The sequence below is a fragment of the Oncorhynchus mykiss genome, chromosome 16 (assembly GCF_013265735.2).
Source record: "Oncorhynchus mykiss isolate Arlee chromosome 16, USDA_OmykA_1.1, whole genome shotgun sequence".
Lineage (NCBI taxonomy): Eukaryota > Metazoa > Chordata > Actinopteri > Salmoniformes > Salmonidae > Oncorhynchus > Oncorhynchus mykiss.
In genome coordinates, this window is record NC_048580.1 from 7,157,005 (window position 1) to 7,277,043 (window position 120,039).

Below are 120,039 nucleotides of genomic sequence, written 5' to 3' on the forward strand. Positions count from 1 at the left end.
GCACAAAAGGATTACATTTTGTGAACAAATTTGTTTACATCCCTGTTAGTGAGCATTTCTCCTTTTGCCAAGATAATCCATCCACCTGACAGATGTGGCATATCAAGAAGCTGATCAAACACCATGCTCATTACACAGGTGCACCTTGTGCTGGGGACAATAAACCGCCACTCTAAAATGTGCAGTTTTGTCGCACAACACAATGCCACAGATGTCTCAAGTTTTGAGGGAGCTTGCAATTGGTATGCTGACTGTAAGACTGTCCACCAGAGCTGTTTCCAGATAATTTAATGTTAATTTCTCTACCATAAGCTGCCTCCAACGTCGTTGTAGAGAATTTGGCCTCTCAATCCAAGACCACATGTATGACGTAGTGTGGGCAATGAGTTTGCTGATGTCAACGTTGTGAACGGAGTGCCCCATAGTGGCGGTGGGGTTATGGTGTGGGCAGGCATAAGCTACAGACAACGAATACATTTTCATTTTTATCAATTAAAATGTGAATGCACAGAGATACAGTGACAAGATCCTGAGGCCCATTGTCGTGCCATTCATCCGCCACCATCACCTCATGTTTCAGCATGATAATGCACAGCCCAATGTCGCAAGGATCTGTACACAATTCCTGGAAGCTGAAAATGTCCCAGTTCTTCCATGGCCTGCATATTCACCAAATATGTCACCCATTGATCATGTTTGGGATGCCCTGGATCGACGTAAGAAAATCGTGTTCCAGTTCCCGGCAATATCCAACAACTTTTCACAACATTCGGTGATCACACCAGGTTTTCTGATCCATGCCCCTACTTTTTATTTTATTTTAAAGACCCAACAGATTCAAATCTGTATTCCCAGTCATTGCGAAATCCATAGATTAGGGCCTAATGATTTTATTTCAATTGACTGATTTTCCTTATATGAACTGTAGCTCAGTAAAGTGGTAGAAATTTGTTGCGTTTTATATCTTTGTTCAGTGTACATGTGTGTGCCATACATTTTCTTCATTTTTTGTTGTTGTTGGTGTTTTCATATAAAGTGCTTACGCATCAGTGTAGCTGTTTGTGAAGGCTCCAGTTAGGCCTATTGTAAAATCAGAGCGCCACTGCAGCCAGCTGCCACATGGCGTTCAGCCAGGTCAGTACATTTCATTCATCAGCATGGGTATTCTGACTTCTTTTTTATTTTTATTTTTTTCACACAAAAAATCACAACAATCCATTTTTATTTTTTTGATTCTTTTTTTTAAAGATTGATTTTTGTGCTTGTATGTATTTGTTGTTCTATAGCCAGTCTGCTCTGAGAGTTATTCCAACTACGCACTGTTCCCAAACTTTACATGTGTGTTCTTATGATTGGATTAGACCTTACATTAATTAGCCCCTGGTACTAGTCTGGATCAATGGCTAAACCTTGGATTACCATTTCGTTATTTATTACCCCCAATATAACTTTTAAAAATACATTTGAAAAGCATTTCCCAATTTTACATGTGTGTATCACAACTACTGATAAGATGAAATGATGACTCCTCAAGTCTCTAAACCAAGGGTGTCAAACTCATTCCACGGAGGTCCTAGTGTCTTCTGGTTTTTCCTTTTTAAACTAAGACCCAGACAACCCAGGTGAGGGGAGTTCATTACTAATTAGTGACCTTAATTCATCAATCAAGTACGAGGGAGGAGGGGAAAACCCCGCAGACACTCGGCCCGCAGTGGAATGAGTTTTGACACGTGCTCTAAACAATGTCCTGGAAAGATGTCAGTGACCGATGTCCCTGTGCTGTGAGAAGGCAGTATTGGGAAATGACGTTTCTCTCTGCTTCCAAAGCTCTAATTTCCTGGCCAGTGAAATTGTTGAGTCTAGTTTAAATCTAAAGTATTATTCCTTTTGCAGTGGTCCATATGTTATATCCACGTATTCGTCACACCTGAAGACCACCTACAAGTCTAGCATTGAAGCATTGTGACTACGTGACGACCCTTCAAGTCAGTGTTTTAGTATGTAAAGTCTGGCTCAATTACGAAGCTCCTCTTCCTCAGTGTTTACACACTGTGTTTGCGTATCATGAATTTGAGCCATCAAAACTGTGTTACGTAAGACCTCTGTTTGCACAGTATTGTGTACAGAGATATTGCTTGCCACAGCACAAGGACAGCAGTTACTTCATGCACCCGCTTTAAGCCCATACTAAAGCGCCATTGAGTGATTTGGTATTAAAGCAGAAGTCTTAGTTTTCCCCTACCCTCTCATTACAGTGTTAATGAACAGGAGTCTACATCTCTGATAACAGAGAACATGCTATGCAGTAGCTTCGGTGTTGATCTCTTCGGTATAATGTCCTAGCAATGCTGCAAACTCTGCCAATAACCCAAAATGAGTAAGTGGTTGTTCAAAGCTGTTTTGTATTGTTAAGAATTATGCAACATCTGCTCTGAGAATCCGTTTTTTTTTTATCTTGAGTGAGATTCTTCCGCTCCAGTCCTGCTGAATTTGACATAAAACAATACTTTTATTCTGGAAGGTTTTAGAGGATGGACCTTCTAATCATCGATCTGAATGTACACGGAGACCTATAAATATATCCACCAGCAATCTCTGCTAATGAAATGTCTAACCTGATGGTTATTTACGGTGTGTAAGGCTGCGTTTATACAGGCAGCTCAATTCTGATCTTTTGCCCAATTATGGGCAAAAGAGCTGATCTGATTGGTCAAAAGACCAATTTTAGTGGAAAATTATCAGAATTGGGCTGCCTGTGTAAATGCAGGCTTAGTGCTTAACTCTCTTGCTTAAGAAAAATTACAAGAAAAGGAACACAAAATATTCTGTGTGCAATGTGTGCGTACTGAAATTGACATTTTGTTTCTGAAAGGAATAAAATTGTACAGCTATAGAGAAGTGTCAATTGGTGATTATTGATGCTGTCAGGGAGAGGGGGGGGGGGTTTGTGATTATTGATGCTGTCAGGGAGAGGGGGGGGGGGGTTGTGATTATTGATGCTGTCAGGGGGGGGGGGGGGTTGTGATTATTGATGCTGTCAGGGAGAGGGGGGGGGGTTGTGATTATTGATGCTGTCAGGGGGGGGGGGGGGGTTGTGATTCTTGATGCTGTCAGGGAGAGGGGGGGGGGGGGGTTGTGATTCTTGATGCTGTCAGGGAGAGGGGGGGTTGTGATTCTTGATGCTGTCAGGGAGAGGGGGGGGGGGGGTTGTGATTATTGATGCTGTCAGGGGGGGGGGGTTGTGATTATTGATGCTGTCAGGGGGGGGGGGGGGGGGTTGTGATTATTGATGCTGTCAGGGAGAGGGGGGGTTGTGATTCTTGATGCTGTCAGGGAGAGGGGGGGGGGGGTTGTGATTCTTGATGCTGTCAGGGAGAGGGGGGGTTGTGATTCTTGATGCTGTCAGGGAGAGGGGGGGGGGGGGTTGTGATTCTTGATGCTGTCAGGGAGAGGGGGGGTTGTGATTCTTGATGCTGTCAGGGAGAGGGGGGGGGGGGGTTGTGATTCTTGATGCTGTCAGGGGGGGGGGGGGGTTGTGATTCTTGATGCTGTCAGGGAGAGGGGGGGTTGTGATTCTTGATGCTGTCAGGGAGAGGGGGGGGGGGGGTTGTGATTCTTGATGCTGTCAGGGGGGGGGGGGGGGGTTGTGATTCTTGATGCTGTCAGGGAGAGGGGGGGGGGGTTTGTGATTCTTGATGCTGTCAGGGGGGGGGGGGGGGTTGTGATTCTTGATGCTGTCAGGGAGAGGGGGGGGGGGGGTTGTGATTCTTGATGCTGTCAGGGGGGGGGGGGGGGGGTTGTGATTCTTGATGCTGTCAGGGAGAGGGGGGGGGGGGGTTGTGATTCTTGATGCTGTCAGGGGGGGGGGGGGGGGGTTGTGATTCTTGATGCTGTCAGGGAGAGGGGGGGGGGTTTGTGATTCTTGATGCTGTCAGGGGGGGGGGGGGGTTGTGATTCTTGATGCTGTCAGGGGGGGGGGGGGGGGGGGTTGTGATTCTTGATGCTGTCAGGGAGAGGGGGGGGGGGGGTTGTGATTCTTGATGCTGTCAGGGAGAGGGGGGGTTGTGATTCTTGATGCTGTCAGGGAGAGGGGGGGGGGGGGTTGTGATTCTTGATGCTGTCAGGGGGGGGGGGGGGGGTTGTGATTCTTGATGCTGTCAGGGAGAGGGGGGGGGGGTTTGTGATTCTTGATGCTGTCAGGGGGGGGGGGGGGTTGTGATTCTTGATGCTGTCAGGGAGAGGGGGGGGGGGGGTTGTGATTCTTGATGCTGTCAGGGGGGGGGGGGGGGGGTTGTGATTCTTGATGCTGTCAGGGAGAGGGGGGGGGGGGGTTGTGATTCTTGATGCTGTCAGGGGGGGGGGGGGGGGGGTTGTGATTCTTGATGCTGTCAGGGAGAGGGGGGGGGGTTTGTGATTCTTGATGCTGTCAGGGGGGGGGGGGGGTTGTGATTCTTGATGCTGTCAGGGGGGGGGGGGGGGGGGTTGTGATTCTTGATGCTGTCAGGGAGAGGGGGGGGGGGGGTTGTGATTCTTGATGCTGTCAGGGGGGGGGGGGGGGGTTGTGATTCTTGATGCTGTCAGGGAGAGGGGGGGGGGTTGTGATTCTTGATGCTGTCAGGGAGAGGGGGGGGGGGGTTGTGATTCTTGATGCTGTCAGGGGGGGGGGGGGGGGGGTTGTGATTCTTGATGCTGTCAGGGAGAGGGGGGGGGGTTTGTGATTCTTGATGCTGTCAGGGGGGGGGGGGGGGTTGTGATTCTTGATGCTGTCAGGGGGGGGGGGGGGGGGTTGTGATTCTTGATGCTGTCAGGGAGAGGGGGGGGGGTTTGTGATTCTTGATGCTGTCAGGGGGGGGGGGGGGGGTTGTGATTCTTGATGCTGTCAGGGGGGGGGGGGGGTTGTGATTCTTGATGCTGTCAGGGGGGGGGGGGGGGTTGTGATTCTTGATGCTGTCAGGGAGAGGGGGGGGGGTTTGTGATTCTTGATGCTGTCAGGGGGGGGGGGGGGTTGTGATTCTTGATGCTGTCAGGGGGGGGGGGGGGGTTGTGATTCTTGATGCTGTCAGGGGGAGGGGGGGGGGGTTGTGATTCTTGATGCTGTCAGGGGGGGGGGGGGGGGTTGTGATTCTTGATGCTGTCAGGGAGAGGGGGGGTTGTGATTCTTGATGCTGTCAGGGGGGGGGGGGGGGGTTGTGATTCTTGATGCTGTCAGGGAGAGGGGGGGTTGTGATTCTTGATGCTGTCAGGGGGGGGGGGGGGGGTTGTGATTCTTGATGCTGTCAGGGAGAGGGGGGGGGGTTTGTGATTCTTGATGCTGTCAGGGAGGGGGGGGGGTTGTGATTCTTGATGCTGTCAGGGAGGGGGGGGTTGTGATTCTTGATGCTGTCAGGGAGGGGGGGGTTGGGATTCTTGATGCTGTCAGGGAGAGGGGGGGTTGTGATTCTTGATGCTGTCAGGGAGAGGGGGGGGGTTGTGATTCTTGATGCTGTCAGGGAGGGGGGGGGTTGTGATTCTTGATGCTGTCAGGGAGGGGGGGGTTGTGATTCTTGATGCTGTCAGGGAGAGGGGGTTTTGTGATTATTGATGCTGTCAGGGAGAGGGGGGGGTTTGTGATTCTTGATGCTGTCAGGGAGGGGGGGGTGTGATTATTGATGCTGTCAGGGAAAGGGGGGGTTTGTGATTCTTGATGCTGTCAGGGAGGGGGGGTTTGTGATTCTTGATGCTGTCAGGGAGGGGGGGTTTGTGATTCTTGATGCTGTCAGGGAGAGGGGGGGTTTGTGATTCTTGATGCTGTCAGGGAGAGGGGGGGTTTGTGATTCTTGATGCTTTCAGGGAGAGGGGGGTTTTGTGATTCTTGATGCTGTCAGGGAGAGGGGGGGTTTGTGATTCTTGATGCTGTCAGGGAGAGGGGGGGTTTGTGATTCTTGATGCTTTCAGGGAGAGGGGGGTTTTGTGATTATTGATGCTGTCAGGGAAAGGGGGGGTTTGTGATTCTTGATGCTGTCAGGGAGAGGGGGGGTTTGTGATTCTTGATGCTGTCAGGGAGAGGGGGGGTTTGTGATTATTGATGCTGTCAGGGAGAGGGGGGTTTGTTCAGATGGGAAAACATTTGTGGAGATAATAGGGGTTGGTTGCAACCTATAAGCATAATCACATTTCTCAGAGTATCAAAAAATATATTGTTTCTTGCTTCAGTATTTCTACATTTTTGTTTTGTATTGTTCGAGAAGTGTGTTTATTTTGGGGAAATCTAGTTTCACGGTTTTGTACAAGTGAATTCAGAAAGAGTGGGACATCACAAACTGGGACAGCTTAATCCTGGTGGGTTTATTTCTGAATAGTTTACGCAGGGCTCTTGGTTCTTGTAGTACTGTTACTAGTGCATTTCTGTCTTCTGAGTGACATCTATCCAACATACTAGCCCAAAACATGATGGCCCAACACATGATGGCCCAACACACATACTAGCCCAACACATGATGGCCCAACACACATACTAGCCCAACACATGATGGCCCAACACATGATGCATTTCTGAAATCCTCAGATGTTTCCTAATCACACAAAAGTGTATTGAATTGCCATTGGAATACAATTAGGACTATAATAATGGTGTCCCAGTTTACCAAATGCAAACTGAAAATATGGATTGTGACTCGGTGTACACAAATAGGTGTGTCGTGCCTCCTGTGAATACGATAACATTATTTTTTGTGTGATTATAGGAAACATATAATGAACTACTCGTTTCTGAATTCTTCTGGGATTAGGTCTGGAATTTTACTAGGCTATTCCAAAACTTCATGTGTTGCTTTTTAAAAATGTTCATGTAGTCTTGATTGTGTGTTTGGATCATTGTCTTGCTGCATGACCAAGCTGCACTACAGCTTCAGCTCCCTGATGGATGGCCTGACATTCTCCTGTAGAATTCTGATACAGAGCAGAATTCATGGTTCCTTCTATTAAGGCAAGTTGTCCAGGTCCTGATGCAGCAAAGCATCCACAAACCATCACACTACCACCACCATGCTTCACCGTTGGTATGAGGTTCTTACTCTGGAATGCAGTGTTTGGTTTTCGCCATTAATGGGACACATGTCATCCAAAAAGTTATACTTTTGAATCATCTTCCCATAGAACCTTCTTCCAAGAGTCTCGATGATCATCCAGGTGCTTGCTCTAGCACTAGATCAATAGGGTTTGTAGAATATTGTTTTTGTTTTTTACATAAATTTACTTTAAGCACCATTTCTCAATGTGCTCCACCTTATCTATTTTGTATAAAGTAGCAATTTTCTTTAACTTAGATTCTTCCCCTGATGTAGTTATAATTTTGTGACATTATTTTGACATTATGCACTCTGCAAAGCTGTAAAAATGATTGATTTCGTCTCATATACGCATAGCGTTTTACCACAGACTTTTATTTTGAAGGCAAAATCGGAAATCCGGTAATCTTAATGTTGCTGCTGGGACACTAATGCTGCTGCCATAACGCTAATATAGTTAGCTGCGTGTTCACATTTTCTAATTAATCTAAAATATGTGCCAGTTACTACGCAGGATTTGAGCCATACCGATAGTTTGCTACACCTTCTCCACAAAACTGCCTTGGATCAATCGTATTACAAACCATGAGTTCCAACAACGTTTCCCTGTCAAAAGGTAAATATTCCATGCTAACTAGCAAACAAGTTGAAGCTAGTTTGACAGCTATAGCTAGCTAACTTTACGTACTTAGCTACGAAAACTGTTGTTATTTAGCAATATTTTCCGGAAAAAAAATGGAGCTAGTTTATGACATTGGTTAATGTAATCTGTAAAGGTTTAGTACGATGGCATAATAGTTTGCATGCCTGTCATTTCGTAAGACTGCGACCTTGACTTGTTGCCTCCTGTTTTTTTTGCTCAGCCAGGCAGTTACTAAAGAGTTCACAAAACCCTTTTCCCATAAAATAAATTATTATGATGCGTGTCAAGAAATAACTGCGACAAAACGACCTGGGAAAACTGTTTATTAAATTGACTTTAGGTGAACTCGCTCGGAAGAGGTGGTTTTAACTAAATCATTTTATTTCGACTTTGTTTATGGGAAACCGTATCAAGCGAGTTATTAAGGGTTTTGCTCTGTTGTTAATTATCGAGAGCTGCGCGATTGGATATTTGAAGTGGAAGTTATGAAACTCCGTCTTGTGCTTCTATTATGGAGAAAAGTTCACAATGAAACGGACATTAAATAGGGGCATTGATACATTTGCATCTGGCCATCACATTAATTTCGATGCCATTCTAGGCTACTATAGCCTGCATTTTATCAAATAAATATTTTTTAATGGCGAAATCACCAGAGTCATTCATTGCAAATCAATTTTTGGCACTTGTGTATCCTACCTGGAGCTGGCAAAGGATTTAATAAATAGCCTATAACTTCAGTTTATTGCTTATTGCTGCTGTAGCCTTCTGTTATTATGCGATTATTAATGCCCAAGTTTAGTTAATTAATTTGGAAATTATCAATTGTGATCATGGTCACAGCTCGCCTCTATTGCAATTTGCCGAACAGCTGTTTGAATGGTTGCATTAGATTGACAGAAACAAGTCAGGCTAAAGTAAAAAGCCAAACACTGGTTGTTGTTGACAAGTTTATTCAGCTCATATTCATATGATTCATATTTGATTCATTCAGTGATTTGAAATTAAGTCCCCATCATCAGTAGCCTATTCCAGCATTCATTTATAGGCTATTAGGCAATACAAGCACTTCCTACCTTGAAATCGCCTTGCTATTCAGGTTGAATAAATTAGTCTGTCAATTTGATACATTTTTCAGTTTAGTTAACATCTTGCCAATACTATTGTAGGCGAGATCCTCTATCCTGAGAGACACAAACTCATCACTAAAACTCTCCTGTCGGATGTATTTATAGTTATGCGCAAAAATGATGACAGTTAAATCGACATCCATTGATGGAAAATGATGTGGCGAATGATCTTTTTCTCCTGCAACATTTAACATTTAGCATTATGTCGCTACAGGTCACGTCGACATTCCTTCTTAATTTGGCTCGATAACGTTATAGAAAAAGGGTTCATAAATGAGGCCGAGAAAAGTATTTCTCTGTAAGGCAGGGATTCCCAAGCTAGGGGTCATGACTTGATTTGAAATATGGTCGCGAGAGAAAATGTGTGCACGGTTCATAGAACCGGGCTTATGCCGGTATCCTGTAGCTTCTATATGCGGTTGTAATAAACAGAGCGGTTTTCTTCCAACAAATGTGTCTCTTTTGAATGGTTTATGCTACAAAATATTATGACCCCTTTACTGAAAGGTAAGACTCTCAGGAACACATACGTACACACTCTACTATGCCGACAACCCATTAGAACTGAGTCGACAAGACCAGGCAATAAATCAGACTGGGGGGAAATATATCTTCTACACAGAAGATCTTACCACATCATCTTCTGAACTTCCCAATACCTTTCAGGTGCATTTCAGTCACTTCAAACCATACCTCCTTCAGATTGAAATACTACTGTCAATAATACCAGGAGCCTGCCTCCCGAGTGGCGCAGCGGTCTAAGACACTGCACCGCGGTGCTTGAGGCGTCACTACAGACCCGGGTTTGATCCCAGCCTGTGTCGTGACCGGGAGACCCATGAGGCGGCGCACAATTGGCCCAGCGTCGTCCGGGTTAGGGGAGGGTTTGACCGGCCCGGGATGTCCTTGTCACATCAAGCTCTAGCAGCTGGCTTCCGAGTTAAGCGAGCAGTGTGTCAAGAAGCAGTGCGGCGAGGTAGGGTCGTGTTTCCGAGGACACAGGTCTCTCGACATTCGCCTCTCCCGAGTCTGTACTGTAGTTGCAGCAATGGGACAAGACTGTAACTACCAATTGGATGTCACGAAATTGGGAAGAAAAATGGGTAATAAAATATAAATACCAGTAGCCACAGCAACCATTATGGAATGGCACAATGTGTTGAACAAAGGAGCTGATTGGCTGACCCTGACATTCCAAAATGGCTGCGGTGGCAACTGGTAACTAGCATGAGGATGAAAAGGGCAGTTTTCCAGGAAAACGAGCAGTATTTCAATCTTCTCGATGTATCAGTGTGGATAAAGATAAAATGTGGAGTACAATGGCATGTCCCATCCCTGCATTGAGTTTTTTTTTTGACCCCCTATCTCGCACCGGCTCCACGGTGTCCTAATGATTGCGTTCGGACCTCCCGTGCATCTCAGTGTAAACAAGCGTAACGGAAGGGTGGGTATCTTCTGGCAAGCAGCCACCATCCCATTCCATTAAATGTATCAACGTTAAAGCAACAAAATGTGACAACTGCAAGGTATGGATTCTTTAGAGGTTGGAGCCCTACCTGAACTAGATACTGGATCAAGTATTATTTTTTTTATTTTTTTTAATTTTTTTTACATTTATTTAACTAGGCAAGTCGGTTAAGAACAAATGTATTATTTATAATGACAGCCAACCAAAAGGTCTCCTGCAGGACGGGGGCTGGGATCAAAAATAAAAATATAGGACAAAACACACATCACGACAAGAGAGACAACACTACAAAAATAGAGACCTAAGACAACAATACAGCATGGCAGCAACACATGACAACAACACGGTAGTAACACAACATGGCAGCAGAACAACATGGTAGCAACACAAAACAGGGTACAAACATTATTGGCCACAGACAACAGCACAAAGGGCACGAAGGTAGAGACACCAAAACATCACGCAAAGCAGCCTGTCTTAAGTGTCTGTTTTTTGTTTTACAGCTGAATTGGTGGCAGCCATCGGCGTGACTGCAGGAGCTACAGCTGCGGGCATCCTCCTCTTCCAGTACCTCTCCAAGGGGTCAGGGGTCAAGCCCAAGGTCAACCTGGACCTGCAGAAAGACGACCCCAAAGTGGTGCATGCTTTTGACATCGAAGAACTCGGGGACAAGGCAGTATACTGCAGGTGTTGGAGGTCCAAGAAGGTAGTGCTCGCTGTCGATCTGATACTCTGATACTTGCTGTCGATCTGATACTCTGATACTCACTGTCGATCTGATACTCTGATACTCGCTGTCGATCTGATACTCGCTGTCGATCTGATACTCTGATACTCGCTGTTGATCTGATACTCTGATACTCGCTGTCGATCTGATACTCTGATACTCGCTGTCGATCTGATACTTGCTGTCGATCTGATACTCGCTGTCAATCTGATACTTGCTGTCGATCTGATACTCTGATACTCGTTGTCGATCTGATACTCTGATACTCGCTGTCGATCTGATACTCTGATACTTGCTGTCGATCTGATACTCTGATACTCGCTGTCGATCTGATACTTGCTGTCGATCTGATACTCGTTGTCGATCTGATACTCTGATACTCGCTGTCGATCTGATACTCTGATACTCGCTGTTGATCTGATACTCTGATACTCGCTGTCGATCTGATACTCTGATACTCGCTGTTGATCTGATACTCTGATACTCACTGTCGATCTGATACTCTGATACTCACTGTCGATCTGATACTTGCTGTCGATTTGATACTCTGATACTCGCTGTCGATCTGATACTTGCTGTCGATCTGATACTCTGATACTCGTTGTCGATCTGATACTCTGATACTCACTGTCGATCTGATACTTGCTGTCGATTTGATACTCTGATACTCGCTGTCGATCTGATACTTGCTGTCGATCTGATACTCTGATACTCGCTGTCGATCTGATACTTGCTGTCGATCTGATACTCTGATACTTGCTGTCGATCTGATACTTGCTGTCGATCTGATACTCGTTGTCGATCTGATACTCTGATACTCGTTGTCGATCTGATACTCTGATACTCGCTGTCGATCTGATACTCGCTGTCGATCTGATACTCACTGTCGATCTGATACTCTGATACTTGCTGTCGATCTGATACTCTGATACTCGCTGTCGATCTGATACTCTGATACTCGCTGTCGATCTGATACTCGCTGTCGATCTGATACTCTGATACTCGCTGTTGATCTGATACTCTGATACTCGCTGTCGATCTGATACTCTGATACTCGCTGTTGATCTGATACTCTGATATTCGCTGTCGATCTGATACTTGCTGTCGATCTGATACTCTGATACTCGCTGTCGATCTGATACTTGCTGTCGATCTGATACTCGTTGTCGATCTGATACTCTGATACTTGCTGTCGATCTGATACTCTGATACTCGCTGTCGATCTGATACTTGCTGTCGATCTGATACTCGTTGTCGATCTGATACTCTGATACTCGCTGTCGATCTGATACTCTGATACTCGCTGTCGATCTGATACTCTGATACTCGCTGTCGATCTGATACTCGCTGTCGATCTGATACTCTGATACTCGCTGTCGATCTGATACTCTGATACTCGCTGTCGATCTGATACTCGCTGTCGATCTGATACTCTGATACTCGCTGTCGATCTGATCCTCGCCGTCGATCTGATCCTCGCCGTCGATCTGATCCTCGCCGTCGATCTGATACTCTTTGTATGATTTCCGTTTGATGGAAATGAATCAGAGAGAAGTATTGAGACTTGGCTCCTATACATGAGTCCTGTCTCAACCCCTAGAAATACATAGACACGGCATGGAAAGATGTGGTTGTGAGGAATCAGCCAACTGAAACAGACTGGAGGCTATTAAGGCAATGTTATTACTTGGCATTTTAAGATGTATTTACTGCATTCTAACAACTTTTCTGGCCCTAGTTTCCCTACTGCGACGGCGCTCATGCTAAACATAACGAGGAGACGGGGGATAACGTCGGTCCCCTCATCATGAAGAGAAAGGAGGCCTGAACAATCAATCATCCATCCATCCATCCATTTTGATTCCCATGACTGCCGCTGCTAACATACGGACGCCAACAAGTGCTCTTCACTACAGAAAGGATGGTAGAGGTTGACTCGACACGTGTACACCTGGTATTTACTCCAAAATTGGACGGTAACACTCTGTGTTAATAAGCAAATAATCACTTTTTTTTGGTTGTAATTTATTGATTGATCGAAGCAACACTTATCACAGGACCAAACGGTTATAACATATTGTTGAAATTAGTTGTAATAATATCTAGAATGATGGTAGATAATTTCAGTGTGATTATCGAGGAAACAGGGGGCGGTGGAAGTACTGTAAAATAAAGTGCAAGGCTGGTTGTATTTATTTAATTGAGCTTTGGTCTCTGTACGTTAAGTGATTTTCAGAATGCAAAAGACTTGCTTGTATGTTTGATCAATGTCTGCCCTCCAATTTTTTTTGTTTTTTGTTTTGATACCATAGAGATGTAAAGACATCACAACGTTGTATATGGTCCCAGTATGGTGTCTGTGAACACACGGGCAGCGCCATTGAGGCCATCTCCATTTTGAAGTAGTTAATTTTCGTCTTCTACTACTTCTATGAGTTGGTAAACAAACTGAAAGGGTGTATACTCCCATCTGGAGTGTGTTGTTTAAACCCAGGTTGGTGATTGTACTGCCATCTGCAGTGATGGAGTGTTTACTCCTGAGTATAATTCATTGGCTGACTCTTCCTCATGACTTGGATGGAATTATGTGATCCTTCCTTTATCCCATAGGAAGTCGACTACTTCAAAATGGTGAAAATCCTCAATGGCGCTGCCCATGCTAAAACAGGCTTTTGGGATACCAGAGTCCTCTATCATTCTCTATGGTTGATACTCGGGGAGTTTTTCCTGACCACGGGACCTGATCAGGGATATCTCTGGACCTTTTTATTGGAAGCCATGACTAGGTACTTTACACAGTTATAGTCCATAAAACCATAACTAGGGCCCAGAGTTTTTCCATGGTCAGGTCATGTGGTTATGAAAAACGTCTGGTTCTACTGAAGCGTTGTCAAGGAAACGGTGACATTTGATTTGATCGTTTTTGATTCAACTTGTGAAATCAAATTGTGTAAATGGTGTCAATTTTCAATGGATTTTTTGGGAGATAAAGGTTCTGCAGGTTTCTTAGTTGGAGATGAATCGTCGGGAAGGATTGCTTCGTTGCCCTAAGTTTGTTAACGGGGAAGCAACAAGTCTAACCTTGTTCTATACTACATACCAAGTGGATTCCTGGGTTGTGTTCAGTAGGCAAGAAACATTTGTGGAATGTAGTGAAACGAGGAGGTAGCCGACTCGAACATGATAAATACTTGTTTTTTTTGTTTTTTTTAAAAAGGTTTTGCTACGGTTTACCCTATGGATCACAGCCCTGTACTAAACCCGTTTTAGTAGCTGGATCTGAACTTTTCATGCAGCACTTCTGCCAAGCAGCTTATTCGTTCACACCCAAGGAGTGCACATTTTGTTTTTTTGCCCTAGCATTGCACAGCTGAATCAAATAATGAATTTAACAATCAAGCTTAGATTATTTGTATAAGCTGTGTATTGCCAGGGCAAAAAAGTAAATGTGTACCCCTGGGGAGGGGGGGGGGGGCTAAGAATGTGTAGGTAGTGTCTACTGTCTGTGTGACCTCTGATTTCCACAATATGTCATTCCATCCAAATCCATCACTTATTTATCAATAATAAAAAAAAAACATATCGATGTTCCTCTAGTGCTAGACCGTGTGTTATTTCCAAATGCTGTGAGCCAGTTCACACCCAAAGTAATGTATTAGATTGAACCTTACCAATTAAAAATCAATGAAAGGGATTTAATAGAAGGAATATAAAGCATATTTCCTCTCCTCGAAAGGTGTGCTCATTCAGAACTTCGTCTCTGGCTGATGTGTAGGCATAGGTGATGCAGTCCTGGATCAAATTCGTTCAAATGAGCTACACTTTATTAGGTATGCCTTGGTAGCCTACAGTCATTACAATGGAAATAGATGTGAAAGTGGAGTCTTGCCCTGACGACCAGTTTCAAAACCAAGGACGGCAACAATTTCTTTTGACCTATGATTTGAAACTTATTGATTCACTTTTAAATGTGTCTATTTCTGTGTGTGTGCGATTGTGGGCATGGCATTGCATGGGTAAATCTGAACACTGTCTTTTATTTAATTTTTCATTATTTTTTTACAGTTGGTGCAAGTTTAAATATAATTAATGGTTAATGATAACTACAGATGGAATTAATTCAAGGGTCTCTATATCCAACCCTTAATGGTGCCCCTCTTAGATAATAATTTAAGATAACCAAATATTTTTACATTTTATTTAACCTTTTATTTAACTAGGCAAGTCCAGTTAAGAACACATTCTTATTTACAATGACCGCCTACCGGGGAACGACAGATTTTTTTTTTACCTTGTCAGCTCGGGGATTCGATCTAGCAACCTTTCGGTTACTGGCCCAAAGCTCTAACCATTAGGCTACCTAAATCAGATCAATGAATTATTCTAGTAAATGATCTTGAATATTAATTAGCCAAAAGTCACAACGTCGTTGCGTTGTCGACAAGGAACCTGCAAGTAAGCATTTCGCTGGACAATGTATACCATGCATATCCCGTACATATGACTAGTACAACTTGAAACTTGAATTAAAGGGTAACTACACTCAAAAATCAAAATGCCTTAGATTTTTTTTGCCCAGACCTCAAATGTGGTCTGCTGATGTGATTTAAGGGGGGGGGGGGGGGGGTGTCAGAAACCTATTAATTTCTGACTCAGTTGACAGGGTAATTTATCTATTTTTTCAGTAGTAGGTTTACTGTTAGCCTACTGCACAGTACAGCTTGAGTTGGCCTGACTGAAAGACCAACATGAGATTGATCATTTTAGGTCATCAGAGTGTGTGTCTCCACTTCAATAAGCCTCCAGTCATAACCAAACAATCAGTAAAGAAAATGACATCTAAATGATAATGACATTGCCCATCTTATTTTTAGGCGCAGTCTCCTTAAAGACCCAGTGCAGTAAACATTACATTTTTCCTGTGTTTATATCATATCGTACGACAGCTGATGAAACTACACTGTAAAAGTGTGACAACGTACATCTTGGCCATGTTCTGTTATAATCTCCACCCGGCACAGCCAGAAGAGGACTGGCCACCCCACATAGCCTGGTTCCTCTCTAGGTTTCTTCCTAGGTTTTGGCCTTTTCTAGGGAGTTTTTCCTAGCCACTGTGCTTCTACACCTGCATTGCTTGCTGTTTGGGGTTTTAGGCTGGGTTTCTGTACAGCACTTTGAGATATCAGCTGATGTACGAAGGGCTATATAAATACATTTGATTTGATTTGATGTTTCCTTATAGTTGCTGGTTGAAAGTTCAATCTACACAGGAACTTCTAAACAACAGGTTCACGTGGCCGGGAGTTTCGGCTTTCCATGGTGACATCACCAACCCATGCTGTAAATTGGTTAATAGACCAATAAGAAAGAGAGTTCTAAACCTCTCTGGCAATAACAGCTAGTTTTCAAGTTTTCCCCTCTCCACTCCGACCACTCCTAGACAATCTTAGCAACATTTTTGCTTGAGAAATTGTTTTTTGGCCAAAAAGCGTTTTTTTTTTTTTTTTTTTTTGCACACTTTAATCTATTACCTGCAACTTTAGGAGAGTAATGTCAGAATGTGAGAAAGCCAGTGGAAGCGGGCGGAGATCGCCTAGACAGATTACGCTTTTTCTTCTTCTGCCTAACTAGATCTCTGGCTCCGTCTTAACTAATGTGTGTCTTATTTCATCAAACAGTGAGCTTAAAGCATCACACAAGCTCAATGCATATATAGTTGATTTTCTTAAAAGAAAGGTTACATATGGAAAAATACACGTTTCGATTGGTCGAAAGAACAAGACTACTTTCGGTTGGCCAATAATTTGTTTAGTCTAGGACAACCCTACTGTTATTTCTGCTATGATTCAATTAACTTATTTCAGTCATTTGAGTGTTTTTTTGGATAGTTATCTAATGTTGGTGGGGCATATTATTGTGTTTTAATGGTATCACAATGATAAATATAATATCCCTTAACCACTGCGCCACCCGGGAGGCTGTTCATAGACTACTTACAGGGTAAGGAAATCAATTTGTCATTTGGAGGATTTAATACTTTAATCAAACATACCAGTATATCTGCATCTGTACTTAAGAACAAACAGGGCATAAATAATATTTATATCATGAACAACGATAAAGTTGATTGGTACTCACCACTAGTTCTGTTCCTGAGCTATAGCGTTAGTAGAATGAATGATTAGTCTACTGAAGGATGAGAATGAATGATGAATCTACTGAAGGAGGAGAATGAATGATGAGTCTACTGAAGGAGGAGAATGAATGATGAGTCTACTGAAGGAGGAGAATGAATGATGAGTCTACTGAAGGAGGAGAATGAATGATGAGTCTACTGAAGGAGGAGAATGAATGATGAGTCTACTGAAGGATGAGAATGAATGATGAGTCTACTGAAGGATGAGAATGTGTGCTCTTGTCTTTTATACCATCTTTCTGAAACAGGGAGACAACCCTCTTCAACCTATGCAACAACTCCGTTGACGTTGGCTCACATGCTTCAAAAGCATAGATGATAACCAGGACGATAACCAGGACGATAGCCAGGATGATAACCAGGATGATAGCCAGGATGATAGCCAGGATGATAACCAGGACGATAGCCAGGATGATAGCCAGGATGATAACCAGGATGATAACCAGGATGATAGTGGCGAGTGATTACTAAGGCATGTAGTTTCAGGGTCAATACTAGTTAATGGGCCGACTTGCTAGCCGCTATGCTTTTCTTGCTATATTACCCAGGTTGAAGGTCGCTGAATCATACACATTACACAAGTTAATTGGGGGCCACTTGGCACACATCTACAGGTAGAAGAAACGTGGGGGTGGGGGGTGGGGTGGGGGGGGTCATATAAGGCTTGGGAAATCAGTTTGAAGGCCACATTGTGAGCACCACAACATAATTAACATAATTTACGAAATAAACATATGAAGATTTGAAGTAGACTATTTATTTTGCATTCCCCAATTTTTCAGCAGCCACCCAGTACCACATACAACACCCACGGTCACAGACACCACCCAGTACCACAGACACCACCCAGGGTCATAGACACCACCCAGGGGCATAGACACCACCCAGTACCACAGACACCACCCAGTACCACATACAACACCCACGGTCACAGACACCACCCAGTACCACAGACACCACCCAGTACCACAGACACCAACCAGTACCACAGACACCACCCAGTACCACATACACCACCCAGTACCACAGACACCAACCAGTACCACAGACACCAACCAGTACCACAGACACCACCCAGTACCACATACAACACCCACGGTCACAGACACCACCCAGTACCACATACACCACCCAGGGTCATAGACACCACCCAGGGGCATAGACACCACCCAGTACCACAGACACCACCCAGTACCACAGACACCACTCAGTACCACAGACACCACCCAGTACCACAGACACCACCCAGTGTCATAGACACCACCCAGTACCACAGACACCACCCAGTACCACACACACCACCCAGTACCACAGACACCAACCAGTACCACAGACACCAACCAGTACCACAGACACCACCCAGTGCCACTTCACCACCCAGGGTCATAGACACCACCCAGTACCACAGACACCAACCAGTACCACAGACACCACCCAGGGTCACAGACACCACCCAGGGTCATAGACACCACCCAGTACCACAGACACCACCCAGGGTCACAGACACCACCCAGGGTCACAGACACCACCCAGGGTCACTCACATACACCACCCAGGGTCACAGACACTACCCACGGTCACAGACACCAACCAGTACTACAGACAACACCCACAGTCACAGACACCACCCAGTAGCACAGACACCACCCAGGGTCACAGCCACCACCCAGTACCACAGACACTTGGTTAGAACAGAAATGTGTTTTTTCTGCCTTCGAAAATGTGTCTTCTATGTTGTGAGCAACAAGGTCAGCCGCTGAATGGAGAGCTATTTTTGGGGTTAAGTGCCTTGCTCAAGAGCACAACGGTAGTGGATGGTGGCAATAACCTGACACCAGCAGCCCTCCAGTAGCCAGTTCAGTCAGGGGTTGGGAAATAGGAATACAGTAGTAGGCTACAACAACATGTAGTTTTAAGAGGGAGTATCCCTCTCAACCAGCATGACCACCGTGTGACAATCTAGTTGCTGCAAGCCTTCCCCTCCCTCAGAAACAACCCATGAAATTGACACTACCCACGGTCACAGACACCAACCAGTACCACAGACAACACCCACAGTCACAGACACCACCCAGTAGCACAGACACCACCCAGGGTCACAGCCACCACCCAGTACCACAGACACTTGGTTAGAACAGAAATGTGTTTTTTCTGCCTTCGAAAATGTGTCTTCTATGTTGTGAGCAACAAGGTCAGCCGCTGAATGGAGAGCTATTTTTGGGGTTAAGTGCCTTGCTCAAGAGCACAACGGTAGTGGATGGTGGCAATAACCTGACACCAGCAGCCCTCCAGTAGCCAGTTCAGTCAGGGGTTGGGAAATAGGAATACAGTAGTAGGCTACAACAACATGTAGTTTTAAGAGGGAGTATCCCTCTCAACCAGCATGACCACCGTGTGACAATCTAGTTGCTGCAAGCCTTCCCCTCCCTCAGAAACAACCCATGAAATTGAAAAAAAAAAACAAGTCTTTCAAGTTGACGACAGTTGGCCTGTTGTTCGAAGAAGGTAGGGCAGGACTTTGGCACAATTAACTCATCAACAATGGTGCAATTAAGTTTTGTTTATTGGAGCTTTCTTTTTTTTCTCCATAAATCAGACGACTATAGCAGGTGGAGACTCCTTTACCCTGATTAGCTTGTGAATGAACAATAGAATTCTAATCTGCCACGGCCACTATGGGCCCAATCCCAGACCTCAGATGTTTTTATCCAAAGCGATTTACAGTAAGTAGTATATGTGCATACATTTTGATATGGGTGGCCTCAGAAAGTAAACCTTACAACCCTGGTGTTGCTAGGTGCCATGCTCTACCAACAAATTTGAATACTACTGAATAGAGATCGAGATTTCCAGGATGTTGTCTGTCTGCCATCCAGCACACCACTGCACCTTCACTGGCCAGTCATCCCAACCGTAACCTGAGAACACCTCTCCCTGCATCCCTGCACCATGAAAGCCAGGGCCTCAGGTGGAGGCAGGAGTACTCTCACATACAGTACACCAGGGGAGAAATATTGAACCCATATATTTTGAACTGCATTAAAAAAAGTAGCACCTTTATGGTGTTTCAATGGGCGAGCCTTTTGGCAACATTTGGGCTGCAATACCGCCTTGATACAATACATTCTGTTATTTAGACATTTCCCCAAACCAGATATACAGAATTGCAAAAAAATTAAAGGATAAATAAATGAGATAAATAAATATATATATATATATTATTTTTATTTTTTTTGTGTGCATTTTTAAAGGATAAATAAATGTGTATATATATATATATATATATATATATATATATATATATATTTGTTTAAATACACAAAAAATATATATTAATTAGATAATTTAAAATACTATAAATTTAAAAAAATAATAGTAATCAAAACAACAACAAAAAACTAAATACTAACAACAACAAAAATATATATATTGGGAATTGCATTCAAAGACACTAGTTATGAATGTGCACTAGATGGCGCAATTGGTCCTAAAATAAATCCTCAGATTAAATCCTCAAGAATTATCAGGACGACTGAAGTACTAGGAACACGGTTTTCCAGTTACAATTGGTGTCATTGTCAAATAGTTTAAAATCACTTTTATTTTAAATCATTTGTTTTATTCCAAAAATATATCCCTCAGAAAAACGATTTCAGTCCCTTTTCTAAAACTTTTGTTGTCGATCTTTTACAACAGTAATTCGGCCTACTCACTCACCAGCAGTACAAGACAGTTTGGATGACAGTTGAGAAAAAACTAAAACAAATCGCTTGCTGCCTGTTTTAAAATATGTCCCACATACAACAATGTTGACCACAGTGCAGTCTGAGCTAAAATTAACCAGGGGGTTACATATTATTATTTGCATTCAAGAGAATTGACTTTCATTTCAAATCAATTCCAATAACGATATACTCTGCAAATAATTAAATATGTCATCTATTGACCACAGAATAAAATAGATGATGGAACATCCTCTATAAAATATATAATAGTTGTAAGAAAGACGGTCCCTTTAAGAGGGAATGATGACGTCACAGCTAGCGCAAAGCTGCAAGTGCAGCTGGCCATTGAACCATTATTTAACTAGGCAAGTAGGTTAAGAACTCATTCTTATTTACAATGACGGTGTACCGGGGAACAGTGGGTTAACTGCCATGTTCAGAACGACAGATTTGTACCTTGTCAACTCGGGGATTCAATCCCTTAGTGCTCTGACCACAAGGCTAGTTTATCTGTTTATAACTGATTGACGTCATTGTTTCAGCATGTAGCATTGCTTTGTATCTCGTTTATATGTTAGCTCTGTACCATTGTTAGCTATATTTTCGCCCATCATTATTAGCTGGCTAGTCTTGTTGTTCCTTAGATACCTGTATTTTTTTCGTTTCAGTCATTTTATTATTATAACAAATAGATGAGAGCTGTATCTCGTTTTGTTATTGCTAAATTAAATGTATTTCATAGTAGTGATGCCATTGTATTCATGTTTAATAGTTCCAGACCACGTCGTGTAGTGATAAATGGGTAGTTCATTGGATAATCATAACTGCACAGAAGTGTGATAATTTGTTAATCTACAATCAACATTAAAGAACCCCAAATAGAGGAACTGTCTCTCTCACCTTGTCTCTTAATAGTACAATATCTCTGCCTACTCAAACCAGAGTAATAATCTCAGAAGCTTCATCCTCTTAAACAATATTCATTCCCAATGCAATAAGAAAATAACATAGGTATTATATTTAAGGGTCAAGTCAATATAGTTTCCATGCAGTACTGCTGTCTACTATGACCTGTCTGGCCACACAGAATGGAGAAGCTTTGGTGTGTCATGTGTGATGTAGTACACGCACAATAGTGTTCATGAACCCAGATCAACTAATCACTTAGTTAAAAGATCTTCTGAAATCCCAGTGCAGAATACTATCATGAGCTACACACGTCACTCAAACTATTATGGAAATTGCGGATTTTCATGTCAATGAAAGATCTTTTGCAGAACTAATTTTAGGATGACAACATGATGGCCCCTTAATCCCAATGGGCCCGTTTTCACAAAGACTCTCAGAGTACTGTAGAAGTGCTGATCGAGGATCAGTTTTCTCTTCTAATTCATAATGATTTTTGTATTTTTATTAGATTTTTATTTAACCTTTATTTAACTAGGCAAGTCAGTTAAGAACAAATTCTTATTTACAATGACGGCCTACCAAAAGGCAAAAGGCCTCCTGCTGGGAAGGGGGCGGGGGCTTGGGATTAAAAAATACAAATAAATGTTATAAAAATTCAGGACAAAATACACATCACGACAAGAGAAACAAAACTACATAAAGAGTGACCTAAGATGACAACACAGCGTGGTAACAACACAACATGACAAAAACATGGTAGCAGCACAACATAACAACACAGCATGACAGCACAACATGACAACACAGCATGGCAACAACACATGACAACACAGCGTGGTAACAACACAACATGACAAAAACATGGTAGCAGCACAACATGACAACACAGCATGACAGCACAACATGACAACACAGCATGGTAGCAACATAACATGACAGCATGGTACCCACACTTTCAATTGATCCATTTTAGGTAATAAGATTCTAGTGTTGACGTGCAGAAAGCCCAGGCTTTTACGAGAGCAGAATAACAGGGGGGACCAGGGGACGTATTTATCAAGCCTTTCAGAGTAGGAGTGCTGATCTAGGATCAGGTCCCATTCGTCCATGTAATCACATTCACAGTGATCTAAAAGTTCTGATCCGAAATAAGGCTTTGGGGATACGGGCTATTTTAAAAATGTAACCTTTATTTAACCAGGAAGGGATCATTGAGATTTGAAATCTCTTTTTTCAAGAGCGTCCTGGCCAAGATAGGCAGCAACAAGTCATTACACAATTACAGACAGACAACTTGAAAAACTACAAGTTTAAAAACTACAAAACCACAAGCTTTGTGGATACGGGCCCTGGTCTGTCACCATGTTCTCACTATCAAATCAAATCACAGTTTATTTATCACGTGTGCCGAATACAACAGGTGTAGGTAGACCTTACATGCTTACTTACAGGCTCGAACCAATAGTGCAGAGAAAAAAAAGTATGTGTGTGTGTGTGTGTCTGTGTGAGTGTGTGTGTGTGTAGGTAAGTAAAGAAATAAAACAACAGTAAAAAGACATTTGAAAATAAGAGTAGCAAGGCTATATACAGACACCTGTTAGTCAGGCTGGTTGAGGTAGTATGTACATGTAGGTATGGTTAAAGTGACTATGCATATATGATGAACAGAGAGTAGCAGTAGCGTAAAAAAAGAGGGGTGGTGGGACACAATGCAGATAGCCCTGTTAGCCAATGTGCGGGAGCACTGGTTAGTTGGGCCTATTGAGGTAGTATGTACATGAATGTATAGCTAAAGTGACTATGGAGAGAGTAGCAGCAGCGTAAAAGAGGGGTTGGGGTTGGGGGGGGCACACAATGCAAATAGTCTGGGTAACCATTTGGTTACCTATTCAGGAGTCTTATGGCATGGGGGTAAAAACTGTTGAGAAGCCTTTTTGTCCTAGACTTGGCACTCCGGTACCACTTGCCATGCGGTAGTAGAGAGAACAGTCTATGACTGGGGTGGCTGGGGTCTTTGACCATTTTTAGGGGATTCCTCTCAGTTGTTGAATCTTATGTTCAGACAAATATTTACATATGTTAAGTTTGCTGCCACTGCGAGGACGATCAGCTGTCCGTCCTGTCTCCCGGTAGCGGCGTCTCACAGTACGGACATTGCAATTTATTTCCCTGGCCACATCTGCAGTCCTCATGCCTCCTTGCAGCATGCATAAGGCACGTTCACGCAGATGAGCAGGGACTCTGGGCATCTTTCTTTTGGTGTTTTTCAGAGTCAGTAGAAAGACCTCTTTAGTGTCCTAAGTTTTCATAACTATGACCTTAATTGCCTACCGTCTGTAAGCTGTTAGTGTCTTAACGACCGTTCCACAGGTGCATGTTCATTAATTGTTTATGGTTCATTGAACAAGCATGAAAAACAGTGTTTAAACCCTTTACAATGAAGATCTGAGAAGTTATTTGGATTTTTACAAATTATCTTTGAAAGACAGTGTCCTGAAAAAGGGACATTTCTTTTTTTGCTGAGTTTAGGTCACCTAGCCACCCTGAGTTTTCTAAATAAACCAAATTTGATCAAATTCACATTTTCATCTTTACACAAATAAATAAGCCTATTTTAGGCTATAAATACATAGCTTGGACTATAAATACATGACGTTACTGCTTCGTTTCCCCTGGCCAGAGGGGACCAGAGTGCATAGGCTTCTCTAGGCTCTCTGCAGCTGTGGCTGTATTCATTAGGCTACAGTTGATCAGACTGAAGCGCAGATTAATTGTGCACGAGTTGACAAACCATGAAGCGAATCAAAAGTAATAGGGAAAATGCCAGCTCACCCTGCTGTACCATAAATGGAAATACATCTTCACATAATGCTACAGATGATAAACATATGCTACAAATTATAAACGTAATGTATGCTACAAATGATAAACATATGCTACAAATTATAAACGTAATGTATGCTACAAATGATAAACATATGCTACAAATTATAAACGTAATGTATGCTACAAATGATAAACATATGCTACAAATTATAAACGTAATGTATGCTACATGAAGAAACGTAACATATGCTACAACTGATAAACACAATGTATTCTGGCTGTTCCCTAGTCCACTCTGGTCTCCCAGGGCCTGGTTGTCCTCTTGTCCACTCTGGTCTCCCAGGGCCTGGCTGTCCTCTAGTCCACTCTGGTCTCCCAGGGCCTGGCTGTCCTCTAGTCCACTCTGGTCTCCCAGGGCCTGGCTGTCCTCTAGTCCACTCTGGTCTCCCAGGGCCTGGCTGTCCTCTAGTCCACTCTGGTCTCCCAGGGCCTGGTTGTCCTCTTGTCCACTCTGGTCTCCCAAGGCCTGGTTGTCCTCTAGTCCACTCTGGTCTCCCAAGGCCTGGTTGTCCTCTAGTCCACTCTGGTTTCCCAGGGCCTGGCTGTCCTCTAGTCCACTCTGGTCTCCCAAGGCCTGGCTGTCCTCTAGTCCACTCTGGTCTCCCAGGGCCTGGTTGTCCTCTAGTCCACTCTGGTCTCCCAGGGCCTGGTTGTCCTCTAGTCCACTCTGGTCTCCCAAGGCCTGGTTGTCCTCTAGTCCACTCTGGTTTCCCAAGGCCTGGCTGTCCTCTAGTCCACTCTGGTCTCCCAGGGCCTGGCTGTCCTCTAGTCCAGTCTGGTCTCCCAAGGCTTGGCTGTCCTCTAGTCCACTCTGGTCTCCCAAGGCCTGGCTGTCCTCTAGTCCACTCTGGTCTCCCAAGGCCTGGTTGTCCTCTAGTCCACTCTGGTTTCCCAGGGCCTGGCTGTCCTCTAGTCCACTCTGGTCTCCCAAGTTCTGGCTGTCCTCTAGTCCAGTCTGGTCTCCCAAGGCCTGGCTGTCGTCTAGTCCACTCTGGTCTCCCAGGGCCTGGCTGTCCTCGAGTCCACTCTGGTCTCCCAGGGCCTGGCTGTCCTCTAGTCCAGTCTGGTCTCCCAGGGCCTGGCTGTCCTCTAGTCCACTCTGGTCTCCCAGGGCCTGGCTGTCCTCGAGTCCACTCTGGTCTCCCAGGGCCTGGCTATCCTCTAGTCCACTCTGGTTTCCCAGGGCCTGGCTGTCCTCTAGTCCACTCTGGTCTCCCAGGGCCTGGCTGTCCTCTAGTCCACTCAGGTCTCCCAAGGCCTGGCTGTCCTCTAGTCCACTCTGGTCTCCCAGGGCCTGGCTGTCCTCGAGTCCACTCTGGTCTCCCAGGGCCTGGCTGTCCTCTAGTCCAGTCTGGTCTCCCAAGGCTTGGCTGTCCTCTAGTCCACTCTGGTCTCCCAGGGCCTGGCTGTCCTCTAGTCCACTCTGGTCTCCCAGGGCCTGGCTGTCCTCTAGTGCACTATAACAAAATGCAGGTTTATTTTTTCTCTACAAGGCGTTATTGTTTAGAACGAATCTTTTATATTTTGTCTCGTTAGATTGCATGTATAGGAGGATTATGTGTGTGTACATGGGATTACGCGCTAGGGCAGTGAAAATTACTTTAGGCTCTGCCTTCTGCCGTGAGTTTTGACATTGTAAACCCGTGCTTTCACGTCACAACAATATTCTACATCAATCGTTCTGTTGGAATTCAGCGTGCAGCCGCGGTTTCACATCTGCGCTTTTCTGTTGTTCACTCAGGTAGGATTGGATTTGAGCACAAACGCATACCTCAACAAGAATGGCTATCGCAATCGTCAAGATCGGAATTTCATTGAAAATGCTACCGAATAACAGTGCCGTGTTCTTCAAATCGGACGGTGGGAGATTTGGCCAAACCAGGACGATTAAATTGCTAACGGGGTCAAAGTACAAGATTGAAGTGGTTGTCAAACCTGGGGCTGCAGAGGCAACGTAAGTATGGTTGGGGTGAAATGTTTACAGGCGCTCGCGCATCAGGAAATATAATGTCTATCCACTTCAATAGGTTAAATTGTGACAATTTCTCTGTTGAGGAAAACAATATTCTGTCACTGTCCATCACTGCCTGTTTATGTTTTTGCTCCGTTTTTATTATACTAACTCAGTGTTTCATAGTGTGAATAATATGATTCGGTATATTGTCTTGGCAAAGATCACAACCCGTGGATATTATGTCGCTGCTTTAATCTAATTAAATGTATAGGTTAATTAAATTGGTCATTGAGAACATTGATAAGACACACGCCGTAGGAGGTTGTGATTCGATGTTGGAGTTGTGTGAGAGAGTGCGCGGTTAGAGTTCCCACTAACGTTAGATGTTCAAACTGCAGTCTAAATTGGCAAGGCCTATATCATAGACTACAAATGTATAAGAACAAAAATACGTTTTTGGACTTAATTTAAGGTAAGGGTTATGCATAAGGTTAAGCAGTTTGGTTAACGTTAGGGTTTGGTTTAGGTTTGTGTCCGGAAGGTGCAGGGAGACAGAAGTCGCTGCCAGATTGTGTCAAATCCACTACCGATTCAATTCTAATTTTATTTGTCACATGCCGAATATGTGTGACGTTAAGACTTCACCAATAAATGCTTTACTTACGAGCCATTTCCCAACAATGCAGAGTTAAAGTTAAGACAATTTGGCTAAACTAATTTTATGTAATAGTAACACAATAACATAACAATAACAAGGCAATATACAATGAGTACCAGTACCGAGTCAATGTGCAGGGGTACGACGTAATTTAGTTAATTGAAGTAATATCTACATGTATGTAGGGGTGAAAGTGACTCGGCCATCGAGATAGATAATAAACAGATTAGCAGCAGTATGTGTGTGTTGGAGTGTCAGTGTAGTATGTGTGAGTGTGTGGGTATTGATTGAGTCAGTACAACAACAAAAAGTGGGTTATACGCAAATAGTCCAGGTGGCCATTTGATTAACTGTTCAGCAGTCTTATGTCTTGGAGGTAGAAGCTGTTTATGAGCCTTTTGGTCAAATACCTGTCGTGTGGTACCGCTTGCCTCGCGGTAGCAGAGAACAATCTATGACTTGGGTGGCTTGAGTTTGACATTTTTTAGGACGTTCCTTGCTACCCTCTTTAGCGCCTTACGGTCAGATGCCAAGCAGTTGCCATACCAAGCGGTGATGCGGCCAGTGGTTCAGCTGTAGTTTTTGAGGATCTAAGGGCCCATGCCATATCTTTTCAGCCTCTTGAAGGGGGAATATGTGTTCTCCTGCCCTCTACACAACTGTGTTGGTGTGTTTGGAGTGGACCATGATACAGTAGGTCCTTAGCGATGTGGATCATCTAGGAACTTGAATCTCTCGACCCGCTCCACTACAGCCCCGTCGATGTGAATGGGGGCGTGCTCGGCCATCCGTTTCCGGTAGTCCCCGATAAGCTCCTTTATCTTGCTGACGTTGAGGAAGAGGTTGTTGTCCTGGCCTCCAGCATGTGTGACATTAGGCTTCCAGCATGTTTGACAGAGACCAGCATGGTTGAAGGCTATCTAGTTTTTTGTGCATTTTCTACAGTAGTAGGATAAACATGCACTCAAATGTGTTTCTGTATTTGGTTATTCATTCCTGTCTTTGTAATTTATCATTCCATTTATTCTGGAATGATAGATCAGTGTAATTTATCTTTCACCTCTCTATCCACACCCTTTCATCCATCCGTTCCTTTGACTGATTCATCTACAAATAATAAGGAGTAGTTACTTATGATGCAAGGTGATTTGTAGGTCAGTTATTCGACAGTCTCCTGTGCTGTCGGCTACAATGTCAAACAACCCCAGCATCACCAATCCACCCCCCACCCCACCCCCAACCCCTGCCCCAGTCAAGCGGTCACCAAAGTATTGTCTGTGATGTAACTGTTATGGTTCCTGTCCTGTCCTCAGCACTATGAGTGTAGGCGGAGTCATCTTCCCCTTGGAGCAGAAGTCTAGAGACCCCCAGTCTGTAGTCTACACTGGCGTCTACAACACAGAGGGCGTGACTCACACCAAGAGTGGAGACAGACAAGCTGTACAGATCAGCTTGCAGGTAATAAAGGCAAATTATGACATGACGACGGGTGTCGTCTTCCTGGGATAACAGACATAAAGTACTTTTACATATTTTTTTTTTTTATGAACAAGTAGACAAAACAATTGACCCTTCGCTAAGCCCCGCCCACCTTGGTTACTGTTGCTACCTCAAACAACATTTTCCCAGAAAGCCCAATTCCTCATTCAACTACTGGCGAAATCCCCTCACAAAGATCTCAAATTGTGTTTCTAATACACAATGAAATGAAACACAGACTACCCCTTGCTAATAAGGAAACTCTCGGGTGTGTTGTGGTGGACTGTCATTACAATTACTTCACGGGAACCTAGTAAAAAATACGTTTATAGTGTAGGTAGCCACTGAATGGCTCTCAATTCACCATGCCTGCATGTAGTCAAAGCTATAACCACTTTGGAGATAATTAGTGCTCTCAAATCGTATCCTGATGTCAACAGCAGATGGAAGTTGTATTCATTTTAGCTAGCTAAAATACATTTTGAGAAAACAAGTTATATTAAGTGGCTAGCTAGCTAGCGTTAGCAACGTTTGATGGTCAATGAGACTGAGAGCTAAGCAGTTTAGCTTGCAAACAATGTAACACAAGTATAATTTGGGATTCGAGAACTTCTCTAACAGGCTCAGGAATCACAGTAGCAACTATTCCTGTTAGCAAGTACAGTAGAAAATAATTGAACAAACTGTTAAATTATTTAGCCATTTAAACATTTACTTTTGGAAGAAAACTCTTTAGCCCTCACTGGCTTTCATGCGATTTAATTGTGAGCGTGTTATCCATTGGAGCGCTGTGATTGGTTGCCCAAAATTCTGGGGCGGGGCTTAGCGAAGGGTCAATTAACAAGTAGACAAAACAATTAGCAAACAGACAAAACTATTAACTAGTAAACAAAACAATTAACTAATAGACAAAACAATTAACAAACAGACAAAACTATTAACTAGTAGACAAAACTATTAACTAGTAGACAAAACTATTAACTAGTAGACAAAACTATTAACTAGTAGACAAAACAATTAACTAATAGACAAAACAATGAACTTGTAAACAAAACAAATAACTAGTAGACAAGTTAATTCAGAGCAGTTCACCAGTCCCATTACAAATACCTTAAAACTTCAATGACTAGCTTGGGCATTTATTTGCTTAAATCACTGAACACAAAAGCCATTTATTAGAGCTAAACCAGCTTTTTTCTCATTTGCATAGTTCATTGTTTAATTTCAGCATTTACTTCCTGCATTTTAAAAATACATTTTTTCATTTCCTGCACTAATGTGTTTTCATTTACACACCGTGTCAAAATGTTTAGTTTGTCTTAGTATGCCTCTATACTGGGAGGCTCATGCACATCCCCGATACTGTATGTCAATATCTGTTCTATGGATGGGTGTGGGTGTGTCTGTGCATATGAATGGGAGTGTGCGGGAGGGTGAATATGACTTATGTGTAGGAGGCCGGGAGAGAATGGGATGTGTGGATGCATAGGTTATATGTTGTTCTGCATGTGAATGAAGGAGAATGGACGAGTAAGTCCATCGATGTATGAATTGGGTGTAAATGTGTCTGAGAATAAAGGGAGGAGGAGCTTCAAGCCCTATAAAGGCATAGCAATTCACAGGACAAAGGAGTATTTGCTTTGTGTTTTTTGTGTGTTCTCTGTTAAATGTTTGCTCAGCCTACATGTTCACATATTTTATATGTGTAATGTACACAATAACTATGTATTCATACCATGACTATTATCCATGGGATGTCCACCGCCCTCATAAGACATAAGTCTGCATCAGGTTTATAAACATTTAATTAGATTGCCAGCAGATGTGGTTTTCCTGCAAGAGCTACACTTCAAAAAAAGGAGAAATAGAATATTTAAAGAGGAACTGGGTTGGAGAGGCCTCTGCTGCCACCTACTGTAGTAACAGCAGAGGTGTAGGCGTCCTGATAAATAAGAACACACCCTTTCCCCTTATATCCCAGCACACGGACCAAGAAGGACATGTTCACATTTTTTGATTGTTCCTTAAATAGGGATAAAAAAAACACATTGACTCCATTGTATATCCCCCGCAGGGGTAAACCTTGTGTGTTTTTTAGATAGAATTCAAGCTATATTAGATCAAACCCAGACATTATTTTTTTTTTTAGCTGGTGACCTAAATCAAGCATTTAGCAAATTGGTCAGACATAGCAATAAAAAAAGGGAAATTCAAGGAGCCTCCAAAGAGACTGAACAATATAATCTCTACAAATATTTTCCAGGACATCTGGAGATTATTATTCCCAATGACAAAAGACTTACCTCTTTTTTTTTTACAGACCCAAACGTTTAAACAATTGCGACAATAAAATAACAAAACCCATAAGCAACAGAATGGTAAAAGTCTTACCAGTCTTGTTACATAATAATCAAACGAGGTTTATTAAAAATAGACACTTACAAAACAAATACAAAAACATGTTTCAGTGTAATACAATACGCTAAAGTACAAGATGGTAGATTTATCAATAATTGCTGCTGATGCTGATAAAGGCTATCGACCGGCTTGAGTGGCCTTTTTTATTTATCTTTGGAAGCATTTAACTTTCCAGCTGAAATAATACATTTTATAAAAATAATATATAAATATCCGAAAGCAAAAATATACACAAACAATACCCTATCCAGTGAAATAGCTTTAGAAAAGGGCACGAGACAAGGATGTCATCTCTCCCCCGTTCTGTTTGCACTGGCAATTGAACCACTAGCAGAAAGAAAGAGACAGGACCCAAACGTAACAGGTATCAGGTATTGGTAAACACGAATATAAAATAAACGTATTTGCAGACGATATCCTGATATAATAAACTAATATTGAAAAGGCAATGTCCACCTTATTAAAAATATTTTCGGAAAACTCTAAAATCGCAGGATATAAAAGGAACGTGGGAAAAAACAAAATAATGGCAATGGGAAAAATAATAACTCATGATCCACAGCAATCCTTTAAGTGGACCACAACAAATGTTAAATACTTAGGATGCTTAATAAGTGACAACAAACAAATACATAAAGATTACTTTATCCCATTACTCAACAATATGAAAGCAGACCTAATTAAATGGAACAATCTCCCCATAAATCTTACAGGTAGAATAAACCTCTTTAGAATGGCATGGCTCCCATTTAGAATGGCATGGCTCCCATTTAGAATGGCATGGCTCCCATTTAGAATGGCATGGCTCCCATTTAGAATGGCATGGCTCCCATTTAGAATGGCATGTCTCCCATTTAGAATGGCATGGCTCCCATTTAGAATGGCATGGCTCCCATTTAGAATGGCATGGCTCCCATTTAGAATGGCATGGCTCCCATTTAGAATGTCATGGCTCCCATTTAGAATGGCATGGCTCCCATTTAGAATGGCATGGCTCCCATTTAGAATGGCATGTCTCCCATTTAGAATGGCATGGCTCCCATTTAGAATGGCATGGCTCCCATTTAGAATGGCATGGCTCCCATTTAGAATGGCATGGCTCCCATTTAGAATGGCATGGCTCCCATTTATTTTCGGTAACACCAATTACCTCAGCGAAGACATTCTTTAAAAAAGTGTATTCGGCCATAACAGACTTCATATGGACAAATACAATTCATAGAATAAATTGGAAATATGTCCCTAAATCTGAGGGTGGTTTTAACCTTCCAGATTTGGAATTGTGTCAACTCGCCACCCAAGGCTTTTACTTGCGATATATTGTTAAATGCACTAAAGAGGAACAATGGGTCATTTAGCTTTTCAGATTCCACCGATAAATTGGCCCACGTGGAAAACTAAATGCATAGAAACCGTAATTGACATGGTAATAGGAAATGTAATTATTTCCATGACAAGTTGTCCATTGTTTATGTCTATGTATGTTTTTGTTTATTGTAAAAAAAAAATTTAAAAAAAAGACCTACATAAAACATTACAAAAAATTATAAAAAATATGCCTCTAGTAAAAAAAAAAAGTTATCCTCTTTGACTGTTATTACATTTGTTAGTAGAGGGCGATCGGACGATTTGTTGGAGTCTGTACTCCCGAAGTTGTTGACAGTTTTTTTTGCTTGCCAGCATTCTTAACAGCCAATGGCTAGCAGTTTCTTCCTGGTGATAAAAACGAATGATTGACATAGTTTTTTAGAGTCATTACTGTATGATTTAACGTTACAAATTAAACCTGGCAAAACAATTCATGATAATTAATGCTGACCCCGTAAACAATTCATTTAGACCCTGCGTTAATTTGAAACCCGGCGTTGATTTGCTGAAATGTGGGCCGTTGCCCGCCTATTAAAAGGGGCAGGTGGCTATTTGAGACTTCATTTCTGTATATCTACATCATATAGCCTGGTCCCGGATCTGTATCATCTAGCCTGGTCCCAGATCTGTTTGATATCTGTATCATATAGCCTGGTCCCAGATCTGTTTAATATCTGTATCATATAGCCTGGTCCCAGATCTGTTTAATGTCTGTATCATATAGCCTGGTCCCAGATCTGCTTGTGTTGTATAGTCAACTCCTATGGGCGTCATCATGCCATGACCATAGGTGTTGGGGCAAGACAGCACAAACAGATCTGGAAACCAGGCTATGCATGATCCATACGAACACATTCACAACAATCCCGATAGCCCATTACACATGTAGGATATTCATTATCAGGCGTCAACTGTTCATGATGCAAATTATGAGGAAAGCTCTGAAGCAGTGCCTGTTTATTATTATTATTATTATTATTATTATTATTATTTGTCTTTTCTTACTAGACATGACTTTGCTTATAGCTAGCTACTTTATTGAGTAGAAATGTACTAACTGTGACTGTGACAAGTGGTTCTCTCACCTAGTTACCTTAAGATGAATGTACTAAATGACTAACATGTAAATGTATTATTTTCTTAGGGCTGTCACACCTTCTTTAACCTCAATGTCAACTTGTTTTGACATCGTATTTTTTATATTTTTTTATAGTATATCTTTTTTATTATTTTATATATTTATATTTTTGCTGTATAGATGATGTATTTTGGGATGTTTTCAGTGTATTTTGAGCTCTTTCAGACAATCGCAAAGAAAACAAAATGTGTGCACTTAAAATGACAAAACGTTAACTTGCGTTAACTGATTCACTCTGACAGACCTAAATATTTTCCCTCGCAGTTCACAGAGGTGGGCTCTTTTGAAGTGGTGTGGCAGGTGAAGTACTACAACTACAATAAGAGGGACCACTGCCAGGGAGGCAACAGTTTCAACAGCATCGAGTACGAGTGCAAGCCCAACGAGACGCGCAGCCTGATGTGGGTCAACAAGGAGCTGTTCGTCTGATGGACCAACCAACACAGACAGCATCAGGGTTGTGTTCATTAGGCACCAAAACGGAAGTTAACGTAGTGAAACTGGGCGGTACTACCTGAAATTACAAAAGCTGAAGAACATACGCACATCCAGGTGCTTTCCGCAGGTACTGGAGTTGTAGGCAAACTCATGGAAAACAGAAAGGAAAACGCCTCACCCGAAGTTAGCCAATGAAAATACCCGTTACAGTTTTCCGTTGCAAAATGTTTTGCTACGGTGTGCCCTAATGAACACGACCCTGATGTCACTGAAATGAGAGATGGATGACAATCAGCTGCTGTGTGTTTCAGCTGTAGCCAGCCTGTAAACCCCTCAAAGTGGATCATTTGCTGACTACTCGTGAAACTGTTAACCCAAACATCTTTTCCTCAGAGTCTGTTGTGGCATAATGTTCACCCTCAGGTGTATTCTGTTCCATGGAGGGCTTGTGTGTGTGTGTGTTATCTATTTATATGTATGAAGGCAGTGTGTGTGTGTGTGTGTGTGTGTGTGTGTGTGTGTGTGTGTGTGTGTGTGTGTGTGTGTGTGTGTGTGTGTGTGTGTGTGTGTGTGTGTGTGTGTGTGTGTGTGTGTGTGTGTGTGTGTGTGTGTGTGTGTGTGTGTGTGTGTGTGTGTGTGAGTGAGATATCTATTTATATGAATGAAGGCAGTGTGTGAGTGTGTGAGTGTGTGTGTGTGTGTGTGTGTGTGTGTGTGTGTGTGTGTGTGTGTGTGTGTGTGTGTGTGTGTGTGTATCTATGCGTATGCATGAAGGCAGTATGTTAATATGTACACTATGTGCAGATGTTGCGTGTGTTATAGTACTGTAATGAGCAGTCTGTGTTTTTATTTATTTTATTTTTTTTAAATTCGCTTTTTTTGTTCAATTAAAATGTTGTCCCATGTGTCGTTTTCCCATGTGTTGACAGAGTACAAGTAGTATAGGACATCTGTAGAAGTGAGTGTTTACATTTAGAAGATTTTACTAAATATTTTCACTAATTAAATCATTAAAATTATCTTATTTTTGAATTGGGCTGATTTTGACTAATCAAAAATCGATCCTCAGAATATCATATTTCTGTAACAAGTTGTTAGCCAGCAGTTGTGTATCTTATTTCTCTCTTTATTTTTGTCAAATTAAAAGTTTTATTATATTAGTTGGGAAAACACTATCAATACTGAACAACAATATATACGCAACATGTAAAGTGTGAGATAGATTTGGGCCAAACTGTAACTCAGTAAAATCTTTGAAATTGTTGCAATGTTGAATTTATTTTGTTGTTCAGCATATATATTTTTTGAAACAATATAACTTACTCTGAGATATGTAGTGAAAATGCAACAAAATGTTGTTTAATTATCAGAGCACTGTGCAATGTTACGACATCTTTATTAGATTGTAGATATGTTGTTAATATAATTCATGGTAGTTTTAACATTTTGTGGAGGTATTTGTAAATATAGTAAATATATTTGTGAAGACATTTGTGTGCTTTTTTTTTTGTAATTTGAATGCTAGGAAACAACAAGTAAGTCTTAGGTTATTACTATGTAATTACTATTTTCCCATGTAATTTCTTAATACCTGGACATTTCTATACCCTAGAATATAGTAAAGTTCAACCCAGTTAATTGTGGTTTTGGGTCAGTTGCATCTTATTTTTTATTTAAAAATTTTAAAAAAAAATCTTCTTAGGTTTTACAGTCTAAGAAAACATGAAAGAAGCGTGCTATGTATCCATCCGTAGCATTCTGGTATGACGTCGGGGACTTGCATGCCTTGGAAATGAAGCATGATAACATTCTGCTGTGATGAATCTTGCATGAAAACGCACTCTTTAAGTAGGTTGATTAATAATGTTGTGGTCCTCTGTGGCTTGCAACACCAGGATTGTGTGTTTGATTCCCACTGGGACCACCCATACAAAGAATACATGCGGCAGGCTAGTGGTTAGAGTGTAGGGGCGGCAGGTAGCCTAGCGGTTAGAGTGTAGGGACGGCAGGTAGCCTAGTGGTTAGAGTGTAGGGGCGGCAGGTAGCCTAGTGGTTAGAGTGTAGGGACGGCAGGTAGCCTAGTGGTTAGAGTGTAGGGACGGCAGGTAGCCTAGTGGTTAGAGTGTAGGGACGGCAGGTAGCCTAGTGGTTAGAGTGTAGGGACGGCAGGTAGCCTAGTGGTTAGAGTGTAGGGACGGCAGGTAGCCTAGTGGTTAGAGTGTAGGGACGGCAGGTAGCCTAGTGGTTAGAGTGTAGGGGCGGCAGGTAGCCTAGTGGTTAGAGTGTAGGGACGGCAGGTAGCCTAGTGGTTAGAGTGTAGGGACGGCAGGTAGCCTAGTGGTTAGAGTGTAGGGACGGCAGGTAGCCTAGTGGTTAGAGTGTAGGGACGGCAGGTAGCCTAGTGGTTAGAGTGTAGGGACGGCAGGTAGCCTAGTGGTTAGAGTGTAGGGACGGCAGGTAGCCTAGTGGTTAGAGTGTAGGGACGGCAGGTAGCCTAGTGGTTAGAGTGTAGGGACGGCAGGTAGCCTAGTGGTTAGAGTGTAGGGACGGCAGGTAGCCTAGTGGTTAGAGTGTAGGGACGGCAGGTAGCCTAGTGGTTAGAGTGTAGGGACGGCAGGTAGCCTAGTGGTTAGAGTGTAGGGGCGGCAGGTAGCCTAGTGGTTAGAGTGTAGGGACGGCAGGTAGCCTAGTGGTTAGAGTGTAGGGACGGCAGGTAGCCTAGTGGTTAGAGTGTAGGGACGGCAGGTAGCCTAGTGGTTAGAGTGTAGGGACGGCAGGTAGCCTAGTGGTTAGAGTGTAGGGGCGGCAGGTAGCCTAGTGGTTAGAGTGTAGGGACGGCAGGTAGCCTAGTGGTTAGAGTGTAGGGACGGCAGGTAGCCTAGTGGTTAGAGTGTAGGGACGGCAGGTAGCCTAGTGGTTAGAGTGTAGGGACGGCAGGTAGCCTAGTGGTTAGAGTGTAGGGACGGCAGGTAGCCTAGTGGTTAGAGTGTAGGGACGGCAGGTAGCCTAGTGGTTAGAGTGTAGGGACGGCAGGTAGCCTAGTGGTTAGAGTGTAGGGACGGCAGGTAGCCTAGTGGTTAGAGTGTAGGGACGGCAGGTAGCCTAGTGGTTAGAGTGTAGGGACGGCAGGTAGCCTAGTGGTTAGAGTGTAGGGACGGCAGGTAGCCTAGTGGTTAGAGTGTAGGGGCGGCAGGTAGCCTAGTGGTTAGAGTGTAGGGACGGCAGGTAGCCTAGTGGTTAGAGTGTAGGGACGGCAGGTAGCCTAGTGGTTAGAGTGTAGGGACGGCAGGTAGCCTAGTGGTTAGAGTGTAGGGACGGCAGGTAGCCTAGTGGTTAGAGTGTAGGGGCGGCAGGTAGCCTAGTGGTTAGAGTGTAGGGACGGCAGGTAGCCTAGTGGTTAGAGTGTAGGGACGGCAGGTAGCCTAGTGGTTAGAGTGTAGGGACGGCAGGTAGCCTAGTGGTTAGAGTGTAGGGACGGCAGGTAGCCTAGTGGTTAGAGTGTAGGGACGGCAGGTAGCCTAGTGGTTAGAGTGTAGGGACGGCAGGTAGCCTAGTGGTTAGAGTGTAGGGACGGCAGGTAGCCTAGTGGTTAGTGTTGGGACGGCAGAAGGCCTAGTGGTTAGAGTGTAGGGACGGCAGGAAGCCTGGTGGTTAGCGCGTTGGGCCAGTAACCGAAAGGTTGTTAGATCAAATCCCCGAGCTGACGAGATAAAAATCTGTCTTTCTGCCCCTGAAGGCAGTTAACCCGTTGTGCCGTCATTGTAAATAAGAATTTGTTCTTAACTGACTTGCCTGGTTAAATACATTTACAAACTGCATGTTTTTTTGGGGTTAAATGGCTGATATTATACACAGTGTGTTATGTTAGACACTTTACTGTTGGCTATGTGAGATTAGGCAGGATTTGTAACATCTATTTATCTAGGCAAGTCAGTTAAGAACAAATTCTTATTTTCAATGACGGCCTAGGAACAGCTCGGGGGTTTGAACTTGCAACCTTCCGGTTACTAGTCCAACGCTCTAACCACTAGTCTACCCTGCCACCCCAATACAATGACGGCCTACCGCGGCCAAACCCGGGCGACGCTGGGCCAATTGTGTGGCCGCCCAATGGGACTCCCAATTACAGCCGGATGTGATACAGCCTGGATTCGAACCAGGGACTGTAGTGATGCCTCTTGCACTGAGATGCAGTGCCTTTGATCGCTGTGCCACTCACAAGGATATGTGAGAACTTTAGGGATCAATGCTGGATGATAAAGCCCATAGGACCCCCTGTCGCTAACGAAAGGGATGGGGGGGACTGGACACGACATCCACATGGCCCTTATGGCTCCTGTCAAAACATAGCGGTAGCCCAACAGTAGGTCTGGACAATGAGGATATTCCTGCATGCACTGCACAGTTTCCACCACTGAGTGGTGCAATTGTGCAAACAGACATTGGATGAGAAAAAAATAGACCTGAGTTCCCCGGATGTACTGTAAATCTAGTATTTTACGAGTTTACGAGTTTCCCACGTGTTGTGAACGCAACATTAATCCACAACATGGCGTTGAGGATGTGCTGAGATCTTCAAAATAAAAGTGATCTGTTTCACATAGCACTGAAGGGAGAGGAGTGTGCATGCGAGCTGTCCTTCCATTGTGCCCTTGAACATTGGCAGAACCCACTCTCTTTTTCTATTTGGGGTAGGCTACATTGGAAGACTGGCAGTGGCTAGACCCAAAGCATGAATTGCAGTCTTTCCTTGTCCATATACTGCTCTAAAGTAAGGAAACAAATAAGTGATGTTGAACTTTCCCTTTAAAACATATGGACTTTTATTTAGAAATGCAGGCTGCATGCTGGCTCCTCTCACCCCCCTCCACACCTACCTTGTCCCTCCTCCTCGTTACTGACCCGCCCTGCGGGTTTCCCTGTGCCACTGCGGTGAAACCAACTGTAAAAGAGGATCTGGTTAAAAAAGTAAACAACAACCTGAATATCACGAGCGCCGTGTTTTGTAATAGCGAGACCCCCAGTTTATATAGTTATTTTTTCTTTTCGTTCACATCTCCGGGTCAACCTATTTCATCATCCAACCGGCAAAATGGTAAGCAAACGGCCGCGACTCTTATTGTTACCCACCAAACGACAGAGAAACGCCACAGTAAATATGGTCAAATGTCTGCAGGTAGAGGGACTATAGTCTACGGGTTTTTGACAGTTTGTTGTGTTATTACCGTGTTATATGTGTCGCAGAGTGAGACGAAACCATACCGCCCTCCCTCGCAAGGGAAGAGGAAACGCTTTCTGTGCCAATTTCGCCTCTGTTTATTGGGCAGTGCTATGGCCGAGATATGCCCTTCCCAGTCGTAACCCTGTCTACGCTGTAAATCCTGCGATATGTTGTTATCCTAAAGTAGATACAAGTCAACACTCTCTATCATAACATGTTGGGGGAAAAAACCATGTTGTGCGACACTAGGAGATTTACATGTTCTGCTTTCATGTTGTTTCCCCTGACCGTGAGTGAGTGGCTATCTTGACCGATCTGTAGCCTACCCTAATTTGCTGTAATCTGCTTTATAAATAAGATTACATGGTGTGTACGTTGCATTTAGCAGGCAGGACTAGACATAAACAAATCAAGGAGAGGGGATGAGAAAAGACCGAAGCATGTAGCCTTGGTGTTGCAACACTCAATAACCCCCTTTCATTTCGTCTCGCTACAGTGTGACTTAGTTCTGATCAAGATTACAAGGCAGCTACTGTCGCGCTCTAGCAACTTTATTTAACCTTTATTTAACTAAGAAACACATTCTTATTTACAATGACGGCCTACCAAAAGGGAAAAGGCCTCCTCCGGGAACGGGGGCTGGGATGAAAAATAAAAATATAGGACGAAAGACACATCTTGACAAGAGAGACAACACGACAAAAAGAGAGACCTAAAACAACAGCATAACATGGCAGTAACACACGACAACACAGCACGGTAGCAACACAACATGACAACAACATGGCAGCAGCACAACATGGACACCTGCTCGTCCAACATCTCATTCCAAAACCATGGGCATTAATATGTTGTTGGTCCCCCCCCCTTTGCTGCTATAACAGTCTCCACTCTTCTGGGAAGGCTTTCCACTAGATGTTGGAACATTGCTGAGGGGACTTGCTTCCATTCAGCCTCGAGCATTAGTGAGGTCGGGCACTGATGTTGGGCGATAAGGCCTGGCTCGCAGTCTCTGTTCAAATTCATCCCAAAGGTGTTTGATGGGGTTGAGGTCAGGGCTCTGTGCAGGCCAGTCAAGTTCTTCTACACAGATCTCAACAAACCCTTTCTGTATGGACCTTGCTTTGTGCACAGTGACATTGTCATACTGAAACAGGAAAGGGCTTTCCTCAAACTGTTGCCACAAAGTTGGAAGCACAGAATCATCTAGAATGTCATTGTATGCTGTAACGTTAAGATTTCCCTTCACTGGATCTAAGGGGCCCGAACCATGAAAAACAGCCACAGACCATTTTTCCTCCTCCATAAAACTTTACAGTTGGCACTATGCATTAGGACAGGTAGCGTTCTCCTGGCATCCGTCAAACCCAGATTCATCTGTCGGACTCCAGATGGTGAAGTGTGATTCACCACTCCAGAGAACACGTTTCCACTGCTCCAGAGTCCATTGCTGGCGAGCTTTTATGCTACTCCAGCCGACGCTTGGCATTGCGTATGGTGATCTTAGGCTTGTTTGCGGCCGCTCGGCCATGGAAACCCATTTCATGATGCTCCAGACAAACAGTTCTTATGCTGACGTTGCTTCCAGAGGCAGTTTGGAACTCAGTAGTGAGTGTTGCAACCGAGGACAGGGGATTTTTACGCTCTACGCGCTTCAGTACTCAGTGGTCCCATTCTGTGAGCATGTGTGGCCTACCACTTCGTGGCTGAGCCGTTGTTGCTCCTAGATGTTTCCACTTCACAATAACAGCCCTTACAGTTGACCGGAGCAGCTCTAGTAGGGCAGAGTTTGATGAACTGACTTGTTGCCACATTGAAAGTCACTGAGCTCTGCAGTAAGCCCATTCTGTGGCCAACGTTTGTCTATGGAGATTGCATGGCTGTGTGCTCGATTTTATACACCTGTCAGCAACGGGCGTGGCTGAAATAGCCGAATCCACTAATTTGAAAGGGTGTCCTCATACTTTTGCATATATAGTGTAGATCATTTTAGGCTAGCCAACAGGCTACCACATCGATGGGGGCTACACGGCTAGGCTACTCTGGGTTGTGAGTGACTGAGGTGGGGTGCAAGGAGGACGGCGGCACTTGCTTAAGTGTGAATGAGCTGATATAGGGACCGTATGCTGCCTAGCAATCGAGCACCACCCACATACATACATATCGACTGAGCGCTAGCCGGGTAGCACTGAACTAAGAGATAAAAGACGTGGCTAATTACCAGCACAAGTCATGATTCATCCTGCCTGGCTGCCTGGAGACGCTCCCTGTGTGGTGCCTGTCAGTGCATGTCTGCCCACTCACACAGGATTTATTAGCATAACTGTTGCATTGCTTCTTAGCACAAGGAGCTAATACAATTGTGAACAGGCCTATATGATCTCATGAGTCCAGGTGAGCTAATGAAACATGCACCTCTGGACAAATCTTGGCTATAGTATGATAACTGTGCATTGAATGGGTTCTAGAACAAGGAGCTAAGGTTGCATTTACACGGGCAGCCTAATTCTGACATTTTGCCACTTAATTGGTCCATCAGATCAGCTCTTCAGTCACTTAATTGATATTTTGACCAATCAGATCAGATCTTTAGCCACTAATTGGGCAAAAGATCAGAATTGAGCTTCCGGGTGTAAACGCAGATCTCTTGAGTCCAGGTAGCCCAATGAAAGGTGTATACACCACCCGTTCTTGGAAATGTGATTTTTTTTTTTCAATGAGCTTTGAAGACCTCCTGCCTAAAAGGTATCAAACAGTCCAACGGGCAATCAATCGATCAATCAATCCTGCATCTCAACTTTTTCACAGTCTGGCCAAACATAAGCCAGTATATACCATATAGAGCTAGCTTTTACAGTCACGGTGCCTCGTGTAGGCCTTCTCACCTCTGTGCCTCAGACTTGGACTTTACACTCAGGCAGTTTATTCTTAATACATACCAATTCCCTCTTGACCACCCACCCAAACCCTACCAAATCCACACCATCCACCAACTCTGACAGAAGCATCCAATGGAAGGAGGAAAGTCAGCTGGTTTACAACCTTTCTTCAGGAGTATAGTTTGACACCCTGCCCTAAACACCCCCCCCCACACACACACACACACACACACACACACACACACACACACACACACACACACACGAGAGGATTAGCTAGTGAGAGTATTTAGCCTGCTGATATTTAGATTATTATTTTCAGATTAGCACGTAATCCGTCCACATGGTGTTTCTCTAGCTCTCTTCCATTCATGTGGTAGCAGCCAGGAATCATGTTCTGACTGGTGCTGCTACAGACAGTTCATTGAGACAAGAGGGCCAAAATAATAACCTCAAAGATGGCAAATGGTAACTATTCTGTTAAAACAAATCAAGCAGGTTAGTTGTAATCAAATGAGTCATTATAGTAAAGAAAGAATGGTGCTATTTAGCAGACGCTGAAACCAAAATAGTCTCACCAAAACGCTTTGATCCAACAGTAGTCCATGCATACATTTTAGTGTGGCGACCCCGGCGGGAATCGAACCCACTAACCCACGACCGACAGGCAGCCCAACTCTGATCATCTTCAACTAACTGGTCTTTTTACCAAACAGATCAGAGTTTTTTTTTTTTGCCAATATTTGGACATAATATCAGAATTGGGCTGCCTGTGTAATCGCAGACTTAGTTTCAACCTCCAACCCCCCCCCCCCCCAAAGAAGTGCTTGAAAATCAGTCTAATCAATATACATGCTCTCTGCATTAGTTAGTCTAACATATCATCTGTGTAAATACATTTCCCGTGTGTACTGCACAGACCTTTGATGTATGTCGGGCGTCAGGCCAGGTGGTGAGTGTTAATGGTGCCAATTATATATGGAAGTTGGCCCTGCATCTACTTACAATATTATCTTATAATTGGCATGTGTAATATACAATACTATTATGAGATACGGTCAAAACGGGAGATTATTTTGGCGTTCGTTTTGAAGGCCTGATTGTGATTTGGACGACACGACTCCTGCTTGTTTGGACCGGAATAGAAATAACAAGGAGAGTTAGACCAGACACACATCCTCTCCCTATGGGTTCCCTTTATCCAGACAGGTATCTCTTCTAATTAGCTAGGCGTTGTTTGCTGTAGAGATCCATCAGCTGAACCAACAGTGTTGCCAGATTGTTAATCATGAAAAAAATGTGTGTTTTGTGCTGTGTGCTAATTGATTCTGAATGAAACATACATTATTGATGAGAAAACACAGTCGGTGGCTCTCTCTCTTTCTCTGTCTCGATCGCTCTCTCGCTCTATCAATCCCTCTCTCGCTCTCTCTCCAGCTGCCTCTTTCTCTGTCCCCCTCTCCATAACTCTACCCTCTGAGAGGCTTCATTTACATTTTAAGCGGCATATTAAGATATGAGCTTAATTAACACAACTTGTTTATTGATGAGAGGAAAAACAAAACAACCAGCCATGTTATTTCTGACACAACCAACCGCGTAGCCTAGTGGTTAGAGTGTTGGACTAGTAACTGAAAGGTTGCTAGATTAAATCCCCGAGCTGACAAGGTAAAAATCTGTTGTTCTGTCCCTGAACAGGCAGTTAACCCACTGTTCCTAGGCCGTCATTGAAAATAAGAATTTGTTCTTAACTTAAATAAAGGTAAAATTAAAAATTAAAACAATTCTGACACAGAAGAGGTGTTACTTCTGACACAACCAGCCTCGTTATTTCGTACACAACCAGCCGTGTTATTTCTGACACAACCAGCCTCGTTATTTCTGACACAACCAGCCGCATTATTTCTGACACAGAAGATGTGTTACTTCTGACACAGAAGATGTGTTACTTCTGAAGCAACCAAACGCTAGACAGTTGACCTGAGGCCTAAACTTAGTAACTCTATAATCCTAAACACTCCCAATCTCCTTTCCTGTAGGCCTAAATCCTTACCTCACTCAACCTGCATTTATTTGACCAGTGTGGGCTACATACGGCCAGAGCATTTTTATAAACAGACCTTTATTTTGAAAACAGGCCTAGTTGCATGCGTTGCCACGTCTTGGAATGAGACTGACCTCACCTCCTCTGGCTAAACTAGTATTCCACATAATTCTATACATCCTAAAAAACAGCTCTCTTTCATTAACAGATGTAAACCTTTATTTTGAAAACAGGCCTAGTTGCATGCGTTGCCACGTCTTGAAATGAGACTGACCTCACCTCCTCTGGCTAAACTAGTATTCCACATAATTCTATACATCCTAAAAAACAGCTCTCTTTCATTAACAGATGTAAACCTTTATTTTGAAAACAGGCCTAGTTGCATGCGTTGCCACGTCTTTCGAATGGGATTGATGCTGTCCGTATGACAAAGAGTAATGTATGTATGTATGTATGTATTAGAGGTCGGCCAATTAATTAGGGACGATTTCAAGTTTTCATAACAATCGTTAATCGGTATTTTTGGACACCGATTTTCCCATTTTTATTTTACTTTATTTAATTATTTATTTATTTATTTTAATTTACACCTTTTATTTAACTAGGCAAGTCAGTTAAGAACAAATTCTTATTTTCAATGACGGCCTAGGAACGGTGGGTTAAGTGCCTTGTTCAGGGGGCAGAACGACAGATTTTTACCTTGTCAGCTCGGGGATTTGTTTTTGCAATCTTCCAGTTACTAGTCCAACGCTCTAACCACCTGCCTTACATTGCACTCCACGAGGAGCCTGCGTGGCAGGCTGACTACCTGTTACGCGAGGGCTGCAAGAAGCCAAGGTAAGTTGCTAGCTAGCATTTAACTTATCTTATAAAAAATAATCAATCTTAACATAATCACTAGTTAACTACACATGGTTGATGATATTACTAGTTTATCTAGCGTGTCCTGCGGTTGCATATAATGGATGCGGTGCCTAACAAGCGCATTTGCGAAAAAAGCACTGTCGTTGCACCAATGTACCTAACCATAAACATCAATGCCTTTCTTTAAAATCAATACACAAGTATATATTTTTAAACTTGCATATTTAGTTAATATTGCCTGCTAACATGAATTTCTTATAACTTGGGAAATTGTGTCACTTCTCTTGTGTTCCGTGCGAGCTGTCAGGGTATATGCAGCAGTTTGGGCCGCCTGGCTCGTTGCGAACTGTGTGAAGTCCATTTATTCCTAACAAAGGGCGTCATTAATTTACCAGAATTGTACATAATTATAACATAACATTGAAGGTTGTACAATGTAACAGCAATATTTAGACTAATGGATGCCACCCGTTAGATAAAATATGGAACGGTTCCGTATTTCACTGAAAGAATAAACGTTTTGTTTTCGAAATGATAGTTTCCGGATTCGACCCTTTTAATGACCAAAGGCTCGTATTTCTGTGTGTTATTATGTTATAATTAAGTCTATGATTTGATAGAGCAGTCTGACTGAGCGATGGTAGGCACCAGCAGGCTCGTAAGCATTCATTCAAACAGCACTTTCGTGCATTTGCCAGCAGCTCTTCGCAATGCTTCAAGCATTGCGCTGTTTATGACTTCAAGCCTATCAACTCCCGAGATTAGGCTGGTGTAACCGATGTGAAATGGCTAGCTAGTTAGCAGGGTGTGTGCTAATAGGGTTAGGGTTAGGGTTGCTGCTCTTTCAAACGTCACTCGCTCTGAGACTTGGAGTAGTTGTTCCCCTTGCTCTGCATGGGTAAAGCTGCTTCGAGGGTTGTCGATGTGTTCCTGGTTCGAGCCCAGGTAGGAGAGGGACGGAAGCTATACTGTTACACTGGCAATACTAAAGTGCCTATAAGAACATCCAATAGTTAAAGGTATATGAAATACAAATGGTATAGAGAGAAATAGTCCTATAATTCCTATAATAACTGCAACCTAAAATGTCTTACCAGGGAATATTGAAGACTCATGTTAAAAGGAACCACCAGCTTTCATATGTTCTCATGTTCTGAGCAAGGAACTTAAACGTTATCTTTCTTACATGGCACATATTGCACTTTTACTTTCTTCTCCAACACGTTGTTTTTGCATTATTTCAACCAAATTGAACATGTTTCATTATTTATTTGAGGCTAAATTGATTTTATTTAGTTTATTGAGTTCAAATAAGCGTTCATGCAGTATTGTTGTAATTGTCATTACAAATACATTTAAAAAATCGTCCGATTAATCGGTATTGGCTTTTTTTGGTCCTCCAATAATCGGTATCGGCGTTGAAAAATCATAATCGGTCGACCTCTAGTATGTATGTAACACCAGGGAAGTAGCCAAGTTAGCGTTGTGTTGTTCTGAGAAAAGGGAAAGTTAAATTCTAATAGTCTAATCCCATGTATCCCCTTGCTCTTCGCTGCTTAAAATACCTTAGCACGTCTGGACTGGAGGGAACACAGTGTGTGTGTGCGTGTGCGTGTGTAAAGTGTGTGTGTGTGTGTGTGTGTACGTGTGTACGTGCGTGTGTGTGTGCAGTCAATTTACATACAGTTAAAACAGTGAAAACATTACACTTCACAACACATTATTACACACTACATCTACAATACAAAATCCATAGGTACCTGTGTGTAAAGTGTGTGTGTGTCTCCACAGTCCACGCTGTTACATAGGGTAGCCTAGTAGGGTAGCGGCAGGGTAGCCTAGTGGTTAGAGCGTTGGACTAGTAACCGGAAGGTTGCGAGTTCAAACCCCCGAGCTGACAAGGTACAAATCTGTCGTTCTGCCCCTGAACAGGCAGTTCCCAGGCCGTCATTGAAAATAAGAATTTGTTCTTAACTGACTTGCCTGGTTAAATAAAGGTAAAATAAAAAAATAAATAAAAAATAAGGTCTAGTTTGATATTTTTCTTTAAATCTGATTGTACTGCTTGACTGAGTTACATGATGTGGAGTGGAGTTCCATGTTGTCAAGGCCCTATGTAGCACTATGTGTTTCCCGTAGTCTGTTCTGGCCTTGGGGACTGTGAAGAGACCTCTGGTGACATGTCTTGTGGGTTATTCATGAGTGTCTGAGCTGTGTGCTAGCAGTTTAAACAGACAGCTTTCAATATGTCAATAGTAGTGATGAAGTCAATCTCTCCTCTACTTTGAGCTAGGAGAGATTGACATGCATATTATTAATGTTAGCTCTCTGTGTACATTGAAGGGTAAACTGTGCTGCTCTGTTCTGGGCCAATTGCAATTTGCCTAGGTCCCTCTTTGTGGCACTTGACCATGTGACTGGACAGTAGTCCAGGTACGACAAAACTAGGGCCTGTAGGGCTTGTTTTGTTGATAGCAGTGTCAAGAAAACAGAGCAGCACTTTTTTACGGCCAGACCTCTCCCTATCTTAGCTACCGTTGCATCTGTATGTTTGACCATGACAGTTTACAATCCAGGGTTACTCCAAGTAGTTTAGTCTCCTCAACTTGCTCAATTGCCACATCATTCATTACAAGATTTAGTTGAGGTTTAGGGTTTAGTTAACAATTTGTCCCAAACACAGTGGTTTTAGTTTTTTAAATATTTAGTACTAGCTTATTTCTTGACACCATTCTGAAACTGACTGCAGCTCTTTGTTAAGGGTTTGCAGTGATTTCAATTGCTGTGGTAGCTGATGTGTGTCGTGTTGAGTCATCAGCATACATAGACACACAGGCTTTAGTCAGTGTCAGTGGCATGACATTTAGTTAAGATTTTAAAGAAGAAAGGGGCCTAGATAGCTGCCCTGGGGAATGCCTGACTCTACCTGGATTATGTTGGAGAGGCTTCCATTAAAGAACACCCTCTGTGTTCTGTTAAGACAGGTAACTCTCATTCCACAATATAACATGGGCTGTAAAGCCATTGCACAAATGTTTGTCCAGCAGCAGATTTTGATTGTTAATGTCAAAAGTTGCACTGAATTCTAACAAAACAGTACTCTTACAATCTTCTCTCAGCCAATCATCAGTAATTTGTGTAAAGCACAGTACATGTTGAATACCCTTCACTATAAGCGTGCTGAAAGTCAGTTTTTTAATTTGTTTATTGTGAAATAGCATTGTATCTGGACAAGCACAATTTTGTCCAAAAATGTTGGTAACACGCTGATTGGTTGGCTGTTTGAGCCAGTAAAGGGTGCTTTGCTGTTCTTAGGTAGTGGAATTACTTTTGCTTCCCTCCAGGCCTGACGGCACACACTTTCCCTGTAGGCTTAGTTTGAAGAGGTGGCTAATAGGAGTGGTGTCATGCCTACTCCTCCTCCTTCCCTCCGGTGCTCGACGTCGCCGGTCTACTAACCACCGGCCCTGTCAAATGTCATTACGTACACCTGTTCACCATCATTACGCACACCTGTTCACCATCATTACGCACACCTGTTCACCACCATTACGCACACCTGTTCCCCATCATTACGCACACCTGTTCACCATCATTGCGCACGCCTGTTCACCATCATTACGCACACCTGTTCACCATCATTACGCACACCTGTTCACCATCATTACGCACACCTGTTCACCATCATTACGCACACCTGTTCACCATCATTACGCACACCTGTTCACCATCACTACTTACACCTGTTCACCATCATTACACACACCTGTTCACCAGCATTACGCACACCTGTTCACCATCACTACGTACACCTGTTCACCATCACTACGTACACTTGGACATCATTATTTCCTTGATTACTCCCCCTTTATTTAGCCCTCAGTAGCCATTAGTCATTAGGTAGTATTGTTTTAATGCACATTCTGCACACGTCTTATGTTTTGTTTATCTGCATTTATTCATTCTTAAACTCACCTTCTGCACCTGCTTCCTGACTCCCGGCGTATACGTAACAAGTGGCTTGTCATTGTTGATAGACAGCACAAATTGTTTTTCACCTCGTTCACATGCACTTTACTGAATATAAATTACAATTCTTGTCTTGTAGGTTTGGATTTTGTTGTTATCATGTCATGCCTAAGTTAGCTAATCTTGCCAATGAAAAAATAATTGAAGTAGTTGGCAATATCAGTGGGTTTTGTGATGAGAGGCATCTGATTCAATGAATGATGGCGACGAGTTCGCCTTTTTACCCAATATTTCATTTAACCAATCAGAGTCTAAGCCCTGTCTAAGCCAGGGGAGGGGGGTTCTACAAAGCTATATGGAATTGTTTTAAGAAGGTACTAAGCTATTTGGAATTGTTTTAAGAAGGTCATACCAAGGATCATTTAGCTCATTTTTTATTTTAAGACCCCTTGAATGCCTTCCTGCTATTAGCCCATTCAAACGCATGGAACAACAGATAATCCCCCCCAAAAAATATCAAAAGGAAGTTTGTTCTGAAGTGTCTCTCCTATATCTTAGAGATATAAGAACGATTGGGAATTTTTATTTTGAAATCTTTTTTGTCTTATTTTTTCCCCCCCACATTTTTGGCATTAAACTGTCCCCATATATACTGTACTTCCATACATTTTTTCAACTGGTACTGGCGGAGCTTCAGACAAGTTTTGTGAGGCCTGTGAGTATCCTAGAGCAAAACATGCACAGTACATGTTCGTGAGAGTCACCGTTGCGCAGAGGGGGGGGGGGGGGGGTCATATTAGAGTCTAGCCCGGAAAGGTTTGAATGCTACGGAGACACGAGTTTCCTGACACTTGAGGGGGCCATAGAGCAAAACGGAGAACACCATTGTGTTCGTAAGTGTCTCGTCTTTCCATTGAGGGTCGCACTAGGTTGTAGGCTAATAAGTTTGTAGACCGCTTGGACGATACAGACTGATTCTCAGGATGTCACAGGGTCTGACAAACACCTCTCTAGCTCTGTCACCTTTCTCTCCAGATGTGGAAGTGTTACATAGGCTGTGCAGCCGGTCTGATTTGCCATTCCTTTGTTTGTTCTGCCGTTAGTGATAATAGAACGTAGATCGTCTGAATGACTATCTGAGGAATTCTGCCTCACATTGTAACAAACCAGCCTGTTGTGTCTTAAATGGGTGGAATTTACACCAATGAGCAGTTCTGCTGCGTTTGTGACAGATTTCAGACCAGAGGCTCTGCACACACACACACACACACACACACACACACACACACACACACACACACACACACACACACACACACACACACACACACACACACACACCTCTCTCTTTCTGCTCTGGCTCATTTGCACAGTCCGGCTTTGGTCTATGTCGGAAGTCACTAACATTCAGGCTTTGGTCTATGTCACGCTATGTCATAATCAGGCTTAGGCCCTACGTCACTGCCTTGTTTCAAGCAAGCTAATGCAGAAGTGACCAGACCTGGATTCATACACTATTTAGGGTGACTTACAGACAGTACCAGACCTGGGTTCATATACTATTTAGGGTGACTTGTATATAGTACCAGACCTGGGTTCAAATAGTATTTAGGGTGACTTATATATAGTACCAGACCTGGATTCAAATAGTATTTAGGGTGACTTATATATAGTACCAGACCTGGGTTCAAATAGTATTTAGGGTGACTTATATATAGTACCAGACCTGGATTCAAATAGTATTTAGGGTGACTTATATATAGTACCAGACCTGGGTTCATATACTATTTAGGGTGACTTATAGACAGTACCAGACCTGGGTTCATATACTATTTAGGGTGACTTATATATAGTACCAGACCTGGGTTCAAATAGTATTTAGGGTGACTTATATATAGTACCAGACCTGGGTTCAAATAGTATTTAGGGTGACTTATATATAGTACCAGACCTGGGTTCAAATAGTATTTAGGGTGACTTATATATAGTACCAGACCTGGGTTCAAATAGTATTTAGGGTGTTTCAAAGACATTTGGCATGTATTTAAAACTACTTTTGTATACTTTTGTATACTTTCTAGCCAGTAGTTCTGAAAGTAACGCTCACGAGACAAAAGTGGTCCCCGAAAATGGTGTACTACAATCAGTGTAGATGAACGGGAGGAGGCAGGTTAAAGAAGGATTTTTTAAGCCTTGAAACAGTTGACATGGATTGTGTATGTGAGCCATTCAGAGGGTGAATGGGCAAGACAAAAGATTTAAGTGCCTTTGAACAGGGGTATGGTAGTAAGTGCCAGGCGCTCCAGTTTGTGTGAAGAAATGCAACGCTGCTTGGTTTTTCACGCTCAACCGTTTCCCGTGTGTATCAAAAATGGTCCACCATCCAAAAGACATCTAGTCAAATTGACAACTCTGGGAAGTATTGGGAGTCAACATGCATCCCTGTGGAACGCTTTCGACATCTTGTAGAGTGCGTGCCTTGACGTATTGAGGACAAAAAGGGGCGGGGTCAACTCAATGTTAGAAAGGTGTGTTCCTAATGTTTGGAAAACTCTGTGTATATACAGTAAAAAAGTTTGGACACACCTACTCATTCCAGGTTTTTTATTTATTTTTTACTATTTTCTACATTTTAGAATAACAGTGAAGACATCAAAACTATGAAATAACACACATGGAATCATGTAGTAACCAAAAAAGTATTAAATAAATAAAAATATATTTGAGATTCTTCAAAGTAGCCGCCCTTTGCCTTGATGACAGCTTTGCTCCCTCTTGGCGTTCTCTCAGCCTGCTTCATGGGCCCCTGAGTGGCGCAGCGGTCAAAGGCACTGCATCTCAGTGCTAGAGGGGTCACTACAGACTCTGGTTCATTGGTCTAAGGCACTGCATCTCAGTGCTAGAGGGGTCACTACAGACCCTGGTTCAGCGGTCTAAGGCACTGCATCTCAGTGCTAGAGGGGTCACTACAGACCCTGGTTCAGCGCTCGAAGGCACTGCATCTCAGTGCTAGAGGCATCACTACAGACCCTGGTTCAGCGGTCTAAGGCACTGCATCTCAGTGCTAGAGGCGTCACTACAGACCCTGGTTCAGCGGTCTAAGGCACTGCATCTCAGTGCTAGAGGCGTCACTACAGACGCCTTGGTTCGAATCCAGGCTGTATCACATCCGGCCGTGATTGGGAGTTCCATAGGGCGGCGCTCAATTGGCCCAGCGTCGTTCGGGTTTGGCCGGTGAAGGCCATCATTGTAAACAAGAATTTGTTCTTAACTGACTTACCTAGTTAAATAAAGGTTAAAATAAATAAATAAAATGAGGTAGTCACCTGGAATGCATTTCAATTAACAGTGTATACATATGTCTTTTGTCTTGCCCATTCACCCTCTGAATTATCAAGACAATCCATGTCTCAATTGTCTCAGGTTAAAGAAGGGTTTTCAAGCCTCGTCTCCTCCCCTTCATCTACACTGATTGACATGGATTTAGTGACATCTAGTGACAACAATAGGGGATCACAGCTTTCACCTGGATTCACCTGGTCAGTCTATGTCATGGAAAGAGCCGGTGTCATTAATGTTTTGTACACTCAGTGTATATATTTTCTGGGACCAAGTAAAAAAATAAAAAAATGTAAAAAAAAAATTATACAATTTCGATTCATTTATTCAGTTTATATAACATGTACCCGCGAGCTGCCACTCAAAATAAATCAAAAGTATGAAATACATACAGAGATATTATCATTCGGCTCAAAAAGGGAAAAAAAAAATGATGTAAAGAAAAATAAACAAAAAGAGGCCTATACAGTTGACAAGTCAGAGCATAAACTATACCAGGAAGTTCAAGGAACTGTCCATGCATCCCCGAAGTAGAAGTCTGGGGAAAGGTATAAAACAAGTTCTAGAGTGTTGAAAGTTTCCAAGAGCACGGTGGTCTCCACCATTGGGAAATTGAAAACATATGGAACAACCTAGACTCTGTCTAGAGCTGGCCATCTTGGCACACTGAGCAACGGGGCAAGGAGGGCCTTGGTAAGGGAGGTGACCAAGAACCCAATGACCACTCTCTGACAGAACTACAGAGTTCCTTGGCTGAGATGGGAGAACCTGCCAGAAAGACAAGTGTCTACAACACTTCACCAATCTGGGCTTTTTGGGAGTGGCTAGACGGAAGCCACTCCTGAGAAAAAGTCACATAACAGCACGCCTGGACTTAGCAAAAGTCAATAGTACGCAAGTATAAACACCATGGGACCACGCAGCCGTCATACCGCTCAGGAAGGAGACGCATTCTGTCTCCTAGAGATGCACGTCCTTTGGTGTGAAAAGTGCAAATCTTTTAAGGCACCAGGCAAAAGTTTCTGTGGCATGATAATTTAAAAAAAACTCTTTGGCCAGAATGCAAAGCGCAATGTTTGGAGAAAAGCAGGCACAGCCCATCACCCATCTAACACCATCCCTACTGTGAAGCATGGTGGTGGCAGCATCATGCTATGGGGATTATTTTCAGCGGCAGGGACTGGGAGACTGGTAAGTAAATAAATTGAGCCAAATCCTTAAAGGGAATCTGCTTCAGAGTGCAAACAACCTTAGACTGTGGCAAAAATGTACGTTCCAACAGGACAATGACCCCCAAGCATACAGCTAAAGCAACGCTGGAATTGCTTCAGAACTAGAATGTAAAAGTCCTTTGGTGGCCCAGCCAAAGCCCAGACTTGAATCCCATTGAACATCTGTGGAAAGACTTGAAGATCATCACTGCTCCCCATCTACTTTAACAGATCTTGATCAAATCTGAAAGGAAGAATGGGAGAAAATCCCAAAATCCAGATGTGCAAAGCTGATACTGACATACCTAAGCTGACTCAAAGCTGATACAGACATATCTAAGCTGACTCAATGCTGATACAGACATACCTAAGCTGACTCAATGCTGATACAGACATATCTAAGCTGACTCAATGCTGATACAGACATACCTAAGATGACTCAAAGATGATACAGACATCTCAAAGCTGATACAGACATCTCAAAGCTGATACAGACATACCTAAACTGACTCAAAGCTGATACAGACATACCTAAGATGACTCAAAGCTGATACAGACATACCTAGGCTGACTCAAAGCTGATACTGACATACCTAAGATGACTCAAAGCTGATACAGACATACCTAGGCTGACTCAAAGCTGATACAGACATACCTAAACGGACTCAAAGCTGATACAGACATCTCAAAGCTGATACAGACATCTCAAAGCTGATACAGACATACCTAAACTGACTCAAAGCTGATACAGACATATCTAAGCTGACTCAATGCTGATACAGACATACCTAAACTGACTCAATGCTGATACAGACATACCTAAGCTGACTCAATGCTGATACAGACATACCTAAACTGATTCAATGCTGATACAGACATACCTAAACTGACTCAAAGCTGATACAGACATACCTAAGCTGACTCAATGCTGATACAGACATACCTAAGCTGACTCAATGCTGATACAGACATACCTAAACTGACTCAATGCTGATACAGACATACCTAAACTGACTCAAAGCTGATACAGACATACCTAAGCTGACTCAATGCTGATACAGACATACCTAAGCTGACTCAATGCTGATACAGACATACCTAAGCTGACTCATAGCTGATACAGACATACCTAAGTTGACTCAATGCTGATACAGACATACCTAAGCTGACTCAATGCTGATACAGACATACCTAAACTGACTCAATGCTGATACAGACATATCTAAGCTGACTCAATGCTGATACAGACATAGCTAAGCTGACTCAATGCTGATACAGACAAACCTAAGCTGACTGAAAGCTGTAATCTTTCCGCCAAAGGTGCTTCTACAAAGTATTGCTTCGGGGGTGTGAATACTTATGTAAATCAATCCATTTACAAACGTATATTTAATCAATGTTGAATTCAGGCTGTAACACAACAAAATGTGGAATAAGTCAAGGGGTGTGAATACTTTCTGAAGTTACTGTACATGTATATTTATATTCTGGTCTTAAATGATTTTAAAAACATTTTTTTTTGGGGGGGGGGGGTGGGGATATTACTGCACTGTTGGAGCTAGAAACATAAGAATTTCACTGCACCTGCGATAACATCTGCAATACTATGTACGTGACCTATGAACTTTGATTTGATGGCTCAGTTTGTAGAGTATGGCGCTTGCAATGCCAGGATTTCGGGTTTGATTCCGGGGACCACCCCCATATGTAAAATGTATGCCCAAATGACTTAAGTCACTTTGGATAAGAGCAGCTGCTAAATGGCACGTCATTTATTACTCGCTAGCTTGCCTGTTGTCTTTAGCCCCGTTTTGACCTCCTAAACACAACCAGGAGAGGTTATCCATCTGCCCGAGTCATCCCCGTGTTAACGAGACAGGCCATTGTATGATGTGTAAATGTGGGCCACGTCGAGTGTCATTTGGGTTGTCACTGAGTTGTAGCTGTTGCATATTGATGTGCGTGTGAAGTGAGCTCTGTGGAAATGCTAATATAACGAATGATAAGAAATGCTCATTTTTCATTTTTTTTGTTTTTTGTTGTTGTAAAACTTTTTGCTACCGTGTGCCCTTATGAACACGAACACATGTTGTACCTCTAGTCCCTGGGAGGGTTGACCTGCAATTACTAGGATGTGTATTAACCTCCATTTTGAGATAGTAGCACTGGAATAAGCTAGCAGTAGATCCTCTGCAGTACAGTCTGAAAGACCTGACAAGAATACATCATAATGAATGTATCCCAATGGTTTCCTATGTTTTCCTATTTCTGTTTTAATAATGCAAAGGTCTCATCTTTGCCTCATGTATATCTTACCTTTGCCTCCTGTATATCTCACCTTTGCCTCCTGTATATCTCACCTTTGCCTCCTGTATGTCTCACCTTTGCCTCCTGTATGTCTCACCTTTGCCTCCTGTATGTCTCACCTTTGCCTCCCGTATGTCTCACCTTTGCCTCCTGTATGTCTCACCTATTGTCTCCTGTATGTCTCACCTTTGCCTCCTGTATGTCTCACCTTTGCCTCCTGTATATCTCACCTTTGCCTCCCGTATGTCTCACCTTTGCCTCCTGTATGTCTCACCTTTGCCTCCCGTATGTCTCACCTTTGCCTCCTGTATGTCTCACCTAACTGCCTCCTGTATATCATACCTTTGCCTCCTGTATATCTCACCTTTGCCTCCTGTATATCTCACCTTTGCCTCCCGTATATCTCACCTTTGCCTCCTGTATGTCTCACCTTTGCCTCCTGTATATCTTACCTTTGCCTCCTGTATATCTCACCTTTGCCTCCCGTATATCTCACCTTTGCCTCCTGTATGTCTCACCTTTGCCTCCCGTATATCTCACCTTTGCCTCCCGTATGTCTCACCTTTGCCTCCTGTATGTCTCACCTTTGCCTCCTGTATATCTCACCTTTGCCTCCTGTATGTCTCACCTTTGCCTCCTGTATGTCTCACCTTTGCCTCCTGTATGTCTCACCTTTGCCTCCTGTATATCTCACCTTTGCCTCCTGTATATCTCACCTTTGCCTCCTGTATGTCTCACCTATTGTCTCCTGTATGTCTCACCTTTGCCTCCTGTATGTCTCACCTTTGCCTCCTGTATATCTTACCTTTGCCTCCTGTATATCTCACCTTTGCCTCCCGTATATCTCACCTTTGCCTCCTGTATATCTCACCTTTGCCTCCTGTATGTCTCACCTTTGCCTCCTGTATGTCTCACCTAACTGTCTCCTGTATGTCTCACCTATGGTCTCCTGTTTCTCCTCTTCAGGGAAATGAGGCAAGTTACCCCCTGGAAATGTGCTCGCATTGTAAGTATCTTTGAATTACTAACTAACTGCCTTTGTTTGTCCGGCATCAACATCAGAAAATGAAACTATTCTCACTCCCCTCCGCTCTCTGCTTGTCTGAGCTTGTATTGAGTATTCAACATTATAACAGAGCTTCATATGCTCAAATGCAACCCAACAAAAAGGACAGCATATATAGATTAGACTAACACCACATAGGGGCTTTCTGCTGGAGCCAGGGACACACTCAGAGGAGACTCAGGGACACACTCAGAGGAGACTCAGGGACACACTCAGAGGAGACTCAGGGACACACTCAGGGGAGACTCAGGAACACACTCAGGGGAGACTCAGGAAAACACTCAGGAGAGACTTAGGGACACACTCAGGGGAGACTCAGGGACACACTCAGGGGAGACTCAGGAACACACTCAGGGGAGACTCAGGAACACACTCAGGGGAGACTCAGGAACACACTCAGGGGAGACTCAGGGACACACTCAGGGGAGACTCAGGGACACACTCAGAGGAGACTCAGGGACACACAGGGGAAACTCAGGGACACACTCAGGGGAGACTCAGGGACACACTCAGGGGAGACTCAGGAACACACTCAGGGGAGACTCAGGAAAACACTCAGGAGAGACTTAGGGACACACTCAGGGACACACTCAGAGGAGACTCAGGGACACACTCAGGGACACTAAGGGACAAGCAGGCAGCCCAACAGTAGTTGCCGCGGTAGACCGAGGATAAGAAGGTGTGTGACCCTGACCCGTGGCGAGCCGAGACCGAGGAAGGACTTCACCATTCCTGGATATTTCCAGCTTCGCAAGGACCCGCCCCCTCCCACTCCCCACAGCCCATGCTCCACCCCCAATGAAACACACACAAACACGCATAGCACTAGCAACAGCCAGTGCCTGTATGCAGCCTCCCAAAATAACCAAGGCCTGCTTGTTGGAGTTCCTTGTTGCTAGGGGTTTCCCAGAGCCGGAGCAACGGTTGTCGAGGAGAGGGGAGAGGGGGGGGGAGAGATTCCATTACAATGGTTTATAAGGAGGACAGGACACCCACTGCCATAGATTTATGAGCCTAAAGCTATTGTATTAGAACTGTTCTACTGAATGATGTAGCCTGCAGTCCAATGAATGTGGAGATATTACTATCAGTCTGAATGCTGAAAACTTTACGTATAGATTTAATGTAGAGTTTGCTGCACAACAGAATCCCTGTAGGGAGCATTACATGCTGGTGTCCTAGCCATTATCCATCCACTAGCCTTCATTCCATACTGCTGTCCTAGCCATTATCCATCCACTAGCCTTCATTCCATACTATTGTCCTAGCCATTATCCATCCACTAGCCTTCATTACATACGGCTGTCCTAGCCATTATCCATCCACTAGCCTTCATTCCATACTGCTATCCTAGCCATTATCCATCCACTAGCCTTCATTCCATACTGCTGTCCTAGCCATTATCCATCCACTAGCCTTCATTCCATACTGCTGTCCTAGCCATTATCCATCCACTAGCCTTCATTCCATACTGCTGTCCTAGCCATTATCCATCCACTAGCCTTCATTACATACTGCTGTCCTAGCCATTATCCATCCACTAGCCTTCATTACATACTGCTGTCCTAGCCATTATCCATCCACTAGCCTTCATTCTGTCAGTTGCACTATAATCCAGAATCCCTCCCCCTCCACACCACACACACAGCCTCATTGGCTCAATAAAAATCCATTATGCTAATAGGGTTGGTGTCATGTGTTGGCCTGGCAGCATAAGTACAAGGCTGCTCATTTAAAAGTACACACACACCCCCACAGACACAGGGGTCTAATGGACAAAACGACGACGTAATCTTTCTGTGTGGTGAGATTAATGTACTGCTACAATGCTCATTTGATTGCCCGTTGCGCAACAGTTTCTTTCTTCTCTGAAAAATGAAAGCCAGGAGCTGTGTGTGTGCCTGCGTACCATGCATACCAGGGTTTTTTCCAGTAATAGCCGGCTTTTGGCCAATACATTTTTTTATATATTTTTTATATATATATATTTTTTTTGTTGTTGTTGTTGTTGAAAAGCCAATAAATAAAATTGCCTCCCGTCCGGGAGAAGGAGAATGAAAAAAAAAAAAAAAATGAATTTTGGATCTATCATCCCATAGTTTGTTTTGTAATATTTTGATGTTTTAGTCATTTAGCCGACGCTCTTATCCAGCGCAATTAGAATGAAGTGCCTTGCTCAAGGGCACATCGACAGATTTTTCTCCTAGTCGTTTCGGGGATTCAAACCAGTGACCTTTTAAGTTACTGGCCCAACACTCTCAACCACTAGGCTAGCTGCTGCCCCCGACTAATAGAATAGATCAACTTTTTCCTTCTACGGGGGACAGTAGATTGACAGGCTAGTGATTTTGATGTTCGTTACTTGTCTTGTTGTCTGAGAAAAAAAGTTCATGTGGACAGTCCTTCAAACATCTTCAAAGTGCTCATCAGAATTAGGTAAGAATTAGCGCACATCGTTGCATCCTAGACTTGCATGTTCTGTTATTCTGAATTACCATCATCTAAAAGGGGATTTCTGTCATTCTGAGCACCGTGGGTGGACGCCCTAATCAGGTTACTGACCCAACGCATATGGGTCCGGTCAATTTTAAATGCTGTCGGTCAAATGTTCAGCTTATATGTCTATTTATTTATGTCTGTGTGTGTGTGTCTCTGTGTGCTCATGTCTGTGTGTGTGTGTGTGTGTGTGTGTGTGTATGTGTGTGTGGTTTGGGGTGGCTAGCAGCAGGTTCTTGTTGCCTAGTAACACAGTTAAAAGTGAATCCAGTATTGATGAGCAAATGGTCTCTTTCTGCTGTGTGGAGCATCATCATAACTATTTTAGTCACTAAGGAGGACATCCCTCCAAGCAGGACATCATTAGCATATCTCAACGAGACTAATCAAAATGTTGACTGCATTTCAGTAAGGGCTTCTGATTAGCGATCCTACGTCTTGACCTTGTGTATCAGACATCACAGTATAGTATTGGGATCCCGAGTGGCACAGCGGTCTAAGGCACTGCATTTCAGTGCAAGAGGGGCCACTACAGTCCCTGGTTCAAATCCAGGCTGTATCACATCCAGCCGTGATTGGGAGTCCCATAGGGCGGCGCACAATTGGCCCAGCGTTGGCCGGGGGAAGGCCGTCATTGTAAATTAGAATTAGTTCTTAACACTTGCCTAGTTAAATAAAGGTTAAATATATATATGTTTTTTAAGTTTAGCTTCATCCCCTGTCTCTCACTGTGCTCGATCCATAGGTCCTCTCTCTCTCTCCCTCACTAACACACGTGACCACCCTCTTGGCAACGTCTCTTAGCCAATGACACTATTGAAGATTAATGATTCTGGAGCACGGGTTGGAGACATTTCAAGCTGGGGAGTGAGGTTACCAAGCCAACTAATACAATATATGCCATTTAGCAGACGCTTTTAGCCAATGCGACTTAGTCGTGCGTGCATACATTTTCATGTGAGTGGTCCCAGCGGGAATCGATCCAACTGTCTTAGCGATGTGCCATGCTCTACCAACTGAGCTACAGAGGACAACAACTCTGTTATGTTAGCTCATACTGATGGCCTCAAATGTTGTCATACTTTTAACTGACAATCCAGTCTACTACTCCTAGTACAGACTTTAACCGACAGTCAAACAATCAATCAAATTTATTTATAAAGCCCTTTTTTACATCAGCTGATATCAGCAAAGTGCTGTACAGAAAGCCAGCCTAAAACCCCAAACAGAAAGCAATGCAGATGTAGAAGCACGGTGGCTAGGAAAAACTCCCTAGAAAAGGCAGGAATCTAGGAAGAAACCTAGAGAGGAACCAGGCTCTGGGGGGTGGCCAGTCCTCTTCTGGCTGTGCCGATTGGAGATTATAACAGAACATGGCCAAGATGTTCAAATGTTCATAGATGTCAAGCAGGGTCAGATAATAATAATCACAGTAGTTGTACAAGGGTGCAACCGGTCAGCACCTCAGGAGTAAATGTCAGTTGGCTTTTCATAGCCGATCATTCAGAGTTAGAAACAGCAGGTGCGGTAGAGAGAGAGTCCAAAACAGCAGGTCCGGGACAAGGTAGCACATCCGGTGAATAGATCAGGGTTCCATGGCCGCAGGCAGAACAGTTGAAACTGGAGCAGCAGCACGGCAAGGTGGACTGGGGACAGCAAGGAGGAGTCAGGCCAGGTAGTCCTACTGCAGCATAAATACTGGAGGCTGAGACAGGAGGGGTCGGAACTGTGGCCCCATCCGATGACACCCCCGGACAGGGCCAAACAGGAAGGATATAACCCCACCCATTTTGCCAAAGCACAGCCCCCACACCACTAGAGGGATATTTTCAACCACCAACCTACTACCCTGAGACAAGGCCACAAAAATCTCCCCCACCGCACAATCCCGAGGGGGGTGCGCCAACCCGGACAGGAAGATGACGTCAGTGACTCAACCCACTCAAGTGACGCACCCCTCCTAGTAACGGCATGGAAGAGCACCAGTAAGCCAGTGACTCAGCCCCCGTAATAGGGTTAGAGGCAGAGAATACCAGAGGAAAGAGGGGAACCAGCCAGGCAGAGACAGCAAGGGTGGTTTGTCACTCCAGTGCCTTTACGTTCACATTCACACTACTGGGCCAGACTACACACAATCATACGACCCACTGAAGAGATGAGTCTTCAGGAAAGACTTAAAGGTTGAAACCGAGTCTGCGTCTCTCACATGGGTAAGCAGACCGTTCCATAAGTGGAGCTCTATAGGAGAAATCCCTGCCTCCAGCTGTTTGCTTAGAAATTCTAGGGACAATTAGGAGGTCTGCATCTTGTGACTGTAGCGTACATATGTACAGCAGGACCAAATCAGAAAGATAGGTAGGAGCAAGCCCATGTAATGCTTTGTGGTTTAGCAGTAAAACCTTGAAATCAGCCCTTGCCTTAACAGGAAGCCTCCACTTCCATATGTCTGAAACACAGGCTTCCAGGGAGGGCAATTTTGGGGCTTCACCACATTTCATTGAAAATGTACAGCTGTGTATCATCCGCATAGCAGTGAAAGTTAACATTATGTTTCTGAATTACATCACCAAGCGGTAAAATATACAGTTGAAGTCAGAAGTTTACAGACACTTAGGTTGGAGTCATTGAAACTTGTTTTTCAACAACTCCACAAATGTCTTGTTAACAAACTATAGTTTTGGCAAGTCGGTTAGGACATCTACTTTGTGCACGACACAAGTCATTTTTCCAACAATTGTTTACAGACAAATTATTTCACTGTATTACAATTCCAGTGGGTCAGAAGTCTACATACACTAAGTTGACTGTGAAAATGATGTCAGGGCTTAGAAGCTTCTGATAGGCTAATTGACATTATTTGAGTCAATTGGAGGTGTACCTGTGGATGTATTTCAAGGCCTACTTAGAAAAATTATTGTAGACCTCCACAAGTCTGGTTCATCCTTGGGAGCAATTTCCAAATGCCTGAAGGTACCACATTCATCTGTAGAAACAATAGTACGCAAGTATAAACACCATGGGACCACGCAGCCGTCATACCGCTTAGGAAGGAGACTCATTCTGTCTCCTAGAGATTAATGTACTTTGGTGCGAAAAGTGCAAATCAATCCCAGAACAACAGCAAAGGACCTTGTGAAGATGCTGGAGGGAACAGGTACAAAAGTATCTACATCCACAGTAAAACGAGTCCAAGACCACAATAAAAAAGCCAGACTATGGTTTGCAACTGCACATGGGGACAAAGATCGTACTTTTGGGAGAAATGTCCTCTGGTCTGATGAAACGAAAATACAACTGTTTGGCCATAATGACCATCATTATGTTTGGAGGAAAAGGGGGACGCTTGCAAGCCAAAGAACACCATCCCAACCGTGAAGCACGGGACAACAAAGTCAACGTATTGGAGTAGCCATCACAAAACCCTGACCTCAATCCTATATAAAATGTGTGGGCAGAACTGAAAAAGCGTGTGCGAGCAAGTAGTCCTACAAACCTGACTCAGTTACACCAAACAATTTAAAAGCAATGCTGTCAAATACTAATTGAGTGTATGTAAACCTCTGACCCACTGGGAATGTGATGAAAGAAATAAAAGCTGAAATAAATAATTCTCTCTACTATTATTCTGACATTTCACATTCCTAAAATAAAGTGGTGATCCTAACTGAACTAAGACAGGGAATACTTAGTAGGATTAAATGTCAGGAATTGTGAACAACTGAGTTTATTTTGGCTACGGTGTATGTAAACTTCAACTGTATAGTTGAACATGTATATGCATGTACAGTATATCACAAAAGTGAGTACACCCGTCACATTTTTGTCAATATTTGAGTATGTCTTTTCATGTGACAACACTGAAGAAATGACACTTTGCTACAATGTAAAGTAGTGAGTGTACAGCTTGTATAACAGTGTACATTTGCTGTCCCCTCAAAGTAACTCACACAGCCATGAATGTCTAAACCGCTGGCAACAAAAGTGAGTACACCCCTAAGTGAAAATGTCCAAATTGGGCCAAAAGTGTCAATATTTTGTGTGGCCACCGTCATTTTCCAGCACTGCCTTAACCCTCTTGGGCATGGAGTTCACCAGAGCTTCACAGGTTGCCACTGGAGTCCTCTTCCACTCCTCCATGACGACATCACGGAGCTGGTGGATGTTAGAGACCTTGCACTCCTCCACCTTCCGTTTGAGGATGTCCCACAGATGCTCAATAGGGTTTAGGTCTGGAGACATGCTTGGCCAGTCCATCACCTTTACCCTCAGCTTCTTTAGCAAGGCAGTGGTCATCTTGGAGGTGTGTTTGTGGTCATTATCATGTTGGAATACTGCCCTGCAGCCCAGACTGCGAAGGGAGGGGATCATGCTCTGCTTCAGTATGTCACAGTACATGTTGGCATTCATGGTTCCCTCAATGAACTGTAGCTCCCCAGTGCCGGCAGCACTCATGCAGCCCCAGACCATGACACTCCCACCACCATGCTTGACTGTAGGCAAGACACACTTGTCTTTGTACTCCTCACCTGATTGCCACCACATACGCTTGACACCATCTGAACCGAATAAGTTTATCTTGGTCTCATCAGACCACAGGACATGGTTCCAGTAGTCCATGTCCTTGGTCTGCTTGTCTTCAGCAAACTGTTTGTGGGCTTTCTTGTAGCATCATCTTTAGAAGAGGCTTCCTTCTGGGACGACCGCCATTATGACCAATTTGATGCAGTGCACGGCGTATGGTCTGAGCACTGACAGGCTGACCCCCCCCACCCCTTCAACCTCTGCAGCAATGCTGGCAGCACTCATACGTCTATTTCCCAAAGACAACCTCTGGATATGACGCTGAGCACGTGCACTCAACTTCTTTGGTCGACCATGGCGAGTCCTGTTCTAAGTGGAACCTGTCCAGTTAAACCGCTGTATGGTCTTGGCCACTGTGCTGCAGCTCAGTTTCAGGGTCTTGGCAATCTTCTTATAGCACAGGCCATCTTTATGTAGAGCAACAATTATTTTTCTCAGATCCTCAGAGAGTTCTTTGCCATGAGGTGCCATGTTGAACTTCCAGTGACCAGTCAGTATGAGGGAGTGTGAGAGCGATGACACCACATTTAACACACCTGCTCCCCATTCACACCTGAGACCTTGTAACACGAACGAGTCACATGACACCGGGGAGGGAAAATGGCTAATTGGGCCGAATTTGGACATTTTCACTTAGGGGTGTACTTACTTTTGTTGCCAGCAGTTTAGACATTAATGGCTGTGTGTTGAGTTATTTTGAGGGGACAGCAAATGTACACTGTAATACAAGCTGTACACTCACTACTTTACATTGTAGCAAAGTGTCATTTCTTCAGTGTTGTCACACGAAAAGATATACTCAAATATTTACAAAAATGTGAGGGGTGTACTCATTTTTGTGATATACTGTATGTATGTATGTATACCTGTATAGTCTACCACTCCTAGTACAGACTTTAACTAACAGTTAAAGTGTACAACCTAATAGTGGTGTCAGCCAGACTCAAACACATGATGTCACCTAATAGTGGTGTCAGCCAGACTCAAACACATGATGTCACCTAATAGTGGTGTCAGCCAGACTCAAACACATGATGTCACCTAATAGTGGTGTCAGCCAGACTCAAACACATGATGTCACCTAATAGTGGTGTCAGCCAGACTCAAACACGTCACCTAATAGTGGTGTCAGCCAGACTCAAACACGTCACCTAATAGTGGTGTCAGCCAGACTCAAACACATGATGTCACCTAATAGTGGTGTCAGCCAGACTCAAACACGTCACCTAATAGTGGTGTCAGCCAGACTCAAATACTCATTTTGGAGGAAGGGACAGTTTACTGTAATTGTGAAGTAGCAAGGCATAAATTAAAGGAAAATTCTCTCCAAAAACTATCTTTTGGTATTTGTTTCATTAATCCATTGTTGACATAGTCCTAAAATGTTTTGCTTTTCAGCAATCAAGTTTAAAAGTTATCTAACTTTTCAAATTTAAGAATCATCCGTGTATGATGTATTTTGCATCATGATGTAAAACACAGCATTGTGTGATGTAAAACACAGCGTCGTGTGATGTAAAACACAGCATCGTGTGATGTAAAACACAGCATCATGATGTAAAACACAGCATCATGATGTAAAACACAGCATCATGATGTAAAACACAGCGTCGTGTGATGTAAAACACAGCATCATGATGTAAAACACAGCGTCGTGTGATGTAAAACACAGCGTCGTGTGATGTAAAACACAGCATCGTGTGATGTAAAACACAGCATCGTGTGATGTAAAACACAGCATCATGATGTAAAACACAGCATCATGATGTAAAACACAGCATCATGATGTAAAACACAGCGTCGTGTGATGTAAAACACAGCGTCGTGTGATGTAAAACACAGCATCGTATGATGTAAAACACAGCATCATGATGTAAAACACAGCATCATGATGTAAAACACAGCGTCGTGTGATGTAAAACACAGCATCGTGTGATGTAAAACACAGCATCATGATGTAAAACACAGCATCATGATGTAAAACACAGCATCGTGTGATGTAAAACACAGCATCGTGTGATGTAAAACACAGCATCGTGTGATGTAAAACAAAGCATCGTGTGATGTAAAACACAGCATCATGATGTAAAACACAGCGTTGCGTGATGTAAAACACAGCGTCGCGTGATGTAAAACACAGCGTTGTGTGATGTAAAACACAGCATCATGATGTAAAACACAGCATCGTGTGATGTAAAACACAGCATCATGATGTAAAACACAGCATCATGATGTAAAACACAGCATCATGATGTAAAACACAGCGTCGTGTGATGTAAAACACAGCATCATGATGTAAAACACAGCATCGTGATGTAAAACACAGCATCGTGTGATGTAAAACACAGCATCGTGATGTAAAACACAGCATCGTGATGTAAAACACAGCATCGTGATGTAAAACACAGCATCATGATGTAAAATACAGCATCGTGTGATGTAAAACACAGCGTCGTGTGATGTAAAACACAGCATCGTGTGATGTAAAACACAGCATCATGATGTAAAACACAGCATCATGATGTAAAACACAGCATCATGATGTAAAACACAGCGTCGTGATGTAAAACACAGCGTCGTGTGATGTAAAACACAGCATCATGATGTAAAACACAGCGTTGTGTGATGTAAAACACAGCATCATGATGTAAAACACAGCATCGTGTGATGTAAAACACAGCATCGTGTGATGTAAAACACAGCATCATGATGTAAAACACAGCGTTGTGTGATGTAAAACACAGCATCATGATGTAAAACACAGCATCGTGTGATGTTAAACACAGCATCGTGTGATGTAAAACACAGCATCATACGGAGATGATATCTGTATTTTGAAAAAGTTACATAACTTGAAAAACCACTTAATTATCAGGTAGAACAGGAATATTTGAATAGCCCTGCATTAGGGGATAATCTCAGACATTGGGTTCAGTCCCACACACAGAAATATCATAATCTACTGTATCTGTGTACTGCAATCTAGTTAACCACTTTCATTAGGCCTAAACAAATGTCAGTTGGTACATTGTCAATATATCTAAGAAAAAGTAAGAAAAAGTAGTGAGAGACAGATGGCACAAGGCAGATTTGTTCCCCAGAGATCTGGCTATGGAGTGCCTGCAGCAAACTCTGCCTCTATACTCGTATACCACTCACACAGTCATCCCTCTAGCTTCTGTTTAGTCATCAGGCTAATGCATGGTGGCGTCGTCCAACCCAAAATGCACACACACACACACACACACACACAAACACACATCTCCCTCTCCCTTTCTCTCACACTCATTCCATTTCTCTCTGGCTCATAGCTTTCTGCAACAGCTAAGTGTCTCTGTTTTCTCTCCTCTCTCTCTTTCCTACCTACCTTCTCAGTTGAACCCCCCCCTCCTCTCTCTCTCTCCATTCTGTGAGGTTTGTCTAAAGATGAATAGCTATATCTGACTATAAGGTAGGACAGATTAGAGTAGTATTGTGTGGGGAGGGGGGGGGGGGGGGGGGGGGCAGTAGACCGGTTCACGTGATCATAGCGTGTCTGAATAAGCTTATACTGTAGTTAGTATCTATGTTATTACAAGGCTTACCCCATGCTACTGTGAGAGGGGACAACAGAAACTAGGTGGGATCAGTACTCTCTGTAATGGCAGGAGCTCACAAGGCACAGGGCAACAAGCTCTCCTCGGGGACTGGGACAGCTAGGGCTGTTTGTACTACCCACATCGACATGGCCAACAACAGATGTAAGTTCACTCAACTGGAAGATTTCAGGCAATGTTTGTGTAGTTAACTTGACCCCCCCCCCCCCCCCCCCCCCCCGCCCGCCCGCCTGTGTTTTAAAGGCACTGTTGCCGTGTCAGGTCTGTTGCCGTGTTGGGTCGGTGTAGGTGGGGAGGAAGAGAGTAGTCCTCGCCTACATACCGTCATTAGACCACATTATGTGTGTGTGTGTGTGGGTACAGGGTTTGCTGGGTGCCTACCTGCATAGATCTACCCGTGTTAATGTGGTAATGTGTTGTGTGTCCATATTCCAGGAGATCTAGGTAAGCTGACGGCTACTTTTAACGGCAAAGGTTTTTACTTGCTATGACTGTGATACTGTATGTGGTTGTCTTGCCTACGTTGGTTGAATACACTGACTGGAAGTCGCTCTGGATAAGTGTCAAATAATTACCAAAATGTAACGTCTAATTTTGTTCATGATCCCTCTCTCTTTTTCTCCTGTCTCGCTCTCTCTTTTCTCGCTCTCTCTTTTCTCGCTCTCTCTTTTCTCCTTTCTCTTTTCTCGCTCTCTCTTTTCTCCTTTCTCCTTTCTCGCTCTCTCTTTTCTCCTATCTGTCTGTCTGTCGCTCTCTCTTTTCTCCTATCTGTCTGTCGCTCTCTCTTTTTCTCCTGTCTCGCTCTCTCTTTTCTCCTATCTGTCTGTCTGTCGCTCTCTCTTTTCTCCTATCTGTCTGTCGCTCTCTCTTTTTCTCCTGTCTCGCTCTCTCTTTTCTCCTTTCTCCTTTCTCGCTCTCTCTTTTCTCCTATCTGTCTGTCGCTCTCTCTTTTTCTCCTGTCTCGCTCTCTCTTTTCTCCTTTCTCCTTTCTCGCTCTCTCTTTTCTCCTATCTGTCTGTCGCTCTCTCTTTTTCTCCTGTCTCGCTCTCTCTTTTCTCCTTTCTCCTGTCTCGCTCTCTCTTTTCTCCTTTCTCCTTTCTCGCTCTCTCTTTTCTCCTATCTGTCTGTCGCTCTCTCTTTTTCTCCTGTCTCGCTCTCTCTTTTCTCCTATCTGTCTGTCTGTCGCTCTCTCTTTTCTCCTATCTGTCTGTCTGTCGCTCTCTCTTTTCTCCTATCTGTCTGTCGCTCTCTCTTTTTCTCCTGTCTCGCTCTCTCTTTTCTCCTTTCTCCTTTCTCGCTCTCTCTTTTCTCCTTTCTCGCTCTCTCTCTTTTCTCCCGTCTGTCTGTCGGTCTCTCTTTTCTCCTTTCTCGCTCTCTCTTTTCTCCTGTCTCGCTCTCTCTTTTCTCCTATCTGTCTGTCTGTCGCTCTCTCTTTTCTCCTATCTGTCTGTCGCTCTCTCTTTTCTCCTGTCTCGCTCTCTCTTTTCTCCCGTCTCGGTCTCTCTTTTCTCCCGTCTGTCTGTCGGTCTCTCTTTTCTCCCGTCTGTCTGTCGGTCTCTCTTTTCTCCCGTCTGTCTGTCGGTCTCTCTTTTCTCCTTTCTCGCTCTCTCTTTTCTCCTGTCTCGCTCTCTCTTTTCTCCTGTCTCGCTCTCTCTTTTCTCCTATCTGTCTGTCTGTCGCTCTCTCTTTTCTCCTATCTGTCTGTCGCTCTCTCTTTTCTCCTGTCTCGCTCTCTCTTTTCTCCCGTCTCGGTCTCTCTTTTCTCCCGTCTGTCTGTCGGTCTCTCTTTTCTCCCGTCTGTCTGTCGGTCTCTCTTTTCTCCCGTCTGTCTGCCGTCTCTCTTTTCTCCCATCTGTCTGACGGTCTCTCTTTTCTCCCATCTGTCTGCCGGTCTCTCTTTTCTCCCATCTGTCTGCCGGTCTCTCTTTTCTCCCATCTGTCTGCCGGTCTCTCTTTTCTCCCATCTGTCTGTCGGTCTCTCTTTTCTCCCGTCCGTCTGTCGGTCTCTCATTTCTCCCATCTGTCTGTCGGTCTCTCTTTTCTCATCACTCTGTCTCGTCTCTCGTCTCTCTTCTCCTGTCTCTCTTTTCTCGTCTCTCTCTCTCTCTACTCCAGTCGATGCTGATGAGATTAAGCGTCTGGGAAAGAGGTTTAAGAAACTGGACCTTGATAACTCTGGGTCCCTTAGTGTGGAGGAGTTCATGTCCCTGCCTGAACTCCAGCAGAACCCGCTGGTCCAGAGGGTCATCGACATCTTCGACACCGATGGAAACGGAGAGGTGGACTTCAAGGGTAAGCCAGTGACAATTTTTACTAGTGAATAAATGCTTGGGACCGACAATGTCTTTGAATTTAAGTTCATTTGCTGAAATCAAGGTCAATAATATCAGGGACATCAGTGTTGGTTAACGTGTCTATTGTCCTCCTGTCTGAGAATGTCCCAGCACAGTACATGGTGGCCTACACCAGAGGGGTACAATACAAACCAGGATCAATGAGCGGTCCAGAAAATGAATTGTCTCGAATAACTTTTTATTGTTTAGCTAGAAAAGCTTGATATGGGCATTGACTCAACAACCAAACACACACATATCTAAGTTTAGCTTTCTTAATTAACCAGAAGATTATTTCTGTCTGTTCATCAAAGTTAGCTGGCTAACTCATTGATCCTGCTTCCTGATAGTTGTTGGTTAAATATACAATCTACACAGGACCTTCTAATCAGCAGGTTTTCATATCACCATGCAGTAAATTCATTAATAGACCAATAACAAAGAGAGTTCTGAACCTAGTTCTCAGATTTCCCCTCCCCACTCAGAACATATCCAGACAGTCCTAGCAAGAATCTTACTTGAGAAATAGCTTTTTTTTACACAATTTAATGGAAATCATTAGAGTAAGGTACTTAGTTGTTACCCAGAAATAATTTTATATTGATATAAAATGGCTGCATTGGGCCTTTAATCACATTGCATGATTAACAAAAAAGGATCTTGATGACCAGGGAGAGAAGTTGGTACTTTGGCCTGGACTGGGTCAGACTTCCGGTGTTTCTCTCGGTCTACTCTGCCGAACAGATCCTGCAGAAGAAGTAGTAACACAACGCAGGACAGTCAGGACTAGATAGCCCGGATTCCATCCGGACACAGCCCGGATTCAACACGATTTACATTTTAAAGATAATTTCCGATTGAGCCGACATGTCCCATCGTTTACCGTGAATGCGGTCTCCGCGAAAACATTGCCTATAGAAGTTGCATAGAGGAAAAGGGGCGTTCTGATTGGATATAGCCCTGAATATGGATTGTAGTAATTTGCTACTGATATTGATTGAACTTATGAATGCATAAGTAGTGTATTTGATCAGTCCGATTTATATAAAATGATTGCGTACTGTATAAGAAGTCAAATAATGTCTGACTCTAAACCATCTATCCCCCCCCCCCCATCAGAATTCATTGAGGGAGTCTCACAATTCAGTGTCAAGGGGGACAAGGAGTCAAAACTTCGGTGTAAGTAGACAAATCTACTCCATCCTACATCTACACACCTCTCACCACACAAAGTTAAATGATCTGATCTACAAAGACAAAAACCCATCCCCTGTCCCCCCACTTGCCTGGGTAGAAACAGAATGGCTGATCGCAACAATGATGAGGCTTTCTCCAAAATACAAAACCAAAAAGGTCTGTGTTCAGGATCGCTGACTTACCTACACATCCTTCCACGTTTCTCTCCCCCCTGACCCCCCCTCTAGTTGCCTTCCGGATCTACGACATGGACAAGGATGGCTACATCTCCAACGGAGAGCTCTTCCAGGTGCTGAAGATGATGGTAGGAAACAACCTGAAGGACACCCAGCTGCAGCAGATCGTGGACAAGACCATCATCAACGCAGACAAGGACGGAGACGGCAGGATATCCTTCGAAGAGTTCTGCTTAGTAAGTCTGGGGTCGTGGGTGGCTGGGGAACTGGGGTCGTGGGTGGCGAACTGGGGTGGCTGGGGAACTGGGGTCGTGGGTGGCGAACTGGGGTCGTGGGTGGCTGGGGAACTGGGGTCGTGGGTGGCGAACTGGGGTGGCTGGGGAACTGGGGTCGTGGGTGGCGAACTGGGGTCGTGGGTGGCTGGGGAACTGGGGTCGTGGGTGGCTGGGGAACTGGGGTCGTGGGTGGCTGGGGAACTGGGGTGGTGGGTGGCTGGGGAACTGGGGTGGTGGGTGGCTGGGGAACTGGGGTGGTGGGTGGCTGGGGAACTGGGGTGGTGGGTGGCTGGGGAACTGGGTGGCTGGGGAACTGGGGTTGTGGGTGGCTGGGGAACTGGGGTGGTGGGTGGCTGGGGAACTGGGGTGGTGGGTGGCTGGGGAACTGGGGTGGTGGGTGGCTGGGGAACTGGGGTGGTGGGTGGCTGGGGAACTGGGGTCGTGGGTGGCTGGGGAACTGGGGTCGTGGGTGGCTGGGGAACTGGGGTCGTGGGTGGCAGGCGAACTGGGTGGCTGGGGAACTGGGGTCGTGGGTGGCTGGAGAACTGGGGTCGTGGGTGGCTGGCTGGGGAACTGGGGTCGTGGCTGGCTGGGGGGTTAAAAGGATACGGCAAGATGCTACTGTACCTGTAGAGTAGACTTTAGCCAGTTAGCATTGGCTTGCGAAACTACCTCTTAACTTCCTTCATACTGCACGCAGAGGACATTTTCCAGAATTGTGCAACCCTATTGGGGGGAGTAACTCCAGTTCTGGAGGACTGTTACGGTTGATGGCTTCTCCTACCCAGCTCTAACACACCAGATGGCTCATTCAGTGGAGGGTAATGTTATGTATAGAGCATGATTCCAGCCCCATTTCACTAAGAAAGTTCTGTATTCTGTTTCACTCTTCTGAATTAGCTATATTAGGCACATATTTCTCTAAGGCAGCGGTTCCCAAACTTTTCCGTTCCGGGGACCACCAAATCACTGTCAAAAGCTCTCGAGGACCACCATTGGCAGTAAAAATGTAGCAGTGAATTTAACAAATTAGTCCTATTATTATAAACTATTGGAATTTTGAAAAGTAATGTCAAATTGCTTATAATACAATGAATACTCCCAGCTGTTATTTTCTCTGGAAGAAAAAAATCAATTTGTATTTTATTACATTTATCAAAAATAATTGGCTGAACACAGGTTGGAAAACACCGCTGTAGAGTCTTGAACTAAAACACTGTTCTTGTGGGAGTATTATCTTCAGGACAACTGTTGGAGCGTGGTTATAGTTGGTTTGTGCTGGAGCAGCCCAAGGTTGTCGTGAAGGGATTGTGTGACTTCGTTTGAAGAGACTCATTCATTAAAATAGCTGAGAGTGTAAGACGTATTTTCTGTAATACTAAGGAGATAACAGGATACTGTAGTTATACTAGTGTTAAGGAGTTAACATGATACTGTAGTTATACTAGTGTTAACAGGATACTGTAGTTATACTAGTGTTAAGGAGTTAACAGGATATTGTAGTTATACTAGTGTTAAGGGGTTAACAGGATACTGTAGTTATACTAGTGTTAACAGGACACTGTAGTTATACTAGTGTTGAGTTAACAGGATACTGTAGTTATACTAGTGTTAAGGGGTTAACAGGATACTGTAGTTATACTAGTGTTAACAGGATACTGTAGTTATACTAGTGTTAACAGGACACTGTAGTTATACAAGTGTTAAGTTGCCTCTCTTAGTTGGAATCATGTTGCATGATTTTGAATTCTGCTAATTTAGCCAATAGCATTAAGAATCAATCTGTTCCCGCCTGCTTTTACTCTAGAATTGGAATTAGAACTACAATTTACTCTAGAATTGGAATTAGAACTACAATTTACTCTAGAATTGGAATTAGAACTACAATTTACTCTAGAATTGGAATTAGAACTACAATTTACTCTAGAATTGGAATTAGAACTACATTTTACTCTAGAATTGGAATTAGAACTACAATTTACTCTAGAATTGGAATTAGAACTACAATAAGAACTATTTGGTTCTGTTCCTTCTCTCTTCCCCTAGGTGGTGGGTGGCCTTGACATACACAAAAAGATGGTGGTAGACGTGTGAGCATGTCCCTCCACTCCTCTCCCTCCCATCGCTTTCTTCTCCATCGGTCTCTGAAGATCTGCTCAAGACGTCTGGCAAACACTTCGTGTATCAATGGAAGTCTTCTCTCTCCCCGTGAAGCCACTTTTTTCCCCCCCTAAACAAGCCACAAGCTTCGCGAAGCCAATTTAGTTGTGTTATTGAACTCCGATCCTCTCGATAACCTGAAGGACAGCTATTTTTTGTTTGTAAGAGCATCCCAGTTTGAGGGAGGGAGGGGAAAGGTTGGCTTGATTATATTTTGTCAAAAAAAAAAATGTAATGTTATTTTTTTTTAAATATTTATTTTTGTTCTGGTCTCTTTTTTTATAGACAAGTATATCTATAAATGTTTATTTAGTGGGGAAATGTGTCATTATCTGAGGTGTTGCGTTTAAATAATATACTTGATTTGGGTTACAATTCAAAACGTAGGGTATAAAGTGCCAACCAGGACATATGGTATTGTTATTATTAAGTGTCCACCATTGCGGTCAGTGATGGACTGGTCAGTGATGGACTGGTCAGTGATGAGTCAAACGCTCGCTGCAAGATCACTAATGGTTAGATGCAAATTTCATTTTCAAAAATAAACAGCAGTTTCTTTTGCACTATTTGACTCCTGAGCAGGTTGGATCAATTAAGACATTTGACTCCTGAGCAGGTTGGATCAATTAAGACATTTGACTCCTGAGCAGGTTGGATCAATTAAGACATTTGACTCCTGAGCAGGTTGGATCAATTAAGACATTTGACTCCTGAGCAGGTTGGATTAGATCAATTAAGACATTTGACTCTTGAGCAGGTTGGATTAGATCAATTAAGACATTTGACTCCTGAGCAGGTTGGATTAGATCAATTAAGACATTTGACTCTTGAGCAGGTTGGATCAATTAAGACATTTGACTCTTGAGCAGGTTGGATCAATTAAGACATTTGACTCCTGAGCAGGTTGGATTAGATCAATTAAGACATTTGACTCTTGAGCAGGTTGGATCAATTAAGACATTTGACTCTTGAGCAGGTTGGATCAATTAAGACATTTGACTCTTGAGCAGGTTGGATTAATTAAGACATTTGACTCTTGAGCAGGTTGGATCAATTAAGACATTTGACTCTTGAGCAGGTTGGATCAATTAAGACATTTGACTCCTGAGCAGGTTGGATTAGATCAATTAAGACATTTGACTCTTGAGCAGGTTGGATCAATTAAGACATTTGACTCTTGAGCAGGTTGGATCAATTAAGACATTTGACTCTTGAGCAGGTTGGATTAGATCAATTAAGACATTTGACTCTTGAGCAGGTTGGATCAATTAAGACATTTGACTCTTGAGCAGGTTGGATCAATTAAGACATTTGACTCTTGAGCAGGTTGGATCAATTAAGACATTTGACTCCTGAGCAGGTTGGATTAGATCAATTAAGACATTTGACTCTTGAGCAGGTTGGATCAATTAAGACATTTGACTCTTGAGCAGGTTGGATCAATTAAGACATTTGACTCTTGAGCAGGTTGGATCAATTAAGACATTTGACTCTTGAGCAGGTTGGATCAATTAAGACATTTGACTCTTGAGCAGGTTGGATCAATTAAGACATTTGACTCTTGAGCAGGTTGGATCAATTAAGACATTTGACTCCTGAGCAGGTTGGATCAATTAAGACATTTGACTCTTGAGCAGGTTGGATCAATTAAGCCATTTGACTCCTGAGCAGGTTGGATCAATTAAGACATTTGACTCTTGAGCAGGTTGGATTAGGTAAATTAATACATTTGACTCTTGAGCAGGTTGGATTAGGTAAATTAATACATTTGACTCTTGAGCAGGTTGGATTAGGTAAATTAATACATTTGACTCTTGAGCAGGTTGGATTAGGTAAATTAATACATTTGACTCTTGAGCAGGTTGGATTAGGTACATTAATACATTTGACTCTTGAGCAGGTTGGATTAGGTAAATTAATACATTTGACTCTTGAGCAGGTTGGATTAGGTAAATTAATACATTTGACTCTTGAGCAGGTTGGATTAGGTAAATTAATACATTTGACTCTTGAGCAGGTTGGATTAGGTAAATTAATACATTTGACTCTTGAGCAGGTTGGATTAGGTAAATTAATACATTTGACTCTTGAGCAGGTTGGATTAGGTAAATTAAGCTTCCGATCACATTAAACATACAATACCTGTTGGAAGTTTAGAGTGAAAGGCTGTTTTATTATGTTTATACTTTTGAGATTATTATTCTAAGCGTAGAGATAGATGCCAAGAAAGTGATGTCATACTTATTTGTATTTTTACTTACTTTAACGACACGTTTTTACGTTGAACCATATGACAATCCCACAATGCAAACTAAATGGGCGGCAGGTAGCCTAGCAGTCAGAGGCGAGCCAGCAACCGGAGGGTTGCTAGTTTGAATCCCGGGTGAGACGGGAAAAATCTGAAGGGAAGTGAGCTGGTAACCAGAGGGTTGCTGCTGGTGTCAAATCCTAGATGGCATGTACCCTTGAGCAAGACCCTTAACCCCTCCCACAGCAACTGCTCCATGGGCACCGTAGTGTGGCAGAGTCCCCTGCTCTAACCTGTGTGTGTGTGTGTCTTGGGATAAAGTCAAATGTTCTGTTGCACCTTGTGTACAATTGAATGAATAAAAGGATCTTGTACAGCTTGATCACTCAAGTTCAAAAAAATAATAATCTCTAACATGGACCATCTATGTATTTGTATTTTATTATATCTTAAACTGAGGAATATCCTAAAATATCGAGATGAGAAAGATTTAATGAATGTCAGTGAGTTATTGAGGGAATATAGAATGTTATGGCATGTTATTGAGACTCAACTGCAGGCAGCATAGTAACTGTATATTAGGTCAATGTTTGCTCATCTTAGTAGAGAGAGAGGCTGAAGCAGCCAATGTCAACCCCCCCCCCCCCCATCAGTAGTGCATTTACAGTACAGGGTTCTTTCTAACGCAACAACGGAGTTACTCGTAAACGTTTGGCATGATCAATGGACATAAGATCTATTTAAATAAATCCTCGTTAAAACACGTGAACGGTGAGGTCAGTAAAAACGATATTTAATAATCTACTGGGAAACATATTGGATTTTGTCCTAACTTTGTTAAAATGTTCACATTATGGAGCAGTAATCCAAACGAACTGAACTACATGTTAACTTTGTATTCCCCCCCCCGGATCAGCGCGATGAGGATTCTATTCCTGTAAAAAGCTGGTCCCAAAGTCAACTGCCACTCACTGTACTCGACACGGTTTTGTATAGAATCTTTCCATTCCGTCATCTATATAGTTCAGATTTTTAGTTCTGCAAGTACTACTTTCTCCATTTCCTTTGAAGGGGACTCGGTGCTCTTTTAGTTGTGTGTGGAAACTGAAACGGTTAAGTTTGACTAATAGTTATTCTCCCCTTTCTCTGCATGGTGCATCTGATGCTGTGGGACTGTTGGAAACTTGATATTGTATGAAAATTTAAATAATAATAAAACACTGAAACATTTTAAGTACGAGTTGTGTGTGTGATCACTTTCTTTCCCTGTTGTGTCGTGGGGTTTCTGGATCAATTTGGCACTTTACAGTCTCACACTAGGGTTTCTGCATTTTTATTTACATTAAATCAAATTTTCACTGTATGTGTAACAATTAATTGTTGGCCTTCAAATACTTTTAGGTTCAGATTTTATTTAAATCAAACTGAAATCCAAAAGACAAATTAGGGAAAAGGGGCAAATCATTTACATGCAAATATCCCCTGTGGGAAGAGACAGGCCAGTCCAGATGTCGAAGGCAGGTAGGCACTCCCCAGATCAATATGTCCAGCTTCAACAACAAAAGTCCTGGAAGGTCAGGCAAGGGCCCACATCCAAAAAGCATCTCAGGAGTGCTGATCTAGGACCAGGTCCACCCATCTATATTACCTTAGGTTTAAAAAAAAGGCAAAACCGGTCTTCGATCAGAATCTTGGAGGAGATGAGAATATAAATCCACGTGTGACTTTAGAATCTCTCTGCTGTCCTGCTGGCCACGACCCTGATGTTACCGTACACCTTAGAAGGGGGACTTCCTGTATGGGGAAATAGACATGTATAATATCAATAACATAGTACCAGTCAAAAGTTTACACACCTACTCATTCAAGGGGTTCTCTTTATTTTGTACTATTTTCTACATTGTAGAATAATAGTGAAGACATCAAAACTATGTAGTAATGGGAAAAAGTGTTAATACATGGGACTTGGGGGCAATGTTGAGACGTGACTATATGACGAATTCACATGGCCAATAGAGTGTGGTGTGGAGAAGCGCCGCCGATCCTTCGTGTCTGGAAGTAATTTAGTCATTGCCATTTCTGGATGAATCATTATATTAATAAACGTCTTGATTCATTTAACAAATACGATAGTCAGTTTAAAAACAGGTTATGGGTACAAGACTGTGTACATATCTGGACGAGTTGGCAAAATCACTACCTATCCCATCGAGCCAAGCGGGGAGAGGCTGCACGTTGTCAGTTCCAAGACCAGTAAGAATTGTCTAGCTAAGCCGACGCCAATGGATCTCAAAACTGAACTTGTATCTGAGGTAAGTAGCAATGAAAACCTTCGCCACCGTCATCTTACGACACATGTTTCAAACCGTTCAACAAAACAAATCATTTAAGTTTCTTTCCAGAGTTTTGCAGTTGAGGATACGGTATTTATGAAGTTTGGCAATGAGGACGAAAACTAGCATAGTTTAGCTATCCAGCTAGTTTAGCCAGGGAAAACAAACTCGGGCCTCGTTCGCTTGTGAGCCCAGCCGGGTGCACATGCGCACTTAAGCTAATTCAGGAGACAGTTTGTATGCCCTGATATCAGGAGCTGGCGGTGATAAGTTTGATGAAACAATTCAGAGAAACTAATCAGATGACGTATATTTAAAGGTGATCGAATCGATATTCAATCTTGAAATCAGCTGTAACTGTCAACAGTAAAACAAAGCTTAAGAAGACGTATGAGTGAAACCTGAAAATGAACGGCCTCACTTCCGAACACTGTATCCTCCTCCCCACCACTCTACCAACTTCCACATCTCTTTCAGTCTTACCTAAGATGAGGTTGCATATCGCTGTCCGTGCCATCTTAATGTTCTGGAAAGATCCTAATATGTGTACTTTTCTGTAAAATATTAAAAGACACCAACAACAAAAAAAGGCCATGATGAAACCATAAATAATAGTCTTTGAATGTAGACCTAGAATTCTAACTATTACATCATAACATGGGGCCATATAGCACTACTCACGAGTCTGCCAGAACAATCCTGGTCTTGGTCACATTTTCAATGGTGAATTTTGTTTTGCCTCCTTTCCCTGCTATCCTCCCAATAGCTCTGGACAAATGGTCTCCTTTCAGTGGTTTTACTGTCAACGAAACATAAAAAAATTAGTACGGTGAGAAGAAGTTCACACACTTTAAAAATGCACTTAGTATGGGCAGAGACCATGCATACTTTATTTAACAGTGATAATGTACATCAATCAAAAGTTATGAAAATATTTAGCCAGCTGGCTAGTTTTCATCTGTTGTCACGGGGCACAAAATATTTAAAAAGGTTGACAATAAGACTGGTTTTACTGACAATAAAAACAATGAATTGAAAGAAAGAACCAAGACAGTCAGTGAAAAATGTGCACTTAGTAGTGAAAAGAGCTTGCATACTACAAACAGGGATGAAATTAAGATTACACACTAGCCCAAGGCTAGTACTTTTCAGACCAGGCTAGTAGAAAGTGTGCCTAACTAGCTCGATGACTAGTGAAATGTTGACTTTTCAGATATCGCATGGCACAGAATGTCACCGGGGCAAGTACACATTGTGGTTTACAAGCCTGGCTGGCCAGTGCCCATAATCCATTCCCGACTACAAATATTGTAGGTTGTAAAGGTAGAGCCAGGCAGGCCCTTAGTTACCATCTGTGACATCAAAGGTTTCCAGGAAAAGTTCATCCAATCTGATGAGAGCAAGGGCATCCTGGGGAGACAGACAAAGTGTTGTTTAGATTCAACACAACATGGGAGTTGTATTGTCAATAGACGTTAGGGTTAATTAATAGCCTATATTTAGACTAAACTTTAGAGACCTCCCAAGGGAAAAAGAGACAAGGTGTCAGATTCATTTTACATGATAAACAGTGGGGTTGTATTCTCAATAGACATTAGGCTTTAGGCCAGTAGACTACTGCATGCTAGCGGTTCTGGTAGACTTCCAGGCATTGCGCTAATGCTAGTTAGCAATGGCTCACAAAACTGCCTTAAACTCCACGCAGTGACAAATGGTATCCATGAGTTAATCTGACTCTGGGTACGTAGAAAAACATAACAATAATTTCTACAATCTATCACTATCCCTTTAAACATATTTGACTTGAAAGAAGTAGGTAATTCTCACTATATCAATATAGAGCAGAGATAGTAGAGTGCTGTTGGATGACTGGATCCTTCTCATTTCATCACCCCAACAAGATAATGCCTTCCTTTCCCAGAAGGTGCTGCTGCTTACCTCAACCTGGAATCCTAGAACGAAGGCTCGTACGAAGTCTGCAGCTCTGGTGAGAGAGCCAATGTCCTGTGTGTCTTTACATGTCTGCAATGAAAGACACGTCCTTATTAAGGCCTACTTTCTAGACACCAATACAAATAAACATCGCTCAGGTAATCTCATTGCATTTACTTTAATTTCCACATTTCTGGTTTTGAGGTTGAATCTGACTTGGAGCTGTAGGTTCTCGACGATGGGTGTGAATATCTTCAGCCAGTTCTCCTTCAGAGGGGTATACCTGTGGGCCGGGACAGCAACCTTACGCATCTCATCAGAACCACCCTGAAACAAGGAGACAAAAAAAATATGACAGTGGAAATGTTAGAACTGTCATCGCAACTTCTCACAGTGGTATGCGCAGATTCATGACATTGTTGTGTAGCCTACACTAGAAGAAAACCCTGACTAAAATGTAGTCTTGTGAGACAGTGCCACTTAATATTTGTGCGGGCTAAAGGCTTCAATTTAGGCAGTGTAAGAATAATCATAGCAATGGCGTGACATTGCGCATGTGCAAGACCCAGACCTTACAAGGGACGAGAAAACTGTTCTACCCTAACAGGCAAAGTGTAATAATTCAGTAACATATATACTAATATATAACAATGTTGGATTTACTTTACCTTAAGTTTGTCGCCTGAAATGGGTGGAAACTGAGGCCGCTTGCATGCTACGGAGTCCTCAGCCTCCATATCGACTCCATCCATCTCGCGTTTTCGCTTCGATGTCTTCTTTGATTTCACCTTGACGAACGCTTCTGTTGTGTCTTCACTGTCTATAGTAGTAGCAGCTACCCCCGTTGTTGGATTATTATCAGTGTCCATAACGAATTTCGTTTTTAAACAGTAAATAAAGCCAAAATGTTAGGAGAGGTACATGAAGTTGTACACGAGGTTGTTCCCGTGTTTTTGAAAGGACCCAAAGTCTGTTCAACATGCGCCTGAGTGCAGCATTTAATTCTGTATGGATTTTAAAAAAACACATGTTTATATGGCATTATATATACATATTCATGTCTGCTAGGGAATAGTATGTAATGTTTTGGAAAATATAACGACATTCACAAGTATTCAACAAATATATTGTTTTTGCTATTTTTCAACCGGCTTACATGTAGGCAGCACTTTATGTGGTCTTCCATGTCGTTCGATTTGCTACAAAATCGTGTTGACAAAGTTGCCGAACCAAAAAACAAGCTTGCTATTATATTAATGTCAGGAAAATCTATATATCTTTCATTATTAGCGCTCATAACGTTTTCATCGTAGTTATTGTCATTCCAGTGAAGAAATGTCGACGCCATTTGAGAAGCCACAAATTATAGCTCACGTTCAGAGAAGTTTAAACTACACAGTGTTTGACAGCAAATGGATTCCCTGTAGTGCAAAGTTTGTCTGTCTGGGAAACTATGCAAGGGGCACCGGAGTGATGCAAATATACGAGGTGGAACATGGAGAGGTTAAACTCATAAAAGAGGTAGCTCATGTTGTATTGTTTTGTGCTTTGTTTTCGAGCTAGTTCAAGCTTTTAGCTAGCCAGCTACGTTAGCTTTCTAGTTTGTTCTAGAAATGTCGTTCGGATACCTTTCGTTACCATAGCAACTAGTAACACAAGGACCCCCTGTCCGTCTGTGATACTGCAGTAGCGATTGTAGCTAGATTGGTTTCTACGGTCACTTGACTGTTGTTAACAGTGCCATGTCAAAAACAAACATACACGAATAGCAACCATGCATGTTCATGTTGTTATCCGTTGCATTCGTTTGGACTCTAGCGATAACTATTTAGACCCTTGTTTCCCAAAGACAAGACAGTAACTTTTTTTTTTGTTAGGCAATTCATCTAATGAATTTCAGTTATGGACAAGCATAACAATGTCCTGTTATCTTTCACAGATCGAGAAAGCAAAGCCCATCAAGTGTGGGACATTCGGGGCCAGCTCTCTACAACAAAGACATATAGCAACTGGGGACTTTGACGGAAATCTCAATATATGGTAGCCTATTTATTTACCGACTATCTGAAAAGACACATCACATGTCATGTCATATAGATTTACCCTACCACCAGCATGTTCTGCTATACACCATAAAAGCTATCCCTAATAAGGACATTGGTCCAGACGCCTGGTCCCAGGTCTGTTTGTACTAGCCAACTCCTTTGCGACCACATAGGAGATGGTGGCTATACAGCATTAACAGATCTGGGATCAGGCTATGTGTCTGTTAAGTCAAATTAAATGCAGTTTGTCACATGCTTTGTAGACAACATGTATCGACTAACATTGAAATGCTTACTTACGGGTCCTTTTTAACAATAATGAGAGAAAAAAAAGAGTAACACAAGGAATAAATACACAGTGAATACTGAATGCAAATAATATGGCTATATATATATGTATATATATATATATATATGTGTGTGTGTATGTATGAGTAGACAATAATATATATATATATATACATACACACTCACTCACACATACTGGACTCTACCCACACATACTGCCCAGTCACTTTACCCAAACCTATATGTACAATACCCCCTACCTATATGTACAGTACCCCTGCACAACAACTCAGTACTGGTATATATAGGGAGTACCAGTACTAAGTTGTTGTGCAGGGGTACTGTATATATAGGTAGGGGTAAGGTGCCTGGGCAGTATGTGTGAGTAGAGTCCAGGATGTGTGGGTAGAGTCCAGTATGTGTCGGGGTGTGGGTAGAGTCCAGTATGTGTCGGGGTGTGGGTAGAGTCCAGTATGTGTCGGGGTGTGGGTAGAGTCCAGTATGTGTCGGGGTGTGGGTAGAGTCCAGTATGTGTCGGGGTGTGGGTAGAGTCCAGTATGTGTCGGGGTGTGGGTAGAGTCCAGTATGTGTCGGGGTGTGGGTAGAGTCCAGTATGTGTCGGGGTGTGGGTAGAGTCCAGTATGTGTCGGGGTGTGGGTAGAGTCCAGGATGTGTCGGGGTGTGGGTAGAGTCCAGGATGTGTCGGGGTGTGGGTAGAGTCCAGGATGTGTCGGGGTGTGGGTAGAGTCCAGGATGTGTCGGGGTGTGGGTAGAGTCCAGTATGTGTCGGGGTGTGGGTAGAGTCCAGTATGTGTCGGGGTGTGGGTAGAGTCCAGTATGTGTCGGGTGTGGGTAGAGTCCAGTATGTGTCGGGGTGTGGGTAGAGTCCGGGATGTGTCGGGGTGTGGGTAGAGTCCGGGATGTGTCGGGGTGTGGGTAGAGTCCGGGATGTGTCGGGGTGTGGGTAGAGTCCGGGATGTGTCGGGGTGTGGGTAGAGTCCAGTATGTGTCGGGGTGTGGGTAGAGTCCAGTATGTGTCGGGGTGTGGGTAGAGTCCAGTATGTGTCGGGGTGTGGGTAGAGTCCAGGATGTGTCTGGGTGTGGGTAGAGTCCAGGATGTGTCGGGGTGTGGGTAGAGTCCACAATGTGTCGGTGTGTGGGTAGAGTCCAGTATGTGTCAGTGTGTGGGTAGAGTCCAGTATGTGTGTGGGTAGAGTCCAGTATGTGTCAGTGTGTGGGTAGAGTCCAGTATGTGTGTGGGTAGAGTCCAGTATGTGTCAGTGTGTGGGTAGAGTCCAGTATGTGTGTGGGTAGAGTCCAGTATGTGTCAGTGTGTGGGTAGAGTCCAGTATGTGTCAGTGTGGGTAGAGTCCAGGATGTGTCAGTGTGGGTAGAGTCCAGGATGTGTCAGTGTGTGCGTCCAGTAGAGTCCAGTATGTGTCGGGGTGTGGGTAGAGTCCAGTATGTGTCGGGGTGTGGGTAGAGTCCAGTATGTGTCGGGGTGTGGGTAGAGTCCAGTATGTGTCGGGGTGTGGGTAGAGTCCAGGATGTGTCGGGGTGTGGGTAGAGTCCACAATGTGTCGGTGTGTGGGTAGAGTCCAGTATGTGTCAGTGTGTGGGTAGAGTCCAGTATGTGTGTGGGTAGAGTCCAGTATGTGTCAGTGTGTGGGTAGAGTCCAGTATGTGTGTGGGTAGAGTCCAGTATGTGTCAGTGTGTGGGTAGAGTCCAGTATGTGTCAGTGTGTGGGTAGAGTCCAGGATGTGTCAGTGTGGGTAGAGTCCAGGATGTGTCAGTGTGGGTAGAGTCCAGGATGTGTCAGTGTGTGGGTAGAGTCCAGGATGTGTCATTGTGGGTAGAGTCCAGTATGTGTCAGTGTGTGGGTAGAGTCCAGTATGTGTGTGGGTAGAGTCCAGTATGTGTCAGTGTGTGGGTAGAGTCCAGTATGTGTCAGTGTGTGGGTAGAGTCCAGGATGTGTCAGTGTGGGTAGAGTCCAGGATGTGTCAGTGTGGGTAGAGTCCAGGATGTGTCAGTGTGTGCGTCCAGTAGAGTCCAGTATGTGTGGGTTGTGGGTAGAGTCCAGTATGTGTCCATAGAGTCAGTACAAGGGAGTTGGTGGAAAAGGGGTCTGGTAAGCCATTTGATTAGCTATTTACAAGTCTTGTGACTTGGGGGTAGAAGCAGTTCCTGTTGGTTCCAGACCTGGTGCTGTGGTACCGCTTGCCGTGCAGTAGTCATCTGATCCTGATATCCCCTTGTCTGTCTGTAGGAACCTGGAGGTGCCTGATGTGTCTATGTACTCTGTGAAGGCCCACAAGGAGATTGTGAACAGCATAGATGGTGTCGGGGGCCTGGGGATCGGTGACGGGGCCCCCGAGATCGTAACTGGGAGCAGAGATGGTAATTATTACATCTATTTTTTTAAGATGACTTTAATCCTGAGGGTGTGGCTAGAATTCTGAGGCAATCACTCGTAGGATGCTGTAATAGAAGATAGAATACAGACAGAAGTCATAAATGCAATAACATCAACTGAGTTTTAGTTTCAAGTACAGGATACACATGGTGTACAGTGTACACCGTCCAACTGAATGCTTTCACGCAGGTTCCTTCTAGACAACCCAACAACAATAATAAATAATACAAGATAAGAATACCAACATATACCAACAAGTAAATGGCTCAGTAGAATGGAATAAACATTTTAGCATAAATATAATACAGGAAGGCACAATTTATAGTACAATATTTACAGAGCCTTCAGAAAGGATTTAATCTCCTTGAATTTTTCCAGATTTTGTTGTTACAAAAAGAGGGATTAAAATTGATTAAATTGTAATTTTTTGGTTGGTCAACGATCTACACAAAATACGTTAATGTCAAACTGGAAGAAAAATCCTAACATTTGAATATTTTTATTTATTTTTTAAATACAAAATAATAATAACTCATCTTGATTAGATAAGTGTTTAACCCCCAGAGTCAATATGTTTTAGAATCACCTTTGGCAGCGATTACGGCTGTGAGTCTTTCTGGGTAAGTCTCTAAGAGCTTTCCACACCTGGATTGTACAATATTTGCACATTATTATTTTTAAAAGTCTTCAAGCTCTGTCAAGTTGGTTGTTGATCATTGCTAGACAGCCATTTTCTAGTCTTGCCATAGATTTTCAAGGCGATTTAAGTCAAAACTGTAACTAGGTTACTCAGGAACACTCTACGTTGTCTTGGTAAACAACTCCAGTGTATATTTGGCCTTGTGTTTTAGGTTATTTTCCTGCTGAAAGGTGAATTTGTCTCCCAGTGTCTGTTGGAAAGCAGACTGAACCAGGTTTTCCTCTAGGATTTAGCCTGTGCTTAGCTCTATATATTGGAAAACCTCCTTAGGTCTTCATGGTTGAATCTGTGTTAGAAATTCACTGCTCGACACAGGGGGACAATTGTATGCGTGGGGTACAGAGATTAGGTAGTTAATGAAAAATCATGTTAAACACAATTATTGCATACAGTGAGTCCATGCAACTTATTATGTGACTTGTTAAATAAAGTTTTACTCCTAAACTTATTTAGGCATTCCATAACAAAGCGGCTGAATACTTATTGACTCAAAACATTTCAGCTTTTAATTTGTAATTCATTTGTAAAAGTTGAAAATACACAATTCCACTTTGACATTATGGGGGTATTGTGTGTAGGCCATTTGAAAACACATCTCTCTTTAATCTATTTTAAATTCAGGCTGTAACAACAAAATGTGGGGAAAAAGTCAAGAGGTGTGAATATTTTTTGGGTGGAATGTTTAAATTGCACAGTATTTAAGTTGTGCAGTGTCTAGCAATAATAGATACGAGTCTTGTAGCAGCAGTTGTGTGTGTGTGTGTGTGTGTGTAGTATTACTGTGTATGGATGAGTGTTTGTCTGTGTGGGTGTGTCCATGAGTGAGTGTATGTGCAGAGAGTGGGTGCAGGTGGTCAGTCCAGTTCAAGTGCAGTCTGATGGCTTGTAGATACCAACAGGTTCAGTGACAGTTTATATCAGACCTCACGCTCCGAAACCGTCTGACGCCTACTCAGCGTCTCACAAAGGCACGGCGGTTGGAACCAAAAATCTTACATTTGGACTCATCAGACCAAAGGACAGATTTCCACCGGTCTAATGTCCATTGTGTTTCTTGGCCCAAGCAAGTCTCTTATTATTGGTGTCCTTTAGTAGTGGTTTCTTTGCAGCAATTCGACCATGAAGGCCTGATTCACACAGTCTCCTCTGAACAGTTGATGTTGAGATGTGTGTTACTTGAACTCTGTGAAGCATTTATTTGGGCTGCAATTTCTGAGGCTGGTAACTCTAATGAACTTATTCTCTGCAGCAGAGGTAACTCTGGGTCTTCATTTCCTGTGGTGGTCCTCATGAGAGCCAGTTTCATTATAGCGCTTGATGGTTTTTGCGACTGCACTTGAAGGAACTTTAAAAGTTCTTGACATTTTCCGGATTGACTTACCTTCATGTCTAAAAGTAATGATGGACTGTTGTTTCTCTTTGCGTGTTTGAGCTGTACTTGCCATAATATGGACTTAGCCCTATTTGGTAAAATACCATCTTCTGTATACTACACCTACCTTGTCACAACACAACTGATTGGCTGGAATGCATTAAGAAGGAAAGAAATTCCACAAATTAACTTTTAACAATGCACACCTCATAATTGAAATGCATTCCAGGTGACTACCTCATGAAGCTGGTTGAGAGAATGCCAAGCGTGTGCAAAAAGCTGTCGTCAAGGCAAACGGTGGCTACTTTGAAGAATCTCAAATTTAAAATATATATTTGGTTAATACATGATTCCATATGTGTTATTTCATAGTTTTAATGTCTTCACTATTATTCTACAATGTAGAAAATAGTAAAAAATAAAGAAAACCCTGAAATGAGTAGGTGTGTCCAAACTTTTGACTGGTGCTGTATCTCGCTTCTACTCAAGTGTTTCCTTTATTTTTGTCAGTTGATTGTGTATTCGTCAATGTTGATGGATGAGTCCTGGATGGATGAATCTTTTAACATGTTCTAATCTGTAATCTCAAAACAGTCCTGCAAAGCCCGGCATCATAATAGGTTTTTAATGTTATCCCTGCTGTCTGTTTTCTGTCTTCCAGGGACAGTGAAGGTGTGGGACCCCAGACAGAAGGACTCACCTGTGGCTAACATGGAGCCAGGGGAAGGGGAGGCCAAGAGAGACTGCTGGACCGTAGCTTTTGGTATGTATGAGAGAGAAATGCTAACATACTGGTAACCCATGGTTTCCCAAGCTGCGTCGCTCCTGTCACTTCACTCATCTGCGCTCATCTCAAATCTGCATTGGGCCGCAGAATTTATAGATCTCATGTTGTCCTTCGCTTACATAATTTAGCAAAGCATAGGTCCTAAATGGTCAAGTTACAACATTTTAAAATCCCATCATAGTGATCAGTTAACCCGTCTAAGGTCCGTTTGACCATTTCTTTCCCAGGCCACGCCTTCAACGACCAGGACCGCTGTGTGTGTGCTGGATACGACAACGGAGACATCAAGCTCTTTGACCTCAGGAACATGTCTCTCCGGTGGGAAACCAACATTAGAAATGGGGTGAGACCAACTGAAGATACCAATGGCCGGGGTCCTGCACCCAGATTAAAGGGAAAGTGCAAGAGTTTGGCAATTAAACCTTTTCTATTTACCCAAAGTCTGATTAACTGATGGGTACCAATTTTATGTCTAAGCGTGCAGTGTGCTAGCAGTACCTGTAAACCTCCAGTCATTGTGCTAACACTAGTTAGCAACAGCTCACAAAACTACCTACAACCTCCTTCATAGTGGATACAGAGACATAAAAATGTTATCAATTAGTTAATTTGACTCTGGGTAAATAGACATTAGGGCTGGCTTCCTGGACACAGATTAAGCCTTCTTCTCAACTAAAATCTCACACTGTCCCTTTAAACCCAGTTCTATTCAGAAATGCACTTTCAATGGGGATTTTAGTTGAGAAGAATGATTAGGTTCTGTTCTATCCACATCCAGGAAGTTCAGCTTTACAGCGTGATTGAAATTTAAAGGTAATGTTCCCGCTTTAGCGGAGACTGCATTCGGGGTAAACGCTGCATATGTCGGCTCAAATCGGAAATGACCTTCACATCACGGAATCTGTAACGTTTCAGCTTTACCGACTGAATAGAGCCTTTAATCTGTGTCCGGGAAACCAGCCCTTTCTGTCTGTAGAATGATATGGTAGTGGTGGTCTATACCTGCTTTTTGGTCCTATCGATATTGACACAGTAACAACCTAACCCGTCAAATGGTGAACAGCCAACCTTTATATTCATTAAAGGTCCTGTGCAGTCAAAATTCAGTTTTACCTGTGTTTTGTATCATATTGTACAACAGCGGATGAAACTAACTCTGTAAAAGTGTGAAAAACGTCAATCAGTCTTATTTCCTGATAGTTGCTGGTTGAAAATACAATCTACACTGGACCTTCTAATCAGCCTGTTTGAATGGGCGGGAGTTTTGGCCTGTGTAGTAGACCAATAACAATGAGTTCCAAACCTCTCTGCCAATAACAGCTAGTTAAGTTTTCCCCTCTCGGATTTTGCAAGAAGCTAACCACATAGCCAGATAAAACCAAATGTATAACTGCAGCGCATTTAGCACATTTTAGACAGTTCACTTAATAGTTGGCAAACATTTAAGTGCGAATTCCATACAGTAACTAGGTCACCTGGCGCGTGCTGCACAACCGTGAATGACTCACGAGGCTCCGGTCTCTCGTCATTGTAAACAAACATGTGACTTGGGACAACCGGTAAGTTTCAGAATGAAAAATCATGTAACAGGCCAAATGAAGGCAAGCTCATAACCAGTTCACTTAATAGTTGGCATACATTTTAAGTGTGAATTCCATACAGTAACTAGGTCACCTGGCGTGTGCTGCACAACCGTGAATGACTCACGAGGCTCCGGTCTCTCGTCATGTGACTGGGGACAGTTTCAGAATGAAATAATCATGTAACAGGCCAAATGAAGGCAAGCTCATAACCCAGTGCACAAGCTGACTGCGGGTATTGACTTAAAAAGTTGAAATTAACATTTCAAATATGATAAACATTAAGATAAATCAAAATACCCCAGTATAAGCCTAATTTCTAACCTCTACATTGGACATTTTTTAAATGGTTTTTCCTGGATAATTGTTGAATATGTAGTGTTTCATGGTCTTATACATCTATCTGTATTCTACAAGGGACTATTTTCTTTTTTACCTCATTTCAACACTGAGACCCAAGCGAGGAAAAAGTACATTTTTTAATATATCACATGTATACTTAAATACACTACAAATGTAACAGAATTTACCTCAGATATGAGATATACTAGTAAAGTACATCTGTACGTATGCTTTACAGATACTATCATTTCACTTCCATACACGTATTAAATCTGTACTTTAAATGAATACTATTTTAGCATACTATATGTTCACTATCATTACCCTGCAATACATTGACGCACACAGTAATGGAGAACAATGACCTTCCATGTTGTTGTTGTGTTTTTTTTCTTCCTCGGGGGTAGATCAGCTTTAATATTGTAGATAGCTTCTATCAATGTCATTTTCTTCATAGTTTCCAATTCCCCATACAGTCCATTCAGAAAGTATTCAGACCCCTTGACTTTTCCCACATTTTGTTACGTTACAGCCTTATTCTAAAATGGATGACAAAAAAAACGAATCCTCGTCAAATCGACACACAATACCCCATAATGACAAAGTGAAAACAGATTTAGACATTTTTGCAAATGTATTAAAAATAAATACCTTATTTACATAGGTATTCAGGCCCTTTGCGATGAGACTCTAAGTTCAGGTGCATCCTGTTTCCATTGATCATCCTTGAGATGTTTCCACAACTTGATTGGAGTCCACCTGTGGTAAATTCAATTGATTGGACATGATTTGGAAAGGTACACACCTGTCTATATAGGGTCCCACAGTTGACAGTGCATGTCAGAGCAAAAACCAAGCCACGAGGTCGAAGGAATTGTTCTAGAGCTCCGAGACAGGATCTGCGGAAGGGTACCAAAATATTCCTGCGGCATTGAAGGGCCCCAAGAACACAGTGGCCTCCATCATTCTTAAATGGAAGAAGTTTGGAACCACCAAGACTCTTCCTAGAGCTGACCAAACTGAGCAATCGGGGGAGAGGTGACCAAGAACCGCGTGGTCACTCTGACAGAGCTCCAGAGTTCCTCTGTGGAGATGGGAGATCCTTCCAGAAGGACAACCATCTCTGCAGCACTCCACCAATCAGGTATTTTATGGTAGAGTGGCCAAATGGATGCCACTCCGCACATGACAGCCCACTTGGAGTTTGCCAAAAGCCACCTAAAGGACTCTCAGATCATGAGAACCAATATTATCTGCTCTGATAAAACCAAGATTGAACTCTTTGGCCTGAATGCAAATAGTCACATCTGGAGGAAACCTGGCACCATCCCTACAGTGAAGCGTAGTGGTGGCATCATACTGTGGGGATGTTTTTCAGTGGCAAGGACTGGGAGACTAGTCAGGATCAAGGGAAAGATGAACGGAGCAAAGTACAGAGATCCGTGATGAAAACCTGCTCAGGACCTCCTACTGGAGCGAAGGTTCACCTTCCACAGGACAACAACCCTAAGCACACAGCCAAGACAACACAGGAGTGGCTTCGGGACAAGTCTCTGAATGTCCTTGATTGGCCCAGCCAGGGCCAGGACTTGAACCTGATCAAACATCTCTGGACAGACCTGAAAATAGCTGTGCAACAACGCTCCCCATCTAACCTGAAAGAGCTTGAGAGGATCTGCAGAGAAGAATGGGAGAAACTCCCCAAATACAGGTGTGCCAAGCTTGTAGTGTCTTGCCCAAAAACACTTGAGGCTGTAATCACTGCCAGAAGTGTTTCAACAAAGTACTGAGTCTGAATACTTTTATAAATGTGATATTTCCGTTTTTTTATTTTATCTTTTAAATATATTTGCAAACAATTCTAAAACCTGTTTTTCTTTAATTGTGGGGTATTGTGTGTAGATTGATGAGTAAAAGGTTCAGAGGTCATTTGTCTCGGTGCCAGGAGCTGAAGTTAGTTCTACTGAGGTCATTTCTCTAGGATGGCTCGGCTGTCCTGCTGTCCATTCCAGGGACTCAGTGCCTGATTGTTATCTTCTTTTATTACTGTCCTGCAGGTATGCCACGTGGAGTTTGACAGGAAGGATATAAACATGAACAAGCTAGTGGCCACTTCGTTGGAGGGGAAATTCCACGTCTTTGACATGAGGACCCAGCACCCCACCAAGGGCTTCGACTCCGTCTCCGAAAAGGTAATTGGCCGAATTAGAAGGCGGAAAAAAGTGTCAAAGGTTATTTTTCATCCCCTGGTGGCGGTGAGTCAGTTGTGGTTACGGATGGGGGGAGAGAATTATTTGGAATGTTTTCACAACTGGATCTGTGTGGCGGCCATGTTTTTCTTACACGCTCATGTCCATGAAGCTGCCTGCCAAAGATCACATAAGGCCTGTGGAGAGTGTGGCTTTTTAATCGTTCCTCCATGAAATGAAAACACACTTGACAAACTTGCATTAAATCCCTGGGCCCAGATTCACAAAACCTTAAGAAGAAATGTCTTACTGACATTTTTTTTCCTTAAACTAAGTTATAGATGTGTGAAGAAAGTTAAGCAAAGTTGATATTCCTCCGGAGCTGTTGTCCAGGGTTGGAGTAGCCATGAGGAAGGCATGGCCAGCCGTTGAGAAATGCTTATTGAAATGTTCGATTATCATGGATTTATCGATGGTGACAGTGTTTCCTAGCCTCAGTGCAGTGGGCAGCTGGGAGGAGGTGCTCTTGTTCTCCATGGACTTTACAGTTAGAGCTATACAGGATGCAAATTTCTGCTTGAAAAAGCTGGCCTTTGCTTTCCTGACTGACTGCTTGAATTGGTTCCTGACTTCCCTGAGCAGTTGCATATCGCGGGGACTATTCGATGCTATTGCAGTCCGCCACAGGATGTTTTTGTGCTGGTCAAGGGCAGTCAGGTCTGGAGTGAACCAAGGGCTATATCTGTTCTTAGTTCTGCATTTTTTCTAGCTCTTTTTTGCTGAAGTTTTTATTGCGCATTCCTTGGTTATCCATTTTTGGTTTTGATATAGCTAGTCTGATGGCTATAATGTATGAAAAATAACATTTTGTTTTTGTGTATAAAGGCTTCACAAGCCAACTAAAAATCTATATTCTCGAGACATAAAGCAGATAAATAAATGGAAATATCAACACTATGTTATAGTGGGTCAAATCCTATCATCCCTGTCACTTATGGCAATGCCACATAAGATATTTACAAAGTTCTTTAAAAATATATATATATTTACAAAGTTCCTAAGAACATTTTGAGGAATTGCACTTACGAACTCTTATGAACTTCTTATTTGATTTTTTTCATAAGAGACTTCTTACGAAAAAACGGAAGTCATGTTTTGTGAATCCGGCCCATAGTTGTGTCCCAAATGGCACTCTTTCCACTATATAGTGCACTACTTTTGACCAGAGAGAACCTTTTGACCTCTGTGGGTAGCCTTGCGGTTTGACCAGAGCTCTGTGGGTAGCCTTGCGGTTTGACCAGAGCTCTGTAGGTAGCCTTGCTGTTTGACCAGAGCTCTGTAGGTAGCCTTGCGGTTTGACCAGAGCTCTGTAGGTAGCCTTGCTGTTTGACCAGAGCTCTGTAGGTAGCCTTGCGGTTTGACCAGAGCTCTGTGGGTAGCCTTGCGGTTTGACCAGAGCGCTGTGGGTAGCCTTGCTGTTTGACCAGAGCTCTGTGGGTAGCCTTGTGGTTTGACCAGAGCTCTGTAGGTAGCCTTGCGGTTTGACCAGAGCTCTGTAGGTAGCCTTGTGGTTTGACCAGAGCTCTGTAGGTAGCCTTGCGGTTAGAGCGTTGGGCCTGTAACCGAAAGGTTGCTAGTTCGAATCCAGGACCCGACAAGGTGAAAAATCTGTAGATGTGCGTTTGAGCAAGACACTTAACCCCAATTGCTCCGGGGTCAAACCCTGGCCATGACCCGGCTCTCCAAGGGTGTCTGTCACAGGGAGAGTTGGGATGTGAAATTAAACTTTTTTCTTTACATTTTTTTTTTTTATAATTTGCATATACACATTCATATTAATACACACTAGCACATGTATGAAATGGGACAAATATAATACAGCCATCAAAGTATTATTTTAACCGGAGCCCTTTGGGCCCTGATCAAAAGTAGTGCTCTTTTAGGGATTAGGGTACTATTTGTGACGCGGCCCCTGGCTCCGTTCGCCTGGTGTTTTGGGGAGATCAGAGAGGACTTTGCCTCTATACCTCTTTAACATATTTGTGTTGTTCATTGAGCGATCAACAGTCTGCACATTAAATATATCTAATCTCATATTGGATGGGATTTGAAGGTTGGAAGTGTTTTTCAATCCACTCCGATTTGTTGAGTTGTTGTTTCTAGTTTCATGCCTCTTTCCCTAATCAAAGTTGTTGGCTTGTACATCTGCCACCGACATGGGATATTACTAACCTTTTGGCTGAATATATGCTACTACTAGACCTTTTGGATTGAACTTGCAATCACAGAAATAGAATGACCACCCATTAACTTGAATGCAAATCCCATTCTATGAATTAAATTTCTCTGCTTGCAATATCCATTTAAAAAATGTTTAATTCTTTGGGAATGGTGTCCGTTCCACGGGATAGTTGAGCTAACATAGGCTAATGCGATTAGCATGAGGTTGTAAGTAACAAGAGAATTTCCCAGGACATAGACATATCTGATATTGGCAGAAAGCTTAAATTCTTGTTAATCTAACTGCACTGTCCATTTTACAGTAGCTATTACAGTAAAAGAATACCATGATAGTGTTTCAGGAGAGTGCACAATTTTGAACATAGTTATTAATAAACAAATTAGGCACATTTAGGCAGTCTTGATACAAAATCTTGAACAGAAATGCAATGGTTCATTGGATCAGTCTAAAACTTTGGACATACACTGATGCCATCTAGTGGCCAAAATCTAAATTGCACCTGGGCTGGAATAATGGACTTTCTGATGGTAAAAAAATAAATACAAAATGTTGTTCTTTTTTCTTTGTATTATCTTTTACCAGATCTATTGTGTTATATTCTCCTACATTCCTTTCACATTTCCATACACTTAAAAGTGTTTCCTTTCAAATGGTACCAAGAAAATGCATATCCTTGCTTCAGGGCCTGAGCTACAGGCAGTTAGATTTGGGTATGTCATGTTAGGTGAACATTTTAAGAGGGGGCTAATCCTTAAGAGGATTAGCACATTGTTTTGAATGTAATGGATTCTTTCCATTTCATCCCAAGGCCCATAAATCGACGATCTGGCAAGTGAGACATCTGCCCCAGAACAGAGACATCTTTATGACAGCAGGGGGCGCTGGAAACCTTCATCTATGGAAATAGTAAGTCACTTTATCGATTCTCCACTAACTTGGTCAAATGGATTTCAACCCATAACCTCAGAAACATGTCTCTATAATGGTAAACTAACATCAAACACATGGTTAGGTAAGAGTCTAAATCAATGCTCTTCACTCCTGGTACAGTGTGTGGTCTGAATCCTAACTTGAGATTAACATGCATAATTGGCATCAGTGTATGATGTACTGTATGTGACAGTCTGAGTTATGTGCTTTTATCTCAAGTTACATGTAGGATTTATCCCTGAATGAGTCTAGACTAGTGTGTAGATGCATCCTTGATTCCCGCTGCCTTTGTCCTGTTAACAGTGAATACCCGGCTCAGAGAAGTAAGAAGGACTCAGATGAGGTGGACATGGGCGTGGCCGGCACTGTCACCCTGCTGCAGAACGTCACTCTGTCCACCCAGCCAATCGCCAGCCTGGACTGGAGCCCCGACAAGCAGGGTCTGTGCGTCTGCTCCGCCTTTGACCAGTCCGTCCGCGTCCTCATCGTGACCAAGCTCAACCGTGTGTGAGGTGTACGGTGGAGTACCCCCTAGACTCTGATCTTGGGTCAGTTTTGCACCCCCCCCCCCCCCCCCCGATGGTGAAGGGCGTACATCAGAAGCAGATGTATGATTAGCAAAGTAATGTCAGTAAGGAAGAGGTGAACCCCAGCAGGACTGTGACCCAACTAGCTATCTATCTTCAAGGCCTGCTATTCCAAGTTAAAATGACTAACATAATACCCAGTTGGCCTCCACGGATGGCAGAGAGAAACGCTCCTCCTTGTAATTCAGTAGAAGCGCACTCTCACTCTCTCTAGTGTCCCTCTATCTATCTCCAGTCGCCCTCCCTCTCTCGTCTCAAACAGTTTCTATTGAAGTCACACAGAGGATTTTGTGGAACTCGATATCCTTTGTTTCTCTCTCTTCCAGCCATCCTTTCTCCTGTTCAAACCACGTGTAGCCTATGTTTCTAATGGCAGGTTGATACTCTGAACAAAAATGCTTTGCTAACTGAAGTTTAGCATATTTTGCTGCTTGAGAAAAAATGCTTGTGGTCATTATCTTTTACTAGGCAGGGTGTGTTTGATTGGCACATGCCTCCAGTTTTGCCTACAAATGTTCTTACTGTGACTTTGTTATAAAACACCCTACTGGGGATGACTCGTTCCAGATTAAAATGGCCTTTTTGAGAACTAGTATTGTCTTATTGCTTTGGACTTTTAATACTCAAGTCTGTGACCTAAATCTACATGTATTGTAAAGGTACCATGTTTTATGGGCTGAAATAAAAGCTTGCAGAAATGTTCCATATGCAAATTTGTTTACATCCCTGTTGGTGATCATTTGTCATCGGCCAAGATAATCCATCTACCTGACAAGTGTGGCATATGAAGAAGCTGATTCAACAGCATGGTCATTACACAGGTGCAACTTGTGCTGGGGATAATAAAAGGGCACTCTAAAATGTGCAGTTTTGTCACAACACAGTGCTACAGATTAGACTTTGAATGAGTGGGCAATTGGCATGCTGACTGCAGGAATGTCCACCAGAGCTGTTGCCAGAGAATTGAATGTTCATTTCTTGACCATAAGCCGCCTCCGTCGTTTTAGAGAATTTGGCAGTACGTCCAACCGGCCTCACAACCGCAGACCATGTGTAACCACGCCAACCCAGGACCTCCACATCCAGCTTCTTCACCTGCAAGATCGTCTGAGACCAGCCACCCGGACAGCTGATGAAACTGAGTATTGCTTTCTGTTATGAAGCTCTGTTGTGGGGAAAAACAAATTCTGATTGGCTGGGCCTGGCTCCCTAGTTGGTAGGCCTATGCCCACCTGTGGCTCCGCCCCTTCCCAGTTATGTGAAATCCATAGATTATGGCTTAATGAATGTATTTCAATTGACTGATTTCCGTATGAACTGTAACTCAGTAAAATTGTTGAAATTGTTCCATGTTGCATTTATATTTTTGTCTAGAACATATTTTGTTGCTGTCTGGACCAGCGGTCCGTATTGACCTTGTTCTGGGTCCGGACCGTGGCCCGTCTGGTGAGTAGGGGTGTACCACAGTGTGCTGACCTGAGTGAGGGCCGCAGGGCCAGCCCAGTCTGGAGGTGCTGCAATACCTCCCTACGCCTCTTCTGTCGCAGCAGCAGATGCCCCACATGAAGGTTGTAGTCACAGAAGTGATGGCTCAGCGACCAGGTACCTCAGCAGGGCCCGTTGGCTCCAGGTACCTCAGCAGGGCCCGTTGGATCCAGGTACCTCAGCAGGGCGGGCCCGTTGGATACAGCCCCCCCCCCCCCTGATGATTCTGTTCCATGTAATGCATGTGAATGGGGTTGCTCCTCATAGAGCCAGGTCCTGTGATCTCAGTGTCAAGTCTAATCTATCTGTCTAGAATGTCAGTCCCACTGACTAGAAATCATCATGCATGTAATGTCATTACTTTAACATAAACTCAGCAAAAAAAGAAACGTCCTCTCACTGTCAACTGCGTTTATTTTCAGCAAATTTAACATGTGTAAATATTTGTATGAACATAAGATTCAACAACTAAGACAATTTCCACAGACTTGACTAACAGAAATGGAATAATGTGTCCCTGAACATAGGGGGGAGGGGGGGGTCAAAAGTAACAGTCAGTATCTGGTGTGGCCACCAGCTGCATTAAGTACTGTTGTGCATCTCCTCATGGACTGCACCAGATTTGCCAGTTCTTGCTGTGAGAGTTTACCCCACTCTTCCACCAAGGCACCTTCAAGTTCCCGGACATTTCTGGAGAGAATAGCCCTAGCCCGCACCCTCCGATCCAACAGGTCCCAGACATGCTCAATGTGATTGAGATCCGAGCTCTTTGCTGGCCATGACAGAACACTGACATTCCTGTCTTGCAGGAAATCACACACAGAACGAGCAGTATGGCTGGTGGCATTGTCATGCTGGAGGGTCATGTCAGGATGAGCCTGCAGGAAGGGTATCACATGAGGGAGGAGGATGCCTTCCCTGTAACGCACAGCGTTGAGATTGCCTGCAATGACAACAAGCTCAGTCCGATGATGCTGTGACACACCGCACCAGATAATGACGGATCCTCCACCTCCAAATCGATCCCGCTCCAGAGTACAGGCCTCGGTGTAACGCTCATTCCTTCGACGAGAGGCACGAATCCGACCATCACCTCTGCTGAGACAAAACCGCGACTCGTCAGTGGAGCACTTTTTGTCAGTCCTGTCTGGCGATGTTGTTGCTGGTGATGTCTGGTGAGGACCTGCCTTACAACAGGCCTACAAGCCCTCAGTCCAGCCTCTCTCAACCTATTGTGGACAGTCTGAGCGCTGATGGAGAGATTGTGCAGTCCTGGTGTAACTCGGGCAGTTGTTGTGCAGGTGTTGTTACACGTGGTCTGCCACTGTGAGGACAATCAGCTGTCCGTCCTGTCTCCCTGTAGTGCTGTCTTAGGCGTCCAACAGTACGGACATTGCAGTTTATTGCCCTGGCCACATCTGCAGTCCTCATGCCTCCTTGCAGCATGCCTAAGGCACATTCACGCAGATGAGCAGGGACCCTGGGCATCTTTCTTTTGGTGTTTTTTTTTTAGAGTCAGTAGAAAGGCCTCTTTTAGTGTCCGAATTTTTCACAACTGTGACCTTAATTGCCTACCATCTGTAAGCTGTTAGTGTCTTAATGATCGTTCCACAGGTGCATGTTCATTAATGGTTTATGGTTCATTGAACAAGCATGGGAAACAGTGTTGAAACCCTTTACAATGAATACCTGTGAAGTTATCTGGATTTTTACGAATTATCTTTGAAAAACAGAATCCTGAAAAAGGGACGTTTCTTTTTTGGTTGAGTTTGTCTTTGTATGTATGGTGCCTCTGATCTTGCCTGCATTCTTGGAGAGGAAGATGAACAGGGTCTGGATGAAGTCTGCCTTGCCCAACTGACCCTGCTCTTTCAGCTAGTGGTACTCTGTGTCCCGGGCCTGTAGCTGGTTCTCTATGGTAGGCGTGCCAGGATGTCATCCTGACGTGCCGTGGACTTGGCACTGCTCAGGTCCTCACCGTCGCCGTCAGACTGGAAGAAGAAGAAGGGTGGCGGGTAGCCTAGCGGGTTAAGAGTTTTGGGCTTGTAACTAAAAGGATTGCCGGTTCAAATCCCCGAACCGACTAGGTGAAAAGTCAGTTGTTATGCCCTTCAGCAAGGTACTTAACCCTAATTGCTCTGGATAAGAGCGTCTGCTAAATGACTCAAATGTAAAAAGAAGAAATGCACTGATTCATATAAATATTCAAATTATGTTCTGGAATAAAGGGAATCGTTCAAAACTGCTTTGGATTGCTTATGTCTACAATGATGTACCTTCCTATCGCAGGACCTGCGGTAGATTAGCATCCTATCCAGGGGGTGTGCTTGGTACATCAACCTGCCTCACGCTACAGAATCAGGAGATGGGCTCCTGCTGTTCTAGCTCCTCCATCCATACTTCTCTGCTGAATAGTGTTGCTTCTCCAGGGCCAACTCCAGGAGGAAGTGGAGTCCTGGGTCTTTGGGCTTGAGCTTGATGGCTGAGGCATAGTGGATGGCAGCCTTCTCCAGACCGTCCAGAGGAAACTGACCATCTTCACCTGGTAGTGGTTTCTTTGCAGCAATTCGACCATGAAGGCCTGATTCACGGAGTCTCCTTTGAACAGTTGATGTTGAGATGTGTCTGTTACTTGAACTCTGTGAAGCATTTATTTGGGCTGCAATCTGAGCTGCAGTTAACACTAATGAACTTATCCTCTGCAGCAGAGGTAACTCTGAGTCTTCCTTTCAAATCACATGCGCCGGTTTAGACCTTACCGTGAAATGCTTACTTACAAACTCTTAACCAACAATGCAGTTCAAGAAAGATGTACGTTTTTCAAGTGTTCTACTCCGCTAGCCAGCCCCTCGCCTAAATAGGTGTGCGTTTCTTTCGCCTCTAGATTAAGAAAATATTTACCAAATAAACTAAAGTAAAAAGTTACAATAACGAGGCTATATACTGGGGGTATCGAGTCAATGTGCGGGGGTACAGTTAGTCAATGTAATTGTACATGTAGGTAGGGGTTGTAAAGGGGGTAGAAGCCGTTAAGGAGCCTTTTGGTCCTAGACTTGGCGCTCCGGTACCGCTTGCCGTGCTGTATGCACTACCTTCTCTAGCGCCTTACGGTTAGATGCCCAACCAGTTGCCATACCGGGGGTGATGCAACCGGCCAGGATGCTCTCAATGGTGCAGCTGTAGAACTTTTTGAATATCTGGGGACCCATGCCAAATCTTTTCAGTCACCTGAGGAGGAAAAGGTGACCTCTTCACGACTGTCTTGGTGTGTTTGGACCATGATAGTTTGTTGGTAATGTGGACACCAAGGAACTCTCGACCTGCTCCACTACAGCCCTGTTGATGATAATTGGGGCCTGTTCGGCCCGTTTTTTCCTGTAGTTCACGATTATCTCCTTTGTTTAGTTCACATTGAGGGAGCGGTTGTTGTCCTGGCACCACACTGCCGGGTATCTTACCTCCTCCCTATAGGCTGTCTCATTGTTGTCGGTAATCAGGCCTACCACTGTTGTGTCATCAGCAAACTTAATGATGGTGTTGGAGTCGTGTTTGGCCACGCAGTCGTAGGTGAAAGAGGAGTACAGGAGGGAACTGAGCACGCACCCGAGGGGCCCCAGTGTTGATAATCAGCGTGGCAGACGTGTTGTTGCCTACCCGTACCTCCTGGGGGCGGCCCATCAGGAAGTCCAGGACCCAGTTGCAGAGGGAGGTGTTTAGTCCCAGAGTCCTTAGCTTAGTGATGAGCTTTGTGGGCACTATAGTGTTGAACGCTGAGCTGTAGTCAATGAACAGCATTCTCACATAAGTGTTCCTTTTGTTCAGGTGGAGAAGGGCAGTGTGGAGTGCGATTAAGATTGTATCATCTGTGGATCTGTTGGGGCGGTATGCGAATTGGAGTGGGTCTAGGGCAGGGCTGCCCAACCCTCTTCCTGGAGATCTACTGTCCTGTAGGTTTTCAGTCCAATCCTAATTTACCATGTCTGATTCAGCTAGTTAAGGTCGTGTTGAGCAGCTAATAAGAATAATCAGGTGTGTTAAATTAGGGTTGGACTGAAAACCCACAGGACGGTAGATCTCCAGGAAGAGGGTTGGGCAGCTCTGGTCTAGGGTATCCAGGATGATGCTGTAGATATGAGCCATGACTGGTCTTTCAAAGCACATCAGGCTACCGACGTGAGTGCTACGGGGTGGTAATCAGGCCTACCACTGTAGGTTACCTTCGCTTCCTTGGGCACTGGGACTATAGTGGTCTGCTTGAAACATGTAGGTATTACAGACTCGGTCAGGGAGAGGTTGAAAATGTCAGTGTAGACACTTGCCTGTTGGTCAGCGCATGCTTTGAGTACATGTCCTGGTAATCCATCTGGCCCTGCGGCTTTGTGAATGTTGACCTGTTTAAAAGTCTTGCTCACATACTATCCACCACTGCGACCTGTATGCTCTCGTTGGCTGGCCCTCGCTACATATCCATTTCCAAACCCACTGGCTCCAGGTCATCTATAAGCCGGGGCTTTACCTAGCAAAGACTTATCTCAGCTCACTGGTCACCATAGCAACACCCACCCGTAGCACGCACTCCAGCAGGTATATTTCTCTGGTCATCCCTAAAGCCAACACCTCCTTTGGCTGCCTTTCCTTCCAGTTCTCTGCTGCCAATGACTGGAACGAATTGCAAAAGTCACTGAAGCTTGAGACTTACATCTCCCTCACTAACTATAAGCATCAGCTGTCAGAGCAGCTTACTGATTACTGCACCTGTACACAGCCAGTCTGTAAATAACCCACCTAACTACCTCATCCCCACATATTTTTTTTGCTCTTTTGCACCCCAGTATCTCTACTTGCACATCATCATCTGCACATCTATCACTCCAGTGTTAATGCTAAATTGTAATTATTTCGCCACTGTGGCCTATTTATTGCCTTTCTACATTTGCACACACTGCATATAGATTTTTCTATTGTGTTATTGACTGTATGTTTGTTTATCCCATGTGCATCTCTGTGCTGTTGTTTTTGTCACACTGCTTTGCTTTATCTTGGCTAGGTCACAGTTGTAAATGAGAACTTGTTCTTAACTGGCCTACCTGGTTAAATAAAGGTAAAATAAAAATCAGCTACCAAGAGCGTTATCACACAGTCATCCGGAACAGCTGGTTTTCTCATACATGCTTCAGTGTTGCTTGCCTCGAAGCGAGCATAAAAGGCATTTAGCTCGTCTGGTAGGCTCGCGTCACTGGGTAGCTCGCGGCTGGGTTTGTCTTTGTAGTCCGTAATAGTTTTCAGGCCCTGCCACATCTAACGAGCGTCAGAGCCGGTGTAGTAGGATTCGATCTTAATCCTGTATTGATGCTTTGCCTGTTTGATGGTTCGTCTGAGGGCGTAGCAGGATTTCTTAAAAGTGTCCCGCTCCTTGAAAGCGGCAGCTCTAGCCTTTATCTCAATGCGGATGTAATCCATGACTTCTGGTTGGGATATGTACGTACGGTCAGTGTGGGGACGACGTCGTCAATGTACTTATTGATGAAGCCGATGACTGATGTGGTGTAGTCCTCAATGCCATCGGATGAATCCCGGAACATATTCCAGTCTGTGCTAGCTAAACAGTCCTGTAGCGTAGCATTCACGTCATCTGACCACTTCCGTATTGAGCGAGTCACAGTTACTTCCAGGTTTAGTTTTTAATATATACTTGGTATTTTACCAAGTAGGGCTATCTTCTGTATACCAACCCTACCTTGTCACAACACAACTGATTGGCTCAAATGCATTAAGACGGATAGAAATTCCACAAATGAACTTTTAACAACCTCATTAATCTGGTTGAGAGATTGCCGAGTGTGCAAAGCTGTCATCAAGGCAAAGGGTGGCTACTTTGAAGAATATCTTGCTAGCTAGCAAGCAACATTTAACATTAACTAGCTAGCAATTCAATTATATCTAACACATAGCTACATGACATTAACTCAGAGCTTTCATTTCTAAAACAATTCTTACCTTGGTCAGTCACACTGCATGTTGTGGTGGCAAGCTAAAGACCCTGGCTAGCTAACTAGCTGTGTTAGCGAGCTTGATGAAAACTCTTGCTTGCAGGCTGAAGAATAAAATATCTTCTTCAAATCAATGTATTTATTAAATAATCAAATAAAATGCCATTATAAAATGCCATTAAGCAGTGGATTCCATTATCCATCTGAAGAAAATTCTAAATTGCAATGGGCCTCGGCTGTTCTGTCAGGGTAAGATTAGAATACCCCTGTTTGAAAAGAGACACTCTAATCCATTAGGCCTCATTCAATAGTTGATATCATTATCTAAAGTACAAAGATTTACCAAAGGTTTCCATACACATTTTGCTGATACTGTAGCAGTCTGTGTAATCATCTTACCTGAGAATTGCTCCCATCTGCTGATAAAAGCTTGATACTGACAACAGTTTCACCAACATTCAATGGGGAATGTTGGGAATCACTTTCTCCATTCACTGAAACATTCATGTTTTTTAATCAGGAACCTTGGGCATAACAGTCACTGAGTTACAGTAGAATGAAACTGTGCCTAAATGAGGTACAAAAAAAACCCAGCACATTACATGTCATAGAATAAGTCATTAGAATAGTATTTCTTAAGGTTATGGCTATCCTCCTCTCATTTGAGTAGGTAATGGAAAATGTAGGTTGTAGTTGACCATGCAATATTTCATGGAGGTGTCATAATCGGCTACCACCTCAATCGCAACCCCATTCAAACCTTAGTTCAAATTCCATCAGACTAAATTATCACCACACAGCTGAAAAATACAAATGCATTGATTTGCAAGAGCATGAAGAACAAATTATGGCTTATGTCCACAGTGTGTAATATTTTACAGCGTTTCCTCCGACGCTCACTGTCTATGTTGGAAACCATAATTTTGCTCTCTGTGCAGCGCTTTGCTAGCACTCAAACGATGTTAACGGTCCTGTTTATTATGCCATTGCCAACTAAATGAATCACATTCTACTAACTTTAATTTTAAAATAGCCAGGATAGCCCCTCACAATATGCACTTTTAGCGATTGAATATACATTTTGTTTTCTGCAATCCAACACAGTAGAGGGCGCTATTGAGCATCGGTGTAGTGTCAAAAGGCGAAACACAAAACATAGAAGAAGAGAATGTTGCCGCTTACGTATTTCCGGTTGGACAACAACGTGTGGAGAAACAGGTAGCTAGCTAGCTTCACATTATTACATTAACCAGATAATATAATAGATCATATAATAGACAAACTATTCAACAATGAGTAGTTAACGGAGTGTTGCGAGGGGATTTGTCATTGACAGGAATAAAGTGTTTTCGCTGAGCCGTAGCTTGCTTAAACGCTAGCTAGCTAGCTAGCAATATGCATGGCTATTTTAGCCACATTATCAATTATATTGCTTCGCCTCTTCCTATTCATCTTGGCTACATCAGCGTGTAAAACAGACGGATTGGTTTAGATTGTTGTTAACGTGTAAAGTATGTTCGTCTCCAATGTTTTTTGAAAACAAATAAATTACTAATATATATATATAGTGTTACATGAATCCTATCAATTTGGATGCAATCAAATTATATTTAAACAAAATAATGTTGCAGGAATGCTAATCTTTTGTTTCTAACAACCAAAATGATTTCAGAACAATCTGCGATGGTGAGTGTCGAGCCTCTTCTTGTTGAGGTGGAACGACTTATGGTATCATTAGTAGCTAGCTAGCGACCTTGTCTAGTGTCTACAGTACACTCAATACTTTAAGACCCTCTGGACAAGAGCGTCTGCTAAGTGAATAAAATGTAATATGTCTATCTAGCTAATGTTAATTTGTCTTTCTCAATCTCCCCAGACAACATGGCAGAGGACATCCCTGTGGAAGACTACCCTACTGAGATTGAGGAGCAGCTCACAGGGTTTGAGTCATCAGTCGGTGCTGTCAACAACATGGTGCAGACCATCCTATCCATGCCAAGAAATGAGCTGGTGAAAAAAGTATGTTTTCAGACTGACTGGGTAGAAGGACTTAGTATTGAGTTCCTCTGAAGTCCTGCGGTGTATTCAGCTGATTACCGCTTAAGAACCAAACGGAGCACAAACGAAACGAGGAGAGACCTAGCTGAATTTGTCCAATAGAAACTCTAGTTTTCGATGCAACACATTTTCCGTTTGTAGTTTAACGGTTTCTGTCGCAAAAAGTTTTTCAACAGTATCGGCGTAATAAATACACCCCTGATTATTGGGGATGTCACTCTGAGTCGGTCACATATTCAAACGAACAGAACAGCAATATTTAGGCCTCTGCTGTTAAACCCTCACCAATTAAGAGGTTTAATTACACTACTGAACTGGGGTGCACATCTCATCTGGGGTGCCCTGCTCAAAGCTACAGCTCTGGGTCATATTGTCAACAAGGCAGCATAAGGCTTCAGAAACAGGCTACAACATGTATTTTCTATAAAATATGTTTGAATTCTCAAACTATACTGAACAAAGATATCAACGCAACATGTAAAGTGTTGGTCCCATGTTTCATGAGCTGAAATAAAAGATCCCAGAAATGTTCCGTATTTCTCCAATTTTGTGCACAAATTTGTTTACATCCCTGTTAGTGAGCATTCCACCGTTGCCAAGATAATCTATCCACCTGACAGGTGTGGCATATCAAGAAGTTGATTAAATGGCATCATTACACAGGTCCACCTTGTGCTGGGGACAATAAAAGGCCACGCTAAAATGTGCAGTTTTGTCACACAACACAATGCTACAGAAGTCTCAAGTTTTGAGGGAGCGTGCAGTTGGCATGCTGACTGCAGGAATATCCACCAGAGCTGTTGCCAGAGAATGTAATGTTAATTTCTCTACCATAAGCCGCCTCCAACGTCGTTTTAGAGAATTTGGCGTTCAACCTGCCTCACAACCGCAAACCACGTGTAACCATGCCAGCCCAGGACCTCCACATCCGGCTTCTTCACCTGTAAGATTGTCTGAGACCAGCCACCTGGAAATCTGATGAAACCGAGGAGTATTTCTGTCTGTAATTTAAAGCCCTTTTGTGTGGAAAAACTCTGACTGGGCCTGGCTCCCAAGTGGGTGGGCCTATGCCATGGTTCCGCCCCTGCCCAGTTATGTGAAATCCATAGATTAGGGCCTAAGGAATTCATTTCGACTGACTGATTTCCTTATATGAACTGTAACTAAGTAAAATTGTTAATTGTTGCATGTTGTTTATTTTTGTTCAGTATAGTTTTGCTTCAGAAGGCAGATAAATCATGTGTGTTTTCTATCAAACACTTATTCATGTGAAAACAGGGAATACTAACTCATTACTGCTTGCCAATTTCACCAGTGGCTCTCAGCTCATGCCCGGGGTGCAGCCTGGTTACAAAATGAATACAAATCACATTTAACTCTAACTCTGCCTACCTATCGAACTGGGCGAGCTAAAACAAACCCTCTCAATGTGTCTCTTGTTTTCTTAATAGCTGGATCCTCTGGAACAAGCCAAGCTGGACCTAATGTCTGCATATAGTCTCAACTCTCTTTTCTGGAGTAAGTGAGCTTTGTTTTCCTGCAGATCCAAGTTAATATTATAAAATGATATCCACTCTGCAAATTTTTTGGGGGGAGGTGTAAAGATGTTGAAATGATTTGTCACCACAACACTCACCATGTTAAATTAGTGTCATTCTTGTTTACAGTGTACTTGGTCACACAAGGAATAAACCCGAAAGAACATGCAATCAAACAAGAGTTGGTAAGATATTACATTTTTACCCTGAAGAGAATTCCACTCCTCCCAATCCTATTTTGTTCAGTCAATTGTCAACTTGCATAACCTGCATTCAAAACCCCACATACACAGCGTACAAAACATTAGGACCACCTGCTCTTTCCACGACAGAGCATGTTTACATACACACTAATAATTCACTATTAAATTATGGCGTAACATTAGCCATGTAAACACCTTACTCTGCTTATCTGTCATGGAAACAGCATGCGTTCCTAATGTTTTGTACACTATGTATGGTTATAATGGAAGTAAGCATACGCCGATTTAAACACATTTCTTGGCATTTATCAAATGTCCCCATCAGTAGCCTGATTTCAGGTGTCCATGTAAACATGATTGTTAAGGAAATCGTTCTTCTTGCAATAGCATGTAAACATTTTAAACAAGCTATTATATTAAGCTGACTACCCACAATAATCATATTGTTTGCATGTAACGTTGGTCAGGTGAATCCAGGGGTAAGCTATGATCCCTTATTGATGACACTTGTTAAATCCACTTCAATCAGTGTAGATGAAGGGGAGGAGACGTGGTCAAAGAAGGATTTTTCAGCCTTGAGACAATTGAGACATGGATTGTGTATGTGTCCCATTGAGGGTGAATGAGCAAGACAAAAGATTTAAGTGCCTTTGAACGGGGGTATGGTAGTAGGTGCCAGGTGCCCCGGTTTGAACGGGGTATGGTAGTAGGCGCCAGGTGCACCGGTTTGAACGGGGGTATGGTAGTAGGTGCCAGGTGCCCCGGTTTGAACGGGGTATGGTAGTAGGTGCCAGGTGCCCCGGTTTGAACGGGGGTATGGTAGTAGGTGCCAGGTGCACCGGTTTGAACGGGGGTATGGTAGTAGGTGCCAGGTGCACCGGTTTGAACGGGGGTATGGTAGTAGGTGCCAGGTGCCCCGGTTTGAACGGGGGTATGGTAGTAGGTGCCAGGTGCCCCGGTTTGAACGGGGGTATGGTAGTAGGTGCCAGGTGCACCGGTTTGAACGGGGTATGGTAGTAGGTGCCAGGTGCCCCGGTTTGAACGGGGGTATGGTAGTAGGTGCCAGGTGCCCCGGTTTGAACAGGGTATGGTAGTAGGTGCCAGGTGCCCCGGTTTGAACGGGGGTATGGTAGTAGGTGCCAGGTGCACCGGTTTGAACGGGGTATGGTAGTAGGTGCCAGGTGCCCCGGTTTGAACGGGGGTATGGTAGTAGGTGCCAGGTGCCCCGGTTTGAACGGGGTATGGTAGTAGGTGCCAGGTGCCCCGGTTTGAACGGGGGTATGGTAGTAGGTGGTATGTATGGTAGTGGTATGGTAGTAGGTGCCAGGTGCCCCGGTTTGAACGGGGGTATGGTAGTAGGTGGTATGTATGGTAGTAGGTGGTATGGTAGTAGGTGCCAGGTGCCCCGGTTTGAACGGGGTATGGTAGTAGGTGCCAGGTGCCCCGGTTTGAACTGGGTATGGTAGTAGGTGCCAGGCGCTCCGGTTTGAACTGGGTATGGTAGTAGGTGCCAGGCGCTCCGGTTTGAACTGGGTATGGTAGTAGGTGCCAGGCGCTCCGGTTTGAACTGGGTATGGTAGTAGGTGCCAGGTGCCCCGGTTTGAACGGGGTATGGTAGTAGGTGCCAGGTGCCCCGGTTTGAACTGGGTATGGTAGTAGGTGCCAGGCGCTCCGGTTTGAACTGGGTATGGTAGTAGGTGCCAGGCGCTCCGGTTTGAACTGGGTATGGTAGTAGGTGCCAGGCGCTCCGGTTTGAACTGGGTATGGTAGTAGGTGCCAGGTGCCCCGGTTTGAACGGGGTATGGTAGTAGGTGCCAGGTGCCCCGGTTTGAACTGGGTATGGTAGTAGGTGCCAGGCGCTCCGGTTTGAACTGGGTATGGTAGTAGGTGCCAGGCGCTCCGGTTTGAACTGGGTATGGTAGTAGGTGCCAGGCGCTCCGGTTTGAACTGGGTATGGTAGTAGGTGCCAGGTGCCCCGGTTTGAACGGGGTATGGTCGTAGATGCCAGGCGCACCGGTTGGTGTCAAGAACTGCAACGCTGCTGGTTTTTCCACGCTCAACAGTTTCCGTGTGTACCAAGAATGATCCACCACACAAAGGACATTCAGCCAACTTGACATAATAGTGGGAAGCACAGGAGTCAACATGGGTCAGCGTCCCCGTGGAACGCTTTCGACATCTTGTGGAGTCCATGTCCTGACCTATTGAGGGCAAAAGGGGTGTAACTCAATATTAGGAAGGTGCTCCTAATATTTTGTACACTCGGTGTCTACTGTAGATAGGTGACATATAATATTTTGTACACTCGGTGCCTACTGTAGATAGGTGACACATAATATTGTGTACACTCGGTGCCTACTGTAGATAGGTGACATATAATATTTTGTACACTCGGTGCCTACTGTAGATAGGTGACATATAATATTTTGTACACTCGGTGCCTACTGTAGATAGGTGACACATAATATTTTGTACACTCGGTGTCTACTGTAGATAGGTGACACATAATATTTTGTACACTCGGTGTCTACTGTAGATAGGTGACACATAATATTTTGTACACTCGGTGCCTACTGTAGATAGGTGACACATAATATTTTGTACACTCGGTGCCAACTGTAGATAGGTGACACATAATATTTTGTACACTCGGTGTCTACTGTAGATAGGTGACACATAATATTTTGTACACTCGGTGCCTACTGTAGATAGGTGACATATAATGTTTTTTATTTCTAAATCCTTTATTTTCTTGTCACCTGACTAGGAGAGGATCAGGACGTATATGAACCGTGTGAAGGAGATCACTGACCGGAGGAAAGCAGCCCGTCTGGACAAAGCAGCGGCTTCTCGCTTCCTCAGGAACGCATTGTGGAAACTTGAGGAAGGGAGGTCAAAGGACACGCCGGGTTGTGACGCTCAGGACACGCCGGGACGTGCCCCCCAGCACACACCAGGTCGCGGCCAGCACAGGCCAGATCGCGGCCACTGCACACCAGGTCGCGGCCAGCACAGGCCAGATCGCGGCCAACGCACGCCAGGTCGCGGACAGCGCACGCCAGGTCGCGGACAGCACACGCCAGGTCGCGGCCAACACACGCCAGGTCGCGGCCAACACACGCCAGGTCGTGGCCAGCAGAAAAGCTTTGATGGCCATCAGTCAAAAGGACCCAAACTCAGCTGAGAGGAGGTGGAGCAACACCAGGGGCTGGTTCCTCGCTGGCCTCTACCACGGTTCCTTGGCCCCCTTTTCTATGTGCACCTGTCTGAAAGTACCTGATAGGTACAAGCAGCGCCTTATCACTTGTTACCATGGACACGTGACTCATGAGCCACTGGTGTTTTTGTAATGCACACACACATTTTTTGTGCAGAAATAGAAGTTCATCAAATTGTTTTAGTTTATTTTCACTCTTCAAACATTTTTAAAGAAGTCATTGTCATAACATCTGACAAAATGTCTGGATGATCTAGATGTTCTACCAGCCCTATTATCTTAGACGAGGACGATACTTTTTATATGCATCTGTATAATTTAGACATCAAAACGTTTTTTTTTGCTTCCTGTGATTATGGTATTGGATCTATCTTGTTTCAACTATAAAGTCTTTATTGATGCTGTTCATTGTTCATTCTGGTAACAACCTACATAGCATTCTCCTTTTGTAGGGCCCTACTGTGATTAAAGAATGCCACTCTGGAAACCGTCTCCAACACTCGTGATCATGTCAATTGTAGATCCGACATGTCGCCCGTGTTTAGACAGTATTCCGGTTGGTAAACACTGTCTTGGATCTATCTTGTTTCAACTATAAAGTATTTTATTGATGCACGGGTACTGTTCATTCTGGTAATACCTTACATAGCATCCTCCTTCTGTAGGGCCCTCTGGGGCATCTTTATCCATCCAAATGGTACCCTTTTCTCGACAGAGTGTAACTTTTTGATCGGAGCCCTATGGGGAAACGGTACCATTTTAGACACTACCTCAGTCTTCATTTATTACATTCTGCAACAAATCAGTTTGTCCCTATAATCAAGCTCAGGAAGTAGGGACGGACGTACTGTACGCTGGTTCCCCAGGAATGAGGGGATCTTTCCACATCTTTTCTCTACTCGTCATCTTTGGACCAGGGACATTTGTTTAGTAGAGTTCTGCGTCTCTTTTCCACTTAAGTGTTGATTCTACACCGTTCAAAGAAGTATCACAGCGGTCTAAGAGGTGCTAGAGGCGTCACTGAAGACCCTGGCATCCGTTATCCATCTGGTGCAGGGGTCTAAGAGGTGCTAGAGGCGTCACTAAAGACCCTGGCATCCGTTATCCATCTGGCGCAGGGGTCTAAGAGGTGCTAGAGGCGTCACTGAAGACCCTGGCATCCGTTATCCATCTGGTGCAGGGGTCTAAGAGGTGCTAGAGGCGTCACTGAAGACCCTGGCATCCGTTATCCATCTGGCGCAGGGGTCTAAGGCACTACATCTCAGTGCTAGAGGCGTCACTAAAGACCCTGGCATCTGTTATCCATCTGGCGCAGGGGTCTAAGACACTACATCTCAGTGCTAGAGGCGTCACTAAAGACCCTGTTATCCATCTGGCGCAGGGGTCTAAGGCACTACATCTCAGTGCTAGAGGCGTCACTGAAGACCCTGGCATCTGTTATCCATCTGGCGCAGGGGTCTAAGACACTACATCTCAGTGCTAGAGGCGTCACTAAAGACCCTGTTATCCATCTGGCGCAGGGGTCTAAGGCACTACATCTCAGTGCTAGAGGCGTCACTGAAGACCCTGGCATCTGTTATCCATCTGGCGCAGGGGTCTAAGGCACTACATCTCAGTGCTAGAGGCGTCACTAAAGACCCTGGCATCTGTGATCCATCTGGCGCAGGGGTCTAAGGCACTACATCTCAGTGCTAGAGGCGTCACTGAAGACCCTGGCATCTGTTATCCATCTGGCGCAGGGGTCTAAGGCACTACATCTCAGTGCTAGAGGCGTCACTAAAGACCCTGGCATCTGTTATCCATCTGGCGCAGGGGTCTAAGACACTACATCTCAGTGCTAGAGGCGTCACTAAAGACCCTGTTATCCATCTGGCGCAGGGGTCTAAGACACTACATCTCAGTGCTAGAGACGTCACTAAAGACCCTGGCATCTGTTATCCATCTGGCGCAGGGGTCTAAGGCACTACATCTCGGTGCTAGAGGTGTCGCTACAGACTCTGGTTCGATTCCAGGCTGTATCACAACCGGCTGTGATTGGGAGTCCCATAGGGCGGCGCACAAATGTGCCCAGCGTCGTCCGCGTTTGGCCGTCATTGTAAATAAGAATTTGTTCGTAACTGACTCTGACTTGCCAGAGACGTGAGAATGGCTAGCTAGAGTCCATACAGTCAGTCATGAGAATGGCTGGCTAGAGTCCATACAGTCAGTCATGAGAATGGCTGGCTAGAGTCCATACAGTCAGTCATGAGAATGGCTGGCTAGAGTCCATACAGTCAGTCATGAGAATGGCTGGCTAGAGTCCATACAGTCAGAGACTTGAGAATGGCTGGCTAGAGTCCATACAGTCAGTCATGAGAATGGCTGGCTAGAGTCCATACAGTCAGTCATGAGAATGGCTGGCTAGAGTCCATACAGTCAGTCATGAGAATGGCTGGCTAGAGTCCATACAGTCAGAGACTTGAGAATGGCTGGCTAGAGTCCATACAGTCAGTCATGAGAATGGCTGGCTAGAGTCCATACAGTCAGAGACATGGGAATGGCTGGCTAGAGTCCATACAGTCAGAGACAATGGAATGGCTGGGTGGTAGCCTGTTAGTGACAGTCTAAGGTTCAACACCCTGACCTTGACTACCTGGAATTTTGACCTTTGACCCTAGATATCATTTATTTTACCTACTCTTTCATATGAGCCCATAAGTTTTGTATGGAAAATTTTGGGGTCCCCTTTTAACAAAGTATCGCCTCTCGTTCAGGGCATTAACCTGCTAGTGACAGGCTAAGGTTCAGGGCAGGGTACTGGGTTGTTGCCTGCTAGTGACAGGCTAAGGATCAGGGCAGGGTACTGGGTGGTTGCCTGCTAGTGACAGGCTAAGGTGACAGGCTAACGACATTAATTATTAATTATTTTGTTGATTTCACGTTTTTTTTTTTAAATCGATACCAATAGCACCTCACTTACTCCGCTCTACTCAGCCGGTCTACCTCTTCCTGGTCTCTACCTCCACCCTGTATGATCCTGACAAGCCATCTTCTTTCCCCTCCATCATGATAAAGAATATGAGAGTTTTTTTATTTTCTTGTCTGTGCTTATCACCATTTTTTTTGACTTGGCCCTGTTTCCCCAAAATTGTTAGAACCTTCGTAGGAGCATCGTTAAATCTCCGGGCTGTTTAAAAAAAACCTTGTAACTAAAGTTTCTCTTGAAAATAATTGGGTATATCAATAAAATGTCAACTGTATTTATAAACCACTTTGTACATCAGCAGATGTCAAAGTGCTTTTCAGATACCCAGCTGAAAACCCCAAACAGCAAGCAATGCAGACCCAGGACAAACTCCCTAGAAGAAAGGAACCTAGATGACCCGCAGCGTAAGATAATAACCATGAAGGTTATAGTAGAGGGGGTCAGATAATAACCATGAAGGTTATAGTAGAGGGGGTCAGATAATAACCATGAAGGTTATAGTAGAGGGGGTCAGATAATAACCATGACATTTATAGTAGAGGGGGTCAGATAATAACCATGAAGGTTATAGTAGAAGGGGTCAGATAATAACCATGAAGGTTATAGTAGAGGGGGTCAGATAATAACCATGACGGTTATAGTAGAGAGGGTCAGATAATAACCATGAAGGTTATAGTAGAGGGTCAGATAATAACCATGAAGGTTATATTAGAGGGGGTCAGATAATAACCACGAAGGTTATATTATAGGGTCAGATAATAACCATGGAGGTTATAGTAGAGGGGGTCAGATAATAACCATGAAGGTTATAGTAGAGGGGGTCAGATAATAACCATGACATTTATAGTAGAGAGGGTCAGATAATAACCATGAAGGTTATAGTAGAGAGGGTCAGATAATAACCATGTAAGTTATAGTAGAGGGGGTCAGATAATAACCATGAAGGTTATATTAGAGGGGGTCAGATAATAACCATGAAGGTTATATTAGAGGGTCAGATTATAACCATGGAGGTTATAGTAGAGGGGGTCAGATAACAACCATGACATTTTTAGTAGAGGGGGTCAGATAATAACCATGAAGGTTATAGTAGAGAGGGTCAGATAATAAACATGACATTTATAGTAGAGAGGGTCAGATAATAACCATGAAGGTTATAGTAGAGGGGGTCAGATAATAACCATGAAGGTTATAGTAGAGGGGGTCAGATAATAACCATGACATTTATAGTAGAGGGCCAGATAATAACCACAAAGGTTATAGTAGAGAGGGTCAGATAATAACCATGACATTTATAGTAGAGGGGGTCAGATAATAACCATGAAGGTTATAGTAGAGGGGGTCAGATAATAACCATGAAGGTTATAGTAGAGGAGGTCAGATAATAACCATGGAGGTTATAGTAGAGGGGGTCAGATAATAACCATGAAGGTTATAGTAGAGGGGGTCAGATAATAACCAGGACGGTTATAGTAGAGGGGGCCAGATAATAACCATGAAGGTTATAGTAGAGGGTCAGATAATAACCATGAATGTTATAGTAGAGAGGGTCAGATAATAACCATGAAGGTTATAGTAGAGGGGGTCAGATAATAACCAGGACAGTTATAGTAGAGGGGGTCAGATAATATCCATGAAGGTCATAGTAGAGGTTCAGATAATAACCATGAATGTTATAGTAGAGAGGGTCAGATAATAACCATGACGGTTATAGTAGAAGGGGTCAGATAATAACCATGAAGGTTATAGTAGAGGGGGTCAGATAATAACCACGAAGGTCATAGTAGAGGGGGTCAGATAATAACCATGAAGGTTATAGTAGAGGGGGTCAGATAATAACCATGAAGGTTATAATAGAGGGTCAGATATTAACCATGAAGGTTATAGTAGAGGGGGCCAGAAAATAACCATGAAGGTTATAGTAGAGAGGGTCAGATAATAACCACGAAGGTTATAGTAGAGAGGGTCAGATAATAACCACGAAGGTTATAGTAGAGAGGGTCAGATAATAACCAGGAAGGTTATAGTAGAGGGTGCAACACTTCTAGATTCTAATGTCAGATGGCTTTTCATGCATATTATGGATGTAGAAACACATTCACTGTAGAGGATGTGCTACGGAGTGGAAAATAAATAACACAGTCATTCAGTAGCAGAGCGCAAATTAGAAGTTGCATATATTATAGTGGCAAGTCACCACTATAGTAAGTGTTGATTGGCCAATGCAGCTTTGGCGTAGGAAAGTTATTCTTAGTGCCAATCAAAAGTGTGGACACACCTACTCATTAATAGCACATATGGAATTATGCTGTAACCAAAAAAAAGTGTTAAACAAATCCAACTATATGTTATAGTTGAGATTCTTCAAAGTAGCCACTGTTTGCCTTGATGGCAGCTTTGCACACTCTTGGCATTCTCTCAACCAGCTTCATGAGGTAGTCACCTGGAATGCATTTCAATTAACAGGTGTGCCTTGTTAAAAGTTATTTATGGCAATTTTCTTCCTTCTTAATGCGTTTGAGGCACATCAATAGCAGTAGCATGTGTAATAATCTGACTGCTGTTATACTTTAATGAATATGTGAAATTTAGGGTAGGGCTGCCAATTTTGCATTTCCTTTAATTTTTGGGCTGTTGCCAACACTAACTGTCACGTAAAATGTAGGTTCTGCATTTAATATATACAACGATGTGCAGAGATAGTGCACTAACATCCCAGAACTGTACATTAACTGTATGTTAATCGCACTATCTGGCAATTCAAATGTTGTTTAATTGAACTTTTATTTAACTTGGCAAGTCAGTTAATAAGAACCAATTCTAATTCACAATGACGGCCTACCCACAGCCAAACCCTAACGATGCTGGGCCAATTGTGCGCCGCCCTATGGGACTCCGAATCACGGCCTGTCGTGATACAGCCTGGAATCAAACCAGAGTCTGTAGAGGCGCCTCAGGCCGCTGCGCCACTCGGGAGCCCAATGTATAGTCCAGAAAAAAATAAGATCTGACCAAATTTTTAGAGTAAGTCTTTACTGGTATCCTAGAGAGGCGATATTGAGAATATTAAAGATCATCTGAACCTTGTCTGAACATCTGCTGACCTTTGTGGCCCTGGGTCTAACTAGACGGCAATGTGCTGGATAGGACAGAAGGGGTCCGTCCACCTATTTCTCCACAGACAACGTGGCTCTGTGCTGCGTAGCTTATAGCACCAGATGACAAAGGCTTAGTCAGATAATCCTCGTCGCCATCTGCCCCATGGCCGCCCCACTCAGAACCTCCCAAATTTAAACCTCAAAAACAGGGCACTGGCAACAGATGCTAACATGTGTAACTAGCAGGTGCTTCATTAGGAAAACAGATCGGCGTACACGTGCTGCGGCAGCTGCTCGGGTTGGGTTTTAAACTGTAGCATATACTATTTATCAGGATACGTACAAGTATGATACGTACCGATTTAGATCGGATGTCATTTGTAACATGTAGAAATGGTTTGCTGGAGATGGTTGGAACAGAGGGCGACGCTAGATGAGATGGGAAAGCTTCACATGTCCTTATGATTGCTGTGGATATCTGTTGCCGTTACGTTGTTCTGTTTCAGACAGGCTCACCAGTAGTGGGTGCCAGTGTCTTTTCTTGAATCCAAATCAACACATGGCATTCAATACTGTTCATTTGTACTTTTTTGAAGCATCAAAAACATTTGCATACAGTAGATTACATTGTTGTTCTTAAAACAGAGAATTGACCATCAAGTGGAGGTGGGCATATAACCTTTTCAAGGATCATGTCTACATAGCCTTAGTCAGGATCAGTGGGGTCTCGAGTGTGATGACTGTTAAGCCAACTTACGTTCCCCAGCCAGAAAATAAATCGTCACTCAAACAGGAAGGGGAACTAACAGAGAATCACTGACAACAACCACAACTAAACAGGTGGGGGGGTTTAGGAGGGGTTCTGAAATACACTCATGGAGGTGTCCACTGAAAATTCACTAGCAACAACAATTGCAACCGAAGACAACCACTGCGAGCGACCACGACATTTCCCCAAGAACAGGGAAACAAAAGAAAAACCGACACCAAGGTTAAAAAAACAGGAAACGAACCAAAAAAAAGTAGAGCAAAACTAAACCAGGGAAATCAGATAAAAGGATTGTTTGTGTAGAAAATAGGGCTCACCCACTAAAAGGTGTTAACCATCCACATCTCTTCAGACTACAGGAGGACCGGGCCAGCCACTCTTAAATGTCACCTGGGTCAACACAGGTGAAACACCTTCCCACTAACAAGATGGCAAACCAGCACAGGTGAAACACCTTCCCACTAACAAGATGGCAAACCAGCACAGGTGAAACACCTTCCCACTAACAAGATGGCAAACCAGCACAGGTGTAACACTTGTTGGGAACATTTAAAGTAACGCATAAAACAAAATGAAAGGAAAGTTAATACACCACTGAGTTATAATTTCAGTGTTGAAATATAATACTAAATATCTGTATCCCTTTAATTGACGAAGAAAAAGCTCATGGTAACTGCATATATTTTGGGAAGAACGTTGCAGGTGTCTGACTGGCTGCTTCCTGCGCTCTGTGTGATCGTGTCCTAGAACGTCACATCGTATTTTTAAACGTGTGAAGACAGGAAAGGCACATGACTGCACGTCTGAGTGAGTCTCTACAGTAAATATATATATATATATACAGAGCATTGGGAAAGTATCCAGACCCTTTGACTTTTTCCACAATTTGTGACGTTACAGCTTTATTCTAAAATGGGATTAAATAAATAAAAAATCCTCATTAATCTACATACAATACCCCATAATGACATCACAATACCCCATAATGACATCACAATACCCCATAATGACATCACAATACCCCATAATGACAAAGCAAAAACAAGTTTTCATAAATTTTTTCAAATGTATTACAAATAAAAAAACAGAAAGACCTTATTGACATAAGTATTCAGACCCTTTGCTTTGAGACTCGACATTGAGCTCAGGTGCATCCTGTTTCCATTAATCGTCCTTGAGATGTTTCTACAACTTGATTGGAGTCCACTGGTGGTAATTTCAATTGATTGGACATGATTTAGAAAGGCACACACCTGTCTATACAAGGTCCCACAGTTGACAGTGAATGTCAGCGCAAAAACCAAGCCACGACGACTTCAACCATGAGAAACCAGAGTCTCTGAGATAGAACTCTTTGGCATGAATGCCAAGTGTCACATCTGAAGGCAACCAGGCACTGCTCATTACCTGGCCAATACCATCCCAACATTGAAGCATGGTAGTGCCAGCATCATGCTGTGGGGATGTTTTTCAGTGGCATGGACTGGGAGACTAGTCAGGATTGAGGGAAAGATGAACGGAGTACAGAGAGATCCTTGATGAAAACCTGTTGCACATTGACTCTGTACCGGTACCCCCTGTATATAGTCTCCACATTGACTCTGTACTTGTACCCCCTGTATATAGTCTCCACATTGACTCTGTACCGGTTCCCCCTGTATATAGTCTTCACATTGACTCTGTACCGGTACCCCCTGTATATAGCCTCCACATTGACTCTGTACCTGTACCCCCTGTATATAGCCTCCACATTGACTCTGCACCGGTACCCCCTGTATATAGTCTCCACATTGACTCTGTAGCCTCCACATTGACTCTGTAGCCTCCACATTGACTCTGTACCTGTACCCCCTGTATGTAGCCTCCACATTGACTCTGTACCTGTACCCCCTGTATATAGTCTCCACATTGACTCTGTACCTGTACCCCCTGTATATAGTCTCCACATTGACTCTGTACCTGTACCCCCTGTATATAGCCTCCACATTGACTCTGTACCTGTACCCCCTGTATATAGTCTCCACATTGACTCTGTACCGGTACCCCCTGTATATAGCCTCCACATTGACTCTGTACCTGTACCCCCTGTATATAGTCTCACTATTGTTATTTTACTGCTGCTCTTTAATTATTTGTTACTTTTCTTTCTTTTTTTGTGTATTTTTCTTAACTGTGTTGTTGGTTAAGGGCTCGTAAGTAAATGTTACACTGTGAAGTCTACATCTGTTGTATTCGGCACATGTGACTAATAAGATTTGATTTGACAAGTCTCTTAATGTCCTTGAGTGGCCCAGCCAGAGGCCGGATCGAACATCTCTGGAGAGACCTGAAAATAGCTGTGCAGGAACGCTCCCCATCCAACTTGACAGAGCTTTTATAGGATCTGCAGAGAGGAATGGATTAAACTGCCCAAATACATGTGTGCCAAGCTTGTAGCGTCCTACCCAAGAAGACTCAAGGCTGTAATCGTGCCAAAGATGCTTCAACAAAGTTCTGAGTAAAGGGTGTGTGTAAATGTTATATTTCTGTTTGTTTTTTTTGTGTTTTTTTGCACAAATTTCTAAACCTATTTTTGCGTTGTCATTATTGGGTATTGTGTGTAGATTTATGAAAAACATTACATCAGTTTTAGAATAAGGCTGTAATGTAACAAAATGTGGAAAAAGTGAAGGGGTCTGAATATGTTCCGAATGCACCGTACAGCTCCCTGAGCCTGGGGGTGTAGACTCGCATGGTACCCTATCGCTTACGCATGGGCCCTAGTCAAAAGCATTGCACTAAATAGGGAATAGGGTGCCATTTGAACCTCACAGCCGTAAGCACCTTAGA

General features: G+C 43.5%; 6 protein-coding genes across 13 annotated transcripts; 5 read left to right on the forward strand and 1 right to left on the reverse strand.

The window, feature by feature from the left end:
* Nucleotides 1–7,431: 7,431 nt before the first annotated feature.
* Nucleotides 7,432–14,605, forward strand: LOC110491290 (CDGSH iron-sulfur domain-containing protein 1). Its single transcript, XM_021564640.2, has 3 exons — nucleotides 7,432–7,662; nucleotides 10,791–10,993; nucleotides 12,753–14,605. Exons 1-3 carry the CDS (start codon nucleotides 7,632–7,634, stop codon nucleotides 12,840–12,842), a joined length of 324 nt encoding a protein of 107 aa, XP_021420315.1. The 5' UTR covers nucleotides 7,432–7,631; the 3' UTR covers nucleotides 12,843–14,605.
* An 11,795-nt stretch (nucleotides 14,606–26,400) lies between these two features.
* On the forward strand, nucleotides 26,401–34,694 carry cnrip1b (cannabinoid receptor interacting protein 1b). Its single transcript, XM_021564642.2, has 3 exons — nucleotides 26,401–26,684; nucleotides 28,656–28,800; nucleotides 34,010–34,694. The coding sequence occupies exons 1-3, from the start codon at nucleotides 26,512–26,514 to the stop codon at nucleotides 34,172–34,174; spliced, it is 483 nt and encodes a 160-aa protein (XP_021420317.1). The 5' UTR covers nucleotides 26,401–26,511; the 3' UTR covers nucleotides 34,175–34,694.
* Nucleotides 34,695–39,054: 4,360 nt separating this feature from the next.
* On the forward strand, nucleotides 39,055–77,379 carry LOC110491294 (calcineurin subunit B type 1). Of its 8 annotated transcripts, none has more exons than XM_036946069.1 (6): nucleotides 39,055–39,278; nucleotides 56,984–57,023; nucleotides 69,872–70,048; nucleotides 71,209–71,268; nucleotides 71,514–71,698; nucleotides 73,784–77,379. In XM_036946069.1, exons 1-6 carry the CDS (start codon nucleotides 39,276–39,278, stop codon nucleotides 73,829–73,831), a joined length of 513 nt encoding a protein of 170 aa, XP_036801964.1. In that variant the 5' UTR covers nucleotides 39,055–39,275; the 3' UTR covers nucleotides 73,832–77,379. The 8 variants fall into 8 exon arrangements, 2 of the variants coding, with proteins under 2 accessions (XP_036801964.1, XP_036801963.1); XR_005036424.1 differs by lacking the exons at nucleotides 39,055–39,278; nucleotides 56,984–57,023 and adding an exon at nucleotides 67,870–67,900 and having other exon boundaries at nucleotides 73,784–74,907; nucleotides 75,010–77,379; XR_005036426.1 differs by lacking the exons at nucleotides 39,055–39,278; nucleotides 56,984–57,023 and adding an exon at nucleotides 67,870–67,900 and having other exon boundaries at nucleotides 73,784–74,839; nucleotides 75,010–77,379.
* Nucleotides 77,380–77,462: 83 nt separating this feature from the next.
* Nucleotides 77,463–81,401, reverse strand: pno1 (partner of NOB1 homolog). Its single transcript, XM_021564644.2, has 7 exons — nucleotides 81,079–81,401; nucleotides 80,588–80,737; nucleotides 80,417–80,500; nucleotides 79,828–79,888; nucleotides 79,160–79,277; nucleotides 78,962–79,032; nucleotides 77,463–77,939 (listed from the first exon to the last, which is right to left on the reverse strand). Exons 1-7 carry the CDS (start codon nucleotides 81,277–81,279, stop codon nucleotides 77,872–77,874), a joined length of 753 nt encoding a protein of 250 aa, XP_021420319.2. The 5' UTR covers nucleotides 81,280–81,401; the 3' UTR covers nucleotides 77,463–77,871.
* Nucleotides 81,402–81,563: 162 nt separating this feature from the next.
* Nucleotides 81,564–96,480, forward strand: wdr92 (WD repeat domain 92). The gene is made up of 8 exons (XM_021564643.2): nucleotides 81,564–81,931; nucleotides 82,350–82,450; nucleotides 85,012–85,142; nucleotides 87,892–87,993; nucleotides 88,245–88,360; nucleotides 91,997–92,131; nucleotides 95,179–95,276; nucleotides 95,604–96,480. Exons 1-8 carry the CDS (start codon nucleotides 81,746–81,748, stop codon nucleotides 95,809–95,811), a joined length of 1,077 nt encoding a protein of 358 aa, XP_021420318.2. The 5' UTR covers nucleotides 81,564–81,745; the 3' UTR covers nucleotides 95,812–96,480.
* Nucleotides 96,481–104,485: 8,005 nt separating this feature from the next.
* Nucleotides 104,486–110,955, forward strand: c1d (C1D nuclear receptor corepressor). The gene is made up of 5 exons (XM_021564646.2): nucleotides 104,486–104,580; nucleotides 105,239–105,381; nucleotides 106,872–106,938; nucleotides 107,088–107,143; nucleotides 109,929–110,955. Exons 2-5 carry the CDS (start codon nucleotides 105,244–105,246, stop codon nucleotides 110,343–110,345), a joined length of 678 nt encoding a protein of 225 aa, XP_021420321.2. The 5' UTR covers nucleotides 104,486–104,580; nucleotides 105,239–105,243; the 3' UTR covers nucleotides 110,346–110,955.
* The last annotated feature ends 9,084 nt before the right edge of the window (nucleotides 110,956–120,039 follow it).

Bases quoted from the DNA above. Each gene is read 5' to 3' on its own strand.
- LOC110491294 (XM_036946069.1), top strand. The intron at 70,049-71,208 runs GTAAGCCAGTGA...CCCCCCCATCAG, and splicing joins CGGAGAGGTGGACTTCAAGG to AATTCATTGAGGGAGTCTCA. The intron at 71,269-71,513 runs GTAAGTAGACAA...CCCCCCCTCTAG, and splicing joins CAAGGAGTCAAAACTTCGGT to TTGCCTTCCGGATCTACGAC.
- pno1 (XM_021564644.2), bottom strand. From the start codon at position 81,279: ATGGACACTGATAATAATCCAACAACGGGGGTAGCTGCTACTACTATA. The intron at 79,889-80,416 runs GTAAGCAGCAGC...CTGTCTCCCCAG, and splicing joins TTCTAGGATTCCAGGTTGAG to GATGCCCTTGCTCTCATCAG. The intron at 79,033-79,159 runs GTGAGTAGTGCT...AATATTTTACAG, and splicing joins AGGATTGTTCTGGCAGACTC to AAAAGTACACATATTAGGAT.
- LOC110491290 (XM_021564640.2), top strand. From the start codon at position 7,632: ATGAGTTCCAACAACGTTTCCCTGTCAAAAG. The intron at 7,663-10,790 runs GTAAATATTCCA...TTTGTTTTACAG, and splicing joins CAACGTTTCCCTGTCAAAAG to CTGAATTGGTGGCAGCCATC. The intron at 10,994-12,752 runs GTAGTGCTCGCT...TTCTGGCCCTAG, and splicing joins GGTGTTGGAGGTCCAAGAAG to TTTCCCTACTGCGACGGCGC.
- c1d (XM_021564646.2), top strand. From the start codon at position 105,244: ATGGCAGAGGACATCCCTGTGGAAGACTACCCTACTGAGATTGAGGAG. The intron at 105,382-106,871 runs GTATGTTTTCAG...TTTTCTTAATAG, and splicing joins GAAATGAGCTGGTGAAAAAA to CTGGATCCTCTGGAACAAGC. The intron at 107,144-109,928 runs GTAAGATATTAC...TCACCTGACTAG, and splicing joins ATGCAATCAAACAAGAGTTG to GAGAGGATCAGGACGTATAT.
- cnrip1b (XM_021564642.2), top strand. From the start codon at position 26,512: ATGGCTATCGCAATCGTCAAGATCGGAATTTCATTGAAAATGCTACCG. The intron at 26,685-28,655 runs GTAAGTATGGTT...TCCTGTCCTCAG, and splicing joins CCTGGGGCTGCAGAGGCAAC to CACTATGAGTGTAGGCGGAG. The intron at 28,801-34,009 runs GTAATAAAGGCA...TTTCCCTCGCAG, and splicing joins CTGTACAGATCAGCTTGCAG to TTCACAGAGGTGGGCTCTTT.
- wdr92 (XM_021564643.2), top strand. From the start codon at position 81,746: ATGTCGACGCCATTTGAGAAGCCACAAATTATAGCTCACGTTCAGAGA. The intron at 85,143-87,891 runs GTAATTATTACA...TCTGTCTTCCAG, and splicing joins CGTAACTGGGAGCAGAGATG to GGACAGTGAAGGTGTGGGAC. The intron at 95,277-95,603 runs GTAAGTCACTTT...TCCTGTTAACAG, and splicing joins AACCTTCATCTATGGAAATA to TGAATACCCGGCTCAGAGAA.